The sequence below is a fragment of the Astatotilapia calliptera genome, chromosome 9 (genome assembly GCF_964374335.1).
Source record: "Astatotilapia calliptera chromosome 9, fAstCal68.1, whole genome shotgun sequence".
In the NCBI taxonomy this organism is placed as follows: domain Eukaryota; kingdom Metazoa; phylum Chordata; class Actinopteri; order Cichliformes; family Cichlidae; genus Astatotilapia; species Astatotilapia calliptera.
Window position 1 is genome coordinate 21,108,993 of NC_137430.1, and position 144,179 is coordinate 21,253,171.

General features: G+C 39.9%; 4 protein-coding genes and 1 long non-coding RNA gene across 10 annotated transcripts in view; 3 read left to right on the forward strand and 2 right to left on the reverse strand.

Annotated features, from left to right (window-relative positions):
• Window positions 1-10,824: 10,824 nt before the first annotated feature.
• en2a (engrailed homeobox 2a) lies at window positions 10,825-16,031 on the forward strand. The gene is made up of 2 exons (XM_026179780.2): window positions 10,825-11,836; window positions 13,658-16,031. Exons 1-2 carry the CDS (start codon window positions 11,350-11,352, stop codon window positions 13,975-13,977), a joined length of 807 nt encoding a protein of 268 aa, XP_026035565.1. The 5' UTR covers window positions 10,825-11,349; the 3' UTR covers window positions 13,978-16,031.
• A 2,559-nt stretch (window positions 16,032-18,590) lies between these two features.
• Window positions 18,591-36,317, reverse strand: LOC113029124 (uncharacterized). Of its 3 annotated transcripts, XR_013911304.1 has the most exons (7): window positions 35,784-36,317; window positions 35,066-35,137; window positions 33,204-33,262; window positions 32,461-32,529; window positions 32,269-32,378; window positions 20,266-20,338; window positions 18,591-20,166 (listed from the first exon to the last, which is right to left on the reverse strand). It is a non-coding gene; the product is annotated as an uncharacterized LOC113029124 (long non-coding RNA). The 3 variants fall into 3 exon arrangements; XR_003273349.2 differs by lacking the exon at window positions 32,269-32,378; XR_003273350.2 differs by having other exon boundaries at window positions 18,591-20,338.
• Window positions 36,318-42,158: 5,841 nt separating this feature from the next.
• Window positions 42,159-68,299, forward strand: rbm33a (RNA binding motif protein 33a). 4 transcript variants are annotated; one of them, XM_026179782.2, is made up of 19 exons: window positions 42,159-42,440; window positions 49,830-49,908; window positions 50,282-50,330; window positions 50,759-50,832; window positions 50,931-51,246; window positions 52,959-53,111; window positions 53,465-53,639; window positions 53,819-54,033; window positions 55,727-56,045; window positions 57,640-57,701; window positions 60,289-60,418; window positions 60,788-61,152; window positions 61,566-61,829; window positions 62,000-62,305; window positions 63,246-64,055; window positions 65,785-65,961; window positions 66,745-66,930; window positions 67,809-67,897; window positions 68,049-68,299. In XM_026179782.2, exons 1-19 carry the CDS (start codon window positions 42,422-42,424, stop codon window positions 68,095-68,097), a joined length of 3,837 nt encoding a protein of 1,278 aa, XP_026035567.2. In that variant the 5' UTR covers window positions 42,159-42,421; the 3' UTR covers window positions 68,098-68,299. The 4 variants fall into 4 exon arrangements, with proteins under 4 accessions (XP_026035567.2, XP_026035568.2, XP_080162175.1 ...); XM_026179783.2 differs by having other exon boundaries at window positions 60,788-61,140; XM_080306049.1 differs by lacking the exon at window positions 67,809-67,897.
• Window positions 68,300-78,371: 10,072 nt separating this feature from the next.
• Window positions 78,372-86,771, reverse strand: shha (sonic hedgehog signaling molecule a). Its single transcript, XM_026180880.2, has 3 exons — window positions 86,212-86,771; window positions 81,158-81,419; window positions 78,372-79,417 (listed from the first exon to the last, which is right to left on the reverse strand). Exons 1-3 carry the CDS (start codon window positions 86,509-86,511, stop codon window positions 78,732-78,734), a joined length of 1,248 nt encoding a protein of 415 aa, XP_026036665.1. The 5' UTR covers window positions 86,512-86,771; the 3' UTR covers window positions 78,372-78,731.
• Window positions 86,772-143,666: 56,895 nt separating this feature from the next.
• Window positions 143,667-144,179, forward strand: part of rnf32 (ring finger protein 32) — a 7,056-nt gene continuing 6,543 nt past the window's right edge. The window contains exon 1 of the mRNA XM_026179786.2: window positions 143,667-143,740. Coding sequence (XP_026035571.2) covers window positions 143,726-143,740 — 15 coding nt within the window. The 5' untranslated portion in view covers window positions 143,667-143,725. The remainder of the gene's footprint in view (window positions 143,741-144,179) is intronic.

The window sequence follows — 144,179 nt, forward strand, 5'->3', positions numbered from 1 at the left end:
TGCAGCTTTCCAGAATAAGTTGGCACGATGGAAGAAGTATGAGTACGAGTTTTGCTCATGAAACACACCGGTGGTATTGCTATTAAAATATAACAGTATGATACAGCAGAGTTTAAGGCCAATATGTATGTAATGTAATAATAATAATAGTTCTTTGCTGCACTGTGTGGTTCTGTAATTTTATAGTATTTCTTAGTTTCTCACTTTTATGAGTTCTTAGGAGATAAAAATAAAAACATTTTTTTAAAAAGCAGCTCGAACTCGAAGAAAAAGGCTTCAGCAATTCAGAGCAACTCTAGTGGTGTTGGCACTTTTGAATATATTTCCCTTTGAGAGTTTTTTTGTGATGAGGCAATATTTCAAAAACTAAATTTTTCAAGGAAAAAAAAGGTGGTGTTCAGAGGTGTACTGAGAAAGAAGATGCAATCCTATACTAAACTGCTTCTTTAGATTTGCTCTTGCGTTTACCGTCCCTCAACAGTGTAGAAGGCAGCGAGTATTACTATTTTGTGCTACTTTACACTTCATCTGGATTATATTTCAGATTTGGTTTTGTTCCTGTCACTGTATTGCATTTCAGGAATACACCATTGAACAGTTTGCAAACAGGATTGCATTTACAATGTCACTAGAAGATGTTTACAATTTTTACAGCTCTTCTTTCTATTTGTATCTGAATAGACTAAATTTGGCCAAATTATTATTTTAAATATGTGTATTAGTGAATTGCTGGAACTTCTAAATGTATGCAACAGCTGAAGACTTTACATATCACAATGGTGCACGTAAGGCATAATTATAAAATACATTAAAAACCATTAAACCAACAGGTACTAATCTTATGGGGTTGTGACCATTTTCAGCAGATCCGCCCATCAAAATAAACATTTCCTTTAGAAATCTTTTCACTTAAACAGCTGTTCAAACTTAACAAGAAACAAAATGTTCATAACTCGGTGCATAATTTGTAGTAAAACTTTATTTTCATCACTTTCTTACCCCAGTCTTGCAAGCATTCAGATTTGTCTTAGTAGAAAAACTAGTCTCACACTAATGCATCTGCATCTACAATCTGAAAAAATGTATTGAAACCATCAGCTACTTTCACGTTTATTCTTTCTTTTCCTATCGAAACATTTGAATGCTGAACTTCTCCTCTCCTCTATAACTTCTGACTTTGTCTTCACTGAACGCTGGTGGCCTGCCTCGCTTTGAACACGCGTCTCTGTGGTAAACCCATCTGGGGGAGCGCCTGTCATCTCACCTGGCTGTCACACACATTTAAAATCTGTGAGCTGCTGTTACACAGGCACTGTTTGCTTTATTTCATGCTCCACCTGTGGCACTAAACTTCTGTTTGTTTCATCCAGGACAAAGAAAAATGAAATTTTGACTACTTTATTCGTTTTGTTGTTTAAAAAAACTAAATGTATTGTAAAGTACCGCGTTGTGGTGTGGTAGTGGATAAAGATATTAAGATGCATATATTCTGGGGAAAGAAAACATGCAGTATAGTACCAGATTACCCAGTAGTGATGGCTTTTGTTACCACCAGATGACAGTATTTATCCTCCCAGCTTGTCTGGACAGGACATCTATAGACCCCTAGTGGAAGGACAAGGAAAAGGAAGGTCTGGAAGGGCCTCATCTATGTAGAGGTTTTCACCTAACTACTTGTATGGAAATGTAGAAAAAACAAGTCTTTAGAGGCGTCGAACAAAGAACAACCGGAGTGTTGGAATCTGAGAAAGCAAGAAAACACAGCACATGAAGAAAAATGAAGGCAATTAAAAGTAAAAGTAATTACAAATACGCTCATATTCTCCTTAAAGCCTCTTAAAACTTTGGATTCAGAAAGATAATTTATTAAAACAGCAGAGGAATATTATCCTTGGAATATTTATCTCACAGTGCAGTGAGCGGGCAGAGTCACATGCATGATAGAAAAGGTCAATGAAATGGATTGAGTGTGGAGAAAATCATTGCACTTTTTTTCTCTGCCAAAAGGTCTTCAGTGGCATTAATGTCCTGCTCTCTCTGAAATATAATGAAAGATTTTGTGTGTGCAAGTGCGTGTGCGAGTGTGTGCGAGACTGGTTTAGGTCTACTGAGTCTTCATTACACCAGAGCTGGGTCCACTCCTGTCCTCTGCCCTCGCTCATTGCCTCTCCCAGTGCCGGCCAGGAATAATGAATTACAGTGGATGCCATGGGGGGGCTGAGTGAGTGGCTCAGAAGTGGACTCCATTTTAGCTCAAATTACCTCTCAGATCCATTCAAATGGCAGTCTCGGGCTGCTCTCTGCCTTCTCTGCGTATTCCTGTCTGAGGGTGAAATGATCCATTCACACCTTTTCTCCCTTTAAGAGGCTGTGATTCTCTTTTTGGTCGCAGTTCCTCCAGTGGGTGAAATCACGGGGGGAAAAAACCCAAACAAATAAAAGTATGAACGCTTAAAAACATTAAACAGACTGATACAGAATCATCATTAGAAGTGTTTGTGTCGTGTGAGATTTATCAGTTCAGTCAACATGCTCAGCCTTGTGTGCCATTCCAGTTGATTCCTTTTCTTCCACCGCAGGACAATAATAAAATGACAGCATAAACCTCAGGTGATGGCACATTATGCATGCCATCCAAACAAATCCTTCCCAGTGTAAATTAAACACACCCAGTGCATCCTAGTGCCCAGATCAGACTCTGTAAATCGACCAGGGTAATAATAATAATAATAATAATAATAACAGCTGAATAAAAGGTGATGGAATAAATCAAGGTGAGCATTTCCATTGCGAGATCTATCCTGGGAGGCAGACAACAACATCTCACAAACAGAGAGAAGGCTAAAATTTACACCACAGGTCAATATCCGTGTGTATTCTTTAGTTTTCTGAAAGAAAAAGAAAGAAAAAAGAATTAAATAGTAGGAGATTCATTTAAAAATGAAATGTGGATTTGAGATTCAAGAAGATTAGCTGGTTGTGGCCATTAGCTGTATCAATGAAGCACGTTTAAAATATTACAATATTAAAACATATATACATATATATAAGCCCTTACGTTTGCGTGATTTTACAACTAATGTGGACAGTCTGCTTATGTCTTACTGTATGTCGCCCGTATGTATATTGTCAAATAGGCTAACAGACTTCATTTCCATATACCAGTAATCTAAGACATGCTTGCAGCCCTACTTAGAATGCACTAAAGGTCGATGTTTGTCATGTTTTAATTAGTCTTCATTAGTACACGTAAGCATAATTCAAGCAACAGGATTGCAGTTCCGGAGAAATGCACAAAGTTGGCAGGCTAAACCCATCTGGGAAAGTTCTTGCGTCTAAAATGTCCTTTGACGAGCCCCTCTCCTGGTAGGTGACAAATTCACAACATATAAGTTACTGGGGGGTAAAAACAACTCAGGTGCACTGGGTGGGACTGGGTGCACATGGTAAATCCAGCGGAGTCCAGAACTATTTTGGCGACTTTAACGGTAAAGGGCGCGATGCCACACAAGGAGCCGGGTCAAATATCCGCTTATGACTGACCTCCTTCCACTATAATTAAAGTTGCTGGACGCGGGGACATAACTTAAATTGTATCTCGCAATTAGAAAGAGCCTCGGTATGAACAAATGAAGAAGCACTGATGCCGATGCTTGATTTAATCCCTTAGCATTTACTACTCGCACTAAATGTGTAACTTTAAAATCTCTGTGATGCGATATGATTACATCTAACTTGTGGGTTTGGCGTTTGTAACTGCCCGGACGCAAAATCCGAACTGGCTGGGGTAAATCTACTTTCAGCTTAACATAAACGCGAATAAGATTTGTACTATTATTATTTTTTAAATATATATGTATAGATTTTGCCATAATTTAAGAGGAATTTCTCCTCTTCGTCGTTTTAAAGGAAACAAAACTAACAGATTTGGTTATGCAGTTAAACGATCACACGTTTAACTGCACTTCCTGCGGACGTGAGGTTCTTCTAATAAAATCTAATTAGCTCATACAACGACAAAGAACAAATATGAGTTTCAGCAAGGGATTTCCACCTGTCTTTGTCCCACTTGTTCCTTGCTTCCCCGCGACAGACAGGTGCACGAGGCATGCGGACAATCCAAAAACCGCAAAGCTTCCCGGATGACCCACACAGGGGAATCAAGGACCCCAAAAAACTTTAGGGGCCAGCGAGCTGAGCTGATTGAACATAAGGTACACACTACTTCCTTCTTCTTCTTCTTTTTTTACATTACACTGGCTTTGCTTTGAGGTCTGTTTGGCGGCACATTTTCATCCCCCCCCCCCCCCCCCCCCCCCCCGGTCCCTCTCAAACTGAACCTGTCCACCCCCACCCACACCATAGCCTATTTGTTCTGTATGACTGAGAATGTAAACCCATTAACCTTACAGAAATAGCCAGCAGTTCATTCTTTGCTGTCCGAAGTAAGACGTCCCGACACGTGAAAAGTCCCGCAGACCAGCCACAAAACTACAGTAGGAGAAGAGCTCTGTGGGCCTGACACCAGTTGAGCGTCACGCAGATAACTGTGCGCTTTATGTACCTACAGGATTACAGAGCGGACCCTTAGAGGCTTTTACACTCTGTGAAAAATAGCCAGTTATTATTAAAGATATGAGGATCTTTACAGTGTTATTTTCTGATGTGTATATAAGTACAAAAGCACACTAGAAAAAGGAAATTCTGATCTTTAACGGGATACAAAGCGAGAGTTGCGTGCATAGTGAAGTTTTTTTTCCACTTTAAAACCTTTTTTAAAAAAACTTTTATGGCTGTTAATGAGGCACTATGGGTCATTAAGAGTGTCTCTGAGTTATTTCAAAATATAAGAAAGAAGGTGGACAATGCTTTTTTTTAATGCATGAGATTTTTTTTTTCTTGCAGCCGCTGTAAGGAAAGGTTTTTCTGTTCAAACTTTTATTGCTGTTGGTGCACTTTATATATCTGTTGCATTATTTTTTAGAGTTTCATTCTTAGAGATGGTTGTTCTGTTCGCTATAGATTTTGGTTGTCCTTAAATTTATATTTTAAAATCAAATTTTCTCCTTTAAACCTTAATCTCCGGATCAGAATTATGTTATTTTTCTCTCTTGTAAAGAAGAAAGAAAAAAAAACAACTTTGGATCACAGTAAGCATATGCAGTTTTCTTTTCCCCCTCCGCTCAGAAAACAGTTAAATAGTTGCAAAACAATCCAGGGTGGCACTGATTGGCAAGAACAGAAATTTGATTTGTCAAAGATATAAGCTTTCTATGTCTGCAACCCACACGGTATGCACCACAGCGAGGTTCTCCAAATCTGTGTCTCTTATGCGCAAAGAGAAAACTTGAAAAGAAGAAAAGTTTTGCCTATTTTTCCTCTCTAAAATGATGCGAATAAAGATTGGAGTGTTGCTGCTTCGTGTCTAAAAGAAAATGCACTTTTTGACTTTTTACCCTAAAAATACAGATAAAATAATAATAATAATAATAATCAGTGACCATCAACTGGTATTATTCATTGTATTAATTCAAGAGTTTGCTGATGGGAAGTCAGCTGCATTCAATTACCCTTCATCTAATTTAGCTGAAGCCTTAATTGCGCTCAGGGTGGTGCGGTTGTTTGTGCTAAGCTCTGTAGACTTCTGTGGAGAAATACGACCCGCCTCTTAAGAACAATCCAAATTCAAATGAGACTTATCTACGCCAGACTGATCAGACGGATTAAGAGTTATTAAAACCTATAAAGGGCTGAAAGCAGAAGATTCAGCAGCCCCAAAGTCCGCTACGTGGCGACTCTAGAGGATTTCTCTGTAAACACAATCAAACCACGGGGAAAAAAATTATATAGACATCATCTACATAGAGCCTGTGATGAATAAGCAGCTGTGGAAATTATATACTGCGCTTTTTCCACTGGAAAAGGGGAGCATAAAATTAATCAAACGGATTTAGAGAAACACCACCTGAGCATGATTTTGCTTTAAAAATCTAACAATGTAAACTTGGATGAACACCTACAGTATTTCAGCCCAAGAAGGCAGTTTTGTAAAGACTGTTACTACAATTGTATCCATGTATCGATGTCAGATACCAAAAAAACTGCTTTTGTTTCTTATCCATGTGTTTCTTTTCTTTGGGATTTATCCTGTTATGGTTATATATGAAACACTGCGAAGACCGATTCTGGAAAATCCCGGGGAAACAATGAAAAAATAGATACTGGTGTCAAGTCCCTCCATTTAACCTATTTTATATTCCGATGAACCACACTTCTAAAACTGATTGACTTTTTGTATTGCCCACTAAATGCAGCTCGGCCAGCTTTCTAATCTAGTCTAATTCGGCTGCCATGCTCTTGGCCCATAATAAAAGAGTGGGCAGCGAGCTTCTAGGCCCACAAAACCACGACAATAAAAAAGAAAAGAGAAAAAAGAAAGAAAAAAATCATACAGGATCATCAAATAGAAGAGAGGTGCTTTTAGGTTTTGAAAGGCACAGGAAGCTGGAGGATTTGGTTAGACCCCTGCAATGGTGACAGGGCTGATATTAGAGACCCCCATTCATCTGGAGGGAGGGGTGGTGTGATGGAGGGGGTGCATCTGCAGAGGGCCCACCGCCCTCTGATCTGTGAGCTGGCACACATCACGGCGTCCATTCACAAATCCTCCTTCTGCGCGTCACCTTTTGTAGTACTCCATAGTACTGAGCGCTGGTGACGTATAAGACAATCCTACCCAGAAAAATACAGAGGAAAAAAAATAGGTTATAGGAACTCAAGGACAGGGCACATGCGCACAATGCATGCGATACATTATAATAGTAGGAGGAGTATATGTCTGTATATATGCGTGTGTGTATGTGCGCGTGTGAGGTAGAGGGGAGGGGTATAGAGCTATAAGTGATTATGAAACACACCTGGTTAGTGTGTATATACGCTGCACGCAAAATATGCATTCAAAGACAGGGAATATTAACCCTTTCAGGGCAAAAGAAGAGATGCCCCAAAGCTTTTTTTTTTATTTTTTTGCAGACAAACAAAAAGACAGAAAAAAACGGAAGCATTCACTTATTTAGTAGAACCTGACAGATATGACAAGTACAATAATCAATGTTTCCTGCTTCCGTGAACAAGAACAGAATATAATCATAAGAAATGCCCATTTTATAGGCTATGTTTTAACCATAAGGCGGCACCCGGGATGCAGAACTCAAGAAAAGCTAACCAGCTAAATGAATAATGTTGAGCCTATATGTGAGAGGAAAAAATCCTTATAGCGGGATCAAGAATTTTTAAATCTTTATATCTTTGATTAGAGCTTTGACGGACCTGCTGGAGGCTATTTTGGAGGTTACCTGGCAGCGTGTTAAAGAGCAAATGATGGCAAACAGGGTCCAGGAAATGAAAATATTTCACATGTTGTGTTCAAAATGTTAAATGGTTGCAGGGGATGTTTCTGACTCGCCAGAAAATTATTATCCCCCCCAAAAAAACAGCTGTCTCTGGCTCTATGGCTGCTACTCTTTGACCAGTGGACTTTTGTTGTTGTTGTTGTTGTTGTTGTTCTTGTCAAAATATAAAAAGTCATCTTGAACAAAAACTACAGCTAGGGTTAAGGTATAACCCCTGCACTACAATGGTTAGGTTATAACAGTAACTATAAGATTATAAGTTGATTGACTGGGAAAATAGCACAAGCAAAAATAAAGTAATTGTAATTGTTCAGTAATTTGATCATTTTCTTGCGTGTGGAAAGTCTGGGCCCAGGCTTGGTGAGGCAAGGGGGACTGATAAGTTACCGTCGTTAAGGCTTGTGATTTAAAAATCACGTTTTACAAATCAGTAAATAAGGGAAACAAAGCGCATTCTGAAGAAAATGCAGTGGCGCCACCAAATCACCACAAGAGCCGAAACAGAGAAAGTAATATAGCAGCTCTCGTTGGCTGTTCTGGCATATAAGCGTGCCAAAACAGGCAAACATGAATAAAAGACCATGCCAATAAAACACAGCTTTATAGATGTCAGTTAACGCCTGCCTATATTTAAAGTAATAATGAGAATATGTCGATAACTGAATCGTATGGTACTATTTTAACCCTTAATAAACCAGATCAGACCGTCCTGGAAAATATAATTTGACAAAAACCCGAAAAAGGTCGACCAGAAAGTCTCGTTAGCATCCAGCACCACAGAAATGTTCAGCAGGCAAAGCAATAACTGATTATTAGGAGCTAAAAACAGAGCACGATCCTTTTGTCTTTTCATCAGTCATACTCAAAACAAGCCAGTCCAAAGTGGGCAGACAATAGTGAATCGGAACCCCCACAATGACCGGGATTATGGATTTGTACAGCATAAAGAAATAAGCATGTGTGTTCCAGATTTGAGTCAAAACCTTGTTTTCGTCTAAAAACTGCACCAGGCTGAGATGACTTCCTTGCACCGCACAGAAGCAGCACTGAGAAATAGCTCAAAGAGTCATTATTTCCAAATCCGACTTTCAAACAAATCTCGTCCTTTATTTAAAAACGCTTTAACAATATGAGCCAATGGAGTGATATTAGTGGACGCTCTTTCACTCTAAAGACAAATAATATTTCAGGCTTAGATTGGTTTAGATGTGCATATTTTTTTAGTGCACAAAGGCCCCTATTATAATTCAGAGTCTGAAATGGTGTCATTTCCTCCAGACATCCCTGTTTTGCTATGAGGTTAGAGGCCAAGCCCAGGCGGTAGCGGCCTGTCTGTGAATCCATTGTGTGCTGCTTATTTAGCGCTCAACATTAATCTGCGCTTCCCCTCACAAGTGAGAAACAATCGCAGCGTGAGAGTGGCCTGTCTAATTACATCTTTCACTCCCAACTTTCACTGTTTGGATTGGGCCCTTTTGTGACTGGGGAGATGTTAGACGGGAGCAGAAGGTGCTGCTCAGGTATGGTGTAAAAATACTAAACAGAAGCAGCATTATCACAAAGCAAGAATTTTATTTTAAATCAAATCAGCTAGAAGCATGTGATGGTGCACTTTGCAAATCTCTGCAACTAGGAGCTGGACATAGCCGTGGAAACGCGCACTGTGTGAATTCCAAGAAAATATTTTGCTGTGCTGCTTCACCGCTATTGCTTTGCAAAAAATAAATTCATAAAGCCTGTATTTAACAAGTGAGAAAAAAATAATCAAGAAAATTATGTCTCCCACGGGGGAAAAAACGGGCATAGACTAAACCAGCTTAAATTACAGATTTTTTGTGTTGCACAAATAGAAATGAAAACAGCTTTGGACTCCACTTCTCAGCCAACCTTCACAGTTTTCCCAAACCCAAAGCATGTGCACAAATCAAATCAAACAAATACATCACATCAGAGCAAACTGCCGGCTTGTGGTGCCCAAATAATTAGCTAACACGAGGAAACAGGTTATGTGTCCTGAATTAATTTGAAGAATCTAAGAGGCGCCAGCCAGAAAACCTAGTGACTAAGACAAAGCGTTTTTCTAATAATAAAAATAAGCCAGCCGAAAAACTCCTCACTCAGTCTCAGTCTTGCTGCTCCTCGGGTCATCCCCGATCCACTCTGGCTCTCTTTCTTTTTTTTAAATGCACTTCTCCGGTTCAAACGCCAGAGAAGAGCCGTCCTCGCGAGCCGGTGGCGTCCTGGGAAGTGAAGCGCAAACTTGGTGCTGGTCAGCAAAGTTACTCAAAGTTTTGTCTTTGGCGCGACTCTGTATCCCGAGCACCGCGCACAAAACAGTTTGTTTGCATCACTGATTTCTTTTAAAGGGATATGGACCCAGTTCTTGGTCGACCGCAGCGTCACGACAGGCGAACATGAGAACATCAAAAATACTCAGCGCACTTCCCCGTGCGTTTGAAAGCAGACAGGGAAGACTCTTTTGGCTGTCACGTTTTAGTTTTGATGCAATTTGTTGCCAGTTATGAGGCGACTGAAAGCAACATGACACATCCGACCACCCTGCACATCAGTGACGAGTAAACAGAAAATCTGCTGTTTATTTGGGGGATAAAGGGCATAAATGCTCGGAGATTAAGTTTCATTTTTAAAGTAAACACACATACATTACTTTTAGGTGAAAATATGAGCACGTAGACACCCAGAAAAAAGGCTATCCGCATTTAACCTTGGCCAGGACGGAGTGTTCTCAAGCCTTAGTTGACCTTACCAGTGCTCTAACTACATTCAATAAAGCTAAATTGTAATGTATAAACTCAACAAGTAGTTATTTTATTGTTGTAGTGTTTTCAGATGGCATTTTAAAACTCGCCTCAAAGATCTTCATATCACGCATCCCCACGCATGTCTGCATTGGACCAGTTAGCCATTTTGTTAAAATTCCGTCTCATTTGCCTTCATATGAGTAAATCATCACTTCTTATTATGTTAGAATGAAACTGTATTTAATTGCGGACGTGCGTAAAAGTGTCGAAAATTAAACTTTATAGTTATAAAAATGCTATTGAATAAAAAAATATATATATATACACGTGTATAAATGGCCTATATAGTAAAAATTTGCTACTTGTGTTATTGGGAATCCCTGCTTGCCCTGCAAGCAAGGAACCCCGGGGGTCCCCGCAGCTCAATTTGACAACCGATGCTCCAGTGTCCTATTGTTTTAATATACACGACAAAAACCGACATGCATGGCGTTTTTAAATTGAAAACCCCAAAGCGCCCCAAAATAGAATAAAATAAGTCACAGGTTCATAAACACTGATGAAATATTGTGAGTATGTGGGTGCATGCCTTGGATTTAAATTAGGTCTCTTCTCTTTTAGTCCAGCACTCTTTCTCTTTTACTAAGGAGAGGATGGGCGTTTGTAGACTGCTCTGGAGCCTGCGTCACGTGGCCTGGTTTCTGCCGTCCCATTGGTCCAAGGCACGTGTCTGGGAGGACGGTGGGAAAACGTCACTCGGGGGGCTCGTATTGAAAATAAGAACAAAACTCCAGAGTGAGAGTATTAGAGCATCAGTTTAGGAGCCTCTTTATTTACCCTTAGTTTAGTTTAGGTGTAGGCATTACCGAGCACGCTGATATTGGATGACACTAAATTGGATGGTGCGCAAATGGCAAATGTTTTAGCTGTGCGAGATCAGTTGTAACCCGAGATTGGGGGGATATATGTCAAAAAGTATGCTTTTCTCAGAGGACACAGTCGCAAGGCTTTGCATGGTGTCCGAGGCACTCACTAGTATTTGAGTTTTCTTTTTTATTTATTTTACTCGTGCAGTTTTTGCAGTCTAATTCCCCTAAAGTTGTTCGCGAATTTTATTGCAACGGGGAGAGCGATAAAGGGGTTAAAGAGAGTAAAGCGGGGGAAAGTGAATCAGTATGGAAGAAAATGATCACGGCAACAGAGATGTGGTGGAGCGGCAGGAGTCGGCGGACGAATCAAACAGAGCCATCCTTCCCCTCTTACAGGCGCCGGAGAACCTGCAGATCCCTCACCGGGTCACCAATTTTTTCATCGACAACATCCTGCGGCCGGATTTCGGACGGAAAAAGGACGGTGGCGCAAACCGCGAAGAGAGTAGCCTTGCGTCGCGGGAGAGCCACAACAGCCCAACCGCCCCTCAGACCGAACCGGTGGGGAGCACTGTGCCAGCAGAAGGGACCTCCACTCCACACACGGTTACCGGGACCAAGAAGCCTGCTATAGCCGCCGAGGAGCCCCTGAAACCCCGCGGGGAGAATGGAGACCAGTGCCTAAGCTCAGACTCAGACAGTTCCCAAGCCAGCTCAAACCCATCCATGTCTCAGCCCATGCTGTGGCCAGCCTGGGTCTACTGCACCAGATACTCGGATAGGCCTTCTTCAGGTTGGTGTGCGTTTTTTTAAATTTTCTATACCGCCTTCTCGGTAACCTGAAATACCCCGTAACACTGACCCCGAATGTCTTGACCGACTTCTCGAGAGTAGAGAAGCGAACCGTGCTGTGCAGAGCAGGCTGAGAATTTGCACACACACAAAAGAAAACCATCAAAAATTATTTAACGCAGGAATAATATCCACAGGAAGACAATAACAAGGTGTGAATTTACAGAGCGGAAAAACACAACATGAAAAGCTTTTGGCGAGGGGCAATTTTAATGCAAATGACAGAGCGGAGATCATGTCTTTTTTTTTCCTTAAAAAAAGATATAAATATTTTAAATACTAAAAATACAGAAATTGAATGTATATATTCAATTTCTGTATTGCACAGAAATTTAAATTTTTGTCTGAAAATCTCACATTCAAGCAGTCATCAGTTTCACGTTGTTATGAATATGATAATATCGGAGTCCTACTTCCATTAAAAATAAACAGCTGCGTGTCTTCCAAAGAATTTGCTCCAAATGAATATTTAGTGCACTTTGCGTGGACGTGTTGCTCTTTAAACGCGTTGCAGAAGTTGTTTGAGGTGAATTAAATATGCATATGCTTTCAAATGATGGCTGCAGTAGGACTTGTAGGCTACACGCTGGCCAGTAGAGAGCTTGGTGGTATTTTTTCTCTAATCTTCAGTTACAAGAACGCGTGGAAAGTCGCTTCTCATCTAGCAAGCAAGGTTAACAGCTCGTGTATTTTTCTAAGTGTCTGTCAAAAAAAGTGGAGTACAACTTGTTCTCATGCATTATGTAACGCCATATAGAGTGGCGTAGGCGACTACTACCGAGTTGTAGAGCTGCAGGTTTTTATTGGGGGGGGGGGGGGGGGGGGTTATGGGCACACACATCATGCACGTTGATTCATGGAGGTTCGACTCGTATTAAGTAGTTTCATTAATGTTTTCCGCGCTGTTTGGAGGAGGCGACCGAACACAGACAGCCAGCGGCTCCACAAAACAGGCCTCCATCCAGACGGAAAATTAATGTGTATCTAATGTGTGCTGCTCACATTCTGTTCACGTTTGTCCACTGAGGAGCTTTTCAAGTGGCCCACAAAAACTAAAATGCAAAGTAGCTTCACTGAAATTGATCCTGTTTTTTTTTTTTTTCAGCCAACCTGCTAAACAGTGGCTGAGTTGTGTCAGAGATGCTTTATGCTAATAATTTCACATTGCTCCAGAGTTTGTGTGTGTTCGTGTGTGTGTGTGTGTGTGTGTGTGTATCCATACGTAGTATGTGTAAGCCGGGAAGAGGGATAAAAACAGAGGGGGGAAGGGAAGGTTTTGTTTCTGCTTTGTCAACATTTAACAAGCATCCCTGTTCAGATTTTACAAGTTTCTAAAAATGTTTTGTCAGTTAATTCACACTTATTTTGCGATTTTTTTAAAAGGCACGGTGACCAGAGCAGTAAGACACAGAGCCATTTGTTTTCATACTTATTGCATGGGGGGGGGGGGGGGGGGGGGGGGGTAAATAAGCTTTATAAAATCTAGATTATTATAAAATACGCTTTACGCACGGGTTTGTAGGCACTGCTGTGAATACAAATTAGCACAACAGTGTAGAGATCATATGTTGATTGAGGATTTGAATACATTAATAAGAAAAAATGAATCAAAATAGTTTCTGAACTTTATAAAACAGCTCTGATAATGGGCAGTGTATCTTTTATTATGATTTTATTCTCTTTTATTCTTCTCGTGTTCGGATGCTGACAAACCCATACATGTGTATCTGTGAACCCCACCTCCCACCTCCCCACACTACAGGGCCAAGATCTCGGAAACCAAAGAAGAAAACGACCAGCAAAGAGGACAAGCGACCACGGACGGCCTTCACAGCAGAACAGCTGCAAAGACTCAAATCGGAGTTTCAGACAAATCGGTATCTGACGGAGCAGAGGCGACAGAACCTGGCGCAGGAACTGGGCCTGAACGAATCCCAGATCAAGATCTGGTTTCAGAACAAGAGGGCCAAAATCAAGAAGGCTAGCGGCGCTAAAAACTCTCTGGCCTTGCACCTGATGGCACAGGGACTGTACAATCACTCCACCGTCACGTCGAAAGACGAAAAATCAGACAGCGATTGATTTCCAGAGAAGTAAAAGCAGCCTCCTGACGAAAAAGAACCTATAGTAATCCTATTATAGATTTTTATAGAGATATCACAGAGAAAAAAAACTCTACTTACAGGAATATTTAATGATGCCACAGCAGATAAAAATACTACAAAGTACTATTACTATTACTCAACGCTAACTCAGTAGCCTACAGATGTACATCGCGTCCAGGGCACCGTTAAAAATACAATACTACAAAAAAAAAAGTAAGAATAAGATCGCTACTACTTCGAGTCCCTACAGGAATTCTAATGCTACCATAGGTCTCTGTATGTTCCTATGGGAATATTATAGTGCTTTTTCGTTATATGGGAGGTTTAGACAAGCCTACAATGCAATAATTTCACCGAATAAAGGGCCAGTGTATAGAGTATACCAGCATAAATTGTTTGAAAAAAAGAGAGATATTTCTGCAATATCACGTCTATAAAAGATGTTGTATAAAGGTATGTTTTCATTGTTTGTTGTCCCCCAACCCAGCCCAGCCCAAGCTCAACCCCAACAACCCCCCCTGAGGTACAAACGCTTACTCCCTTCATTTTTATATACCGTATAGGATTACTGCTACCCATGATTGTCATCGTTTCACATTTTACTAACTGGCACCTGACGTTTGGATTTGTCAGTGAAGTAAGCAAACTTTAAGTCCAAAGAATATTTTTCTGCTGCATCCAGGCTACTGTGAATTTAAATAAATGCTAACGCGGTTTTTATCTTCCATGCTTGTTGGGTTTTTTGGGGGAGGGAGGGTTGATTGTGTTTGATGTAAAATAGGCAGAAGAAGGTGTTGCGTGTCAGCTGCAAAACTAATCGGGCAGACTCTGAATTTTGATACTTTTTTTTTAAATTCACAGTTTCTTACAAGTGACCGGGAGAGGTAGGGATTTTTCTCTCTCTAACACACCACTTAACTAAAATGCTAATTTAGGCCTTGCTTATGCTTGTGGTCATCTCATAGCCTTTAAACAAATATTATGTGCGTATTCCATTCGTTATACCAATGCATCAGTGCAGCTATTATAGTTTTAAATAGCAATACGAATCATTTTTTGTAGCTAAGCGAAGGCTATAATGCTGCCTATTACGTCACAGAAACAACTCCGTAGCATAAAGACAATGATGACGCCGATTTTTGCGCACTCTCACGAGTATCTTCTAGAAATGCAGGTTATTGGATGTTCTTGTTAAATCTTTCTCTATATACATTTTTATTGCATATCCATATATCATAAAAAGAAGGCAAATCCGTCAGTGACTGTATTACAAATGTTGGAAATCTCTTATCGTTGTTGAAAGGACTTCATATGTGTATTTATATAGATTATATTGACAAAAAAAATCTATCCAATGACCAGTGTTGCTTTAGAGTAGATATCTGAGGTGTTTACACTGCTTGTTTATCTTGCAATAACTTCTTTTTGTTTTCTTTTGTTTTCTTTTGGGTTCTTTTTTTTGTGAATGAAAAATTGTTTATGGGGCCTTTTGCATGAAAGCTGCAATTTGTTGTACTTGGGCAAATAACTGTGTTTATAAAACTTTGGTCTTTATCAACGAAAGTATGATCGAGCTAAGTTTCAGACTGTATCCATACCAAATTGTGGATTATTTGCCTTTCAAAGTCTTTTTGTTGTGTATCTGCAAAAAGTGTGTGTGAATTAAAATCCACCAAACAGAAAACACACTTTGCCTTAAAGTTCAAGTGTGAACTTTTTATGAAACAGAACTGTGCCGAATCAGAGAAGCAGTATTACTTCAAATGCAGACTACTCAAGTTTAATGCCTTTATGAAAAACTGCTGGTACGACATTATGAATTTACTCATCAGCGTATATCTATCTATATATGAACATGTTTAAATAAAATTACAACACAGAGTTGTAGAATACAATGCTATTTTTTATTTTATGTTGGAAGTATTCTTTGGTATAAATGTACATAATTTGTATCATGTATTAATTGTGTAATTAACTGCCACCTGAAAACTGCAGAAGAAGAGTAAATAAACCTTGAAGATTATACACAAACATGTTTCTGAACTCTGTATGGTGCTCTAAAACCCATAAGCATTAGCCGAGGCCTGGATAGAACAGCAAACGGGACCTTCGGTCTCTCCTGATAGTGTGCACACATCATAACTTGAAGAAAAAACAAATACATTACAAGCTAAAACATGGCATTTGCTCTTTTTAAAGAAAATTACAGACATTATTCATTTGCACAGCACAGCAGTCCTTTCCTTGCAAACACACACTTGTTTATGTTCAGAATCGTCGCTGAAAATCAGAATCATGGGTTTTGAGATTAAAACATTTGCAAAAGCTTCAAATATTATGCAAGGGAAAGCCTTGAACAATTCCCAGGCATGTTTCCTCAACAATGCCTTATCTGCATTTCCATACTTGCACCACTAGTCTTTGAACGCCATGTCTAACGGCCAGTGACTAGCATTAGAGCAAATAGGGCTGCACCCAGCACTGTCTTTGAGACGGTCAGTGTTCCTCGTTGCTTCTGAAAAGAGCCTGTGCTTCTATCACAAGGAAGAAATTGGAGTCGAAGGGAGAGAGCGAGAGAGGGTAGGGGAGGGAGGGGTGAGTGCAAGAGGGGGAGAGAGAGAGTGAGAGAGAGCAATGAAGGTCAAAGCCCGTCATGGCTGCAGGTGGCTGGTTTCCCCCTCCCGCCCCTCAGTAACCCATTCTCCACACACAGCTTTTTCACTCGCCAACTCATACTCTGTCTCACACACACACACACACACACACACACACACACACACACACACACACACACACACACACACACACACACACACACACACACACACACCTCAGTATCACTTGGTTTATTTTATTCTTGCATGGCACACACACACACACACACACACACACACACACACATCCAAATACTCCATTCAATTGTGTTCCTCCTCACATGCGCACGCAGCCCTGTTGTTTTGATCCTTCATTCAGCGCATCAATAGGAAGCTTCATCAAAATATTCACAGGCAGAGAAGCTCCCCTGAAGTTCAGATAGGGACACCAGCGCATGAACAAAAGCTAAAGCTGTTAGGCTGCATGGGCACTTCTTTCCTGGAACAAAAGGTTTTATCTGAGAATAATTTGTCTCGTATTGGGAAGTAGAGATTCAGGTGGTCAAATGACCACCAGCGGTCCTTTTTTGAGGCTCCTCATGGTTCAGAAAAGTCTTGCATTGCTGCCAAAATACCATATATGACCGTGTAAAGCTGGGGAGGTAACACAGAGATAAAAATCTCTGCAGAAACTCTTAAAAATGCCTGGGATAAAAGCAATTTTATTCAGTACTGCAGACAATTTTAGAGAGTTCTCATGTTGTAAAAAATGGAAGTGGGTGCAGGATACATCAGGAAAGTATCAATGTCTACCTCTACACACAAAAGGGCCCCATCCTGCTATGACCTCTCCCACCATCCTCCCCCTCCCCTACTGTGTCATTTACCCACAGTTTCTAAATGCTTCCTACGGCCAGAGTGGAATCTGCTCAGAGCTGCCTGGGCTTTGTGGCGGAAACATAATTAAAGTGGTGAAAGATGTAAAAGGTGAAGAATGGGGATGACATCAGGCCAATTTCACACTTGGCACTCGAATGGCTAGGTCCAAGCCAGGACTCTTGCCTCGCAACACAGATCAAAGCCCACTGTCACCGCACCAGTGCAGGAAAAAAAAGAGGCAAAAGGACACCTAACTATGCTAATCCCCAGGACGAATATATTTTAATCTTGTTAGAATACAAGTTAATGCTGTGGCTCAGTGGCTGAACTTTTTTGGCAAGAATGAGAGGTGGACAGAACTACTTTTACCTTTTCTACATGAGGTGCCTCTGTCTGGCACCGGATAAACAGTCAGAGTCTGAACAAACTTTCTTTTGGACAAACTCACCGTATTATCGAGCCACATACTGTACAGGGCAGCAGATAGCAGTGAAAAGGCAGTGAAAAGGCAAGCAACAGTTTTCATTAAGAACAACGATGGAAAAAAGAAAAACTGTGTCAGTGACCCCGGCTGAATCCCCACTAGGGCACCTAACATGCAAAGGAAATGAGTATTTTGTGGACTGGTTTGTCCCCTCTCACACTGAGCCCTTCTTTCTCAAAAGCACCTTGGTAACCCTTGATCTCTCATGTATGGAAGTCAGGGTGCTGGGGCCTGCAGAAGTTGACTAGGCAGACAATAGCAAGCGGATGCTTTCTGGAGAAGTCACACCCAGGCAACTCTCATTTCACACACCGTGTTTGAGTGACCCTTGAAAAAAAAGAAAGAAGATGCAAGACTTTTAAGCAAAGATTCTTTTTGTTCACTTGAAGAAATTCAGGAAAAAGAAAAAACATCAATGCACCTTTTCCCATGTAGCTACCATATTTGTTTCCTAAAGTAATGTTTTCTGCTCAGCGAGACCAAATTTTATGCTGCGTTCAAATTTCACAAAGTTGTTTTTAACACAGCATGAGTTGCACAGCTTGTTCTCTATACTGGTGGATTTATGGATGTGTCATATATTTTTAACAAAAAGATGGTAAAAGAAATATAGGAACAAAATAAGAGAAGCAATTACAGAATAGGAAATGTTTATTAATAAAAAGTTATTTAATATTACGGTCATAGTTATCTTACATTTAATTTAACATAAATACATCATTTCTTGCAGTTGCACCTTAAGTTGAATCATGTCTTTTGCAGAATGCGTCTGGTGTAACACTGACTACGGCTTTGGATGAACTCTTGTCTTTGATTGCTGCTACAAAATATTACAATAAGCACTTTAGAACTAAAAAAAAACACCAACTTTTAAAATAATTTCCTAATATGTCTTATGGGTCATCTTTTTTGGCAAGTGGAAGCAAATATCTTGCATGGCACAAAACACAATGTTTTCTTTTGGAACATCTGCAGATATCAATTTCTGAATGTACATTTACACCTAAAAGCAGCAACTACAAAAATTATTTTCACTAATCATCATTATATTCTTTAAATTTTGCATTGATCATTTATTGTTCAGACATTAGATACACAAAATCCCCAAACACAAAATGCTTAAACATTATCATCAGATTAACAGTTTTATCTGATTAAAAGTCTAAAATCTATATATTTTTAAATTTGTCAGTACATGAATATAACAAAAAAAGGCCAGAAATAAAACAGATATTTTATCGCAATTCAATAAATTCAAAAATTTCTTCTCAATTGGACACCTTCTCAAACTGATCAGGTATTTGCTCTAATAAGAAATCCTGAGATGTGGATAACATTTTCCAGGCCCCTCATTTTGAGTCCATCGTGTACAAACGTTACACCATCTTTAAGTATTGCAACACCTAGTGCTGCAGCTGATTAACAGTGGAACATTTTTCTACCATTTGACCACATATCCTGTACAACAGCTATATTAATAAAGATTTTCTCAATCATCAGCTTCAGTTATTTTAAGTGAAAAAAATCAAAATGCTAATTTGAGTGAATATGCCACTTTGCAACTTCAAACCTGAGTAAAATTTACCCTCAGTAATGAACAGATTTATGTTTCCTTGCATGAATGTGTTATTTAAGCCATATGTAATGCACTGGAGTAAACAGTGTATACAAAATTTGTGCTGAGTTTGTCTAAAACAGGTCTGTAACAACATCACAAAGCCAAGATTAAAACATCAGCACTCTGGTGGAAGAGAAATGCACACAAAGGTATCAAAGGTATCAATTTGTAATGTGCGCTTCATTATAATTTCAAAATGAGTCTAGCAACAACAAAAAAACGGATCCACTTAACAGAAAAACTCAGGTTGGTTCTGTTTCTCCTACATTCTTCTTCTACATACTAAATAAAGATGTACAATGTACAGTCATGCCAGTTTTGGCCTTTTTTTTTTTCTTTTTCTTTTTTTTTTATACAGAGTTTGTGTTGCTCGCTGACACACAGCCAGACAGGGTCAAGGATACATCTGACTCACCTCAGGCCCCCTTGCTTTCCCCAGGGACTGGCCTGTCACTCACTTTGTGGTTACGGATCATAGCTGACAGAGGCACAAAGTGAGAGCTCGATGCTGCATCAACAGTAGCAACATCATCACCAAAACCCATCCTTAGCATGACATCTTCCTCCTAGTACACCAGCTAGCTCCCTGCACTGTGGAAAGGAAATAAACACATTCACACCAAGAGGATCATAATAAACTGTCATTCAGCGAAAGTAGGAAGAGCTAAAAATAAAAATTTGGACATTTACCTTTAAATTTTCCACACTGCAGTTTGGATGTAGAGTGCCTTGCAATAGAGCTGTTAAGAAGAAGCTGCCAGTCCTGCAAAGGTTTAAAATGATTGGGTATAATGCTTAATTTCAGCCAGTTTACTGAGATTGGTTATATCCATCTATGCTCTGTGAGCCATTTTAAAAGGGTCTCAAGCTCATTGAAACAGCACTGGGTTGGTGTAGCGTACAGCCTTTAATTGGTATTAGTTAGATGACATAATAAGCACATTCACAGAGCTGTTTAAGAGCAAAGGGTTTCAAAAATCACTGATCGCACTACTTTGTTCTGTCAACATTAAAAATGAATATGCTCGCTGAAATACTGTACTGTATCACTTCAGAATACAAATGATGCAGTGGCCAATGCGTGCAGTACAAACAAATACATATTATGAGTAAAATATGAATATTTTAGGGTTTTTTGTTTTGTTTTTTTAACATCTTTAGATAGTACACAGCAGAAAATCCTGTGTTAATCACACAGAGCCCATAAGCAGTTGTATAAACCTGTAGCCAAAAACATGAAGAATGGCAGCACGCCAAAGAGCATGTTCATGTTCAATTACAGTGTAGTAAGTGTAACGCCTAATAAAATACTGCATACGAAGGGTTCGCTAATCATATTAGCCCTATTACAAGTTTTGAAATCAGCTCATAAAGAAGAATATATGATTGTTTTGAGTAAAATTTCTCACAAACTGTTGCTCAAAACAGAGCGTTACAGTAAAATACAGATGGCGGATGAATCTGTGACAAAATTTGCTAACTATTCAGTGATTTCAGCAGCGTGTTCCAGTCTAGACATTTTCGGATTCACATTGTACTCAGACGACTGAAAACACCAAAAAATAATGATCTCGCTTTGAGCTGGCATACGAGGCGAGCTACAGCTCAGTCGACTGTGCCTTAGCTCACAGTAGTGGGCGTTTCCCTCTTTCTCCCTCTCACTCATTTTGCTGCGTGCTGCCATTTTAACTGTTCCTGAGTGGCAGGCGAGAGGGCGGGGTTGGAAGTGGCGGCCATGATGGTGGAATCGCTACACCCACTCCTGAGAAACGGCCTCAACATCAAAGCCAGTTCACACATTAGGCTATGTTCTGGTTCAGGCCAAAATCAGCGACTGTAGGCATAGGATAAAGAGCGACATGTGGTAAATAATAAAAGAAACATTTCACTGTGTCTGTGGCGAAACATTCCCATTAAGGAATAATGGTGCTAATTATTTTCTTCTAAGCCTATTAAAATAGTTTGTTTTGGGGTTTGTTTGTTTTTAAAAAGGAACAAAGAAAAAAAAATCTAGACATTTGTGCATATTGGCATAAAAATTCTAGACAAGATCTGATTTGCGTTTTTAAAATTCAAACTCTTCATTACTACTTTTCAGTGTTTGTCTTCTTTGGTTTCCAGATTACGTTTAAATCTTTTCCAAGGAATTATCTATGTATAAGCTCTGAGTAAGCAGAGATAAAGAGAAACACTGTGCCGGATATTAATTTGAGCAACTGAAATATAAAATTAAAAATGTGAAAAAGGTCGAGCAACATACGAGCATAACAATGTGTAACCACACAGAAAATCTGTCTCTCGCTCAACAAGAAGGCATTAAAGCCGCTCGGACAGACAAGTGCTACTCAGCATTTGTTAAAACTAAGCAAGTAACTAAATTGAATTTATATAACACATTTAAAACCAAAGTGCTTTCCAATAAATTAAAATAAATAAAGGGCCTAAAGACTGATGCTTCACACAAAAACAGCTTATGTTAGTAGTCAGTTTTTGTAAGTAAGAGTTTAATTAATATTTCTATTGGTTTTACCTCCAATTTATTGACTGAATATCACATTTGTAAATGAAATTTTAAGATTACTTACTGTGTATGATGAAGAAAACATCCAAAAGTGCATCCAGTAAACAGCAAAATCACAATACAAGTCTTCCATTTTGTGACCCAACTGAAATTATCATATAATATAACTAGCAAATAATTAAATGAATAAAAAAATAAAACCAGTTTTGCCAACAAATTCATGCCTGTGGTTTCTGAAAGCAGATTGCGCATTATGTAGGTCACATCCATACCCCGCCTCATTTCCCCACCTCCAACCCTGAAATTAAAAAGAAAAAAAAATGTCTTCCTTGGATGACCAAAGTAGCTCCTAACCAACTACAGTTGAGGTCAAAGTTCACCGTGTCCCCCTTGGCAACACCAGGGCAACAAACAACAACTGTGTCTAGACAGGTCATGGTACACCCCCGCACCATGCCCAACCCAACCCACTACCCCCTGGCTTCTTCCGGAAGGAGGTGTCAGCAGTAGCCAAGTACAGGGTAAACAGGGCAACGGGGTGGAGGGGGGTGCCCTTTGGCCCTCATGAGGTCGGATCAGCACCTCCACCCTCCACTGATCAAAGATCAGCATCCTTCATGCCAGGGCCTTGGTCAAAGGGGGCAGGGTCGAGAGATGAACTCTACATTTCTGTAAGCTAGAGGTGTCCAGACCCAATTGTCTTCTTTCACGGCCCAAAATGGACCCTTCCGGTGCTGCTGATTACATTAGGGAACGACAACCTCTTTTCAAAAGAAGCACCCAGACAAAAGAGGCGCTTCCGTGCCCCTCGCCATCTGGTCCCAAAATAACAGAAAAAGTCCTAGGGATAAAAAGCCCAGCCAGCACACAGCTTTAAATAAAAGGAAAGCTGTTTGAATAGATGGGATGGCTGGACAGATAAGCAAACATACAGTAAAGCCTCACATTTACGCAGAGATTGGAACCCAATCTACATCAGCAAATAAAGCAGTGTACATGGGCTCTGAGTAGAGGCCTGGAAATGGTATTCTGCCTGTGCACCAGCTAGAGAAAAGTGCCACACATATATCATCATCACTATTATTGGAAGATATACAACGCCAAAGGCCCTTGATCAGGTTAAACTCATTCGTAATGGAAATTAGATTAAAAACATTAAAATATATGACAGTTCTGAACTGGTAATACAATCTAGTCAATAGAAATTAAGATAAATAATCCAGGGCAGAGTACGTCAGGCACCACTGCACGAAAAAAGCCAATGTATTGGGAATTCAAAAGGATTTTCAACACATTAGGTTGATTGCTAATTGATTTGCAACCACAGACACTGTGTACTCTGTCTGTCGTATCCCTAGTAGTTCGTTTTTAGTACTTAGTCGTCTTCATCAGATGAGTTTCTATTTTGCATGTCGTGACTTTTGAATGCCCACGATTCAAACAAAGCAAAAAAACATTGATGCAGCTGATGTCAAAGATGATTTGGCCTATTTGCAGCTCAAGTTGCCTTGAAAGAGAAGAAAAAATGCTACTGACTAGCAGTTAGCACATTGTTATAGTGTCATTTATTACAGAGTCCAAGTAAAGAGCACAGTAATATCTTATATGGATAGTCACCATTGAAAAAATATTGTTTATTACTGAGAAATCTTTGTAAATTTGGGAAAATCTGAAATTAATTTCTCTAATTAAAGTCCTAAAAATGTTGACTCTAAAATAAAGCAACGGGAAGTTCTGAAACTATTTTTTTTTTCAAAGATTATGACCTATTACAATTAAATACACTTTTGTCCAAAGTGTAAACATACAGGCAATTTAGGTAAGAAACATGGGATCCTGCTGTCACCTATTCTATAAAATGGGACTTTTGGAGCTCTGTTTTGCTAATGCTAATTATGTGCTCTGCTATGCATGGCCCGTTTTTCCTCTCAGTTTAAGTCCACAAGGAAATTTGGGGGAATAAACAACCTCATTAGTGGCAAAGGTGATGGTGCCCTTGATCTTGAATGCTTCTGTCAGGAGAAAGGACAATGTGCAGCATTGAGAAGTAAAGTTAGATTGAGCAGTCTCCCCACTTGGGACTAACAGCTATGTTAAGAAAACTGATTTATTTTTTAAAATAAAAATGCAACTGCAATGTGGAAAAAGCACAGCATGAAACCCAACTTCAAACATTAGTCATTACATTAGATAACTTGTTTAGGCCCAAAGCTGCTAAAAGGCTCTCCAATCAAATACTGTCCATCAATCCGCACTTTGATTATTTAGCATTGCTGCCTCTTTAAACTCCATCTTCACAGATCAAGAGCTTAGCATTGTGTTTTAATTTAATGCTTTTATTTAAGGTTTAATCACCAAAAGTTTAAATATGAATAAAAGGGATGTAGGAAATATGAAATAATGCTAGTGCCGGGAGAAAATGATGATTTAATATCCAATGAACCTGAAGAAAAGTTTTAAATAAAGTTTCTTTTTCAGTTTTCTTTTAATTTTAGAGCCATTCTGCAAATATATGGCTGGTCTTACATAGTGCAAGTTTTATACAAAGATTGTTTTCCAACCTTTTCCATCTTTTCTTCATATGCTTCACTCTTCTTGTTTTCTTTTAGGAACTCAACCTAAATCCCACTCTAGTTTTATGTTTTAAACATCATACAAATAAGTAAAATGTGCGTGAACACAACCAAATAATTAAAAAATATGGCTGCACACTAAGTGATCCACATCTAAGCTGTCGAAAATGGTCAGAGGCTATAAATACACCAGCTAATTCATAAAAATGAACTGAATGCAAATGGAAGTCTGCTGGTAGGAATTCTGACAGCTAAATCCAGAGAGGAGTGGAAATTACCGTCGACTTCAATGTCTTAAAAGACCAACTCCACACATGACAACAAGCTCCTCTTATCCCTGCTGTGATGCAGCAACATCCTGCAAGATGATATTTTCATCTGTGTCATTTCTAGAAAAAGCTGTTCATATCGAAACAATATGAAGAGAATAAACGAAGGTGGTGAGGCACTGTGATGTGTAAAGCTCCAGAGTAAAATAAGATATCAAAATAAGAGTTTGTTTTATTTTTAATAAACACTCCAAAGTTTTAAACTTCAGACATGTCACTCTGATACATACAGGTATAACTGCTCTAAAATGCTAAAGACAGACTGCATTGATGTGCATTTAGACCAGAATTTGACATGTATAAATATGGCTCAGTCACTCAATTGCCAATGCTGTAAAAGTGTAATGATGTCGCTTTCTTCAAGCTGAAAGTCAAACCTCTATAACACAGGCAAACACAAATGCACATGCACAAATTCGTGGTTGATTTTCTTTGCTTTTTGTTTTCTCAAGAAGTACTTTTTGGCTTTGCAATTATTAATAAAGGCAGTTATAGACAAGAATATCAAATTACAGGACAGCTACAGTCAAAATGTGGAATCTGTCAGGTTTTTTTAAGGTTTGCATGCTCCAGGATGGCAATTACTGCTATACCGTAAATACCTCTCAATCAAGGAAACGTTAAAATTTGCATTAAATGTGCACCAATCGCATGCACGATATAGCTGTTAGCCAATTACCATCCACACAGCATGACAATTACAGATAATTATTATTTGCATGTCCTGAGCCAGTGCAACACTGTCATAAATGTTAGAGCTGGTTACTGCACTGTTCATTTTACTGTACATGAACTACCTCCCCATTATTTTTCCAACTAGGAGAAAAAAATAAGTAGAAAGAAAACAGCTACAACCAGAACTAAGCAAACTCTTCATACTGCACAGCAAATAGTCACACACTTGCTGAAAATTGCTACCATCTCAGAAAAAAACGTGTCAGACAAAATGCAAGAAAACAAAGCTTCTTTAGACAACAAACATGAGAAAAACTCTCTACAGTGCACTGACTCTCTAATCTTTCTATCTCACTAAGGAGAGTACACTTCCTGTTGCTGTCGTTGACTGACCTTTCAATCCACCAAATCATCTACAAACTTGTTTACCTGTGGCTAAAGCAAATCTAAATAACAGCAACACAGTAAAGCCCAACCCACCACTGAGTCACTGCATGGGTGTCTGCTGGGGGTTGCACATAACTGGCAGACACTAGCTCAGTGGGATAAGAGAAGCGAGTGTAACATATAGAGGGCAGGTGGTGCCAGTCATGTGGAGTACATGTGCGCCGTCCCAGTCTGTACCGTCTTAGCTCCATAATGAGTTTTTTCCTTTAGCAATCCCTAAAATTATGTCATCAGGCCTTACAGAGTACTCATTATTGACTGCAACAAACAAGCTGAAATAGCACTCAATCCTATGGAGACATGAGAAATGCATTCCAGGGAGGGACTTGAGTCGCTGTGTGAAACCAACAAGAACCAACATGACACCTGGCATTTTACAGCTAAAGTGGGTTGATGCACACTGCTGAGCACAGTAGCGAAATGGCGAGACATGCTTCTTAATTGTGCAGATTTGAGTGTAGTGTTCAAAATAAATAAATATTTAACATATGGTTGTCCAAAAAACCTGAAGCCTTCTTTTGGTTTTGCAGACAGATGAGGTTTACTAAGCTTAAAGAAGGAACTAAATCTTAATATTAGGAAAGAAATAGAACATTTAAAAACAGATTTTTGTTTTCTGGTGGGGTTTTTTTGTTTTTAAAGGATGAAATGTCTCTACAATTTTTTTTTAAGTGCATTTAAGTAAAGTTCATGCAATGCACAATGGGAGAAAAAGGTTCCTACAATAAGTTTTTCACATTAGAGACCATAGATTAAAAGCATAATGCAGTTTTTAGGGGAACAATTGTGACGTTGGAGCTGTGGGAAAATGTTCACCAATACATTAAATGTAAAACATCTACGTGTAAATCTAATATAAAGGTGACTAATTCAAAGCGCACAGCAGTCAGAACCTAACTTTTTAAATCAGTGTTTTTATGACAGCACAAGGTTTCAATGCATTTGGAAGAAAATTCTCATACACATTAAACATTAACATAAGCAAAACTTTTGCAGAAAACTCGAATACTGCTGAGCCCAAAGAAAACTTTGCTATTTGCTTTACTCGGTAGTTTTACAAACAAATACAAATAAAATACCCCTTTAATGTCGCTTGTAAAACATCGTGTAACACAACAGATTTATGTGCCGCTAGTTTGTAGATGCAAGGAAATTAAAAGGACACACCTTTGGAAAATATGTAATGTAATGAGCAATTACTCAAATGTACATCAAGTGTTTAGTAAAGGCGTTTTTCTAATTTACAAATGTGTGCGATGACTTCTGATTGCTATTGTGAATAAAGTCAAACTACAATAAGTAATGTAAATGATTAGTGTGTAGCGAGAGTTCTAATATTTAAAGTTAAGTATTTTTAGAGTTGGAAATTGACAGCTGGAATTTAAAAAAACGAATCTTATATAATACTAGACTAATAAAATCAAAGTCAAAAGAAACCCTGAAGAACTGATGCCGCCTGCATTTCTGAAGTCTTGCAGCATCTGTGCTTTCATAAAAGTGACATGTACCCTGACTTAAAGACTGTGCAAACATTTTAAAGAGGGTAATTAGTAAATAGTTAAAGGAAGCAATCACCTAGCAATGAAGATAAAAGGACTCAAAGGAAAACAAACTGGAAATGGGCTGGTACCATTCACATCACAGTCGGATTCCAGAGGTTATATGCTAAGTCCTGTTAAGAGTCTCAAAGGGCAAAACATTGAACACTGAGGACTTCTGCGTGAGTGTTCATAAAACCCAGCCTGAGTTTAAGCACACAAACATGAAAAATATCAATTTCACATTTGGTTTAACGCTTTCACACTTTGTGTCACTGACACCCAGAGAGAAGGGCTGTGGAAGACAAAACACAGCTCCTGGATAAGGATCATGTTAATGCCTATCAATTAGGATCAAAAAGGGATTAACCGGCATGGTTGCAGCAGTGGGATGGGAGCCCATGCAAAGTCACTGAATACTAGGGGTCAAACCCCCGACTTCATTAGGCCTGACCTTTCCACGCCATTGTGTGACAGAGAGATCCTGCAGTCTGTGGGTGCAGTCTTACCCATCTTTTAAGGTTTGGGAGTCAGATATGAGACATGCAGAAAAGCTGTTGGAGATAAGTGAAATATGAAATATTCACTTTCAAAGTCCAGGGAGACTTATTAGGTTACTGCAACTTAGTGCAGGTGGGTATTTACTCATCAACCCCCACACTCTGCAAAGGAAATCAGTTTTTCACCTTAGAGAGAAGTGAGATTTACTAATTAGTCATGGTGCAGCCTTCCCTCAGTATGATGTACCGCAGGGTTGATGAGCTCTAACTCTGTCTTGCCGTCTTAATTCACAAAAGGTCAAATGGCAGAATGAAAGCAGGTATTCCAGGTGTGTTCAAATAAGACCCAATTAGGGAAAAATGCAAGTGCACCCTCAAGTCTCAGAAATCCAGCTTTGAGGGAAACTTTTACCAAAGCCACCGCAGTGGTGAAATTTTAATGCTTTTGTATGTTAACGAAGCAGTTTTTGTAAGATATGAAACAAATGACAAAAATATAAAGCAGTAACATACACACCGATCTGCTCTACATACTATTTGCACCAAACTACTGGCTACTCCACAAATGACGTTTCTGACTTTTCCCTATAAAAGTATTTTGCAGATTTATTCTTACATCTTCATTTTTGTGAATATAAAGTTAATGCAACAAGTTACACTTTACCCCAAGTATGTCTTTTGTTAAAATAACCAAAATTTGTAGACGATGGCGATGTGTACTATATTACACGGAGGCAAGGAGGACTCTCGAACTGCCATATTATCATCTTACCAGATGTTTATACTCACTCATGGTGATAGTAGCTGATCAACCAAGCAGCTATCAATTTTAGAAGATGTCTTGATTAAAATATGCACAAAACAATATCTAATAACTCGTCACAATAAGAATGTGTTTTGTCTTCCTAATTACAAAATTCTGTCCTTTAATAATGATACGAGTCAAGCTTTATATAGTGACTATTGCACTGGTATACTATTTACTGCACGTTCAAACCTTCATTAGAAAGCCGAATACTGTTACGAACAATAAAATCTCCAAAAAGCATTGTGCAACATGTTAAACACTACTGTAAAAGCATACATGTCTTTTGACACAAACAAACTGTATAACTAAGGTCATTTTCAAAGCCGTAGTCCACTGTAAAATCTTATGTGTTGACATCTCAGAGAAAGAGTTACACAAGCAGAAGTTCACCTCAACCCAAAAGTTTCCTCCCAGAAGGTAAGTACTTATTGAGGCTGTTGCTCACTATAAGCAAGCACACAGCCTTGCAGTGCAGTCAAACAGTGATCACCCTATGACCTTGTTTGTATCGTTTATGAGGGTGTTGTAAATGAGCACACTCCATTTAAAAGTCAGAGGTGGTTTTGCAATCAAATGAAACCAGGAAGTACTGCTGAAGCTGTCAATGCAACGCAGCTGAGTGGGAACAGACATGCTGCGTGTGCACATCTTAAGACTGGCTGGATCACAGCTAGTTGTAAAAAATGCAAGCAAACACACTCCAGTCAACGAAAAGAGGTTATTTACTTACCTTCACAACTCTCAGAAATAACCGTGACATTTACATTGAAGTCAATGTGGAATTTCAGGCAGGCAGCCTTCTGCTAATGAAGAACTAATATTCATGTGATATGATGTTGTGGCTGCAGATTACATTCCCAACCTCAGTGAGTGTGTGCCGACTGTGATTCTTTAGTGATTTAGAATAAAAGAAAACTTAAAAAAAAAAAAAAAAGGTCTGTTATCTCCAAGCCAAGATCCTACTGTTGACCTAAGATCAATTCAATACTTCAAAAATGTTATTTTGGCTCAAAGCGACAGAAAAATTCACCAGATAAACAGCTTTTTATTATTCTGTTATTAAGGTTTAATGGAACCACTTAAAGAAACATTTTGAAAAGTAACATTGGATCAAAACGGTGAAAACAATTTAGGCTTATTAACAAAAGCATCTGCAGTCAAATGAACTAATAATAAATATTAATAAGTGTTCGACACAATCAGGATTTCAGCTGAAATAATTTCGTTTTAGTAATCATAATTTCAAGTGGAAACTATCTAAACCACCTGCATGCATAAGCTGAACTTAAGATGGTTTAGCATGGCTCATTTTTAAAATTCATTTAATTAATTTTTTAACAAAATCTAACAGGTCTGACATTAATCTATAGGTTTGGTAATTCTGACCTGCCTCCTGGCCTCATAACACCTAAACAAATGCATAAATCCAAAGTCCCTTTTCCTCTCTCTATTTTAATGGCAACAAAGCACAGACCCAGCTTAATGTTACTGACAGCCACTGCTGTGTTACATGGCATCAGAATACAGTGTGGCTTTACATAAGTGGAGGAAAACAAGTATTTAGTGGGTGGGTAAAGGTTAACTAAATAGTTTCGTAAGACAAACTAGCAGTTCTACATCGTTTTATACAGTACATTTAAAATAAACGTTGCAATGGGTGGACTTTACTTTCCAGTGCAGTCATTAGCTAATACAACTTCATTAAAAAGATGCATCACTTATAAGAGCCTGACTGAAATCTAACACACACAAAAATACAACACTATATCGCTCTAATATAATTTAGCGTCAATAAGCATAACTTTTCTATACTATTCTATAATATACAAACAATATTTTATTACACTCATTACATTTTAGAGATTTATACACTCTGCTCAATAAAATAAAAACGAACTGTGTTTAAATAAACGATTAAAAATAACTTCAATAAATACGAACAATGCGTAATAATCGTACAAATCAGAAATAAATTTGCTATCAAACCGTTAATGCCGCTAAAATTTTACTACAAAAAATATAAAAGGTTTAAGATGCACAACACGCTGGAAAAAAAACATTTTATTAATCGTGTAAATGTATTATGTTAATGCGCGTTTTTATTATCGCCGAATGCCTATAACTTTTCGACAATTTACAGAGCAAATAAAATTTAAAATCAAAAATCAAACAAACATTTATTGCTTCAGAATCTTCTCTCGAATGATCATTTACATGGCGTGACTTAGTGATCGTCATTTAAGTCTGATAGACTTCAATAAATAACAAATAACAAAATATGTGTATTGCACGTTTTAAAGCATGTATTCCATGTTAAACTTTTAATAGTACGTTATTAGAATATATTACGCTGGCGCTTAATTAATACTTTTGATTTAAATCTGAGGTGATGAGCATTTTCAGTAAATCATCTTAAACGTGGCATCAAAAACATTTGAAAGTCAATTTAAACATTTGAAAATGAAAAAAGAAAGCATTACGGCAATAAGAAAAAACACACTGCACTGAACAAAAATTAAAACTTTAAAAGACAAACTAAAATACTACTACCACTACGCTAAAAGTACGTTTCACATATACCCATAAATCTCTTTGACTGGAAAGTTTTAGTTCATACAAGTTGTGCCGTTTTCTGTTAGGATTTATGCTGAGAGCTCAGATTTCCTTTTCTACGTGCTACATTACAGTTCTTCTCTTTTGCCAGTGCCTAAACCTAAGATGGACGTTGATGGCTTTGCGATATCGATGGCTAAGACCGGCTGAGGGTCACAGCTGTGCAGCTGTTAGAGCAGAAAAGGGAAATGGATCCATGTTTTGGCAGACTGCCAGGAGACATCTTAAATACAGAGAAAACCTTGATTTGAAAAGAAAAAAAAATGACACACCATTGTCAAAGGAAACTGCGTCATTACGTAGCAAAAGCCTGGTGAGCTAAACATCCCACCATTTACAGGAGACAATGGCAGGTGCTGCTGCTGTACAGAGCAATGCTTTGAAACAGGCTCAGATTTTAGTTTGTATGTGCACAGAAATAACCCACGAAAAGCCTGTTTTTCCCAGACATCATCATGATGCTAGACCTCGTGACTGCACTTGTGGGTGGAGACAATCATCCAATAGAAAAACAGTATGAAGATTCAGAGCGCCTCTTGCATCAGCATTTTCCAGTCAACGCCTCAAGTATAACTTATAAGATCCATATCTATGATTATATTATGAAGAGATCAAAAATGTGTGTTGGTAAAAAAATAAAAAAAAAAAATAGTGAATGACAGCAGTGGATTTGATTAGCCAAGTCTCACCATCATATCATGCAGAACTGGCATTGCAGGCAGGAGCTCAAGCTCTGGAAATGCTGGTGTGCAGCGGACTGATATTTCCCTCAGGCAATCGCATTCACTCACTGCAGCACCTTAAAGCATTCCTTGAATTGCTTTTCTCAACTTTAAACGTGCCCAAATGTGCTCTAATGAACAGGTCAACACAGATCTTACCATTTGGGCGGGTATACTTCAGGGTCAAACATATGAAGGCATGACAGACTTCAAGAAACCAGGGCTCTCCTGTGAAAATGAAAGGAAAAAAAAGCATTACAGGACAACTGTGTGTCTTAGTCAACGCTCACATTCTTTTGCACCACACAGAACATAGCAGAAAACTGAAATGCCAAGGATTAAATTAAACACTTTGTTTTTTTCTTGTTTATCACAGCTTTCTTCAAACTATTCCAACTAAGTCTGCGGCTAAAAAGTCCCCACACATAAATGCCATATTGGCTAGACGGTAAGTGTGGCTGAAACAGTTTAAAAACAAATCGTAATTGTGCGGAAACACTTAAGCTGCAATCGTTATTCACTTTATGGTAGCTGACACAATTACAGATACATAATTTAGGAATGATTTTATTTGAAGTTAGCTTTAAGCGATGCATCGCTTTAATTTACAGTTTGATTGGAGGTAGTAGTGATTAAATAAATACTCATTTAATTAATATTGTGGTCACAGTTACAAATAATAAGTAAGACATTTCACTAAAACTGCATTACAAAAAAAAAAGAACAAAAAAAATCTGAAAATGAATCAGTAACGTATTATTCTGTGTGGCATACACCCCCAAAATGGCTCGCTATTCTGTGCTATTGTGCTACTGTAGGTAAATCACATATTTATTTATTTATTTATTTATTTTAAAAGGTATCAAAAAGAAATATAAGACTGCTTTGCGCGCATTTCTTACCTTTCTAATTGCATTTCCAATCATTTTTTGTCAGACACTGGTTCAGGTTAGGGACAGGCCTGCAAAAATACTGCATGTTTTATATGTGGCTACATGATCAACAAGCTCACAAAAACACCTGAAAAGGATGAGACTAAAGAAGCCGTCAGACATCAGAAGAGTATGCACTAAGTAGGTGTTAATGAAGAGATCTGTCCAGGCTGGTCACTGATATGGCAAACAGATAAACATCACAGACTTAAGCAGTGGAAATAACTCGTAATGTCAGAGGAAAGCTTGAAGCACTTTTACAAGTCAAAGTTAATACTGCCTGCCTCCCTCTCTTTAAAGAGGATTCTGTAAAGCATTACTACCGCAGCTATAATTTTTCAATAGCGTAATACCACTGTTATAAATCAATATCCACTTCAGGTGAAGCAATGCATCTCCCAAAGACATTGTACACTTTTTTTTTCTTCTGTTATCGTGCATCCCACTTTACAGCACTACCTGTGGTATGAACACACTGGCTGTTAATACAAGACTCATTCAAGTCTAAAGCGACAAAAGCTTTAAAATAAAAAATTACAAATCATAAAAACTAAAGTATAATCTTACAGACTACATCGTTATTCCAAGTAATGCTTTCTCCTATGTTAGGTTACTTTTTAGTAAACTATTTGTCTAAGACTCGCTGGATTTTTTATGAACACAAAAATATAAACATTCACACTCTCAAATTTCATTTTCAACAACACTGGAACACGACTGCATTTTGTACTGCGTATTCCTGTTGAGACCACAGCCTTCTGAAGGTGCTGGGCCAAATGCTCAGAAATGCTGAGTAGTTGCACGACAAATTTTGGAATACCCTGCAAGCCTTATGCAGTGATGAATCAGACAAAATGGCTACCAAGCGCCCCTATAAAAGACCGGCATGCAGCAGAAGAGAAAGAAGTGGGGAGGAAAGCTCTCAGATAGTCAAGAACTGCACAAAAACATTGCAACTTTCCATTTACTGGGTTGCACTGATCCAAGGATGCTAACTAGTAACAATCAATAATCGACCGAAGAAATAACTGAGCTGACGATTACAATAAATGTAGGTTTGAAAAAAAATCTGTGAAAAGAGCTGATATTCACTACCCCTTCTACCTTGTTGTCATTTATAACAAGACGTGTGACCATTTTTGCCACCGTTTTCCTCCTTTACGTTGATTCATATATACGTCATGGGTTGCAACAATACTTTAGCAGCCATCTTGCCCTAAAAGAGCAGACACTGAAAGGAGGGAGGAATTCTCCCCAAGTCATATGACCGCACTGTCTGCAGACAACTGCAGTGAAGGAGGAAAAGTGTCTAGACTAGTCTGTGGCAGCAGCACATCAGGCACACAGCCACAGTGGCACACAGATTACTTTGATCGTGTTGTTAAAGCCTTACCAATATTTCTGTTTTCTGTAAAGTCTTGTGTTTTAGGATAAGAAACTGTTTGACAAAGACATCTTTCGGTGGTCAAACCAAATTCATCCAGGCTGGGCTACAAAAGATGTTTAAAAGCACACGTAGGGATTTCAGTTTGGTGCAATACTGTAGCCATATTTATTACATTTATTAAAATATGTGTGCATTTTGAATATAGTATAGATTTCTAGATGTATTTTTTTTTATCCACAGTAAGTGTTTTATTATACTTTGAAGCTACAAAAGGGAGAAGTTCAGGTCAAATTCTGAAAACTTTTAGAATTCAAATATTAAATATCATGTTTTGAGGAAAATTTTCAGTTAATTTACACAGCTAACAACATCCTGCATAACATCAACCCATACTATAAGTCAGTTCAAAAATCTCTATCTTAGCCTAATGCGCACAGCAACCAACCTTTCTGTGCTCTTGTAGGCTGCCTTCTGGATGGTGCACTCCTCTTGAACTCCAGGGCTGAAGGGTGATTCCCTGCAGAGCACAAGCAAAGATAGGAAAAGAAGAAAAAGAATTCATACAGTGTTCATTTTCCACTACCCTGTAGTCACATATACGAATTTAGATTCCGTAAATGTGCGTCTACTTGCAAAAGAAATGCATTGTAACCAAAAATGTGGTCTTTTTTTTGTCAGTGTAGCTGAAAGGGTTAAACTGAGAATAGAAGAGTCCACCGAAGGCAGCATTTGCCTTCAGGTGTCTGCTGACTAACAGGTAGCTAAAGCGCGCATGGGGTTAATCAACAACCTCACGTCAGCAAAGGTGCATCACCTGCGTGTCTTCCTGAAGTAGTGAATGAGGTGAAGCCTCCATAACAAAAGAAGCTACTGCTAGTCGAATTTATACAAGTAAATAAAAATATCACAATATGCGTTATTTTATTATTTTTTACAGTCTGCTACGTAAAACAAGCTGCCTTAGATTTTAAGGTCTGCAATTTAACTGTTTTCTGTTTTTTTTATTTTTTTATTTTTTAGTCAAAAACACATAGCTAACATTCACAAATAAACAGGTTAAAAATGAATTTAAAAAATAAATAAAAAATAAAATAAAATAAAAACCAGCTGTGTAATGCTGCAGTACACTGGGCAACTCTCACTCTGACGCTTGCCGTACCTACCTGTGCATAAAGAGCTGTCTCCTGATAGACTGCAGAAGAAAAAACTTTCACAACGTTTATCTAGAAAAAAAATCTACATTTTTGCCAGAGCGTGGCGACTGGTGGGCGAAGGCGCTCGAGGAGGAGAGCAAAGATCCCATTTTCCAACAGGCGGCTTCCTTGTAAATGAACACAGATATCTAAAAGTCCATTTTCAATTTTATCTATTTCAGACAGACTCCAGACAGTCTCCAAACGGTTACGTGCCTGGTCCTGCATGCGCGTGCACGCCGAATGGCGCGGGAAGCGGCGATAACAGATCGAGAGCGACAGCGCGAGCGGCCAATGGGCAAGACGAGTCGAATCTAGTGTCCAATAATAATGGGCCATAAGCGTAAGCCCCGCCCCTCCTCCTCCTCAGCCGTCTGTTGACAGTGCACTGAATAAAACAACAGTCTGAGTTAAGCAGTTCATTGCGCTGAGATGTGGGTCACTGACTGCAGCCTATCCACGCTGGGAAAAAGGCACAGATGCATGGTGTTGTGTATTCAAGAAAAAGCATATAGTCTAAAACAGTTAACATTTTAGGGTTAAGACAGTTATATTCATTCATACCCTTTTTTAAAAATGTAGCATGTTCCTCAAGATGGATAGATAGATGTTTAAATACATATAAAGGCCAGACAGCTTTGATAGATAAGGTCTGCATAATGCTAGAGTTATTGATTTTATGCACAATGATGAAAAAGAAAGTTGTTGAATACATTAACCCTAATAGTTTCCATGTTGCCAAGGACTTTCCCCTTATTGAGAAAACTGAACCAATTTGAATCTCCAAATCAGCATCAGAAGGTCTCGGCTGATTTTTTTTTTCTTTCTTTCAAAGTTTCATTCATTCACAAAAATATTCCTACAGACCATTACAGCCCACCCCACCCCATCCCACAGCCTTAGCATCACTTTCTCCAGACAGCTGCTGATCCTTATGAACTGACATCTAAAACTCATTGTCTGGCACAAAACAACTTCCAAGTTGGCATTTATATTCTGTCAAAGTCTACACAAGGCATACAGGCGAGTTTGTTGTAAAGAACCTCTGTCCTTTGGGTGGAGAATAACAAGTCTTGTCTCCTTCGGCTTTGCACCCTGTAATTTGCATTGTTATGGAAAACCGCTGGATTTGGACAGAGCACAGAATCATTGAGGTCAGCATAATAGAGTGTGACAGGTCCCCTTTTCAAATCTATTTGGAAGTAAAATCAAAATTCCTGGGAAAGTAGATCCATGGAGCATAGAAATATCTTATACAGCTTTGAAAACAGATGTTGTGAGTGAACATGTAATGAGGTGTGGAATATATGTATTGATATGGACTGCACCTGCAGAGGTTGGGAGGCTGAAACACCAGACCTTTATAATGTCAGAAAGCATGTTATGGGCTATAAAAGCACCTGCAATGGGTCTTGCCAGATACAATTTTGGTTCCAACTTGGAAACTATTATAAATATGGGCTTGTTAAATTTCAGCACAGTATTGGGTGTGTCTGCAAATTCGCAATGCTTTGGATAAACAGCTTTTCATATTAGTTTAAAAGAAAAAATAAAGGCAAAGTCCGCATTTTGTCTATCAGTAGCTGCAGTCTATTAGAATTCACCGACTATATTTCACTAACAAAGTCCCGTTACACTTTCTCAAATTAAAAATCTCACAGCATATCCCCTCCATCACCCTGGCTTTCAGATATTGACCTTGTGGTGCTACAAAATAGCTTCTTCCTCACTGCGGGACCCCATAATGAGCCAATACAATGAGGCTTCAGTTCACTGCTCACCTCTCTTTGGTGTCTCTCGGGGTCTTTGTTGACGTTTGTCAGCCCAAGAGGAATTTGGGGGTTAGAATTCTGCTGTAGTCTAACGGCCAGACTCAGACGAAACTTTGACTCCCAGACTTAAGCACAAAAGAGGGGGAAAAAATAGCGTTGAGATAAGCAGGCTGTGACCTTACAGGGAAGAAAAATCAAAGGAGTGAAATGAATAAAGATAAGGCCAGATTTTGAATTTCAGCCAAAGTGACCATTTGAAAAGGACAAGAATTTACATGACAGCTGTACTCTGTTACATTAAAACTGAAAACCAAGCACTTGTTTTTTTGTTTTTTAACTTTGACAGCTTTGCAGCAAATAACAGATCTGATGAGTCATGATACCTGCCTGCAGGGGAAAGTAAAGCTACAACTCATGTGAGTGATTCAGATGGCACATTCAGATGCCACCTCCAGATATCAAAACATAAAATTTGACTGCAAAGCAGATCAGAGACCCCCACTGAAGAAATTCCAGAAACAATGACCATCTATGGACCCTGACTGATTTTTGTACAGTCGAATTTACGGTTGTTATTAAAAAGTGGTAGACGGTGGGGTATACGTACAAAGAGGAAATGCAGAATTGGACCCCTCTACTACTTACAGTCTATAAACAAATGTAATACTTAACAACCAGGGAGACACTGCATGCACTAGGACCATGTGGAAGAAGAGCATTCAAACTACCCCTCCCCATCCTTTCTCATTCATATCAACAGCCAAACAACTGAAATGTCCAAACCCCAACACTAAATGTTAAAAAAGGGGGGGATATAAGCGATGCCTTCAATATATTGACTTAGCTAATGTTAAAAATATTCACAGTCAGGACATGCTGGAAGATGAATATCAATATGTGGCCATTTTATTAATTTAGCTAATTGTTAGCTAAATAGAAATTGTTAAGTTGCTGTTATTACATATTATGCCAAATATATATATATATATATATATATATATATATATATATATAATTGCCAATATGGATGTGAAGAATGCGCAAAGAATTTAGGCCATGTCATTGCTTTAATAGTACTTTTTTAAATAATATTTTTATCCATATGAACTACCTTCTCAATTATAGTCTCTTAATATTGTAAGAAGGTACTTCTATTTCTAAATTTAGTCAATTTTAAACACATTTTTAGAAATTATGATATCTATAACAATTTTAACACTAAATACTGTTTGGGGCAGGTGGTCCGTTGGTTGTGGAGGAACATTCAGCCCTACTTCAGGTCCTTGCATAGCTTTTAGGTGTATTTAGGGTGTGAATCCTGCTTCTCCATAAACATGCAAACTAGAGGCTGTCGCATGTTTGAAGAATGAGCCACTTCTCTTCGGTGAAAGTCAGTACAACTTAGTGCAACTCCAGAGAAAAGATACACTCAGATTTAATTATTCCTACCATGTCTTACACACTTATGATACTGATACGCTAATCTCTAACTTAAGTGATCAGTAAATAGATCACTTAAGTGTCATCTAAATGCTTCAATAGAAGGGAAACAGTTCGAGGAACTCTGAGCTTTTGTTCTCATTCTTTGTTTGATCATTGTGATAGATACTGTGCAGAATCTTAAATATCCGTTGCCATAAGTTGTTGAGTTTTTTATGTTTTTCAAATAGAATATGACAAATATGAATTCTATTGGCTGAACCATGAAACAATGTAAAGCTGCTTGCCTTTAAGTTTTCCTACATATAGACAGTTAATTTGATGAAGGTACTTTTGCTACCGACTGTAAAAGGATTTGTTTTAACTCATAAGTAAGTAAAAGTAAGTAAAATGTATATAAATAGCACTTTTCACAGATAGAAATCACAAAGTGTTTTACAATAAAACCAGAAATAAATATAAGACAATAAAATGAAAAAATAAAACAACAAATGAATTAAAAGCTTGTCTGTATAGAAATGTCTTCAGCTGCTTTTTAAAAGAATCACTGGAGCCTGTACAGCGTGAAGACCGTGGAAGAGAACCCCACAAACTTCCACAGCTCATATCATGATCTTTTGCTTTGTTCTATTATAAATGTTTCACCGTATGTTTAAGCCATGGTTCTAGCTAACTTGATTTATGTAATATACATTTTCCTTATGAATTGAATTTCTGAAAAGTCTTGGTGACAAATATGCTGGGAAATACTTTACTTGTCTTCTTGACCTTGGTGCCCATGGATGATGTGCACGAACTTGTTGACATCAAGTTTTCTGTAGGCTGTACTATAGAGGACTTTGTCAGCATAGCAGCATTATAAATTATATTTAGCAAGCCAAAGTAAAAATGTGGTGCTCAGAAGAGGAAGGAGAGAAGAGAGCAGGATGATAGACTTTGTATTTGAGCAGTGTTATCAATGTGTTGCTAAGATAAAGTTCTTTTTCTAAATGACTGAAACATTATTACCACCTACATGTGAAAATACATCTAGAAGCTGGTCGACTGGAAATGATTGTTGAATGTGGTCAATGGGCTTCTCTCCTTTGTTCCATGTTTATAGTAATACAGTTGTCTTCATGTCACTTTAACTAGTCGAGTTTATAGCACTAAATGAGCACTAAATGTGTCCATTCTCCGACTTCTGAGTGCAGCTTCTGTCCACAGTGCTGTTCAAAAGCTAGAATGATGTTGTTGATAGTATTGATTATTGAGAAATATAGAGAGAATGTGAGATGGTGTTTTTGCTCTGGTGGCAGTAAGGGCCCAAAAAATATCTGCCCCAGGCCCGTTACAGAGTTGTTACGCCTGTGTTTAAACTAAAATACAACTGAAAACAAAGCCTAACAAAGGCCAAAGTTGACTCTTGGTTTCACATGGGACACAAACTCCAGGTGTCTCCCAGGAGAAAGTCTTGTGCTCTGCCCATTCATCCACCCTTACCTCCTCCCTATTCCAACACGTTTCACTTTTTATACTAGCTTACCATAGACTTCATAAAGTCTTCTGCCTTGAGGCTTTCTAGCAGACACCCTAAGGGCAAACTTCACCCACTAGCATAAAGCTGACCAATGGAAAGAAGTTTCTCTTTGTTCTCTGTTCTAGTGTTAATGTATTTATGTGGCACTGAAACATATGGAATCCAATTAACAACCAGAATATTTTGTATTATTCATGAGTTTCAAGTGTTCTAAGCCAGTTTGTGATCTCTTCTCTGTATTGAAAAAAAATCTCATGCCAAGACAATAAATGCAACCTTTTGAATGCCTGAGGTTGTTTCCTTTCTAAAGATAACACGTATTTCTTCTGTTCTTCATGATTTCATGTGTGCAAAATAGCATATTCAGCTGAGCAGGGGACTGAATTAGTTTCCTTTTCCAAGTTTCGGATTCAATCAGAAAAAAGACTCCTGATTTTTGTTGTTAGTCATTGTTTTTTCTTAGTGCAGAAGCTGTCTACTCTTCCTTTAGGGAGCAAAGTTATCAGAGAGTTGATTGAGACTTGGCAAAAGGATAAGGAAGTACCTAGCACCACTGTCCCTTTTAGGGAACAGTCTCCACTAAAGCCTTGATATTGTGCAAGAGTACAGGTGTGTTTTTTATAGCAAAAAGGAAGATAAAAGTTTTGGTTTTAAAATGTATTTTTTGGAATTAGAAAAATAAAACTGCAAAACTAGAATTTAAAAAAGGCTTTATTTATAACAGGATTACCACTGGTGTAAGTGTTATAAAAACCTCATCAGCCTTGCCGAAATAATGCATGACAAAAACCATTATGTTTCTATAACATTATCCTTCCATTAGTGCAAGTAGTTCCCCAACACAGGTGGAAATCCTAATTTTTCATACCTTGGAAAAACATTACAAGGAGAGGTTTGAGGGCAGGATTAATCCAGCTAAAGCATGTTCATTCTTAAATGATTATTAAAAATTGAATGAGTACCATGAATGTTTAAAGCTGTGGGGGAAAGAAGCAGAAAACATTTAAAGAACAGAGAGCGCATAGGAACTTAAAATGTGCATCTCTTTTTCCTCTGTGGATGATGCTTAACTACAAAAAGGAGAATAGATTAAAGGTATTGCAGTGCAATGTACCCTTCATTTTATACTTTTCAATAAAGTTTTGTATAGTACTGAATTTTGTAAATGAGCTGGTACTTATGTAGTGCAGAACTCTATTTGAGCATTTAAAGTGCTTTCTTACTGCAGTTCCTTATTCATCCAATCAAACACATACACAATTTTTTTTCTATGCCTACTGACTTTTAAGAATTCACACGCTCACGCTCGGGGGAAACTGCGGGTTCAGTATCCCCAGTAAATCATGCATACTAAAAGTGCTGGGAATCAAACCACCAGCCTGATGGTAGACCCGCTCTACCTCCAGAGCCACAGCTGCCCTAACCTGAAAAAAGGCTGAAAAGGTCACTTTGAATTTATAGGTAATACACTTACTTACCAATATGCCACATAATATTCAGATTTATTATTGTGTTAATGATGTATGCTTTTTGTAGAACTAATACGAAGTCAACTTCATACCTTATCCAGATGTAAAGTAAATATCCCTCCCTCATCTTGCATGTAGCCTAGTAGTAGAGGGCGAACATATGCCTACGGAGAGAGCTCGATTTCCTGCAGCAAACCGATCCAGGGAGCTGGACTTTCCCCACCCACAATGCATCATCGCTGCAAACCCATCTCTAGCATGCTTGTATCCTGGTCGTGATCTGAAGTCATTGCCGCATAGAAGCTCTTGCCAGTCTCATATTTTAAACCATGAAAATGGTGAAGTACTGAAGATTAAATGCACTCTGCAGTACAGTAATCACACTTTAAGCGGGACGGGCCTTGCATCATGTCATCCAACGACCAGGGTGAGTAATATCAGTTGATTTTGTCGATAGTGTTAAGTTAGCCTCAGAGCTAAGTCAAGCTAACTTAGCTCGTTCGTACTGTCAACAGACGGCTTCAATGAGAGAAGGCCGCACGCTAGCCATTAGCTAAACCAGCTTTGTAAAACGAAAACGAATATAAGCAGACGAAAATACCGGACACAACGTTAACTCAACAAGTTTAAATTTGTAATACGCTCCAGCTGTGCATAATTCCCAAAGCTATTGTTAATACATTGAGGACAAAGTCAAGCGCTGATTAGCGTTGAATTTCCTTTTTGGCCTGTTTGCTAACATTATTAGCAAATACGCTCGCTGCTAGTCTGGTATCTGGTGGGATTGAAAAAAACCACTTGATTCCTGAATAGCTAAGCATAATATAAAATAAGCCATGGGTCCTATTTGCTTTCTCTTGAATTTTAAAGTAGATATAATGGTTCTCTAATCAGGTATTTTCCCCTTTTTGATCGCAGTAGCGCTTTTATCGATAGCTAATTTTGATAGCTCAAGGTAGTCGCCACCCCCCACAACATACTCTTTTATGGATGATTAACACTGATTATGCACCTAACTACCTGCAGTGCAGGCTGTTATTCTATGGCTTTTTCGCCAGTATCGTAGCTATACTCACAACTGCACATTTCTATAAGGGCACTATGACGCAGTTAACGCGGTCCGTATGTCCCCATAGTGATTCCTACATTGTGTTTAGATAGCATTGCTTTGTAGAGGCCATCTTACGATCACAATTACAGTAAGAGTTAATACATTTGATTACAAGCGGTAAAATACAGGCACCAGACTCTAAACACTTGAACAAAATTGGGATCATTTGGATTTTGGAATTGGTTGGGACCCCAAGGCCGGACTGACCAATGGCTTTTACCTCAAATAAAACCCATACAGAGATTGGATCTCTAAGAGATTGCTGGAGGGGGCAGTTAAAAATGTCACTTTATTCAGTATAAATAAGAGGATGATAATGCATCAAACAGCTGCAATCCTATTTTCTACACATCAGTTCTGCTACTACATTGGCAGACTACATTTAGGAGGCCATACTGACTTGGATGAAGGACCTCACACTGGATGACTGAATTGCGACTTGGCGGCAACCTAAAATAAAAATATTGCAACCATTCGCAATAGATGGCTTCCCCTTCCTGAGCCTACTCCTGCAGAGGTTTCTTCCTGCTTTCTTTTTCCCCACTGTTGCCAAGTGCTTGCTTAAAGGGTGGTTGTTTGTTTGTTGGGGTTTCTCTCTGTTATTGTAGGGCCTTTACCATACAATATAACTTGCTTTGATTCGACTGTTGTTGTCACTTGGCCCTGTATAAATACAATTTAAATGAAATATTATAGCGTTTAAATAAGACCACATCTTGCTAGCTGTCTGATATGCACCACTGAACAAGTCATGATGAAACACACTGCATTGGGACTTTGTTAAATAGCAGTAAAGAGCCACTACAGGCATTAGACATGAGATTTCTTACCAAAAACAGATTTTATGTTTTGTTTTTTACTTGTTTGTTTGGTTTTTTCCATCTACTTCTTCTTATGGGTTATTTTATTTGTCTTTATGGGCCAGCTCTGGCTGTATTTTTGCCTGTATGTAATTTAGCAAGCAATCACACTTAGATATTTTATTTTGATTACCGTTTCTGACAGCATGAGCATACTGGAATGCTATGGCCTTTCTTTTTGTCAAGTTCATATGTTAAATTAACCAGTTATTCTCCTGCACTGCATGAATGCAGAAACTTTTTTAGCCTAACTTCAATGCCAAATGTAAGTTTGTGATTCGTGCCTTTAGCAGTCCATTAAACAACTGACTCATACATAATTATTGTTGACACTGATGGCGGTCAACTGTACAACAGTTTTTCTGTTGAAATCCCATGCTCAGTGCATGGCTGCTTTTCTAGGATGTTATTTAAAAATGGCAGCTTTATCAGGCTCTACTGTCAGAGTAGATTTTCGAGCTGAAAGCACAGATACAGAATAATTAGATGAGCAGAGACTGAATTATTAGGCAACCCAGATTCAAGAGCCCATTTTAAAGCTGCTAATTTGCCCTTTGAGTAGAATAACTTTTGCCAGAACAGAAAATGTGCAAATGTAAAAATTAAAATTGATAATAGGTTAATTAAATTTTGCTACATTATTTTCAGGGTCTTGAATATAGTTCTTGTTGCATCACTGACACACAGTTATTAACCTCTGAGCACACTGCCGGTGGAAACCTGCATGTCATGCCTTGTGTGTGTTTATGTGTGACACATGCTTCCTGCAACAGTTGTTTGGTACTTAATAGCACAAGTGGCTCTCTCGTTGACGTTGCCATAGACTGTAGACAAGGTAGTAGGCTCTGTGAATGATGAAAATGTCTACCAGTGGGAGTTCATTGTTAAACTTGTTTTTAATGGTTGGCTGTGCTGCTGTTGGCCGACATGCTTCCATTCGCTTTATCTTTATTAATTATTGGAATTATTTTTGGAGGGAAAGACGTGATGTGTTGCTTCATTCTGTTTGAATACTCTGAAGGTGCAAAGCGTTCTCACTACAGATACACCCGACTTCCCACCGTCAGCAGTGACTCCCGCCATGCTGTGTAGCTTTTAACACTTTACTGATAAAACAGAAAATTATTCTGAATTACATCGTGTAATTTACCAGATAAAAGTTTCATGCTCGACTGTCTGTCAGGGAGCACCAGCCTTAGTTTTGGGGAGGGTCATGAAGGATGGTCTGCTCGAGATGGGTAGAGGCGAGAAAGGTTCATGGATGTAGAAGGACGCCCATGAGCTAAGCTTGATATTTAAATCACAATTAAATTACCTGAGCCTCTTCCAGCTTTGTCGAAGTCAGCAGAGCAGAGCACATTGTTATATCCACCCGTCTTAGAATCAAAGTAGAGATCGCAATTTTCTTGGTTGAGTCTGATTTTTATTTATTTATTTTGTGTGACCTTTCATTATCAGCTTTTGCCAATCCTGATTTTCTTTCTAAGGGGTATAATTGATAGCGTGCACAAAGAAAAATCAACTTTTGCTAACAGGATGCTGACATTTTTCTCTCATACCAAGGCTTCTGCTTTGTGACTGGCTCTGATGTCTTTAGATTGATGGATAGCTGGATGGTTTTGGATAGCTTTAGCTTTAGTTGCGTTTGGTAGCTTCTTTAAAATGTTTATGTGAGGGTGTTTTAAGTGTCTTAAGTTTGTTGTTACAAATGTTTTCGTGCTAGTTTCATGCCTTACTTTGATTAACTTTTTGTTTTCACTCACACTGAAGCGCTTGCATGTTAATAGGAATTTTAGTATGTGGCCTGTATGAAACACACTGGCTGGTAATTGGATATAGAGGGCTTACAATGCTGAAAATGCACTGATTCCAATCCCTGGCTGATCAGTCAGTGCGTCCCTAATTTAAACAATTTCAATTTGTCAGTATTTTGAGCATCCGTCCCTTTTTTTGCTCATATGATGTCTGGCTTTCAGAGAATCAGAGGTTGCATTTTGCGCATTTGCTGTGTTCTAAGTGTAGGGATGCTATCTTGAATAGAATGAGCCTGACAGATTCTATTCAAGGCTGTTTGGAAAACCTGCTAAAATTGAGTTCTTCAGATTTAGGTGAGCCCACATAATTTGATCTGTGTTCTTTTATCTCTCTGATTTAATTCTGAAAGTTCTGATCAGAGTGGTTAATATCTCAGCTGCTTTGACATTCATTGATCATGTTGCTGCAGTGAGTTTTACCCCAGTTGCATCAAGGTCTATAACATTTGAACGGAACATTTATTGATTTAATGGAGGCCAAATCTGCGTCAGTGCTAGCCATTTTCAAACAAAACCTAAAATCGGGTTATTGATCACTGCCTTTAAACTTATCAGATGTGCCTTTTTATTGACACGAGGCCCATCGCTTATTGAGTACACATCATTGTACACTGCACTCCTTTGTATTATGTGTATTTTTTAACCTATTCCTATATAAATAAAGTTGGTTTGCCTGAATTGGCTACTGTGACAAATTAAGATCGTCCATGATAGACGATCTGTGTTCTTTCTCTGAAAGGTTTCAAAGAGTTTGATCAGTTTGCGTAATAGGCTCTTGATACACATGTCATTGCAACAATAACGGCAGTTTGTTGGGGTAAGGAGCATGTGCAGCAGGGTGTTTGCAGTTTAGGGGCATTTCAGATTGTGAAAAGCACATGGTCTGTTGCAGGGCTGCAAAATTATGGCCAAAATAATAAAAAAATAATAATAAAAAGATGGACAATCATTTGATTATTGATTGCTTTTATTGAGGAAAAATACACTGTGCTACATTTCAGGTAACTAAAGAAGCTTTTCAGTAGGGCTGGGCCATATTATACCGTTCACGGTAATACCGGTATAATGTTAGGCAACGATAGGAAAATGAAATATCGCGATAGAATGGGAGTAAAACGCGCATGCGCAGTGCCTTTGTTTTCATACGCACATGGCCGATTGTTGAGTGAAACAGATGAACCAGAATTGGTTTGTAAAAATGGTGCAACTTCCGTGATGTGGAACTGGTTTGGTGTTTGTCCGTCAGATACACAACAAAGCACATTTTTTTGCAGAACATGCAAGCGGCCGTTGTTATTGTCATATTTGTCGGACTAAGATGCTCTTAAATCTGGGAGTAATCTGGGTCCTAAACTCCGTATGCTTCAGGTCAAACAACACTGCAGCATCACTTAGAGTTAAAAACTGTCTAAATTCTTTCATCTTTAATAAAACGATCAGCATTGCTGCTTTACCAGGTGTAACTATAAAGTTCAACTTCCAGGCATCCATGAAAACAAAAGTTATTACATTTAACGGAGTTAGAAGTTAGCAGGAAGCTAGCGGAAGTTAGCTCGCTAGTTTCGCTAGTTACCTAAGCATGATATTGCATGTTCTGACTGAGAGATTTCTGAAAAAATTCAAACGTACAGCTCTGCTATCACTTCCAACATAAATGAAGACAGGAAACTAAACAGCAGTGACGTTTGTAGGGTTACTGAAGTTTGGCTAGCTGGTATATAATGATGTGCTACGTGATCGCTAGCGACACAGCTATGTTAGCATAACATAAACAGTGAAGCTGGAGGACCAACACTAACACTTTTCCACTTATAAAAGTTAACGTGAAGGTTCTTCATGGTTAGAGACAAATGCAATCGCATGGCAGGATGCTGTAAACGGACCAAACTTCAGTCAGGAGAACAACTGAGATAATCCATCCACAATACGAGGTTAGTCATTAATATACTGCAACAACATGGGAATAGAGCAGCTACCAGAGAATTCAACATTAATGAATCAATGGTACAGAAGTGGAGGAAGCAAGAAGAATGAGTTTAATAAAGTTTGATTTATCTGACTGCTTTGTTTCGCTTAATGTGCCTTATAATCCTGTGCACCTTATGGTCCGAAAAATGCGTACTGCACACTGCAGTTTAATGTTGCAAAGCACCTCTTTTTAACTTCAGTGGATATTATACATGGTTATGCTCAGGATATGTCAGCCCATTTCTACTGGAAATGCCTTTTGGTTAAACTTTCAGCAAGGAATTTGCATTTGCACTGTTACATTTTTATAAAGCTTTAATGTACATAAAAACCAGCTTCTTGTTTAAGTGAAAATAAATGGAAGGTTGTCTTTTTGCGCTAGTAATGTTGTGGAGTTGTATTTTGTCTCGCATCAATTATATCGTCGGTTATATCGTTATCGCAAATTTTCAAATATATATCGTGATAAATATTTTTGGCCATATCGCCCTGCTCTACTTTTCAGACAAGGTGTTTATTCACTTGACTCAAGTGCATCTCCTAGAAGGAAAATATAAAGTATTTCATTCCATTAATCAAACCTGGGCGATGGATATGACTAAAACTTGTAGCAAAGTACTTGAAAAGAGATTCCTCTTTATTTACCCTTTGATTGTTTGCATATAGTGCAGGTTTTGCTACTTTGGAAAAATGATTGCGCTGAGAGGTAGCCCATCTTTAGTCCAGTAAATGTATCATTTTTCTGAAGCTTTCATTATGCAAAGTGTTTATTGGGTGCTTATTTTGGCTAAATGTGATTGCATTGGTTTTTCAGTGTATTTTTGTGAGCTGGATGGAAACTGATGCACTGCACAGGCTCACTTTCATGGATGTCTGAGCACCCATTGCTTTTTCCCTCAGCCTTTATTGCAGAGCAGTTTGTGGTGTGTTTTCAGGGAGTTGAATAAGTTCATTGTGTTGCTGGTTGGTTGACAAAATTTGCCTTAAATACAAAGTATTTCCAAAGAACAAATGATGTTCTCTTCACCACCTGCTGTATTAGACATTTGAAGTTTGTTGTATTTCTGTCTTTTAACATTATGTTACTTGTCCAGAGTAGTCCAGGAAAATTGAAGCTTTGTTGCACAGGGAACAGCTGTGATTGGCACATGCAGGCACGTGGTCAGGTGCTGATTTAGGAAGCGCTTGATTTGCCTCTGCTTTGTGTTCCATTGGGGAAGCACGCGTTTTCAGTGTCGCTTGATCAATTTCAATTAATTGTGGGAAGCCAAAATGGTGATCGAGATTAAAATTCAATTAATTGTGCAGCCCGATTCCATAATGTTAGTCTAATGCTTTACATATTAAAGGAATTTCTTAGCTTTAAGATACATAAAATATATATTTGTAAAAGCGCTAGTTTCCAACCCAAAATTTAAATATTTTAATATATTTTGATTTACTACAACTCAGCTTTAACATGATGGTGGAGAAACATGCCCATCTGCGTTAGTCCTGCCAAGACATAAATTCATGTGTGGCTTGACGTTCAGCTCAAGTGTTGCATCATGGCCGGTAGAAAAGAGACACTAGTCTTCAGTGTTTTTGACCAACATTTGCAAAGTAAATGTAAAAGTTTAATTGTACAGGCAAGGAGCCTCCTCCATTTTTAATGGATACACGGTCCCACTAAAACAAGCATCATAGTGAGAATAATAGGCCTATGGCATATGAAGAAAATGTGGGCTATGTCTCACCTTAAAACTAATTTTTATATATTTTGTAGTTATTTTAAGCCGTTGCCAGATTTCCCAAATCATGTTGAAAATGCAGACATATTTATTTTCATGGAGTGATTTTTATCCTGCTTTATGTGTAACGAAGTGATTGTTCATTGTTAAATCTTACTAACGCCGCATGTGATTTGGTCTTAACAGATCTGCATAAATGATAAAAAAGTGGCTCGAGCCACTATCCTGCTTGCCGCCTACCACCCACCTCTAAATCCATGTGGGAGCCTTCTGTTAGTATTTTACGTTGCTCTTGTTAGAGCTAATGTTGAAGCACAACTGTCCTTTTTGCAGATTTTGACTTTGATGAATATGACAAACCCGGTGCTGAGCGATCACGCAGAAGGAGAGGTGAAGATCATGATCTTGAGAGGTAAACTATTGCATCCATCTCTTTATTATATTAAATGGCACAACCTGCTGTTATCATTGAAATGTGTGTAATGGATTTTGGCCTGTGTTTTAGAACTTTTACATCCCTCGTATTGGTCAAGATGCTGCTGAAATTACTTATCTTTTATTGCAATAATATTATTATTGTTAAAAGTTGAGAATTATATATATATATATATATATATATATATACATATATTTTTTTTTTTTTTTTTTTTTAAGAAGAGTTTACCTAAACAGGTTTAACTTGCTAGTTGAATAGAGAGTTGACAGTATTATGTAAGGCAGTATTAAGTAACATGCTGATGTCTAACTCTACTCACCTGTCATTGTTTGTCTTTTTGCTACAAAAGTGATTTGGAAGAGGATTTGTTGGAAGAGGACTGGCTGTCAGGTAAAAAGGTAAGAATAAGCTAAAAGCTTTTAAAAGTCACATTTTTTTGCTGTGTGTGCGCTTTGTGCCAAGCTGTTGGTATGGTTTCTCTGCTTAAAAACCGGAAAACAACATCCTAAACATTAGTTGATGGTGTTTGTGGAACATTTAGAAAGTGATGCGATCAGTGGATTTGTAGCAGGTGGCTCCTCCACAGGGGGAATTGTTGATGTGAACCAGGAGGAAGTACAGTGGACAAAAAAGCACTCTGTTGACCTGTCCAGATTGCCTTCACCACATGGGAATAGAGCATCCTTTGGGGTTGGAGGTGGTCCCCTGCCCCCACACCTTAAACAGACACACCAACACACGCACACATCTAAAGAACAGTATGTTTAACACCATAATGGCCCTGTTTGTTTGTTTGTTTGTTTGTTTGTTTGTTTGTATGTTTCAGAATCCATCAGAAATGTCAGATGAAGAGCTGAATGATGATCTTCTCAGAAGTGATGATGAAGACGTAGATCAAAGGTAATCCACTTATATCTGTGTCCTCATCTTTGCTTAGACTTCCATCATCCCTCATTTCTGTTTTATGGGATGTTAAAAATGTTTTCACTTCCTCTCAGTGGTCAGGATATCAGCCTCAATACCACATATACCCTGGGCACATCCTATGACCAGCAGGACAACTCACAGGAAGCAGACTATACCGATGACGTTGTGAACCTCGGTGCAGAGGGCTGCGAAGAAGGGGATGTGGAGGAGGCGGAAGAGTACCAGCAAGAGGATGAGGCATATACAGAGGAATATGGCCAAGAAGATGGCGCAGAGATTTCCGAAGACCAAATGGGCTACGCTGGAGAGCCAGCAGAGGCTGACGACGACTATCAGGATGGTGTGCTAAACATCCAAATCAATGAGCCTATTGATGGTGAATTTCAAGTGAGTTCTCACATTTCCTCAGTTGTTCAAATCTATGCCTAAACACACACACATTTCTCTCCCCCTTTTCTGCCCAGCTCTATTGTGTCCAAGAGATAATGTCAATTTTCTTGTCTCAGTACAGGGTCAGTCAGGATTGAAAATCTATTCAGGAGAAGGAGATGTTGGTCGGTGTTTTTTGGCAGGGGAGGATTAGATTCATTATCACTTCCTGCCAGTTAATTTCTCCATCTTGCTGACAAAGTTTTGTTGACAGCTTGTTTGGCGTGAGGTAATGCTCTGCTGTCGCCTCCAAATCCCTGTGCCATTGTGACCTTGGGCCTTGTATCTTTGGGGGAGTAAGAAGCTGCTTTGTGTCAGGGAGATGTGCTGCCAATCGGCAGAGGTTAATGTGGGGGGCTTTTATCTCTGCCTTTAGACTGGATCTGATAAAGTCTCATGCAGGTGAAAAGATTATTGACCTTCCCGAGGACACTCCATACAGTTTTCTAATGATTGATGTGAGTTTCCCTTTTATTCGTTTTCCTTTCCTCTTAGCCTGGGCTAAGAGGATCAAAGATAAGACCAGATCCATGTGCAAATGTCTGTTATGCTCCATTTACCATGGTGTGATTGTGTGTGTCACCTGACAGAGATATATTAGCCTACCGTCTTTCTCCAAACAACGATAAGATGTTGACCTTCTTAGCACAAGTGGCTGCCTATTTTGGATTGGATATTTTGGAGATGTCTGCAGGTGTGGAGGTGTATTTCAGCTATCTGCAATGCCTGTTTACAAGGTCACTAGACTGCATGGCCTTGACATTTTGCTCACTGTGGTATTCATTGAGCATTTTGTGGAACAGTTTAAAGGATTAAGCTGTTCTTGTGCCTCCCTTGGGGCTTACTGTCCATCCGCCTGGTTTGGTTGGAATATCCCCCCCCAATTTCTGCCTTTTTACGTGGAGCTGCTGCTGGCAGGTTAATGGAGCACAACACCTAACATCACCTAACATCACTGCAAGACATACAATCTGACCTTATTCAGCCATTGGTATTTGTTAGAGGGTATTGTGCAGTTCGGATGCTGGAATCGCTGGCAGCTCATATTCCAGCTATGTTGCACCTTTTGTGTGTTGATTTTTTTTTTTTTTTTTGACTGAGTTGTGTATTTGGATCACAGCTCAGTGTTTGCATCATGGGTTGAAGTGAAATCAGCGTGGACAGTAACGGAGTGATTTGTGAGGAGTCAGTCAATGATATTTTCACCATCATTGAAGCGGGGAGGAGTGTTTTTATCTGCGCCTCCATTTCTGTATATCATGTCAAACATTTACATCTCATTGAATTTCAAATGCTGTCAGGAATAGTAATGAAGCCTTGCTCCTACTGTTATGATAATTTGGGTTTGGAAGGGGTGGGGTTGTCTGGTGCCTCCCCAAAAACCTCACCATAGCATTTTTATTTTATTTATTTTTTTGTCCTTTTTTAATGAGAAAAGTTGAAATTTTATCAATCTGCACTGCAAAGTATGTCATCATGTCACCTCTTGCGTTCATTTCAGCTCTTAGTGATGGGAAAAAAGATAATCTATAACAGCATTTTTATTAAACAGAATGTTTTTTTATTTTCAACAGAAACAGGAAAAATAAAAAATTATTTGCTCATTGCCGGTCCTAATCAGAAATCTGTTGTCAATTTATTGATGCATATTAACCGTTTCATCTTTAAAGGATGAAGAATACGAAACCCCCTATGGTGATGAGCCTCTTGATGAAGATGGAGCCCAGCAGGAGGAGGGCGCAGGGGAGGACACAGAGGAGGTGGAGGGAAATCAGCAGAATGAAGACACTGCTGAAGGGAATAGAGTCTATGACATGGAGGAGGTATTCTGAAGCCAGCTTCTTTAGATTCATTGTTTTTATTTCAGTGTTGAAATGGGATGAACAAGTGGTGCTACAACTTCACATGGTACAATCAAGCTTGAGGGCTGGCTTTGTTAGCTAGGAATGCATAGAGCTTGATTGGTAGCAATGGGAGTATATGCTTTAACCTTCTGGCTACTGGCCCCCAACTGTTGGTGTATATTCAATAAACACCAGCATGAATTTTAGGATGTCCTTTCATGCAATAAAGCCAATGATGAAATTAAACACAGCAAGCCACAGAGTAAAAATGGTGAAGCAAATGTTAGGATAGGAGACGTCTTCTGTTTCTAACATCGGAGCATGTCCTTCAGGGTGAAAATGAGGCTGTGCGAGAAGAAGAAGAAGAAACAAAGGAGGAATCGGATGAAGAAGACGAGGAAGATGAAGAGTCTGGCCGCATAAGGTTCAAATCTGAAAGAAAGGAGGGCGTTGTTGTGCGCCTGGCAGATGCAGGCTCCAAAAGGCGGAACATCCCTGAAACACTAGGTACAAATTATTCCTGCTGGGAATAATTTATTCTGTATCCACTGACAGCCTGAATGCTTAAAGATGCTGAAATATTGAATCTCTCTAAACTCTTATAGGCTTCATTTACATTACTTAAACTTCCGTTGATTTAAGTTTAATGTATGAGTGCCTCCTTTTCCTGTTCCACGTATAAACAGAACTGTCAGAGAAGGCCAAGCGAGATTTGATGGAATTCGAGGAGCAAGAACGGCAGAAGAAACAAAATCGTCACGGAGGCAGAGGCCGAGGTGGGGGACGAGGAGGCAGAGGAAGAGGAGGCTTCCCAGGGTTTGAAATGGGAGATTATAGAGGAGGAAACCGAGGAAGAATGAACGACCAGAGATTCCCCCCGATGGGAAACATGGGCATGCAGGTAAAGCACTGTCAAGTCATCCACCTGAATGTTTTTAAAGCGTTCTCCTATTTGGCTGCACAGAGCATTGCATCACTCAGTACTGTGTCACTTCACTGTAAGGGAGCATGAGGGCTTCACTGAATAAGATGATTTGAAATGGCTCAACTTTTTACCTCCTTGTATTCGTCACAGTTACAAGGCAGCGTGTCTAAGTACTTGACATGTATTTATTTTGCTGCTGCTCTCCTTCCTATCTAAAAGCACCACAGCAATGGTTGATTACACATGGAAAGAAAGTCAAAGCACTCTCTGCTCTCCTGTAGTCAGTGATATATGGATTATAGAAAATGATTTAGCAGTTGTTCATTTAGACAGCATTATAAAAAATTGTTTGCTCTTTACACAGGACTGAGCTCCAACCATTTAATCTTTTGATATACATTTATTATTGGTGAAAAAGTCACATTGAGCATGTACCATAATGTGCATGTGTATGTGCAAGTAACTAATACTTTTTCAGCACATCCTGGGCCTTTTTATACACTGGTATATGATATAAATAGTTACAATGTAAATTAATTTTATCAAATAAAAATGTTATTCTTTTTTTTTTTTAAATAAAACAAACTGTGTAGGTGTGTTGGGTTTCTTTACGTTTTTAGATCAAGGCTTCAGGTAACAAATAAAAGTATGAGTTGGGTGTTTCCCCCGTTGTTCACAGCTTGAGACTGATTAAAGTGATTCTTTTTCAAGGCTAGATGAAATCCAACTCCAGCACTGCATTATTTTAGGTTGTATTAATTAGTGTTAATAGGCTTTAAAATTCAAAACCAAACGTAAACACTGGAAATGAAAATTTAATGGCACAGGGATGACATGCCAACACCACAAACATCCTGCTGGCTGCCGTTAATGAGTGTGTGCTTTTTACAAGGCACTCTAGTTGTCAGGCTTAACTATTTGACTAATTTGGTCACTGGCATGTTTGTTTGTTTGCTCGGTAAACATATTGACCAATTATCAAGGACCCATTTGAAACATCACCTAACTATATAATTATTTTTTTGATGCATCGATGGCAGGGATATTCCAGTGGTAGCAGGTGGCATGACTTTTAAATGTTGGCTTTGTTTGTTTTTCTTAATTTTTGTAGCATATTTCAAAGATTTTATATTTTTATTGAATGAAGGTTGATGAAATCTAACGCTGGGTTCACGGTGCAAAAATTGTCTACCTCTAATGATGGTCACTGTGGCAGAGTTAGCGATCATAGTCATTAAAAACCTGCCTTTTTGTAACTGAGAGACATGACGGAGTACTTGCTGTTTCTCCTTTATTAATCATGATTGCACATGATATCTATTGAGCTACACTGGCAGCATCATTCCTGTTTTACTTTGCTCATAATGGTCAACCTCACAAAATATTCTGACATAGCACATTGTCAGGACAGTTGCTCCAGTTTCGATTAACAGTGAAGCCTACATCATCTGTATGAGGCCACAATCAGGCTGTTATCACAGAGTCTGAACCCAGCATAAAGAAAACAGACGTACATCCTATTTCTACCATACTGTCTTTGCTCTTGCTGTTGAATTGACTTGTTGGTGTGTCCTCGCATCATAGCAGAATCCAAAAGATCGGAAGGTGTTTTGACGGGTTGTTTTGGTTTTCCCTCCTCTCTGCTTTCCTTTCTCTTTCCAATTAACAGCAGTCCTCGCGAATGCTTCCTCCTCATCAGTCTCATCAGCAGCAGCTGCATTCCCCGCAGCACCACCCCTCACGTCCAAGCGGACCGCCTCACTTCCAAGATCACGGGCGTCCGCTTCCTCAGCAGCCCCTTCAGCCCCTCATCCCTCCGCACATGTCTCATCGCTCCCCGCCGCTGCGACCTCAGATGGAGCCGCCACCACGACTGATGAATTCCCCGCCACCCAACTTCCCTCCACATCACCAGCAACAGGCTCCACAACCTAAGAACATCCACATTAACCCCCACTTCAGAGGGCCTGCAACGTCACCCGTTCAAGGTACCTTTCTCCAGCGTCAACCCAGTGCTTTCTGGGTGACTTTTGTTATTTAACCTAATATATCCCTCTTATTCAGTTTTTCTTTGGATTAGTGTTAAAACTAAAATTGCTGGAGAACTTATATATTCAACAGTTCTGTCCATTAACAAGGGGATCAAGCCAATCTCTCATAATTATATACACATTTACAGGTTTTAATGCATAAGAAACCACATTGCTTTAGAGAGTCGTATTTGTTGTGTGCAACTTTTTGGAGTCAAAGATATAACACACAAAAAATCGAGAAATTGACAGGAAACTGAGAATCCCACCTGCGCACAAAGTCAGTCAAACGGTGACTTCATTAGTATTTCCAGTGTTTGTTATTGTAGCTTCAGTGTCTGCAAATAATCTGTAAGTGGAAAAAATTAGTTTATTGAACAGTTTTCGATGCATAAACTTCAAGTAAGCAACACAGCGTTTTGCCCCGGGTCCTTGTCCGGCAAACCTCTCGGCTGTGAGGTGGGGAGGGAACCCCCACTCAGTGTAGCCACACACGCCTGAGGCTGCGACCGAGCCAGTCTGCCATCCCATTAGTGATGATGGTCAGTTCTTCATCTTTGGGCCGTGGTAGTAATTGTAACTGATGGTTTCTTATAAACTCAGTGAAGTTACAAGAGGCTGTTTATCTATTTGCCTGTTTATTAAACCACAGTAACTGGCAATGGAGACATCTTTAATTTAAAAACAAAACAAAAAACAGGAAATGAACACAGATTAAGGACAAAGATAAAAGTTAATCTAGAAGTTGAAAATCTGGGCTTTGGCCTGGCTTTCATATGCTGCGAAAACCAAGCTAAAACCCAAATTAAGCCATGTTTCTTTATGGTGGCTGGAAATGTATTTAAACACTTTTTAGAGTAGATTCACAAAATTATGCCATATATGACCCGATGAGATGTCTTAAATTTGTTAGTATGGGCAGTGAAGATGAACAGTGTTACAATAACTCAAGTATGCATTCATTCACTGAGATGGGTTATCCGGCCTGTCTGTCCAGGCCGAGATTGAAATTGTGTTAGGAAAGCGTGTGCAGTGTGGGCTGTGCTCCCAAGAGAAAGGCATTTGCTGGAAGATCTGGGGGTGCCTGAGGTTAGGATTGTGTGCGCATATGTGTGCAAGTGCATTTTATTTATTTACTTTTGTACATCTGTGTTGTGTAGTTTATATGTTCCACTTTAATTTTCTTTACCAGTGCTGGATGTTGGCATATGGTTTCACCAATGCTTATTAAGAAAATGCCATTAAAAAAAAATAACATTTCAAACAATAAGAAATTTCTTCTTTTATATTTGTTTATTCAAGCAAGTATTTACTATTTCCTTGAGCTCCCTGGTCTGTACCTAACTGGGGAGGGGGCAGATTTGTGCAGCAACACTGAGCTAAAATTTAACATGTACCCCTGACTAAGAGCCTTTAGCATGGATATGTCTAATGGTCTCCTTCCTTTCTACAATCACCACCCTCTCTCTCTCTGCCTACTGCCTCTCATTTTCATTTTCTCCCCCTCCCCCTCCTCCTCCTCCTCTTGCTCTCTTTCTACCTCTCATTGCAGTGCCCTTGATGCCTCCTGCTCAGAGCCAGCCCAGACCTGCTGTGGGTCCTCAGAGGTTCCCTGTGAGTAGCAGCTGCTCCTCTACCTCTCTTTCGCCTCACTTTCTCTCCTCCTTCACACGGTTAGCGTCCCTTTTAGTGAGGGCAATATCATTACTTCAATTAGCCTGTCTGCCCAGGCCAAATACTGTTAAAGAAAATCTGTAAACACTGATAGGAGCCTGGCTGCACAACTGGAAATGCGTGATAGGGGCTTTAGGCGGTCGACTTTTAGAGGTTGGGGCTGCAGTGGCGGGACTTACTTAGTAGCTCTTTATGGATGGGCTGGGGCTCAGACTAGTCAGCTTGGCATATAATGGAATTGTGAAACCAGGATATACTGCCAGTTAAAATTCACTTTCCACAAGTTTGTATCCCAAAGGCACAGAGACCTTTTTCGAACAGTATCTAAATTAGTGAAACGGGGTGGTGGTTTGATGGGGCTCGGGTGTACCACATATTGCAAAGGCAGAATTTCACGTCAGACGGGCTGATCTTAAGTCGGTGATTTCCTGAAAGAAAAGGTCCTTTATTTCACTCACAAAGAGCCCATCCAAGACATGACAGAAATGCCTTTAAAGTAATTACTGTATTGAAGGAAATCACTCGCTAGAAAGTCACCCAGGGTGCCTTAAGTTACTCCATCCTTCTACTTAATGATGCTCAGGCATCAGGTGGTGCTGGTACTGACTGACATCTTTCTGGAGAGCGCCTTTTATATGGATTTATGCAAATGAGCCATTGGAAATGGCTGCATCCAATTGCGCTCATGTGAATTTACAACCCTGCTGCCAGATGCCAGACCTCTGCACAGTAGTCGGTCTTTGTCAAAAATGTATTTTTATTTACACAAATTTCTGGCCTTTAGTGTCAGTATCACAGCATTCCGGTTTCTTGAGGTCTGTGATTGTGCTGGTTATTGATGGCACCGTAGCAAAGAGCTATTTTGGCAGTACAAGGGTGGGTTGGAAAGGTATCCAGACAACTGGACTGATGAACAGCATAGTGTTGGATTCCCCAGCTGTCAATTGCATTTAGGCTGGTGTTGCCAAGGACACAATTTGAAATGCAGGTGACATACCAGCCGGCAACATCCCATTTATCGGCGGGCACCTGATTACTCATGATTATCATACATTATCATCCCATCAAATTTAATTGTTAATAGGCCAGGCGAATTGGGGGTCATAGCCTCTAGTATTACTGCATTAAATTTTTGCTGGTGGAGACAGGTTTTGAAATATTAATCTCAACACCAATTAAAGTCATTATTACGAATATTTTTACTCTTCACACATTTAGTTTCACCACAAAAGAGCTGCAACTAAGGATTATTTTGACAATTATTTTGATTTGGTGCCCGTTCTCAGTTAAATATTGATTAATGTTAATGGAAAAACCAGGAAATAGCCAAGCATGCGCTTTCTATCTGCTCAAAGCTAACTGTTAAAGTCAGAAAGCTTGTGTTGTTTTAAACCTAAACAACAAATGCGTTTTAAAAAATTATCCGATGATGAGTCGTGTCTGAGAAAGAGACGCCTGCTCTGCAGACACTTTGTAGGAATCTTTTCTCCTTAGCTATTATTAATTTACAGCAGTGTTCACTACTTTGAAAATAGCACAAGTAGTAAATGATATCAGTCTTATGTTAAACCCAGAAACAAAAACTCAAGTTTCCATTCTTTGTTATATAGTTTGACATTTGGCCCATCTCTGTTATATTTGTCACGGTTATCCCATCACAACTAAGCACTGTCCTTGCATCAGTTACATACCGAGTCGACTGTTTATCAAGGATTAGACGTGAGAGGATGAGCCGTGTTATTCGAGAGGTATTATATGGACACTGGAGTCCTCATTGTGCAAACCTGCCTGCCTGACCTTTCAGAATGGCATGATTGTGCCCCCATTGTGATCCTCAGTCTTTGTAAGCCTCTTTGATTAACTTTATGTTAAGCAAGTTTTTGGGACTCTGGCCTTCTAGCTTTCTAACACCTCTTCTCTCTAAATACCTCCACACAGCAGTGGAATAAAGATGGATTAAGCCTTGATAGCATCTTAAGTAATTTACAATAGGCTTGGAGGAGGCAAGCAGCCCATTTGTGGAAGTGGCACGTGTTGAATAGCAGGTTAATTTTTCAACAGAGATGGATGTTTAAAAGAATAAAGGAGACAGTTATGAGGGGGATTCGAATTCCAAGGAGGGATTAAATGGTTATCTAGTTTTCCTTGGAAGATAGATTGGGAGTGGTGTGCATGCGATGAGTGGAAAGCTGTCTAACATACAAAGTGGTTGAAACAAAGATGAGGGCACTTATCCCCTCGTGAAATACCCTTTCCTTGTTAGAAAAAAAGCCTTTTAGAAGCCCCGAGTAGCATTAATGCAGGTTTGCTCACCAATTCATGCTGAAGGGTTTCTTTAATATTGGCATGCATATTGATGTTTACAACTCAAGATTCTGCATCTTTTTAATGACCCTAGCACCTCAATTACAAGCGCTTTCTGCCCAATGCAATACCTCACAAATTCCCATTTTTCATTAGTTTAATTTGTTTGTGATTATTGAGTTCCCAGAATGGCCTATAATTCATGAGTTTTGTGTTTTCCCAGGGACCGGGAGACTTTCAGCAGCACATGCCTGGTAATTTCGGTCAGCCCCAGCGGCCCCCTCATCACATGGAGCCTTTTAGGAACCAGCCACCTCAAGGCCCCCAGGACAGAGAACCCCTCTTTATGGGAGGTGAGTCTCACATCCAGCCTTGATGAGGATAACAAAGCTCTCTTAGCATATTTAACCCTGTTCATCATCACCTCTGGCGCTATACCTACAGGGTATGCTGCTAGCTTTCTGGTTAGCAGAACTCATGTAGAATTCATGTGTGTATATATTTATATACGTCAGAATGAAACCTGGAAATGGCATTATACATATTTCATTTGCAGAGTTAATAACCAACATGTTTGTTTTTCCGTTCACCTTGAGAGAGCTGGCTGTATCCGTTTTTCATGCTATAACAGTATACATCCAGAGTCTTAGTTACCGGTGTAGTCTCAAGGAAAGAAAGCTGACATCTCCCTTATGTTGTTGTTATTCCTCATGTGGAAACAGAGCGCACAGATTCAACACGGTTTCCAGGGCAGCACATGTTTGATCACCAGGGCCCCGGCCCTCTGATGAACAGCAGCAACAACCTCCACCAGCAGCAGCTGCCCAGCCAGGGCCACATGGGCTTCGGCCCACCAGGACCAGCCTTCAACCACCCGGGCCAGGGCCCGCTTGGACTGTTTGGGAGAGAACCCCCAAGACACAACATCCCTCCCCACCAAAATCACCCGGGAATGGTGAACTTAAATCAACAAGGTGGACCCCCCAACCAGCCCAGGCCTTTCATGGGCCCTCGTCAAGCTTTTGGCCAACAGGGGAACCTTTTCCCTCCTACACAAGTTCCGTTTGGGATGCAGGTACGACTAAGAGTAAGTGATTTCTATAACCACTAGATGTCTGTGTGTATTTGTGTCTGTTTGTTTAGTGAATGTTTGTTTATTTAACCCTTTTTCTCCTCTTCTACCACAGTTAGACGTGCTTTCTAAATTCAATAATTTGGTCTGACTAGTAATCATATTCATTGCTGCTAAAGTGTTGAGGCTCTTGTGTTTGGCACTGCTGCATTTTGACTGGAGACATAGACAAGAGCGCCCTCTAGTGATTAAAGCATTATTTTAGTACTATTTAGTTGGATGCATGAGGACACAAGTTAGAGCTCAATTATGTAGAGATTTCTCGTTCCAATGTTGGGAACAACTTTCAGAAAAACTAGTCCTGTTCCTGTTGTTTCAGAAAAAGATGTGTTCATTAAGCTTTTCTTCCTTTCCTCCTGATTTTTCAGGGCTTAATGCACGGCCCTCCTGTTTCCCAGCTTCCACATCATGATCCGCTGTCACCCCATCAGCCCATGCACCAGCAGCAGCAACACCATAGGCAGGACTTACCCCACCATCAGCAGCCGCAGCTAAATCTCGGTGAGCCTCGCCCCATGATGCACCATGGCCAGAATCCTTTCCATCAACAGCAGGGGCATGGCAGCCCAAGACAGATGAATCCCCGCCCTCTGAACCCCCAACAGCGCCACATGTCTAACAGGCAGAGAATGGTGAGTGATTAACATATTATCTCATTAATTTTATTCTTAAACTGGTCGCAGTTTAAGAATGAAAGAATAAAATGTTGCCATCGTTGTTATATGTATCGCGTCTATTTTTAATCAGTAAATAAAAACTGAGCTAAATGGTTTGAAAACACAAAATTTGGCCTTTTCTTCAGAACACACCTGTCTCCAAGCAAATGCAGCAGCGCAACAGCAACCTACGTGAGCTCCCTGTAGCACCTGGCAACACAAACACGAACAGCGCCCGCCCTGCCACCACCCCCACCTCCCCCGCTGCCAACATCAAGCCTGTTGCCAGGACAACACAGGGGATGCGTCCTGGGCAGAACACTCAGCCGATGCCTGACGGTGGCAAAGGAAGAGGCCAAGCTGTTGCGAAGACTGAATCACAGCCTGAGGGAGCAGGCAGGACAGTTGTTCGCAAGGAAATTCCACGCACGCCGTCCGGCGTGACACAACAGGTCAGGACTCGAAGATCAAATTTTTGTTGGTTTTTTTTTGTCAGAGACAAGGACAAAAGAAGTAAATTTTAAAAAATGAGCATGTTTGGATAATACATAATGTGTTTATAGTAATGTGCTGATTTTTTTTTCCAAATACACTTTTTTATAAATCCTCTGGTATACAACACAGTGTCAAAAATGTTATTTGCAGCATTGTTTTTCCTGCATCATGAAATTCAAACCATCGTAAGCTCGTGTCCCAAAAGTAAAAGAAGGAAATCGGTGTTAGAGATGAACATTTCAAGCTAAAATACTCTAAAGTAGTCATAGGAAGCTATTTGACTATTCAAAGATTACCCCTCGGCACCCACTCTCATATGACTGTGGATATATATGCTCTATATACCTGGAAAACTATGGAGTGGTTGTTGTCATTCATTCTTTAGAACTTTTTAATGGCCATAGATGTTTTGTTTTTTTTCTTTTTTTTGTTTGTATCAGAGCATCTAATGTGTGTCTAGTAATTGTTAGTGAAGGCGGTATTCTTCTGTTTTAGTTAGAATTTATAATAGGCTTGGAGGAGACTGGCAGACAACTTATAATTTCATTGCTGCCACCTTCTGGTAGTACTGTTGCATTACATGCTACTAGATGCCAGTAAAAACAGGGGAATATTAATATATAATAATAATACTATACATTATTCTTTAAAGTAATGTAATCTAAAAACATTGATGTGTGTAATAAGTACAAAAAATTACTTGCTGTATACTAAAGTCTTTGGATTTTTACTTGCTAAAAATTCACCAAAAACCAAATCATATATTTGCTGATGACATTTTCACATGCTTTAGACTTAATGCCCAACCCAAGCACTAATGATTAAAATAAGACACAGTGCTACATCCAGGAAGTGAAGTGTGGCAGGCATATTTCCAGCTTGTGTTTTGTGCTACAGGATCCTGATGAGGATGAGGAGACACGGCAGTATCGTCTGAAGATTGAGGAGCAGAAGCGTCTGAGAGAGGAGATTCTAAAGAGGAAGGAGATGCGACGGCAGATGCAGGCTGGTGTCAGGAAGAAGGAGCTGCTTGAAAGACTTAATGCCCAGGCACCAAGCCAAGGCACCACTACTACACAAGCTCAGCCCGAGCAACCAAATAAGCAAATACCACACCCTGTACCTCCAGCACAACAACAGCAGCAGCAGCGGCAGCAGCAACCACCACCAGAACACAAACCACAACAGCAACTGCAACCACAACAGCAACTGCAACCACAACAGCAACTGCAACCACAACAGCAACTGCAACCACAACAGCAAAGACAGTTTCCTCAGAGAACACAACAATCAGTAAATCCCACATTAAAGACTGGCAATATAGGTAACACCATCCCTCCCAGCAGTGCTGCTCAGACCCCCGCGCCCCGTCCCAATGTCAGGACACGGCTGCAGATGGTAAAAGGCAGCATTCAGCAGCAACAGCCTGCCCGGCCTGTTAAGCAACCCCAACAAAATCAGCTGCAGCCAGTGCAGCAGCGAAGAAGCAGCGCTTTGCAGAACGTAAACCGACCTGGTGCTCCGATCCAAACCATTCAAGTTCCTCAAAGGAACGTACCTGATACTCCTTCAGCGAGTCCAGCCATGGCTCAGGCTCAAGGACCTAAACTTGGCGCTAAAAGAACTGTGATGCAGCGGGCAAGGAGTACTAGCTTCGAGCGCCAGCAGGTGCCGCAAAAAGTCAGAGTCGTCAAACTTTCAGGAGCGGTGAGCATATGATTTCATTTTTATCCTACACCTCTTTGCCTGTTTTGGTTTGACATTTATTTGATCCTCTTCAGCAGATTTTACCCACATGGGAAACTACACAGTTTTGAAAGGAAATGCCACTGATTGCCCTCACTGTCTGTGTTGCAGTCCAGATGATATCTAACCTATGGGAATGACATAGTGATGTCTGTGTCATTTTGGAAAAATTGATCTGTTAAGAGTTTCCTCTCTTAAGCTTTGGGATCTGGTATTTAAGCCACAGTGTCTTTACATACATTTTACCTAGAGAACACAGAAAGCCTGGAGGCATTAAAAGAGAGCAATATGACATTTATCTGTGGAGTTGGGGACACCTCATCACTGCTCCTAAAGGTTGATATCCTCTTTTCAGGACAGAAGAGTATTCTTTTAATGATAAAGGCCTCGGAGGGGGTAAAATAAGAATGACGGTAACGGCGGTAAAGTCCAGAATTACCACTGCTGTCTGTTTTTGTACTTGCTTGATAAGTTACTGCTGTGGCCTTAATTGCACATTAATCTTTATTGAAAAACCACAAAAGCGTGCATGTTAAACATTCATACTTGTCACTGATGAGATGTGTTGGTGGGATATGATAGTATTTGAAATAAGCTGCTTTTCGACTTCATCCCAGAGGATCAAGCCGCCGAGCCAAAATCACAGGCTGGCTGCAGATGAAGATAACTGGGTGTCAGCGCGTTAATGGAAACCTGCGCAGAGCTATCTGATGTAGCGCATCTTGGAGAAAAAAAGAGGAGTGGGATGTGAAGTGGGGAGAGAGAGATGGAAAGGGAAAGAAATGGCTAGGGCCCTATAGCAGCAGTGAAAAGAACATTCTCCAGGTGCTCTCTCTTCCACATTGTTCTGCTGTCATCAACGGGAGCTTGACAATGTTATCTCCTTTCCTTATTTTTCCTCACACTCTCTCTCTCCCTTTCTTGTCATCCCTCAGTTGCTTTTTTCCCTCAGCCCATCTCTCAGGTGCGAAGCAACAAAAGATGCCAATCCAAGACTCTTGTAATTAATCTTTTTTGGTTGAAGGTGGTGGCGGTGGGGGGAGAAACATAATACCTGTGTAAGAAAGTTGCCACTTTTGAGGATTTGGATTTGTATGGCTTAGGCACACAGATAAGAGGCAAATTATATTTTCATCAGGGATAATACAAAGCAGTGCAAAACACAAAAGCTGGGGAGGAGGGGAGCGCGCAAGGGAGATGGGGTACACATCGAGCTGCTGTCGTTTCAGTGTAATGCAGCTTAGCATTTGATGGGCGCAATCAGGAGCTGTGATTTCTATAGGAGGGATTAATCCATTTATTCTCAGCTGGGGACAGGTCAGAGATATCGCCTCTTTTCTTCCCTCGTATTGATCTGTCACATCTTTCTGCAGACTCGGGGAGGAGACGACCTTCAATTCCTCCCTGCATGTCAACACAGTTGAGCTGTGACTTTATTTGATAATGAGACCATCACCTTGTTGAGCTGATCTTTATTCTCCACAGCCTGGCGGATACGAATCCAGCGTCCAGTCCTGACGGATTTTAACGTTGTAGATATGTCCTTGCATTTCTCCCAGTTGCCCATAAACCACTTTCCCCTAAATGCTTAATGTGCATAAGGTGATTTTAAAAAGTGGGAAGTTTATAATTAATTGTTCTTGTTTTTTGAGATGCTAAATTAGTTTTGCCCTCCATCATTCCCATCCAGAGTGGAAAGGGGCCTGAGGCCACAAGCAGCCCAGTACAGGAACAAGGCGCCTGGCCAGCAGCTACGCTCAACCAGGGCATCCAAAGGAAAGTTACCATGACAGGACAACAGCAACAGGGACCAGGTGGACCGTCACAGGCTAGCCGCGGGGGCATGGGCAACCCACAACAAAACAGGGTATGCTCAAAATGAGCTCTGTTTCTTTTGTGGTGTAGACACTAGAGAGAATTTCGCCTGAAATGTGATTATTAATGGAGGTCAGTGCACATGCGATGGCAGTTCTGCTATAAAAGAAGCTGAAATGACTCCTGTAAAGTTGTCCTGTGCCAGTGGCACTCCTGTGGCATTCAGTAGACGTACCAATCGAGGAGTTGTAATAAGACAGGACAGTATGCCAGGTGCGGGAGTATTGACAGGCTGAAAATGGTGTAACACAGGGGGACTACACAAGGTCCCCTGGCCTCTCTGCACGCCTGTCACCGCCAGGCTCCTGTCACTGTTACCGTACTCACTGGCGCTGACAGGGTAAGGCAGCCACCATAACGCTTGCATGGCTCCTCTCCCTTTATGCTCCCCCGCCCCCCAACACATACAGACATATTCCCACTAGCTCCTCTCCTCTCTTCCTCCTCCCCTCCTCCTCTTCTTCCTCCCCCTCTGCTGCTGAAGCAACATATCTCTCACTCACAAGCTCATATGAAGATATGCCACGCCGCTTGCATCGTGTTCTGATGTTGATGTTCAATGCAGAAATATGACGAGTCAATCATGTGAAAGCGTGACAAGGCTGAGAGGTGTGAGAGGGAAACGTGTAGAATTTTAAAAATTTGCCTTTGTGCTCAGAAAACTCTCCACACGGCTGAATGCACCTGCGTGCCCGTTTTTAGGAGGAGAAGGTTCACTCTGTACATCTGTGGTCTCTCTCTCTGTTTTTAAAATGACTCCTTCCATCGATTTTAGGTTGTTGTGTCAGGCCGGGGCCGAGGTAGAGGGGGTAGCCAGATGGGTCGAGGTCGTCCGATGCCCACCAGACAGAGCCAAAAGACTGCTGAGAGTGAGCGCTGCACTGTGTCCATTGAAGGCCTCTCCTCATCTACAACCGATTTGCAGCTTAAGAACCTTCTGAGGTCCATCGGCCCAATAGAGGTGGGTACCAAATACATCACCCTGGAGAATATGGTGTATTTATATTGTGTTTCCATACCTCGTTGACATGGCTTGGCTAAAGCTGAATTTATGCATTGTTTTTACATTAAAGCCTCATACATCACACTATTAGGTGATCTGCTTTAATGGTCAGATTGTCCTGTTGTAACCCTTTAGGGATTGCCAGTCATTGATAGCATTGCTACTAAGGTAGGTTGGCAGAGAAGGTTAAAGTGGACCCTTTTAGAGTATACATGTGTATAGATACACTAAGTTATGAATCTTGGGGGTCTTCCCCCCCCCCCCAAAGATTAATAAAAGAAATGAGCTCAATGAGTATCTCTGCACGTTTAGTCAGATTATTCTCCAAATTGAAAAATCCCCCCTCGTATGACGATGCTGCATACACACATTAATTTTAAAGTGTGCAGAAGTCTGAGCGTGTGTTTGCGTGCACATCTCCGTGCACACCCAGACACATCTGCGTTTGCAAGTGTTGCTTATATGTGATGTGACATGAAACTGTAGCGAGGTAGATTCCGTTTTGAATAATCTGTTATGTTATTTATTTAAAAGATTAAATTATCAAATTAGGTAAGAATTGGCGAGATATTGCCGATCACTTTGGTCATCTTGACGCCCTACTTCACACTGAAAACTTAGAAACCACATATTTAGTGGCACCCACCAGTGACAGCAATGGCGTTTCTTATCTGCAACCCCACAGCGCCCTCTGTTGTAGCGATTCAGTAGGTTAGCTTTGAAGATCCAATTGATTATTCCCTTTCTTGTTACCACCCCCGCTCCCCCTTGCGGAGGAAAGGAGTATGCACTTCTATTTAGTTGGGCCTTTCCCCCCCATTTTTATCCACTTGCAGACTTTCAAAATGGTGCCCCAGCAGAGGAAAGCATTTGCTACATTTTCCAGTCCCCAACATGCAGCAAGTTTCCAAATGAGCTTCCACAGGTACTGAACACAGCTCCTTCCTTTTATCTTTGTAAACATGTCAGACATACTCCAGTAGACCTTTTTATATTTTCCAGTTTAGCTGCTGTACAGTGTCATAGGTATCTCCATCCACAGTGGCTCAAACATTGTTATCACAATTATCACACAGGCACATGATTGATTTGTCCCACATTGATGTGTCGCTGATTGACGGATGAGGAGCGTTATAAAGCCAGCGGGTCCTTTTGCAAGAAGTCGCTCTCTCCCAACGCCGGAGGGTCTCCTGCACAGCTCCAACCTGGTCTACAGATACTTCTCCATTTCTTTTGGGGGTCACTAACATTCAACGCCTCTGCACATCATTCATCAAGTCGTCTCCCATCGAGCTGGGACAGTGAACACAAAGACATTTAGCTGAGAGCATGCCTGTGTTTGACTTTTTCTACCAAGTGTCTGCAGTTGTGAAAATGGCACTGGAGAGATACTGGAAACCTTCTGCTATTTCAATGTAGTTTGTGATTAATGTTTATTTTGCATCTGACATGGACACTATAAGTAGAGCTCATCATGGGATAATGGTTGCTCCCCTCTTTAGTGAAATCCTTCGTGACAAATGACACTTGAACGCTGTGATTCTAACGTGACCACTTAATAGAATTTTTTATGTTATTAGTGGTGTGGTGCTCATATAGGGGGACTTGTTGTGGTGGGATGCGGTCAGCCTGTTCATGTAGTGGGTCTCCCCTGTCTGTAGATGGCAGTATTTTATCACTATTGGTGTTTCAGTCTTTCTCTCGTAGCCCTGCATTCGGGTAGCTGTGAAGTCTGTTTTTTGGTCTATGGCACTACCTAGTGGGGTTCCTGCATATAGGCGGAGAGGTGTCCTGGTTGTGATGATTCAAGATGTCATAGCAGTGACCAAAACCCAGCTGGGATAGGCTGTGATTATTTTTTTGCTAAATTCCCTGTGGTTTAAAGAATTGTAAATGTGGGCACTGATGAGTTGATTTCTCCTGTTTTTCAGTTTTATTGTTGCTTACTAAGTCCTTTCTATCTCTCTCTCTCGTTTAAGTTAGTTGGTTATTACTCAGCTTTTAACTGTTAACTAGAAAACATTGTGGATGAACCTTTCATGCCTTGTTTGACCTGCATTTTAGTTGGATGTCTGATTATGTAGTAGTTAGATTTAGGTTGTGCCGAGTGTGCTTTGGGGCTGTGAGTATGTAGACATGTTTTTTGAGTTTTCTTTCTTTCTTTTTAATGAGCTTGGCAGGGTATTTGACATTGTTGGTAGATGGAAAAGAACTGTTTCCAGTTCTCTGCAGGATAAACAGACATTTCTGTGAAGTTCCTCGAGGATACATTCCTTACTCTCCTCTGGAATTGGAATAAGTTTGGAAATATTTACCCAAATTTGAGTGACTATCAGCTTATTGATCAGTAAGCTGCACAGCAGACTGTTTTTCCTTCACGCAGAGCGGTCAGATTGGATAAAAGAGGAGGAAATATAAACAAAATTCACCTTAATAATTTGCCCTGGAGACTGTAGAGAGATACATTTTCTAAATACACTAATTTCTCTTTTGTCAGTTTTACACATTTTTTTCCAAGGCATCACTTACTAGCTCGTCACATTTTAAATTTTTTTTGTTATTCAGATTTTTTTCTCCTCATCACAAAACTGTTTGTGTATTGTAGTTGTAAAAATGTGTTAAAAGTTTAAATGCAGACGTTTTTTCACATCGAAGACTGAAATTGTTTTATATACATTATTCAAAGGGACGAGACAGAACAACGAGAGGGGGCAACCATTACCCGCGTAGTGATCATGTGCATAAGTCAGGCTTTCACTCGATATTTAACTCGTTAAATTTTTTTGAGTTCACTCACGTTGTATCAGGAAAAACAACTTTTATATGTAAAGGATATGCTGACGTGTCCAGATATGTCATTTTTACAAGTATTTTGTTTGTATTTTCAAACGAGGAATGACTGGACCACATTTGTGTTAAACAATACATTTGACAAAAAGTTTAAGGTGAAAAGAAAAAAACGAACAAATAACCAAAAACAAAAGTGTAAATAAAAATATGGCCAATATACCGTGAGCATGCAGGTATGTGAAGCCACTTGAACTTTAGCCCAAAGACGTGTGGTTGTGTGTGATGTCCATGTGTTATGTGCCTTTATGATAACGTAGTTTTCATCTTCTGTGCCACACTTTCTACTCGTTTGTACTTTTTAACGTATTCTGTAAGTTTGGGGGTTTTAACTATGCAACATATGACGTAAATGCGTTTGGAAACTTGCGTATTTTCTTGGGATGAACCACTTTTTTAAGTAATTTTTGATTTTGTAGGTTTATAGACGCAAAAAAAACAAAACAAAAAATGAGCAATATTATGGCAAGAGATACTACCTCAAAGTTGAAGGGGAATATCACTGAATTTATTTCCTTAAATGAGAAATTTTGGCCTGAAAATTTAGCATTGAGGTCATCTGAATGTGCAGCTCCATAAAATGAGAAGCATTGCTACTCGGCTGGTAGGGAAAAGGTACGAGTTTTATGCCAAAAAAAAAAGGTCACCACTTTTATTTTATTCTTTTAATCTGTCTGAAAGTCTGTTCCCAGCTGTGCCTCTAGGTGGCGCTACAGATTAACCTCCCTGATTTTGTGGTTTGAGAAATGTGTACTAATTGGCTTCTCTGTCCTGTCTGCATGTGTTGAATCACATCACAAATTTAGTGGTATTTCCCTTATGTTACTTGAAGTTACTAATAATCCATAAAGGTTTAAAATAAGCCACCAGTACATTCTCAGCAAGTACCCAAAGTATTCGATCCCACAAATTTCCTCTTCTTCATATAAACAGTGAAGTTGTGGCGTTTTTTTAAAAATTATTTATTGTTTTATTTATTTTTTTGTATGTTGCAGAAATCTGGTTTATTTATGTTTTATTCTTTTTTTGTTTGACATTTTTTAGCTTTTTCTGTGTATTGACAGTTATGTATTTATTGTCTTTCATGTTGTGGGTTACTCGCTCGAGTTTTAGTGCGACGCTAAATCCTGTGGATTTGAAAGAGTAACGGCAATGCCAGGTCGTAGTGATATTGTTATAAGACGTCAGGTCTTTTAATACCAGAACAGATTCATATTGAATCTTATCTGTACCTTAATGTGAAGAATTTCATACAGACGTGTACTGTGAATTTTTAAAAGTGATTAATTTTAATTGGGGGGAAAAAAAGGCTTATTTAAGTTACAGCATGTTTTTCCAAACATGCCACCTCATATGGTTGTAGTAGGTATTTAACATAGAAGGGCTTTCCTGTCAGTTGTGAATGCAGCTTTCTTATGCTTGCATAAGAAACCTCCATAAAGGCTGCTGATGATTATAGTGAGAATATTTCGCATATTTGGGTTAAAGGTTGAGTTTTGCACAGCACTAACTTGTAACTTTTTTTTAACAGGTACATTTAAGGTGCAGAGTCGCTGAATTACTCACTGAATTCTGTCTTTTTCTTCAGATCAAATCCTCTACCATGGAGCAGAGTGACAAATCCATTTTTTAAAAGCACATTTAAGAGGCCATACCAAAGGTTTAACATGTTTTAGTCAATCAACAAAGTGCATTTGCGAGTGACCTGAAATTAAGCAGGCTGTTTATATTAATCTGCTAAAAGTATCCCCTGTTTATATTGCTAATGTAATCATCTGAGGCCTTTTCCCAGAAACCTATCAGGTCATTTAACATCATATAACCTCACCCAGTTTCTCAAAGCCTTTGTTGTTCTGCTAGAAAAATAATCAACCTGTTTTCTGAGCAGGGAATTCTTCAAGGATCTTTTTTATTTTTTACAGTTAATTTCAGTTCAGTTTTATTTGTAGACTTCCAATTCACTACAACAGTTTGCTTAAGGCGCTTTATATTCTAAGGTAAAGACCCTACAGCGATGCAGAGAAAAGCCCAACAATCAGACGACCCCCTATGAGCGAGCACTTGGTGACAGTGGAGGGCAAAAACTGCCTTTTAACAGGAAAACTAAAAAAGTGTTAAATGACCTGTGACTGATTCAGTCGTTAACTAAGAGGTTGAGTAAAAGCATGAAACACCTCTGGTGTGGTCCCACACTTGCTCTTGTGGTGCTCTTTGTTTGATCACACCTGGTGGCACGATGGTGCAGTTGAGATTTGATTCACCTGACGTGACCGCTAGCCATCTCAGGTGCGAGTACAACAGAGAGACATCTGTAACTAACGCATACTTTTACTTTATTTTAACAGCGTGCCAGTAAGAGGAGCCATTGACCAGCTTAAACCATGATACTGCCTTAACTCATTCGCTTAACACTTCACGTTCTTTCACAGCCTCGCCATCTCCGGCCCCGAGATGAAGATTTCATTTCCCTCACTCGACAGTTGTTGGTGCGTTCAGGTTATCGGGCCTGTCGCCTTTTTCCTAACCGCTTTTCCTGCTGTCACTGTTCTTTCAACTTGACCATATCTTGTCTTTTCCTTCCCGCTGCTGTTCTTCAATGAACTTAAAACTTCTGTATCAAGCAGGGTGGCCTGCCCGGATTACCATTGTTTGTTAGCCCAGTGGATGGAGGTTTCCATCTGTGTGACGACAGCCGGGTTCACTGAGCAGACACATAAACCTCTAAAGCAAGCTGCTTCATGGCTTTCACTGCACCAAAGGTCATTCCAGCTTCTTGACACTCACTGTTTGGTTGGAGTTTTAACACAAAGACACTGCACTGGTTTCGTCATCTCGAACTGTATGGTGCACCAAATGACTGTAAACCCAGCCCGTTGGGTTCTGACCAAAACAAAAAGCAAACTTTGAAGACATCTCTGTGTTTTTCACACTTGTGTCATAAGAAGGAATCATGTTGTGTTTGAATTATTCTGAAATGATTGTGCAATTTGTTCTGATGCTGTAAAAACTGGATTTTTCTACTATGACATGAAGACTTTTAAAGATACTTCATTTTTTAAGTACATTTAAGTTTCTATTCTTTATACCTCAAACTCATGAAAAATAAAAGTTTTTGATGCACTTTAATATTTCTGTGTTTTTATTGTTTTGGCTTTTTTTTTGCTCAAAACTTCAATCAAAATGAATAAAGGTTTCTGTAGCTAGAAGTGAATCGAAGCTAATCAAGACAAAATAAATTTTAATGTTTTCAATATTATATATCTTTTCTTTATTCTTCTGAACTTTGAAGATTGGAGAGTCATTCAACTTCATAATAAATGTTATTTATAGGCACCATTGTTTTTTTTTGTTTTTTTTTTAATTATTACATTATTTTTATTAATTTGACTCATTGTTCGTCATATGTCAAACAAATGCAAGTTGGGAAGTTTATGTACTAAAAGTAGCTGATGTAATCATCTGAAGCTTTCCTCAACCTTACCTGGTGACGTAAAACATTGAAATGTTTGCTGCAAAAAGTTTCTATATAAGCAATTACATGTTTTATTTCCAGTTCAGCTTCTTTTTTTTTTGTAATTTTTACTTTAACAGAACAAATTTTCTTAATTAGAGCTAAAATACAAAGATACTTAAAAAGCTATTTTCCTTAGTTCATTCATGTTTCACAGCATAGAATTCCATCTTTGACCTTTCTGGACATCTTTTTTCTTGTCCAGTGCCTAACATTTCATCATTCCTAACCTCCACCCAGTTCAGTTCTGAGCTTTTTGCCACTGCAGGACTTCCCCTGGCCTAAAGGTTGAAGTCCTGTATCTCAAATTTGGTAACCAGTGTCACGAGCTAGTGTAATCCTTGTCCTAGATAAATGAGACCGTTGAGTTAGGACCGGCATATTTTGGCCTTCAGGGAGAAAAAAATAAAGCAACCAAAATCACTGTAGTTATTTCTACAGACTTTTTCTCTCATGGGTTTATACTTTAATTGGGAATTCTAAACTGGACGAGAGTGTGTTCGGCTCACTGTGTGTGTTAGCTCTGTGATAGTGGCGACCTGTCCAGTGTGTACGCTGCCTTTTGCCTTACAACAGCTGACCGACCCCGAAGTGGAAAAGTGGACGAAGATGAATTTAACAAATTTGGAACAAATTGGAAATTTGTTGGCCTCAGATTTTTGCCTGGTTAAAAACAGGGCAACACTCATGAAATATGGAAGGCTCTCATTTTAAAAAGCATTTAGAAACAATTTATTTCATTTGATAATTTAAATATCAAAGATGTTTTAATGCAGATCAACAGGAAAACCATCTGGTCCCGCCCTTTGACTCTAGATTCCCTCTTCCCTCGTCGGACATACAGTTAACCTATCTAACAGTCCGTGCAGCATTTGTGAGTCTGCTTTGACCTCTGATTGTTCCGGTTTGTTTCAAAGATTTCTAACCTCTCTTGTCTGACAACTTGACTGATTTTCTTTTCAGTTATAGTCTAAGACAGTTCCAGTCACTCTGAGAGCCACTAACTTGTCATACTTTGACTTTACAACCACAAGTTTAAACACGTAGAAATCAGGGGTGTCAAACATAAGGCCCAGTGTCCAAAATCAGCCAGGACGACCAATCCGGCCGACCGGATGGTTTTTAGAAAAGATGAAGTAGGGAGTAGAGTTTGGACTTTTAACTTTATTTTAACTGAATTTTTTGATCATGTAGAAAAACTGGGACATACTACACTAATTTTTAAAAAAAATTAAGCTATCTCTGCATTTTGAGATGTGTAGGAAAACTTTACACTGACAAAAAGGGGGTTTCACCTGTCCGGCCCACTTAAGATCAAAGTGGGTTGCATGTGGCCCACAACGTAAAATGAGGTTGATAATCTTGGTTTAAAGGCTTCTCACGTAATGCATGTAATATCTGTGTTTTATTACATTTGAAGAAGTCACAGAGCTATTTATGCTTTAAGAGCCATCTAGGGGACAGAGTGCAGACTGGAGTAGCAGAAGAATCTATTAGCCGACCTTTTGATTGGTGGACGACCCGCTCTACCTCCTGAGCCACAGCCTTCTCTTCCAGAGAATATTCTGCTTTTCCAGTCATTGCTGTTGTTCCAACTTGCTGTACGTGCATTCGAACATATCTCATCTGTTCTCTGAACTTAAGACTTCTGTACCAAGCAGGAGCAGGGGGGCCTGCCTGGATTACCACTGTTTGCTAGTCCAGTGGATGGAGGTTTCCATCTGACGACAGCCGGGTTCACTGAGGAGACACATAACTCTAAAGCAAGTTGCTTCACGGCTTTCACTTCACCAGAAGCTCCTTCCAGCTTCATCGCTGTTATATATTTTATTTATTTATTTTTTAACCTGGTGCCATCATCTCGGATGGTTTGACGCTACAAATAATGACGCTACAAATAATGATTGATTGGTGTGTTTTCATCCCGATCACACGAGTCAGAAGAAGGGATCGTGTTGTCTGCTGGATTATTAAAAAAACCACAACAACAACTGCATTTGGTCTGTTCTTTATGTCTTATATTTTGAAAATGATTCAAGATATTCAGTATTTTATGTAAATTGAAAATGTCACATTTGATACCAGAAACAGGTGTGAAATAAACTTCTTGGTGACCTTTCTGTCATTTAGCCTTGTGTAACTTTGAGTAGAAATAGATGAAGCAGAATGAGTCCCAGCTAAAGAACTATTTTGTACTCTTACTTGTCTTAAAGTTAAGTAGTGCTCATTTGTAAACCCTTGTTACTGGTAGGGTATGCTTTCTATAAGTATGAGGGACGAATGCTTAGCACTGTTACCTTGCAGCAAAGTTCAGGGTTTTAATACAGGCAGCATCACTCTGGGTGGATTTTGTGTTCCTCGAACAATCAGAAACTTGATGCTGCTCAGCTCGGCCAAATATCAGAGTACAGAGTGTAGAAAAAGGGGCCAAAAGGTGTAACTATGTAGCTGTGATTCTGAAGTGGAAAACTTGTTGTGGTGTGTTCACCTTAAACCATAAACCAGTATCAGTTTATTCAAATTAAATAGTTTAGTTGGAAAACCACAATTGCCATTTTTAACCAAAGTAATGGGTGCATACTCTCCCATCTCTGCAGGCCTGTATCCATCCATCTATCCATGCTGGCCTGTCACAAAAAGTTCTGCTTTCTTCTTTGCTCTATTAATACTACGTTAGTAGGAATAAAGGGACATCTCTCAATTAAGGCCTTGTGGATTTCTGCTTCCCTCTAACTTGCCACTTCCACATTGAGCACTCTGCAGGCTGCTGCCGCGAAGCAAAAGCTGCCTGCAGAGAGGACGAGCTCTGTCGTTTGCAGAACTCTCTTAGAAACGGGGGAGTTTTGTTTTTGCAGAATGCCAGACTGTTCATGTTTGCAAATGTCAACATTTGTAAAAGCCGTCGTTGAGCTCCAGCAGACTGAGGGCCCCCAGAGGGATTAGAGGAGGCTCTGTTTACCTGCTCTGAGGAATGCTGCCCTGCACCGACGCTTTTGTATCTGACAGGGACCCAAGGTCACAGTGCCGGGAGAGATGGGCCGCTTTGTCCCTCCCTGAAGTTTCCACCTCACAATATCAACAGCACAACACAATGCGGGAGACGAAAATGGAATTCCTGCTCATGTTGCAACAGTGTTCAGAAACCCAGGTTCAGAGGCCCCTTTTACCTTTGATGGGTCTGAGTGATTCACCAACATTTATCTTTTTTTGTGTGCATGGGCTTTTCTTCTTTTTTTTAAATTTGAATTTATAGTCTCACATTTTCAGAACTGCTTTTGTTCTTCTGCTTGACTGTATGATTTTGCTTCCAGCTTTACAAACACTTTGACTAGAGTTGGTTATATAAAAATCCCTTTTCCAGAACTTCATTCAGGTTTTACGTTAAGTATTTACACCCAGCTGCAGAATATTACGTCCAATTGTCTAATTTAACCACAAGGTGTCGCCCTATCACTGAAGATGATATCTCCAAAAAAGCTAATGCTGTAATCGATTTGAGAAGATGTGCCGCCCGATGCCAAAGCGCTCCACTAGAGGACAAAAACGCATCTCTGAGAGCTCACTATTAAGTGCTGCATGCGCACTATAAGTCTATGAAAATACTGCAGGATTATAGTGATTTGTTAAGACTAACAAAGCTGTAATGTGGACTAGTGGGACTGCAGCGTTTCTTTATAATGAGCCCCGACTGTCAGTTACTGTCGGATGGAGCGATCTGACCTGAACCAGCAGACGCCGAGAGGCAGACCTGTGGCCAACAAAGACGCTTCTGTTTAATTTGTCTGCGCGTTGGAAGTTATTTGCGGAGGGCAGACCTCGTTAAATTTGACATAGGCTTTCAACATTTCGCAAGCATGCAAAAGGTAGATCAAAGCGCAATATTCTCCCCGGTTTTTTGTGCGTAAGACATCCAATAGGCTGTGGGGATTCTTTTGGCGAGGGGCGGGCGTGAACCAAGCCAATTGATATATCTCTTGACTGAGTCCAGATTATAATTTGGTTGTAAATGTCCAAATAATATGGCCAAAAAGCCCCCGTCCTTCCCACTACTGTGTGGTTCCTCTGGCACTGTTTTTTGAAAAAGACATATAACAACTCCAAGTTTGAAAATGTTCTTTATCTCATTTTATAATAAACATATAAATAATAAATTCTAGACATTTTTTGACACATCGCCCTGTTATGAAAGTTAACTGGTAGGTCTGCCTATATATAGTCTATTCAAACTGTGCATCAGCCTGCAGTTCATTTCTATAAAACTATTTCCCTATTACAAAATATGAAAAGAAAAATAAGATTTTAGTACATTTACAGGAGTTACTTATTAATTTATTTAACGAAACGGTTTCAGTACTACTTTAACTGTTACTGAATTGTCAGAATCTGCATTTGATATTATTTTTTCTCAAAAGAAAACAGAAAAGAAACACATACACATAAAAAAGCAGAGAATGCAGACATGGGGCAGAATATCTGTCCCTCTCCAACAACTGAAACGAACAGTTTACAAAATAATAAAATTCTTAATAAACCAAGCAGTACAAGATTTTCCAACACTTTCCCAGCTACTGTATTTAAATTAAAATATATTTTCATATCTTACACTATTTCAAATAACGAAATGTGATTCGGTAGCGATCTGTCAAAATCTAATTTACAATTCTGTGTATAAAAATATAATTTATGGAACCCCGCGAGGGTTTTTTTTTCCTCTCTCCCCAAAATATAACAGTCAGCTGATTGTTATACAGCTGATTATTATACTTTGACAGGCTGTAAGTTTCATATATATGTATATATGTATGTATGTATATATACACACACACACATATATATATATATATATATATATATATATATATATATATATATACATATATATATATATATATATATATATATATATATACATACATACATACATACATATATACATATACATATATATGAAACTTACAGCCTGTCAAAGTCAGCTCCGTTTTACATGATCTTCTTTCTGTTTCCGATTTTTTTTTTCCCATTTTTCAATTTTTTTCTTCATTTTTCTTTTTTTTTTTGCATTTGATATTTACAAAAATAGATTATGCACAATTTGCTGCTCACACAGTTTCAGAATCCATTTATGTGACAGCAGCAGAGTTCACATGAGAATAAATTATTCAAAGAGAAACTTTTTAAGGCTCCATTCATTCTTTGAAAGGGGGACACATCATGGAAAAGTCACTGAAATAAATATCCCAACTCCGCTGGGGCCCTTGTCATGTCACGTCTGTCTGTCAGTTCGCTTTTTTTCTTTCTCTCTTTCTCTTTTTTAATTATTATTATTATTATTATTTTTAATCTACTGTATAGTTCGTGTGTCCTACATTTAAAGTCTCGTTCTGCTCCTGTCGCAGCTGTTTCAACTTGGGTATACCGACATTCCAAGTGGATGGATCGAGTGGCTGTCCAAGAGCCATGTCCCTAATTGATAAAGGATTTTGGAGTACCAGTGCACTCCTTCGTTTTGTACACTGCTTGGAGGCTGGGAGCTAAATAGGAACGAGGACACCCAGTGGGCGAGCCTGACGGGTGCCAGGGCCCAGTGTGCCAAGTCGTGGTCTTCGATCACTGCGTAACAGGACGCAAGGACCTGGTCCACCACGATGGTCCCCTGTGAGGTCACGGGCGCAAAGGAACCCTCGTGACTTTGCGTGTAAATCCGTTTGACGGTCACAGACTCGAGTCGACTTCGCTCTGCGTCAAAGACGAACACTTTCTGTCCAGGCTGGACTTGACTGGCGAAAATCGCAGACATCCGCTTCTCCGCCTCGCTGGAGCTGTTGCGGCTGACGAAGACGAGATGCGCGGCGGTGAGGGTTATTTTCTGGCCTGAGTCGGTTTCGATCACATAGAAGATCCTCCTCAGCATCGAATCTCGGTCTATAAACATGACGAAGTCGGTGTAAATTACATTTCCGTCGTCATCTGCTGTCATGACCCTGTCGCCGCTTTTGAGATCTTTGACTGCTTTCTTGGTGCCATCCTGAAGAGTGACCGTGGAGGATCCGGGGAAGCAGCCGCCTGACTTTGCTGCCACTGAATTTTCTGTTAGAAGAAACAAGAAAAACATTAAGTCGTTTTTCTCACTGCGAGACTTTTATTAATAATTTTTAACGCGTGCAAACAAACATCACATGCGCTTTGAACATTTCCAGCCCAGAACTCATTCAAAGGCCCATTCATAATAATTCAAATTGACTGAAAAATCCACCTTTATCTGTATTTTTTCTGCCTCTACACAACACGGTGGGCCATATGCATTTTGCATAATGATGTCGGCTCCTTGATGCCAGATGCGTATTAGCTTAGCCCACGTTGTCTGAGACGGGAAAACTGAAAGCCCTGGCTCATCTATTCTTAATTAAAAACCCCAATGAAGAGCAGGCATTGTTATTCTAAATCAACTTGTGGATCGAGCTACTCTCCGTAAAGAACACTTACGCCTTTCCCAGCTACTCTTCCCATATTTACTCAGGTGCAGAAACCTCTATGTGACAATTCACACAAATAGGCGACTCACAACTACTATTTACCCAGTGGAGCCACTTTTCCAAGCCTCTCGAGTTGTAGATTTGAATTTAAATGAGGGCCCGGACTCTTAAATGCTTTCTGTTGTGCAACATCAATGTCCCCCCTCTCCCTGTCTACCACCTCTCCCTGCTTTGTTGTCAGTCTTGATGACAATAATTTTGGCCTTGGTGGAACTCTTCACATACCAGTCTCTAGGATCACACTGTCCTGCACAGAGGGAGAAAAAAGGGTTTCCTACTCAGAATTTGGGGCTTTTAATCTTCTTTTAAGATTCCCGAGCATGAAATAAGGTGACAACTGAAAACCAGATTTACCCCAAACCAATTCAACATTGTTCAGCCAAATCCTTTTGGTAAAGTCGCATGACCTCCAATGACACGTCGGCCTAGCTCATACTGTGATCTCAAAACGTGTGTGCTGAATGATAAGTAAGGGATTTATCAATTTAAAAAAAAAAAGAAGGAAAAAGCACCATGGTTCATCAGTCAAAGTGAGGAAATATTTTCTGGGCGTCATAGGTGTCCAGTAGTGACGACCTAGGTCGATTATGAGCCTCGATAAACCCCAAAAAACCAAACAAACAAACGGAAATGAAAATTTTTATGATTTTCTCACATATAATTAAAAACGATTACCAAATTCACCTTGCAGCACTTATTTTTATCAGAGAGCGAGAAAAATGTGCTATTTCTAGGTCACGCCGAGCACCCTCGTTAGACTATGGTAGCGGTTCCCACCAGGAGACAGTGTGGGGCGGTGTAAGATCAAGAAATAAGCTGCAACGAGAAACGCTTATAACGCCTTTAACCGGGAAATGCCTATACATCACTCAGAGAAATGACTATTTACAGTTTCATAAAAACTATCCAGTTAAAACAAATGAAAAGATCTGAAACATCTGACCTCTGCACTTAAATGACCCCTCAAACACTAGGATTCTGTGATTAATCACTGAAATCATTGAATTGATCAGTGGTCACACTTGTCTACAATAACCATCAGATCAGTAAGCCCATGATAAGTGTTATTGTGACTCTATTTTACTTTCCCATCACAATCAGCTGATACAATCTAGTCTTGGGTGAAACTTTTCCAGAAGATAAAACAGGACTGCTGCTTCCCTGAGCTGCACCTGTTGTTACAAACGATTGCAATCACGCCTGATGGGAAATGCGCGCCGTTGTCCTACAGCCAGTGGTGCGCATGGCAGATTATCAGCGCAGTTCTGTTTTTCTTTTTACTTTGGAGCCATACCTGCTTTCACGGAGCAGTGGATGTGGGCCTTAGATTCATAGTAGACCCAGTCAAATCCAGCTTCCACCGCCAGCCTGGACAGAGTGCCGTATTTGCTCTTGTCTCTGTCTGAAGTGGTGATGTCCACGGCTCTGCCCTCGTAGTGAAGAGAGTCTTCTAAATGGTGTCCGTCCTCGTCCCAGCCCTCGGTGACCCGCAGCTTCACTCCGGGCCACTGGTTCATCACGGAGATGGCTAGCGAGTTCAGTTTGTCTTTACATCTCTGTGGGAACAAGAAATGAATCCATGCATCACCGGAACTGCCCGAAACACCACCACAGTGCGCAAATATCAGCTTTTATGAAGTGAAAATCACTCAAATCACGCGTTGCACTGACACAGCTTAGCTGACGAGAGAAATAAGGGCTGATAAGCGGTCAGAGAAATAAAATATTAGATCACCTAATCAGCCTTCCGACAGATTTATTACATTTCAGCAATTACCCTTTGTGCCAGAAGAACTGTGTGCTTTATCATCATTTCCACCTCAGATTCCGGTTCATTTTCTGCGAAGAACATATAAAGCATCACACTGTAGCCCCCACACTCATGTGGTCATAGAAGTGGGGTCGTGCTGGTGTCACTTCACTCTCTCCTCCTCGTCCTGCATGACCTGCTGTTGCTGTGCGCGCTTGTTTTTTCTTTCTTTCTTTCTGTCTGCTCTTGCTATTTCCGCACAAAGTTCCAACTTTGTTAAACCTGCACCTGTCTGCTCCCTCATCCCCGCACATTATACCCTTTGTCCCAACTACAAATCGCAGAGGAGCACAACTAATAAGCAGCTTTGCTAGGGAGGCTCCTTATCGATCTATATCTATGATTTTAGTCGAGAAAGAGAGGATTTGGAACACGATGAGATTTTAGTACATGAGGACTTTTGCCTTTATTGGGAGGACAGTGCAGACAGGAGGGTGAAGAGAAGCTCATCAGCAGACAGCAAGGTGGAGAAAAAGTGAAACTAAATGGCCTTCTAGTCCAAGGAATGAAGCATCCCACGTGGCAATGTGGCAACGTGGTCCAGCCAGGACCAACACACTGGCTGGACTTTTCATTACCGATCAGGAGACATTCCCCGATCTATTCTAGATCCAGTAGCAACAAAAAGAAGAGGTGAAATGTTTGTGGGCAAGAAACACATGTGCACACACAGCAAAAGTGCCCCCCATGTGTTGTGTAGAAGCTGATGCAAACAGGCTGTTTGTTTAACGAGGTTGAGTTACATAGGCTCATATGATTAACAACTTTTTTATATTTAGATATTTATTATATTTTCTCACAAAAACGAGCAGCGCTTTAGTTCATAAACACGCTCTGACGGAGGCAAATTCCACATATTGACCATATGTGTGGATTTTATTGCTTAGAACAGAGAAAAGTAAACATCTGTTAAACCAGATCCGCCAATGTTGCCCGAGTAACAAAAGCATGAACACCACACAAGGGTTAATATCAATTAAAGATTAAAACTGGACCAACTGAGGCCTCTCGCACAACTCCATCCCCCCACCCACCTGACTCCCCTGTTTCCTCCCAGCTGAGGTGAAACACTGGAGCTGAACTGCGTCTCTGATCCTGAGCTTGCATTTCTCAGTGTTAGCAGCAGCGTCAGAGGGCACATCTCGGGTAAGAAAGCTGCTGATGAAATATTGATAAGGCACTGCATTCGCTTCACTGGCCTATAACATATGGGTCTTTGGTCTTGGAGAGGTGCGAGCAGTGACCCTTTTCTATCCAGAAGTGTTGCATTAAAGACAACATTAATACAGTATGAATTCACGAGTCTGCATTAGGCGATGAATGAGGGAGTCGTTTGTCAGTTGCTTGTTTTCTTTAAATTAATAATTGATGTCGAGATGATATGAAGATGATCTTCAAGAGCAGCTGCCTCCTTAAAATATCTGGAGTTGGTTGAACCCTAAGCTCTCCGCGCTCTAAATGAAGATGCCTGGCCTTCTCCAAGACAACTATTCTGGACGCCGAACCAATATGTCAAATAAAACATCACAAAGAGTCTTTTCAGTCCAGGGAAACTTTCATTACTCTTCTCCTGCAAAGTCTTGGAAACGTGACATGCCTTCTTAAGTCGAGGTGTTTTGGCTGCTGACTAACAGACTTGTGAAATATCCCAGGATTGCACTGGGGGCAAAGAAGAGCCCACTGCCCTCCCACCCCCACGCCACGGTTGGGACAGTCTGAGGTCTTCAATCGGGGATTGTTCACACAAATCTACCCGCTCGCATAACAGAAAACAAAGTCATATATATCAGTCGCTGTTTTATGAGCATATCACACTTGTAGAATGTGTTGAATTAAAAAAAAAAACCCTCCTTAAAAAACCCTTCTGCATACTGAGAGAGACTGTCGGAGTCAAGAGCCGTAAAGCTTAACCTATTTATTAATTCATTAGGTCGTGTGCCGCAAATCAAGCCAAATTCTGCTCAACCACCATGAAGCCCAGCAGGGCGCCTTGGACCGGCGCTTTGTGCTCGGGGTAAAGTTGTTCAACAGCCTGCCTCTTAATCTTTTCACAAATGATTTGGTTAGAGGAAACACTTATCAGCTACCTGTCAGTGCAAACAAGCCGCCAGCTCATCTCGTTTCCAACTCGTTTGCACTGCAGGCTCTTAACACTGTTACGCTTGGAGGGGGAGAAGAATAGATGAAAAGTCTGGCACTGGGTCTAATGTAAAAAAAAGTAACCCCTGACATGTGGCTTACAGTTTTACTTGTTTAAAGAGGGCAAATCAAAGTTGTTGTTGTTTAATTTTAAGTCATTTTATTGCCTTAAAAATCCCTTTGGAGTCTTATTTTGTCCCACTTTTCTGCGTAGAATGTCACTTAACACAAGTTGAATTCACGAGGGTCAGCGACAGGTGAGCATAAGTCTAAAAGCCGTGGAATAACGGGTGATGGTCCTAATCAAGTCAGGACCCGTCACTTCGTGTATCTATTCGTAAATGTCTCTAAAGCGTATTTGTTGGCAGCTCTCTGGGAGTGCGCTGTGTCAAACTAGTTAGGAGTGCTTGTTCAAGCGCTTCTTCGAGTGTATAATCTTGGCAAGACCTCACTAAACTGATTGACTGATTAATTCATTTATTGCACATATCTAACGGGGCTACTCTAGACACGTGCCTTGTTTCATTTATGAATACAACACCTATTTTCTAAACCGCGAGATAACGAAAGAAGTTCAAGGCATTCATGCGTAAAACTCCGTGCGTAAAAACCCTCTGGATTCATGCATAAAGCCTTGGCACGGCGTAAATCCTCATGTGATAATGCTTATGTTGCTTGCAGCTACACTTACTCTCCTTTGGGTGCACATGCTTCAATCTGGTGGCTTTACAGTGTCATATATAAAAAGGATAATCACACCTGTTTTAACTTACTGTGGCCTCCCGCTGACCAAAGGTTCTAAGTTCAAACTGTGTTTCAAGCCCCGGCGAGGGGCGCCTAAAAGTTCTTTCGTGTACATTTTCACACTTAGAGTCGGTCGCCGTGTTTTCTGTAAACAGTCAAGTGGGAAATGGATCACGAACAAACCCAAATAAATCCAACAAACAAAAAGAAACCCCCAACAGGCCACGCTGCACAAGCGTATGGTGCCACATGTAATCACAATTTATCAGCTCTTCCACCTCCCACCGTTGTTCGTTTTGATGCTGACCTGCAAAAGCAAATCCTTATAGGCATGCGGGTCTTTTTACTCAGAGTAAAAGCTTGGATTAAGACAGGTGCTTCTTTAGTTCAAAGATTCTCGAAATAATGGTTAAATTAAACTATGTTCCTGCTAGAGACCTGGAAACCCCCACGGAGAATCCGTTTAGGTCTCTAACCCCTCGCCTTGGTAATCACATCCTCACACTACTGTAATTTCACGATCCCTGCGTATGAGAACCTATAGGTGTATAGCAGAGGAGATGTGGGGAGGGCTGAGCGACGCACGCACTGTGAATATTTTATTGGAGCTCGCCCTCATGCGTGGTGCTAGGCACGGGTTCAGGGACACCGGCGCGCGCCTTGCTTCATCACCACCAGCAGCACCACCATCACCACCTTCATTTTATTATTACTGAGCCAATATCACCCAAGAGCTTTTTAATAATTCACCAGCATCTAAGTGCTAAAAGTCATGCCGAAGAGACGCGACATCCTGCAGCCTGGAGAGAAATCAAGGCATGTCTCCGATGTATGTGAGCCTCTTCTTAGCTGCACTGAACCGGGTATAAGGTTTTAAATTGACTGGCTGCAAGAGGATGAGATATTTAAAACAGACGCCATCCTTCGTGCAGGTGTATTGTAAAACACACCAGCACTCCTGTGCGCCTTGCTCGTGTAATTGGCCGAGTCCCACCCATTTACCAAGGCCTGGACACTCTCAAAGAAATGTCAGTTTTCATGCACAGATGCACGCCACGCGAAAGGCTAAATTACAGAAGGCTGTGCAAGGAAACGTCTGAATGAGCTACGCCATGCCTCAGTAAGCCCGACTGTTAAAGCGATGCGCATCCCCAGGGCTGGGGTAAAGAAAAGGCGCTTAAACAAGCTGCAACGTAAAGCCGAAATAGGCAGCAAACACAGAAAGTCTGCATGAAATCTAACATGGACGTGCCCCTGTAAGGCAACAAAACGAGCCTCCCATAGATACAAATATAGATATGAGGAGAGGGGCACATTAATATTTTAAATACACTGTCACAATCATGAAAGCCGAGTGTCCTGACTGTCCGCCTGCACATCACTTATCCAGCTGGATTTCTATATTCGCTTCAAGCCTGCAGCCTTTGGAAACTCCCATGCTGGTGTATAAAGCGCATCTGCCTTTGCAGTGAAGTTAAAAGGCTCAGTGTGAAGAGTTCAGCAGCGGGTAAAACAGACTTCACTTAAGGTGCGCAATCAGTCTGACAAGGGAGTTGTTGCAGTACGCAGTGATGGTGCGTTAGGAAATGGACAGTGGGGGCAAAAAAATAAAAATCACAATAAAATTAAAATAAAAGGTTATTCCGTCTCCTTACCTGAGTCATTAGCCTGTCAGCACCGGTGTTCTCCTCATCCTTGAATATGATGTCTGTGTTATAATTGGGAGTCAGTTCTTTAAATCGCTCGGAGTTTCTTGTGATCTTGCCTTCGTATTTACCGCTTGCCCCGAGGGTCTTCTCCGCGACGTTGGGGATGAACTGCTTGTACGCAAGAGGTGTCAGCTTCTTCGGATGTCTTCTCCTGCCGTAGCCCCTGCCCGGTCCGCATCCCATCCCAGAGGATACCAAGGACAAGCAGATGAGACCGACCAACGCGATTTTGGTCCAGAGCAGCATTTTTTTTTTTTTTTTTTTTTTTTTTGTCCTTTAAGATCTCAAACGGGTCACCGCTGCTATCTCTACAGTCTGCCTCTCCCGGCTCTCGCAGTGTCCTTGTCTCCTCTTCTACTTCGCCTTAGCTTGGTCTCTGTGTGGCAGGTGCGGAAATGAACGCCTCGGATAAATGGTAATAACGGGGCAAATCGAAGGAGGGTTTAAAAAAAAGTAGTGAGGGAATTAAAAGCCACGGGATCTCTAGTCGAGCTGCTGCCGCTTGTGTGTGTGCCTACCGCTTTTACTGCTTTGTATTATAGCACCGATCTATAGGGGAGGGACTTCATTGGCGTCGACTACCCCTCCTGATGTTATCCCACAAAAATCTTAAAAGATTTCTTCCACCTGAGGGTTAGCCTCTGTTTCGAGGAGGAGGGGCTGCTCCATGGGAAAACATCAATTATAAACTGTCTTTTTTTTCCACCCTCCCGTTTTCCAGTGTTTCACAGTAAGTGAAGCACAGACAGGGGAACTTGAACAGTGGTTCTCAAATCTGAAGCAGTGTAGTTTGGTGAATTGATTTGTGTGGGACAACTTTGAGCGCAGAATGCGTTTCCCAGGAGAATAAAACTGCTCATGGACGTGCAGTGCGCAAAGGCTGCATGAGTTGGCTGTGACACCCCATATCCACCAGAATAAACGCACGAATAGTATGGAATAGTTTGCTTACAGTGCAGTGAGATAAGAGATTTCATTAGATTAGATTAGATTGAAATTTGCCTCTAACTTCGCGTCCCTTTCAACAACAACAGCGTGCCAACGCGAATGTACGCACGAAATTTGCTCTAAGGTCACTTCTTAACTTATTGATGGTTCAAAGGCACAATAAATCTGACAAAACATGGTGCTGTAATGTACTTTTTGGACTAATATTATGGAGATTTCATCAGATCTAAAAAGCAAAAGTTGGAGAAACATCAGTGCCCTCTGCGCGCTCTTGTTTCCTACTTTAGTTTATGCGTAAAAATGCATTTTATTCTCCAAAATATCATTCCATGTGACTATTTTTCAACACATTCATCTTATTTTCACGCAGGTTTCTGGAACTCAGATTCAGAAAATGAAGCAGAGTCCTTAAAAATGAGGATGGGAGCGGGACAGACTTACAGCACAATAGTAGACGAGGCTTTAGAAAGCGTTAAAAAAGTTTTAAAAAGCCACTTTTTATGGGGAAGAACCTATTTAGTGCGTAAAATATACTGATAGTGGGTAGCAACAATATTCTCTCCTACACAGTCAAAACCTACTTTACTCACAGATTCATAGTTTTGAAAAACTAACTTTCCGAAAGGAAAGAAATTATGACTTTTCTCGAGTATTAAAATAGATTTTATTTCAATCACCAACTCAACATTCTCATAGTCTCATTCCTATAATTAAAGGCCAATGAAGAAATATTTTACTGTTGTTGATTAAGGCTGTATTGTACCATGAGACACCACTGTATTCAAATTCAAGGTCCAGACAAAACAGACATCTAAAATAATTCAGGAAGGACAATTATTTGTGTGATAACAACGAGTAATTAGAGGAAGACGGGCTGTTCTGAGGCAACTTTGGCTCTCATCACACAGACACTGTGGCACAGGTGCTCTGAAGTGAGGACAGATATGCCAGTCTTTGGTGTGGCTTCTCTCTCATTAGACCTCGCTCTGGCTGACCTCCAGTCTGGTGTTGTTTAGTCAGTGCCAGGCTTGTGGCAAAGCAGCTTGGGCAGGTGAGACCAACTGCTGGTCACTGAGACCACGATCATCAGCTCTTAGCCAAAAGATGGTTGACACACTGCTGTATAACCCAGAGTAAGATACTCCACTACCAGCTTTCAGTCTGCAAATCACTACCACCACTCAGTTTTTGCTGCATAGATTGAGATTCTTAAGATGTCTTCCTTAGTCACATTTCAGCACCGACGTCTGCAGATGTATTCAAACACAAAGCTGACAGCACTTGTGGTGCCCTGAGGGACACCAGAGGCACTGTTTAGCCCCAGGTCAGGTGTCACAGCTCTGGGATAAAACCTGGCATGCCACACAAACGCCTCAAACCCACAGGGAGGTGAAGCAGAGGTAGAAAGAGTCCTCAGAGGTCTCAGTCCTCCTGAAAAAGAGTAATAATACTTATATTAATGCTCACACTAACACAATTATTAAAGCAACAACCTATAAACTAACAAAAGAAAAAAAAGATGTTGAATGAAAATGAATTGTGCTTTCTAAAAACCAAGGTTTGCTGTTGGGATTGAACTTGAGTTTCTACCGCAGAGGAAACCAAGCATCTCTCAGTCAGACCTGGGGCAAATAGTATTTGCAAACATTACACTTCATTGTTTGGTTTTGGCCTAATTCGGTGCCAGATGGGTGGAGTTTGCAACTAAAGGCAAAGTAAATCACTGCACACAGTTTAGACAATTAAAGTATCTGCATCTATTTGGCGTGTGAACTTTTATTTGAGCATTTGCCTTGATCAGACGTCTTAAAACAAACACCTTCTAAGATCCCAGATTTGTGCCATTATGTCACATTATGTTACTCTTTTATTTACAGTGGATTTGCATATGAGGGTGGTGCAGAAAAGCAAAGGCCAGCTCTCTGAAATAATTCTGGAGGGATTGAGGGCATTACACAATTATTAAGAAGCCTGTTGCATGTGATGGCTAATCCAGTATGAGGCGTGAAAAACGGCCGATGAGTCATCAGTTTCTGGTTCGTTGTGTGTCCCATCTAACACTTTACCGTCCAAAATGTGCAAACGCACTTATGGAACCCTCTACCTGGTCCATCGCATCGTCCTCATCTGCTGCGTTGCGCTGCCTTTCTTTAGAAGGCTCCCTCTTGTGTCTGACATTCAAAGGAATCAAAAAGATGTGCTTAGAATCAGACTAAATCCACACCCACATTTGATTTCATCTGCCACCGTCTCGATCAAGCACAAGCGAGATGCAACTAGAAGTGGTTGAGTGGAGTTTAACCAGTGTAAGTCCCCCCAATTACTGCTTTAAAGCCTCCTCCTGTCTGAATGTTTTGTAACATTGTTAGACGGATTAGGACTAGAGAATAATCACGCACAAACATATAAGCAGTGTCAGGCTTTCTGTCTTGTTTTCCGTTGCTGCAAATAGGGTTTCCTTTCTCCCAGGCCAACAGAAAGACAGCCCCACCGCAACTCTTTGTGGTTTCTCCTCGCAGGTGGAGTCCGCATTCAACCCTTTATCCTGTTTTGAACTTTTGGCAAACAGTTTATAGCACGGACACGTTGCCATCTATCCTATGAGCATGTGTACTCTTTTGTTAGAGCCACAAAGTTTGAATAATCTTCCTCTAAATGGTTTATCTAAGCCGCACGCATCAAGCATTAAGCAGAGGTAAAGAGTCAGAATTCGGCTGAACAGAATCAGGTGACTTGGAGCTAATCTGTCAAGTACAATGGAAATTTCACAATACAGTATCTAGAATCACAACCCTCAGCGTGCCCCGGAGTCTGTAAAGGCATTTTATTTGCACTCTCCTGCCGCTCCCAATACTTAAACATTAAACGCCAAGGCTAGACAGGCAGAACCTCTTTGAACTGCAGGGCAGGGTGAACTCAGTGGGAGGGGAAGGAGTTGAGTGAGTGGAGAACGGGGGGCTGGTGTTTGTGTGTTATTCCACCAGGTGAGTCAGCGCTGGCCACCGTGCGCTGCAACACCATCTCGGTCTTAAGCAACGGTGATAACAGAGGGAACGGCTCAGAGGGACTGACATGTGTCTGTTTACTTTAATGCATAACCGTACTGAGAGTTTCTGATGAGGCGTTGTGAAGAATTTACATCGAAACAAGCTGCTGTTTTTGTGGAATCTTAGCCGTGTCTTTAACGTCCTAAAGAAAAGTGATACACGGCCGATATTACTTCACTTCTTCTCCAAACCGGTTTCAATGTCATGACGGCACAGGCGGCCGATTTCTTCCATTCTACAGAAAATATCTGAGTTTACACTTTAAGGGGTACAAATGTTGTAAAAAGAATAAAAGAGGGCAAACCAAGCAGACTCATGGAAAGCTAGTTTCAGCTGCAGCAACCTCCGAAGGAGATTTGTGTCTCTGATTGGAATCGAACCGGCTAATGCAAATGTGCTAACCACTGCAGTTTATTTTCTTCACCTCTGAATATATTTACTAAAATATAATGACGACATTCATCTCTAGACTAATGTAAATGTTTTTTGTGTGATAAAACATCTAAACAGCTAATACATGAACAAAAGCCTCACAATGTTTACGATCTGAACATCTCTATTTTCCTGAAATCAGTTCTTCCTCACTTAAATGAGTTCATATACAAACATTCAAGTGGCTCAGTGTGTTTCCAGAAACTGACCTGCGTTCACTTCACCAGTGAGTCCAATGAACCTGTGTCCTACATTAATATTGTAAGGTCGCTACCTCTTATATAAAGTGCCTCGAGACAAATGTTATTGACCAATAACTGGGGCTATATAAATAAAATTCAATAGATCTAAAGATAAATACTTGCTTTCAAAGAGTACTTATGTGTCTGTGTTACATCTGTATTATGTCCAGTTTCACTCAGGCTGTATGCCAAGGTACTGACACCAAAGGACACCTTGTGCACAACTGAGACACCAGCAGCATTTAATGGGATGTGGCAAACGCATAGATGAAAGAGCATCTACTTGCTTTTCAAAAGACGATGAGGAGCAAACAATGTGCAAAACTCCAGTTTTGTTCTGAAAAAGACTTTTAAAATTTCAAACATTATCTAAGTGAATAAGAGCCTGTGGGGTTTTTGTATCTATGTTTTATAAAAAACCTCAGCGAAGCTCAGGGATGACAGCGTTTCTCCTCAGGGGAGAAAGGTTTGGGCTATTTTGTGACAAATAGATGTGAGGCTGGTCACTTCCTGTGCAAAAACCTCTGCCTGCGGACACAGACCCTAAATCACAGCAAATTAGACAATAAAAAGACGAGAATACTGCATGATACAAGAAGTTGGATGAAGTGAGAGGCTGTATGCGCGGGTGTGTTCTTGATACCTCTCTCTATGTACCAGTGTGAGAAAATCCTGACTGCAGCCTCCAGTCTGCATGTTCAGTCAGATTATATTTGGGCTTTTGTGAAAATAAGCCAAACCTTTTTCCCTGGAATTTCAGAGTTGATCACCTCATACAGGAACTTCAGCAGTCTGGATGAATGTGTCACTGCTTTGTTCCTCCATCTCAGCCTCTGAGTCTGCTTAGTATTGATTCAGAGGAAAACTCTCAGCTGCAGAAGAAATGACATGAATAAAACTGCAAAGTTAAATATATTTTATTTATTTGTCATAGACAAAGCGGTTCCAGTTAGGCTAAGCTAAGCTAACCACCTCTGGGTTCATATTCTGAGACACAAATTCCCCTTTGGTACTGCATCATTAAGGACATCCGCTGTAAAGCTTTACCAAATTAATCATGTGGTGATTCCTTGTGACATGGGAGCAGCCAAACCTTTGTGTACCACCTACAGATTGAGAGATGCAGAATTTCTGAGAATGCTGGATTTGTTGTTATTATAGAGAAATTTAGATATAGAAAATACACAATAAAGATTTATCTTCTTCAGAGTGAATAGTTGATTTAACTTCTTTGTAATAAATGTTTCAATAAAAATGAGCAGAAATAAAAGGTACACATCAACAAGCTGAGGCTGAAAACACTGGTATCTGCACATTAAGTTGGAACCGGCAACCTTTTTTCTGCAGAAGTTGAAATATTGTGATCTTTCTTAGCATGAGTCACACTCCAAAAACACACTGCATACAGACCTTCCCATACTGCAACTCTGTAGCATCTTGTGTTCTCACCGCTTGCCTGTCTGCCTGCTTTTTAGTCAGTGTTTAGGTTCAAAGTTTAAAAAACAAACAAACCCTAAACCAAGTGATAACGCCGATGGCCTTTCTTCTTTTACTGTAGAAAGTCAAAAACGTTACTGTCGTCATAGATTAGGTAGCAGTTTGATGACAAGTGAACTGAAATTTATAGGTGCCTTTTTAAAAGAAGCTGGAAAAAATGATGCCAGTAGGGTCATTTTTTTAAAATCTTTTTCAGTTTTAAGATGTTAAAAAAAACAAAAACATTAATTACATTCTGCAAAACCTGTGAAAGCAACTAAATTATAACGCAAATCTGGAAGAATCAGCGGCAACATGTGAGTTCATACACGGCGTTAATATTTTACATCAGTCACAATATGTTCATCCACAAGACTGCAGGAAACGAGTTCAATCGAAACAAACTCAATGACTCAGGGGACATAAAGTTGTGAAACTGCGTGTAACCATCTGAAACACCAGAGTTAATCACACTGATGTGAGAGTATCAGCGGTACAGATATACTTCTTAGAGATGAGCAATCTGCTTCAACACGAACGCTTCAGGATTTGCTTTCATTAAAGAGAGGACACTGATTTTATCTCTCTAATGAGTCCTAAACGCTTCAAGTGTGTGCCATCACACCTCGGGCTAATAAACCCCCCCAGAAAGAAGTGTTAATAACTCTCCACTGCCTAAAATAAAGAATAAGAGCACAACAAACAGCAGCAAAGCTTCGGTCACGCCCAGTTAGCAGGCTACTACACTACCCATGCCAACCACATTAACCACCTGCGTCTGATAGTTGCTTATGCAAATATGCTGCTCCTCAATCAGCTCTTTCTCATTTGCCTTGATGATATCTGCAAAACAATGTGTCATCGCGCTCATGCCCCGATGTTTATTTGTTCTGTTGCCTGGTTAAATATGAAATCCGTATTTATTTTTTTCAATTCTAAACATCACTTTCTGCATTCTTGCAATTTTAGTTTTACCTTTAAATCATTTTAAAGTTCATTTGCTGCAAATATATGTAGCTTTGTTAAAATAGAAATGGTGCTGGCCCGCACACAGTTTGCGTTCCAGTTTGATTTCTCAAAATCCGTCCTAAAGTAGCCCATATCCTTCCCGCTTTGTGTGTTCGTTCAGACTTTACTAATCCAGGAAATTGCTGCCACTCATCAAAGTTATTGCCTGGAAGGAACAAGGAAGCTGAACTTAAGTGACATTGCCTCATAGCTTATTATGGATTGTGTCTTTGGATGGATGCAGATCTCTGTCAGGTGGATATCTGATGGGAATTCAAAGTGAAAAGGGCAATAAATTCTGAGTCAGTTACAGCAGTTCCTGTAATGATCAATGCTTTTTTGTGGGTGGCAGAAGTGATGCAATGAAAACCCTCTTTTTTTCTGTGGCATACATATTGTGTCTATTGATTTACCGCTCAAATATGGTTGATTTGGCTAATTAATATCAAATACAAAAGCAATTTATACTTAAGAAGTGTTCTGCCACTTAAGTGCTTTGCTCCTAGAAACCTGACGGACTCTGAAAGTCGATGCAGGCGACTACTTTTACAAAGGCCTGATCACTTTCCATTTTAAAACAACTGTTTACTGTGGACAGTGCTTGTCCACGGTTCGTTCTCATTTTGCTTTTGCTTTTGTACTTTCCCCCATTTTTTCTTGTTGTCTTCTTGTCTGTGCCAGTTTGGGTGTCTGAAATTCTTATTTTGTATTTGTAAGCTAACTTAACAATCTCAGTCTGTGAATGGACCCTGCTAATTTAGCACTCCTCTCATCTCAATATGGTCACTTCTGGGTCCACAAAACCAAGAAGGCAATGGCCTAAATTCTACAATCCCACGGCCGATGTCACCGTGGGTATTTTCGATTTGCCGTATACAATTTATGCTAACAATTTTGGTTAAGCTAGTATTAGCTAAACTAATCTCAAGGGTTGGTAGGCGTAGCTGTAGCTAAGTGGCATGGTACTCACTGTTAAGATTGTGATCAATATTTAAATATTATTTTTTATCAAACCAAAATATTTCAGTACCTCAAGTCATGTGAAGGACTAAGTATTTATAAGACTCTGTGCAGCACTGTGGAAAAACCTAGTATACTATTACTGCTTTCATGGGAATTAAGAGGATTAGTAGCAGCCAGATAATCAAACGTAAGTGCTTAACTGATCATCAGCAACTGTGAACAGCTCTATAAAAGCAGAAGTTTGGGGCATTTTGTTGGTCTGGCGCATTCAGGTGTGTGTTAACATTGTGTGCAACAGTCTTCCCTGGAGTGGAGGTCCCAGGAAATTCACCCCAAGGTTCAACCCCCTGTGCAACCCTCAAAGAAAGTGCAAAAGAGCCTACATGTCAGACTCTATAGGCCCCAGTTAGCATGTTAAAGCTCATGAACGTATGATTAGAAAAAAAGAAATGAACAAGTATGGCTTGTTTGGAAGGGTTGCCGGGACAAACAGCACGAACACCTCATAACAGATATTAAGCACAGTGGCGTAGAGGTTATGATTGGGCTTGTTTTGCAGCCACAGGACCTCATGTGCATACCAAAGTAATCTAGAGTCAAATCTGAGGCCATGTGGCCAACAGCTAATGCTTGGCCAATACTGTGTCATTCACGTGGACAGTCATCTCAAGCACAACAGCTAATCTACACCAGAATGGCTGAAAATAAGTAAATGAATAAATACAGGTGTTGCAATGGTCCAGCCAAAGACCAGACCTTAAACTGACTGAAATGCTGTGTCAAGTCCTTAGTCCTGAGTGACTAATGAAGTCATAGCAAAAACAGGTATTTGGTGGTTCTATAAGCTATTGAGTCATGGAGTGGATTGATTCACACGACTGCACAGAATACTGCTTTTGTTTTTGTTTTTTTTAAATAATCTGATGTTTCTATCAAGCTCTAATACAAACAGTCAATGATGAATGTACGCACCTATCCTGTCACCACACTCCAGAATCAATAGATCTGATCAGAGGGTAACGGTAACTCCTGCAGCTGTTGTAATTTAGACAAGCAGCAAAATACCAAAACATGTCAAAATGTGCACACCGGCAAACAGTCGACTGCCTCCAAATGGGATAGTTTGCCTCAGTGAATGCATATGGGCACATGCATGCACGGCTGTAGCAGCGGGAATAACATCCCTGCAGGAGTTAATGAGGCGAGTGAGTGACGGAGCAGCCCGCCTGTGTCAACGCAGTATGGAAGAGAGGCAGGTTGGGAGTTTAAGGTCTAAGGGAACTCAGGTGAGTAGAGAGAGCAAGCAGGGCATCAGCGTTGATGGGAAAATGACTGCGGAGTCTGATTAGCATACGGACTGCGCTGCGCTGCTTGCTTACACCTTGGCGATGACCGCTGCCACTCACGTTTTCACCCCTTGAATAACAAATTCCACCTTCAGACATATTCACTGTTTTTTTTTACAAGCAGAAAATCTACAAGAAACGTACAATAAATGAAGGAAAGACCAAATCCCTTTATGGCTCGTTTATAAAATGCTGCCAAACAACCAGTCACTGAGCTCTCATACCTATGTTTATGATTTGTTTAGCCGGTGTGTTTGTCGGAGCTCTGGGTTAATTGTCTTTGAAGGCAGAAGCTTCTGTTTGTGTCCTCCGAGGGAAAATGTGGGGCATGCCCTGCATTAAATCTCCTTTGATGTCTGATCAGTAACAGACAGATTTAACTGACTGACAATAAAATAAAACACATAAATCACAGATGAATAGGCTCTAAAGTGATATTCCCCTTTTTAGTAAGAGGCGACCTCTGGGGCTGTAAAATCAGGCCAAAAAATGAAGTGCAGTTCATAGAATGGCCACTTGGGGCAAGGTCCAAAAGTGTGTAAACTTGTACACGCTAATTAGAAATCAAAGCATATAGTTAGGGGTGAATCAGGTGACCCTGAACCCTTAGTAATGTTGAGATAGGTCTAGGCTGCTGCCAGCGTCCCATGATGCATTGCTTCTTCTTCAGTCACCTTTTTCGCTCACTATGTGTTTATAAACAACGTTTCTAGTGTGTCTTTGTCCTGTCTTCTTCCCCTCACCGGTTGTGGCAGATGCCCCCACATTTCTTAACCTCTTTCTGCCAGAGGTTTTTTCCTGTCAAAAGGGATTTTTTCCTTCCCACTGTCGCCAAAGTGCTTGTTCATAGGGGGTGATATGATTCTTGGGGGTGTCTTTGTTTTCTCTGTATTATTGTAGGTTCTTTACCCTTCAGTACAATTCCTTACTTTTTGCGCTAAGCTTAGTATAAAGGCTTGGCCTAATAATGTCCTCCCAAAACAAATAAAACTCTAAGGACTAAACATATTTCAAAAGTACAAATGACAAACGACATTACTTCAGGTGGCTTATATGCAGAAGAAGGGGCTGCATGGGCATGTCTGAACAAGACTCAAACACCATATTTCTTTGTGCTATCACATGGGGTCAGATCATGTTTGTAGGCCAGGAGTTGCCCTGGATGTTGGTTTATACTCCAAACTGGGAGAAACAAGGTGCGAGAAATATTTATATTTGGCAGTTAGCGAAGCTATCCCCACTTCCTATCTGCAGGTGGGAAACTCCTCATCCTTTATCTTTATTGCCTCAGAGAATGGCTGCCCCGTCAGGAGCAGAGGGAGGAGTTTACTGGTTGATGGTTCTTTCAGCTTCTGCAGGGTGGAGAGGTTTATAAAAGGCTTAGATCACAGGTGAGAGGATCACAGAGCAGACAGCGCAGGTGTTTGAGGGGTGTACTGAAGGCTGCTGTAGTGCCGTGTACATATGAACATAATATCATATCGTACGCCGTCTTTCAGCTTTGTGAAGACGTGTTCTCCCTGCAGATCAAAAGAACAGGAAACGGACTTGCTCGCACTGGAGGTGACGGCTGCACTATGCAGTACAGCCAATCTCACAGAGATTATCTTGCTCAAGGCTCTTATTAGTTAATAGTAGCACAAATTGATTATTGTTTAGCGCTGCTCAAATGAATGTTTATGCTTTGTTCTTGCAGGAAAGGTGTTTTCCCACCTTTTGTTACTCAAATAACCCCAGCTCACACCATTTCTTATAAGGAAATTCCACATTACTACAATATTACAGGATTTTTGTGTGTCTCAGTAGCTACATGGATTCATTGCTGTTATGACACTTTCCAAATGTTTCTGTTAAGGCTAGACCCTCTTCTGTTCCACTATAATCTCACCAAACTATCAGAGGCCGGATTCCACCGCTGGAGTTTTCGGGAAGGTCGGGGACAGTGTGAGACTTCACCACTTCCCCTGCTTGCGTAGTTCCCTGAAAACTGACAGGACACTGTGCAAAAACTCACCCACTTGCTACATTGTCAAGTAAGTTGCCAACCAGACTGGGCTCAGCACTCAAAAATGTGTTGAATTCACAGCCTAAATGCTTTTTCTTTAAATACAGAAAGACGGAGAGGAACGCTTTAGTCCAAACGGGCCGGCAGTAGGCGCTCAGAGCGACGTTAAAGCAATTTTTTAGGTCACAATCTATATTTGATTCTGCAGAGGGTCGAGAATATCCAGAAACCTCAAGAAAAGCAGATCTGTGTCCACGGATCCCTGTCAGTCTGTTTGTCTGGCTCTGTCTGGGTCAGGCTTGAAACAATGTTTAGTGTGACGCACGGCAGCCAGGCTGCAGATAGGTAGAGCAGAGGTGTCTTGAAGTTATTCGGCCCCACAACACTGACAGCAACCTCGAGTATATGTCAGCTCACGTGAAACAAGACGCACCAGATCGTCCTCCACCTTAAGCTTTGGCTGTAAAAACCATAAATCAAAAAATAGCATCTTATTGCATCAATGTATATAATCACAGTCACGTGGAGTCCAAGAATTTAGTGTTAATGACTGGATGATTGGGAGCGATTTTATTTTTTCAAAAGTTTAAAATTCATTTGACTTGAGTAACGAAAGTCAAAAAATGACTAAATTAAACCACAAATGGACAAAAAAGTGTAGTCCAAAGACTTTCGCTGCTGTGAATAATAATAATGTCAAGATCAGCTCTGTTCTGATCCCTGAGCTGTGTTAAGAGCCTTATTTTGCATTGAAAAGACACTTAAGGTGCTAATATAACAGTAGCAAGTGAATAAAAGTGGAGGTAATGGAGGTGGATCGATCTCTGGAGAAGTTTGCATAAAATCATCTTCTGATAGTCCTGCCATTATTGAAAAGGTGGTAGTTAACAGACTTTTACTGAGGCGACAGCCGCAGCGTTCAAAGCACTTAAAGAGCAGTGAGTGCATCAAAGAAAAAATAAAAGAGTGAAAAAGGAGAAAGTGAACAACTTTAATGAGGGTATGATCAGTGTGCAGCCGCTGCTCTTGTATTGAGAGCAAGGAAGGTAGCTGGCAGGGCTAGAATATAGACTTCTCCCCTGCTGCTCGCCATAATTTCCTCCCATCAGAGCACCTTACTTCACTTCTGTTCCTATAAATCACCACGTCAGAAAAAAAGGACAAAGAAGAGGAAGCAAGCAAAAGAGACACTAAAGGAGGGAAAGAAACTAAGAATACACTTAGATTGTTTCATTTTGCCATACATCTATCTCTACACATATCTATATAGATAGAGTGATACATATATGTGTAAGTATGTGTGTATTTTAGGGTTTTTTTGCATTTAATTCAGATTTTTTCAAAATAAAGTCTTTTGGAGGATCAGTGCGGGAGAGGATCAACAGATGATTTGGGGGCCAATAGGGGGCACTGGGGGCCTAATCCACAACTTTGGGAGTGAGGATATGCCTTTCATTTTGCTCTCCCCACTGTCACGCTGCAGTGACTTTAAACTGGTAAAGCAAGAAAAGAATCAAACTTAATGTGCGTTATCTCATTTGCAGACATTAATGTGGGTTAAGGCGGCCTCGTGCAATCAATCTTTCGTGCTCGGTGAGACCACGGACACGGCTGCAGCCGTCTGAACTGTCATCAACGAGTCACTGGTGTCTAATCAGGGCTTGATTGGCACCCTGGGTAGAGACGGCCTGTAAATCAATCAGCTGTGAAGTGCTGCTTCAAGGGCTCAGTCAGCTCTCTGCAAGTATACAAGCTTCTGTTGTGCTCCTATCAGTAATCGCATGCGTTTAATGCTGCTCATCCCCCCACCCAATATGCAGTTGTAGCATTTTTTTTTCTTAAAGAAGATGATCAGGCTGTATTCAGAATCTTTGAAAAGCACCTTCGCTAATTACAACTCTTTCCAACTCTTTCCACCTCAGTGATTTATTTGCTGTAGCGAATTATGATAAAGCACATTGTTTTCGGCAATTACCTTGGATAGAGAGACTGACCTGCTCTCCCTTTCTACCGCCTGAGCCGTGGTTACCAATGGAAACAGTACAAGGCTAACATTTACCCTCACTCTTTTGTGTGATGTATTGCAGTAAAAAAAAAAGAGAGAGAGAGAGAGAGAAAAGGTGCAGGAGAATACTGCGTGCAAGAGAGAGAGGGAGACGAGGCTCTGCAGAGACTGAACTTCCCCAACTAATGTACCTTGCTAGTCTGGTGGTGACAAAGATAAATTAGCTAAAGAAAGAGCAGGGGACGCTTCAACAGCAACCGACCCTCCGACACCAATTAGCAGATTGATTATGCGCCTGAGAGAAGCGGACGCTTGTCAATCAGCGCCACACAAGGGGAGTGACAGGAAGGAGCTGGTGTGGATGTACCTGGAATGTTAAAGGAACAAGAGGCTGCTCCAGGGGATCCATACAGAGGCACTGATCCATACGACTGTGTAACGCTCAACACTAACACACTGAAACAGCAGAGGTGCAAATACCACTATGCCACACGGAATACCTTCACAGGGTGCAAACTCAAATACCTGTATGACTGGAGGCACAGAGGCCCGTTGTGATGGCTGATCATGCGCCCAGCTTCCTGTACCCTGAGATCTGAGTGGATTACAGTCTGTAGGTTTTTGTTTTTGGTCCGCGTGCAAGCGTGTCTGCATGCATACACGTGTATTCTTGTTTGTATTCACGCACACCGTGTTATCCATCAACTCCCAAGGGGCTGGGCATTGGTGTCCTCTGCACGGTGACAGTCCTGTTCGCCTTCATTTAGCAAGGACACACCAGCAAGGACATAAGGTAAATAAATGCCAGCCACTAAATTTAGTGCCACCTGATAGATGCACAGGCCCAAAACAAGAAGAGAGTTCATCTCTTTTTACTCAGATACAAGAAAACCCCAACTGTTCTTTTTTTTTGGTGTGATGAGGTTAAAACCAGGTTACCGGCACGCCGTCAGCGTAAGAAACGGCAAGATTTGCTGCAGCTCAGTTTGAAATATCACCTCACATATGCAAAAACACACACGGGCAAGTCAACAGTTAAAAGTCCACACAGCTCAATGGGGCAGTTAAACATGGAGAAGATAAGGGCACAATTAGATTTGGCTGGAGGAGGAGAGACCATTAGGTCCTGATTCTCTGTCTCCCCCACAGAATATATGGTCCACAGTCACTCTTAAGAGGATGAGACGATGACATCACCCTCATATTCAGAATACCTACTGCATGAAAGAATGAAAAAAAAGAGAGAGGAAACAGAAACCAATTTGTTAGATTAAATATTTCCCATGCAGCCAAATGATTTAGAAGGTCTGCTGACCGCAGTCACTCAAGGTTTTACCTCCCCTAAGACACAGCATTCTGTCAATCCGGCCCAGCCAGAATTTCTAATTATAGGCTGCAGACGCAAGAAGGTCAAAAGCTTATTAAAAGTCAAGATTAAAATTCCCAATGCATATTATAAGCCACCTCCTCCCCTGACTAGCAATTATTTGCTAACTCATGCCAGTACAGTGAGCAATATTCCTCAGGAGGAGCATGTTACGTGTGAGGTGAATATGTGTTTCTGTGGAGGGTGTAGGGGGGGATAATAGCGTTATAAATGATGTGCAGTTAGTTATTTGACTCTGCTGACATCTGCTTGCTGCTGTCTACTTCCTGGTCATAAATAATAATTGAGATTACTTTAAAACCTCAAATTACAGTATTGGAAAAAATCCATCTTTGCTGTCTTGTTTTTTCAGTATGTTTTGGTAGTTTGTCTCCATTTGGCTGTAAATTGTAAATCAATCGCTCAGATCTTTACGTGACTTTTTTATGCGTTCGCGCTGGACAGCTGTGTACAGATGTGCGCCCGTGTAAATGTGCAGGTCATGAGTTTAAGAAGAATGGAAAGTAAATGTTTAACCATGAAGCCGTGGTTATTAGAGTAATCATTTTAAAGCACGTTTGTAGGCCATTTATACTCTTATTTTTAGTAATGCCATGTTCAACTCATTTAAAAGTGCCTTTGGATGTTTATCACACTAATTAGTGTGAATACTATAGAACTTATGAAAACTGTGATGTAACCCACTGGTTTATAACCTCTAGTTTTTACTGACTGTTATGATATCTGGACATTTTCTACTTAAAGGGGAAAGGGGAGAAAATATAGAGCCAATACTCAATAAGACTAAACAGTACCCATCTTAATTATATTAAATATATATTTCGTTTTCGAGCCTTTATTCACTAGGACAGTGTACAGAAGACAGTAAAGCTTGGAGGAAGACCAGGGTAAATGGCCTGTGGACTGATTTGTACCCAGACCTCTGTATTAGCCTTATGGCTAATGAGCAGAAATTCTCATCATGTGTAATTTTTAAGTGCTAATACAATTTAAACAAAAGAATTATATAAAATTATGCCGTTTTCATAAAACTCTGCTAGGTGGTTGAAACATTTGCAATAAAACCTTTCTTTAAAGTCAGTGTAAAGCAGAAACCCTGCTGAGCAACATATTATTAACACTCTACCAAATAGGGTGAATTATTTTTTTTTTCTTTTAAACCAACTTGAGATGAACATAATTAGATATTACAAGAGAAACTAAAAAAATTTTAAGACTTTGCATGTAATTCTTTAAAAGATTTTTTAAAAAACTACCCAACATAGTGGCTGTAAGGTTTGCTAATTATAATGTTACACACCAAAACACACACAAAAAGGTGGGTGCTAATTTTAACTTAAAATCACAGTTTACATATAATAATCGCTTGCCAAAGCTAAACTGATGCACACAACAAAGAGCTGCTGTAGACTTAGCTACCAATGATACATGCTATTAGCAGACAACAGTGGGTTGTCCTAGCTTACTCCAAGTCCTTATGAGACTTCCTGGTGCTGCACAGATGGTCAGTATGGCTCTTCTTGTATATTCAGCTCATCATTCAAAGAAGACAAGATGTATTTGCATGATGAAGACAGAGCTAGCTAGCAAACTTGTGACTGTAACATCAGTAAGTGTACCGAGAGGAAAACCACTGATGCTAACCTGTTCTGGTGTTTAGGCAACTGAGTACTCACTCTAACTTTATTTTTCAAACATGCATATGTTAAAAAATGATCTGATCTCTAAAACAAAATCTAATGTTTTAAATCTTACATTTATGTTGCATGTTTGTTTGCTGAAACTAGCATGTTTCTTTTATATAACCACAACTGCGCTTTTAGCTATGAAATCTATAAATGTCGTCTCTGTCCATTTGCATTATAAAAACAAGATTTAAAAAAAAAAAAACTGTTAAAGACATACCAACATACTGTAGTTTATTTTGATGAGTCAAACTCATCATTCAAATACAAACAAAAAGGTTAGCTGAGACCTTAAAAAGCACCTTATTGATTTTGATTAATTTGTAATTGAATCAGAATCATATGAGAAGGCGTTTTAAAATTCTTTCTTTGAGTGGAAATGGAAGGAAGAATCTGCCTGGAAAACCTAAAGTGAACCCTTTTTTCTGTTTGAGTCGGCTCCGTGCTTTAAAGATCTTTGCTTGCAGACTGCCTGAAAGCCTAGCCCTGGAGTAGCATGTTTTTTGTGCTATGGAAGCAGCCTCGCAGTGTCAAGGTGGGTCATCACAATAAACATCTTTTCTCCTTTTTTCTCAGAGAGACTTCTTTACTCACCCTCTTTAAAGAACCTTCCAAAAGATGTGCAGACAGACACTTCAGTGGACCAGCTAAGCTGTTGCTAGCAGACACGGTCTGTTATGAACCAAGACCATTTCAGTCAACAGGATCGATCTAACTCAGGAAAAAAAAAAATGGGAAAAAAACCCATCGCCCTGTTTTTTTCTCTTTTTTCTCTCTTCTTCGTCTTCTCTGGATTGCTTCCAGCAGAGTCTAATCACCTTGCTGCTCTGGTATAGATCCGAGTTCACCTTCCATTACAGCGTTATAGGGCCTGAATCGTAATTGAAAAATTGATTACAGAATAATCACATGACACTTGTTTAATCAGCTCACTCTGAGCCAAGCAAATAAACTTGAACGCACATGCACACACTTTCTGGTGTGTGGGTAATGAAAGCTGCAAGGTGAAAAAGCACTTTATCAAATGAATGGCTGAAACAGTGCCGACCATAGTTATTATCAGTCCAGGCTGGAGGCTGAGACTCCTGTGAAGACAGGGATGCAGCAGAGCGTAATCTCTAACTGGATTTAATTGCTAGGTACAGAATGGCTATAGGGAGGGTGGGGGGATTGGGGGGGGGAGGGGGGGGGTTGCCATATTTATGAAAGTAAACACGATACCTGGCTTCCATGCTGCCTCCTCACATGTGGTTTCCCAATCTCAGGTCATCTTCCCTGCATCTGCGCCTCATGAAGGCAACTGCTGGGGAATAAAGTATTAATTATGACTGTGTGGTTGAGTGGTGTCTGGGGGTACCACATTTTAAGTTTTGCCCTTCATAGTTCGTCTGTGTTTGAGCTCAGATGCGGGACTGGGCATGCTTACGGTCTGCACTGATGTATTCAGGGTCTAAAGTGAATCCTGAAGAAAGCCATACATTTGCATTCATGTATTCAAAATAAAACAATGACCCTCTGTGGCTCCAAAAAGGGGATAACACAAGCTATTTGACATCCACACTGTGATCAATTTACTCCACCACACAAACATGTTTATTGCTGACCGCCCCGCCTCTTTCTCTCTGATCTTTTTTGGTTTGGGTGACTTGCACTGCACTGCAGACACACGCCATCGCTGAATCCTATATTAGCGGTGTTATCTACATTGTGATAATACGGTCACTCGATATTTTGTGGTTGTCCACATTGCATCAGTCATGGCAGCTGCAGAACTCTGGGAAAAACCATTATGCAGTATGGTTTCATACATTTCCATTACAGTAATTTTCAGGTCTCACTTTTGTTTCAAATTTCCGGATAGAGCTTTATCATCTGGAGAGGTAACTGTGCATTGGATCACCTTGATTTTAGTTTAAATTCTCATTTGCTTTTGATGTTTTCTTCCATGAAGGTGAGGCAGGTTAATGCACAGGTATCAGTAAGAATTACAGACAGGTACCTACAAACTCTCAGCCACACTTTCTTGTGGCCTACTAAGTAGAGCTGGCTGTTGTCGAAGATGAAGGGCTACTGTGAAGTTTTACATAAATAATTATGTATGATTTCTTTTCTTTTTTAAAATGTTCTCTGCTTCTACCTTTGAACACAGGATGTGTTTCCAATGCAAGTAATTAAATCAGGGCACAGCCATTTTCATCCGCAGTCTGTCAAATGACTCAATAGAAACCTACCGACCCGCAAAAATGAAAAATCAATACAATTATTATACTCCTGGCTGCACTATTGTAAATTACTTAAATTGTGTAATGAGGTAATCAAAGCAAACTTAATCCGAGCCAACTTCTAAAACAGTTTCTGCTCATCTGGTAATTTAGAAGTGCCTTGGTTGAACCCATTGCTCTGCATTTCCAAAGTGGATAGCATACAGAAGATTATAAACTGCAGAAGGAAGAAATGACAAAGCAGTTTTTGCAGGATACTGAGCCTCTCAGTGAGACTGGGCATTTGTTCTTTTTTTAAAAAAATACAGTTTTCGTCTGACGTATAGACATATTTCTTGCCCGCTGCTTTTTTCATTTCATGCAAGATGACTAACAGAAGAGTGGAGTTATGTTATTGTCCATAGGACGTTTCTGTCTGGTTGCATTCGATGTCTTTCACGGCAAACACTAGAAGCACTTTATGAATACAGTCCACATGCATCTCTTCCTACAAACCCCTAAAGGGCAAGTTGTTTGATAGTTTCAATTCAGAGTTAAATGAGAAAACTAAACTGTGGCATCCAAACTGTTTTTTTCTTCTTTTACGAGTTATACGGTGTGGTGGTTTGCATCACCGCCTCTCAGCAGGCAGGTTCCTGGGTTTGAATCCACTGTGTGGAGTTTGCAAGTTCTGCCAGTGTCTGTGTGGATTCTCTCTGAGTACTCAAACTTCCTCTCACAGTCCAAGTATATTCGATTACGTGGTGATTCTAGACTTGGTGTGGATGTGAGTGCAAATGGTTGTCTGTCTCTGTGAGTTAGCCCTGCGATAGACTGGTTTACTTTCCAGCGTGTACCCTGCCTCTAACCGCTGGGATAGTCTTCAGCCCAACTGTGAGCCTGAACTGGGTAAGCATGGATGAATACTGTTATAGTCACATTGTATATAAGTAAGTTAAATCCTAGCATTTACTAATATAGTTGGACAAGATCACAACAATCAAAATCAATTATTCAGTTAAAGCAACCACCATGTATACACCAAAAAATTACAACAGTCATAAAAAGCATTAGAAAAATAGCGAGCAGAGTTCTAAGCTCTGTCAGTGGAATAAATAATATTTCCCACAAGCTCCGTGCCTCCACAGAAGACAGAAAACATATAAAAGCAATATACAAAGCAAACATCGCAGGTAAAAAAAGAACACTTTTACATGTTAGAGGTGATGAATATTATCAAGATCAAAATCAAGTTAAACTTACATAAATATGAGCACCACACTCTGCTACACAAGAAGTTGACTATTTACATTTAAGTGACATAAGACATTAAGCAAATGATTTTTGGCCCTCTAAAACCATCTGTGTAGGGCCACCGAAGGATCCTGAACCTCATGTTGGCATCCGCTGCTCTCTGTGCAAGCAGCAGACTGGCTGACTCAGTGGCTGCCCTCACTGTTTCATCTACAGTGATGCCTCCAGAGCCAGTGCAGCCTGAGCACCTCTCTATTTCTGCCAGCCAGCAGCATCAGTGATGTAATGCTCATCCAGAGACACAGATATGTGATATTACATCATCGGTACTAAACCTGGGTAGAGAGTACACACACACACACACACACACACACACACACACACACACACACACACACACACACACACACACACACACACGTGTATGCTGTATGCAACTGCACACCCACACACACATTTAGGATAATTAAGCTTTTGCTGCTCAGCCTCCATTGTTGACATTCAGCAGCCTTTCAGAAGTTTTGAATGTGGTGCTAATTTGGCAATGACGGTGCCTTTTATCATTTAGCAGATGCTTTTCAATCATGTGTAATGCTGTGAGGGAAAATGAGTGTCTCAGGATAGTCTAGAGGAGTTCGGTAAGTTGGTGGATTTTGGGGGGAAATGAGGAAGCTTTCAATGTGTCTACACTCAGGGCGGGAATGACAAGACCAGGGTGCAGGAAGAAGCAATTACATCCCCTGAAGAGTTGTTTGACAGTTTTATAGTGCAACATCTATTTTCTCTATCCTCCATATCGACATCTGTCTGAGAAATAGAGTGCTATTAGTTTCTCGAAAACACATCTCAATAATTAATGTTATGCTTCAGAAAATCACTGAATAAGCTGGATGGAGATGTTGGGCCATTGTTTTCACACTGGTCTAAAGAACGTATCAACCTCAAGGATCATTAAAGGCCAAAACATATTAAATGTTCTTAACGTGAGCTCGGAGAATTACTTATGGGATTGTTGCAAAGCAAAAGCACCACTGTATAGCGAACATGCAAACTCCACGCAGATGGTGGAGTCGAACTCAGGACCTCTTTGCTGTGAGGCAACAGTGCTAACCGCCAAAGCTGACAGACTTGCACTTATTGATCTGTGGGCATCTGAGTGCCATTTAACAGCCTCACAGGCATCAGCTGCACTTTGATCAAGGATTTTTGGAGAAACACAAAATCTACCTCTCTCCTCCTCCTTTAATCACATTTTTAAAAGTAGAAACAAACACAAATAACGACCGCAGCTCTGGAGAGCGCCCTGTTAGGGCACTCAAGGTTTTTAAACCAGGTGGATATGAGTTATGGTTTGGATTTTATAAACCAATGTCTACGAGTCATTTTGCTAGTTGGTAACTTGCTGCCACATCACAGGTGAAAGCAACTGACAATCTGATTGGCTGATTTGAGTGGTTCGCTCTCTGTCAGGAGATATTTGATGCTATAGCTGCTTGTTTTTTTACCCTAAACTTTTTAGCAGCAGGCTGCAGACCAAGAAATAACAACAATCCCACCACAATTGCCCCAGAAACTGCATAGTTTAGTTTTAAATTATTTTACAATTATTTTAGTTGTCAGTTGTCATTTTAATAATTTAATAATAAGAATTTTTTCCGTTACTTACAGATAAGGCATTATATCTTGCATGGTACTAACTTTAGTGAGAGTCATGAAGTTTCTCCTGTTGAACAATTATTATTTCTAACAGATAAAGAGGTACCTGTGAAGATATTTTATAAGGCTTTATATTCTGTACCTTCAGTGATGTCACAGAGGCTTAAAGGCACATGGGAAAAGGAGTTAGGTATAGCAATTGATGATGAAGAGTGGAAAGATCTCTGGAGTTATGCCAAATCAATCTCAGTTTGTAATCTTACCAAAGCAATGCAGTTAAAAATCATACACAGAATGCATATATCTATATTTCGCAGACATCAGTATAATCCTACCCTTTCACCCATGTGCCTCAAATGTAAGATAGAAATTGGTACCCTAACTCACAGCTTCATGTTTGAAATTGCAAGAATATTGGTCCAATGTGTTATCTGAAATGGAGAAGATTTTCGGTTGTGAATTGGAGATGGACCCTCTGTCTCTCATACTGGGCCTCCCCAGCCGAAAAAGCACCAACTATTAAAGGTTGGCACAGAGTAGCGTTGGATCTAGTGCCATTGGAATATCTTACATGTGTACTGCACTCAAAAACAGACCAATTCTTTAAGGTGTGGGAACCATACTTGAATTATGTGGAACCTGACGTCTCTAATATTATGTTACAAGGATTCTCTTGAGTGTTCAAACTGCAACGTAGTACTGGGACCACAGGTATTGTACTGTATTGTATTCTCTCTTTATTTATTTATTTTTTTAGATGGACCTGAGCTGGTGTTTTGTGCTTAGTTATCAGTCTGTTTGTTTGTTTGTTTTTTGTTTGTTTTTGTTTTTTATTTATTTATTTTTGTTTCTGAATTGTACACTTTATTATGTTATGTAATTATGTACTATTTGTGAAAACAGAAAAACTAATAAAAAAACATTTAAAAAAATCTTGATATCAAAGGAAAACAAAGGAAAACGATGAAGTTGGTGGTATTTGTGAGAGTGCTGCAAAAAAAGAACCAACAGCCTTGTTTCTTATTTTTATTTCACATTTTATCTTCATCTTGTTTCAAATATGACAAATAAAGTTGAGCATGTTTTCTCCTTACACGCAGCTCTAAGTTACCTTTGTGCTTATCTTTACTTTTCCAGGGCTGAAGAAGGAAATGAGGCACCTCAGCCTGGCCATATGTAGTTTAGTTACACAGGTGATAAGGATGAATTTCCAGATATTGCAGTCTAGGACAGCAAATATTTACTTCTCCCTGCTAACCTGCTTTACTTCTCCCTGCTAACCTGCTTGCCAAAGTGCAATTACTCCCCATAACATGCTCCTAACACCATCTAATGACGCTCCCAAGAAGATGAGATTGAAATCAAAACCAAATTCCTCAATTCATATGCAAACAAACCATAACATTTTCTTTTGCTTAGAGTTATTAATAGGTTAATATTTTCTTATCAGGCCGTTATATATTTATTTAGAACTGCTAATATTTTTGCATTTAAAAGGAAAATTGAAAAAACTCCAACATGACATCACAGGTTAAATTGTCCTCATAGAAATAGGGGCTGAAATCTTTTTCAGCTGAACAATAAAGTCATTTTAACTGTGCACAGTAAGGTGTAGTATCATCCGTCCCTTTAGTGAGTGAGCAGACTTAGAAATGCCTCAGGTCGCACTCTCTGGGCCAAGTTGTTTCCCCTCCACTTAACTGTTAAAACAGAGTAGGCCTACATAAATACACAACATATTACATAAAGTGTCTTCATTGTAGGCTGAGATGTTTTTAATTAGCACATCAGGATTCACGATCAGTGAAGCATTCCTGTCAGATTTGTTGGGGCCTGCAACATTTAGAGTTTTTATCCCAGCTCATTGAACCTGTAAGACAGAATATGCCCATCAGGGCCTCCAAACACACCACTGACTGTGTATGTTTTTATAAAGAGACGGTATGAAAAACCTGCTACTATTCAATGTAAAAAATTAGGATACTTGTCTTGAATTTTTATTATAAAGTAAATAAATAATCAGACATCACAAATTTGTCATAACTGCTTTCATAGCACCTGTATTATCTCCAAAAGGGAGATACTTTTGGTTAATACAAACAAAGAAAAACATGCATTTTTTTCCCTTTAGGCCTCGGAAAGTAAAGAAAAGTGTGTAATTTATTTGCTGCAAATTCAAAATATCCTTTTGGATTAATTGTGGGGCCTGGTAGTGTTATGATCAGCCCTCAGCTATTTGCTTCTCTGATAAAAAAGACAGTACTGCTCATATCAGTTTGTGAATGTTACTTTAGACCAGTCAGTGCAGGTGAGGTTATTCTTTAGTTGACACCTGTCCACTTGTTTTCACAGAAGTGGAAAGTGACTTAATTGGAAAAATAAAAGCTCCCTATTTAGCATGTGACTACAACAAAATCTAACCCTAACCATGCAGATGTTAAGAGGTCAAAGTTTCTGGATAACATCATTTTTAATACACCGTATCAACTTTAGCCATTTCATCATGGCTCTTAGAAGGTGCTTCTATTGCCTGTGCTTAACCAGCTCCTCAGCATCTTATTCCACATAATCTTTTGAGGTGTGGGTACAGCGAAGGGCTGCAGAATAAAAGCAAAGTTGCTCGAGAAAGGCTTCATTGTGTTGAAGTATGAGAACAGTGTAACCTGTGCGGCACGTCTGCAACTCCTAAGTGTGTCCAGACATAGCCTTCTGCACATCACCGTTCCCCTAAGCTGCTATTGTCTTCAGACTCATCATCAGTGAGTGTAATCCAGGGATGTGCCACTAACTGGATGTTTATTGAGCCAAAATTGGCCAAGTGGAATCTCTGTACTTAAAAATCTTACGGCTGCTGAAGCTGACGCATCTCATATCAGCAATCATATCATGTTCAAAGTTGCCTAAATCACATGTTTTGCCCATTCTAACATTTAGTAGAAAAGAAACTAAATGCTGACTCACTGTCTGCAGGATCAAGCTGTGTGTGCAAACAGGAAGATGTCCCCAATGAAGTGTCCACAATGTATATAGACAGGGAGTATCTTTCATCCACCCAGTATTTTCCCATGGAGCAAATTTCATAACTGTATTGCTGTGACGCATATACTTCCTTATATAACATAGGCGTAAATGTATTACAGCTTTTGTAAGCAGTGAGAGTCCTTGTTGTCTCTCACAATTACGTGTGAGTGTCATCACTACTTAGCTGAATACCCTGTAATACTATTTCTTCTCACTGTGAATTAGGGACTACGAAAATTACAGGCTGGAGGGCTGCCTCACAGTTTTATGAACTTTAAGTGCTGATATTGATGGAAGGGTAATGGTAGTCCTCGGCCCTGAGTGTAAATAGTATCTAAGGTGATTACTCTTTTATCACGTGTGGAAAAAAAAAAGGTGGAGGGGGAAAGATGTGAGACATGGCACATAACAGAGAGAGCCACAGTCTGAGAAACTGAGCACTGGTGTAGTTACATTGTAATGTTTACATGTTTTAGTTGACGGAGATGGTCTACAATTGAAAATCACTGCTTTAATACTGACAATAGTTAATATTGCTCATTTCTTTAGAAAAATTAGGTAAAATAAAAATCATTATTATTGTAAGGATGCTTACTATACCTACCATTAAGCATAAATACACCTAATCAAGGTAGACTAGAGCCTAAGTTGGGAAAATGTATTCCTGTGTAAGTACGCCTAAATATAAATTTAGTTGTAAAAGTTGGGATGCTGTCTAAAATGTAAGTAATGCATCCATTTGTGCATCATTGAACATATTTATTTAAAATAGCACAAAGACAAAAAAAGAAAACAGGAAAAGTTCTGTGATGTTTCAATAAAAACTAGTCACATGTTAATTAGTAACACGACTAGTTTAAAAAAAGGCACCTGTGAAAAACCTCGTGAGCAAACAGCTCAACAATGTCGATTAACCAAATAACTAAGAATTTAAGGATTTCTTCATGTATGGTGCGTGATGTCATTAAAAGAGTAACAGACTCTGGATAAATCACAGTACACAAGGGAGACACTAAGCTTTTGTTTAAATTAAAATATTGTCTGTGATCTTCGGGCCATCAGCACGGCATCAAAGTTCAAACTGACTGGGGTTAGGAACATGTCTTCAAAGCCCTGTCTATGAAAACAACTGTAAACTATTATGCAAAAAAGAAAATGTACACTGTGGATAAAATTACTAGGCCACATTAGTTGTTTGGCCATGGAGAGCCATGCAGCGAAGCTCCCGGTGCACAGTTTTTGTGCCGATGTTAATGCCAGAGGAGATGTATACCTCCATAGTTACTCAGTCAGCAGACTGTGGGCGAATTTTGTACTATGTGCAGCGTTCTACAACCCTGCAATGCTAGCAGTACAATCATGGAATATAAAGGAGAGACAAAATTATGGAGACTTGATGCATTATATTCACTGAGCTCCTTAGATCAACCCATTCTTTCACAATACATACACCTGATGACCCTGAAAACGCAGAGATTCAGATGTGTGGCCCAATAGTTTTGTTAATATACTGTATACAAACAACATCCAGAGACGCAGTTACCTTCTCTTGATCTTTGCTCATTTAACATGGACAGAAGCAAACTGCAAATCCGGGAAGGTTAGGAAGCTACCCTTAATGCTGGACGATGTACTGTAAATGCAGGTTTTGGAGCAACATATGCTGCCACGCAGATGTCAAAGCACATTCTCAGTGCATTACAACGAAGTGGGCTGCCTGCAATCCAGACCTTACACATATTAATAAATGATGTTAAAAGAAGAGCTAATGCAACACAGTGGGAAACATGACCTGGTGACCAGATTTTATGATACTTGCAAATTCCCCCGTGTGTTTGCTTTGTTGTTAGGTAAGTAAACAATTACTGTTGGGAAAATCATAATCTACATAGCAATATAGCAATATATATATAGCAAATTTAATACTCAATGGATTGCTTCACAATGCAATATCATGATGATGCGCACCAAAACTTCATCATTTATCACCATTTTGCTCTGTTGCTCTGTTTTCTAAAATTTAAGCATTTTTATGGAGATTTATGTCGATAACTTGATCAGTAATCTTCACACCTGCACCGGAAAGATTAAAAAATTTGTGCTAACCGTTAAAATACGTGTTGTGACAAACGTAAAAAAACCAAACACTAAATGTCAACAACTGTGCGTACGTAAATGCTGTCGCAGTTTGGTGCTCAACTGAACTATGAAATTTAAAATATTACTGATTATTAAATTCATATTCCACCAACTGATATAGCACCAAATCACAACAGCAGTTGCCTCAAATTATTTTGTACTGTGAGGTAATGATCTTACAATAATAGAGAGAAAGCCCCAACAACCAAACAACACCCTGTGGAAGCACCTAGTGACAGTGGGAAGGAAAAACTCCATTTTAACAGGAAGAAACCTGAGGCTCAGGAAAGGGCAGCCGTTTGGGGGTATATTGTGGGATTTATATAAATATTTCTATAAACCATGTAGATGCTGACACTCACAGTATGTAAAGGTCAAGATTGGTTGACTTGTGTGTGAATAAAGAACATATAAGTACCATAACAACAGCAATGGCTGCAGTGACTCACAGATGCTCCCCAAAGTATGGGAAATGTGACTATGGTATGACTGTAAGCTTCCAGAGAACATTGTAAGTTTTATATGTAAAACTTTGTATTTAGCGATGTATTTTAAAACTTATATGGCAATTACTTAAAAAAAATAGCCATGTCAAATCGGCAGATTTTTAAAAATAATTCTTGTAGTATGATGAGTTTACGTTTAATCCGAAATAAGCTTAGATTATTTTTAGGTGCTTCACTTGTATTGTGTATTGTATTTACACCACATGTCTCCACTGTCTATGTGTCAGGCCATGTAAAGTAACTGAATTTTTGTCAGTATTTGTGTTGTTGAAATTGACATATTAGTTGTGTGTCTTATATATGATGTTTTTGTTAAATATTTTATGATTGTTTCCATTATTATTATACATGCAGTTTAAGGATAATACCTTGGAAAACACTATAAATGTAGACCAAAGTGCTTTACGTGCACAAAAGACACATATTACGTTGATTCATATGAATTCCACAGATACACCTAGTACTGAGAGAGCCAAGTCCAGGTCTGAAGAAGTCTGTGACAACTAAAAACATTCAAATATATAACATTTATAAAGAATAATATAAACACAAAATACAACAAGTAGTTTCTAAGACTCCAGGGAAACTAAATCATTACAAATTAAGTGTGCAGCATTTCTGCTGAATACGCTTCAGCTGATCTAAAGATCTGGCAGTGGTCCACAATCTGTTCAGCATCGCTCCACAGCTGAGGACTTACCGTTACAGAAAAGCAAAAGGCATTCTGAAAGATGCTCTCCTTTGCTACATTTCCAATCAATCTGCCTGGCAGCTCCTCTGTTCACAGTTAAGCAGCTGTTAAATTGTTTTGGTTAATTTATATCTGAAGGCTCTCGTTACGCAGCTCTCCCTAAAAAGCTCTCTTGACACCCATGTCGAAGGGTTACGATTTTTGATTTTCATCAGCCAGTCGCGTTCCCTCCGTCCTGCCCCTCCACCCAGCTATTGCATTTGGCCCCCTTCTCTCTGCTGAACCTATAGCTGATATCTTTCAATCAAGCGCTCTCCTGTCTTTGCAATCACAGTGTCATTGTTCATGTCATGTTGTGGAAAGCTCTTTTGACAGAGCGCTGTGATGAATCACCTGGCTAAGGCTTTTGGAAAAGAGGCCTTCAGATCCCATCGCCCTCCTTTTTCATAGGTAAAAAAACATTCAATTCATTTCTCCTGCTCTTTCATGTCTCCTGCTGCTTTTTTCATTTCGTACACAGTGTTTTAAAAGTTATTCACTGCAAACCCACCTCTTTTCTTCTCACCGGGCTTCGCAAAGCAAATATCTGGCAGGTTTAGTTCATAAAAGAAGCGCTTTTACTTGCTTAAGGTGCTGACGGCAAGGCACACTCTGTTATGTTGAAGGCTTAAAAAAACAAAACTTTGCAGGGTAAGTCTCAGCCGCCAAATTAAGTGGCAGAGGCTTCTAATTCTTCTCTGCTCACCCCGCGGAAAAATGAATCCCCTTGCTCTTTTGTCCAGTAAGCCGTAGCAATGTAGAGGAACTCGTGCTCTTTTTTTTTAAAAGTTTGTCATGAAATTCTTGCTGGGTTTTTTTCCTCTTATATCAACTGCTAAAAGTGAAAAGAGGGACAAATATAAACTTGCAGGAGGAGCGTGTGAGCACACGATCACGTCCAGGGTGAGTGTTTTCAAAAGGTTGAACACATCACACAAGAAACCTGACTGCAGGAAAAGTGCAAATGACACTCCCTCCAAACGGGCAAGAAAAGTGAGCACGCTGTGCTTCGAAAGCCTGTAACAGGTTGAAAATGAAAACAGCTACACATGTGCAACATATATCAGTATTTTAATGGTGTCAAGCAGCGGATTAGCAAAAGGCATTTTCCTGTGATTACAAAATATGTATTTAGGATTGTTACCTGTTGAAGATCTAACAGGATGGGGTTGGGTAAAGGTGAGGGATGTCATGCATGGCTGCCAAGGAAAATTTATAGATCCAGACACTGTACCTCCCAGCTGTGCAGTGCTTACTCCGCCCAGCCCACTAAATCCAGACATCTCTGAATGACAGGAGGCAAAGTTTGAACTGGCATCCAAAACTTTACCCTTAACCAAACACTTCAAACTCCATTGACACAGAGATCAAATCTTATTAATACTTGCCCATATTTTTATATACACACATATATATATATGTGTGTATGTATTTATACATCAAGCAATTCGTGCATTTGGTGATCTGCCAAATGCTTCCGGGCATGACTATTTATACACAGCTGAGCAATTAAAACATATTATTGCAGTATTATACAATGCACAGTAATTATAATACAGTCTTGATTAATGTTGTTTGGAAAGAGTGTAAGTACAGTTCTTAAAAGAACTGCATACACAACACAAAGCTGGATATTAAACAAATGTTAGTTTGTGAGACTTTAAAGGTTGGAAGTTTTTGTGTAAACACTTTTTAAAACACTACTTTGAAAAGTGTTTTGAAAAAGTCTTTTCCTGTTTTTTCGCAGCCTGAAACGTCTTGAATGCAGGGCATGTTTCAACCTTTCAACGAGTCACACTGGTATTTTGTCACAATTATTTTAGGAGTTTCTTTCATGACTATGCTGAATGAGGCGATTTGTACAATTAAGGCACAGAAGCTTCAGCAATGCAAAGTTCGGAGACCTGGACAAACCCTCTGCTGTCTGCAGCGGGAGGCCTGACACCTGGGCAAACACTGCAGCCCAGTGATCTGTCATCAGCTATGGAAACCAGCACCAACTTGGTCGCTTTTGTCAGTGCACAAAAGAAAATGCCTCAAATTAATTTAGCACTCTGCATTCATCTTCTGTTGAGGCTTAAGACCTCATCTAAGCTTGTGAAACAGCGAGGAGCTCATGGGGCTTCATGTAAGAATTTTGGCTCATAGGTGAAGCCAAACGCTGTTAAGACGTGACATGTTGACTGTCTAGTGAAGTATGTGTATCCTGTTAATTCAGACAGTTGGTAATACCTGGGATCTACAAAGCCCTCAGATGTACTTCTGTGTGTACTTCTCTGATCTCTTTTACTCAGCCTTTCTCTACAATACCAGACCTCTTGAGGACATACAAGATAATTGTCCTTCTCCCACAGACAACCTCAAATAAACCGCTGCCAATTCCAGCCTGTCTTGAGCACAGCAGTGATGACTTCTCAGAAGATTGGCGAGGCTTTGCTGAGTCCTGATGATGCACTGAAATAAATATTCACATGGTCTGGAATGCAAATATTCAATGATGCCGTAACCTTAACTCGTCATTTGACAGATTGAAGTCAATAAGTTATTAAAGTTGGTTCCCTCTGGATAAAAAGTCAAGCAAATGATTATACTCATGCCTTAAATGTGCCGTAACAAGGTGAGTATGCGTGCACAGTGTTTTTCTTTGAGCTGGGACACCAAAGCAAATACATAAAGAATTATACATACTCCAATATGTCAGTGGCTTACTAGGGAATTGTGTTTTAGGCCGTCCAAACAATAAGATTAAATGGGATGTAGAACAAGATTTTTGAACATGTATAAAATGAACCAGGCTCTCATCAGGTAACACCTATTTTAATAACATCATAAGGTAATATTTTAAAAGCACATCTGCTAAATATGATAAATTAATCCAGAATGTGTCTGCAGAGCATTCGTCTTTAAAGTGCATCTCATTTGTATTCCACGCAATATCTGCACATAGCATATCATAGCATCATAGTGTAGTATATCAGAGGGACAGCGCAGGTTCAGCAGTTTGAAGTTAGAGAGGCTTGCTGAGAGGTTGAGGTGATTTGCAATGTGCAGAGGATGTGTTGGACAAAGGATGTTGAAGAAGAGAGCTGCCAGAGGACACTTGCAGAGGGTTGGTGTGACAGAGGAGGATGCAAGGGATAGGGTGAGATGGAGGAAGAAGATCTGCTGTGGCGACCCCTAAAGGGAAAATCTGCACAGTTACACTTATTTTAGTTCATTGGCCTCATACAGCGCAGTATGATTGCAACTGATTCACACCAACAAAATGCTGCATATGAGCCTACTGAAAAACACCTTCTTTTTTTTCCTACCTGGCTTTTATTGCAAAGAAGTACAATCTGTAGAGGTTCCTGTCCTTTTAGAAAACAGACGACGAATAGCCTGAGATGTCCTCTTGGATCTGCATGATGTCACTGAGTATGGAGATTGATAGGTCATGTTAGGCATACAGCCCACAGTAACAACTGTAGCAGTAGTTTGTTACAGATAGTGGATGAACCAAGGGACTACACCAGGCCCACTTTAGGATAAATAAAGACCATTTTGGAACTGAATCAGCTGGATATTGGAAAGTAAAGGAAAAGGTCTCCTTAAAAACATGTATTGGAGTTTTTTCAGCCCAGTGACAGACTGGTGAGACCTGTCAGCAGGTATACTCTGGGCTCCAACCTCACCGCATCCCTGAACTGGATAAACAAAAGAAAATGGATGAATAGATGGATGTTTTTAAACTGTGAAAAATAACTAGTTGCCCCATGAAGAAGGTGTATTTTGTGGTTTAACCCAGACAACATGGCTACAAGGTAGAAAAAAAATGTTAATTTGAACACTTTAACTGTAATAATCACAGTATCACCACTGCTTTTCTCAAATCCTGAATAAATTAAGCCCAAACCGTCCACATCATTAGAACTAGCTAAGAGTAAGTAAAAAAAATGTGCATTTTTGTAATCTGAGTGCACTGACCTTTTCCTTTGAATAGCATGGCCATTTTCTATTAAACCTGCAGCTATGAATGCATGCATTTATTGCAGGTATAAGTGTAGCACAAATGGTGTAACCTGATTGCCATTTCCATGGTAACATCATGTGACTTGGCTGCAATCAGCGCTGCGTAGCTGTCACACAAAGCCATTTAGACAGCCAATTGAGGAGAGGCCTTAAGAGTAAGACGGCCAGAGAGCCAGTGCAACAGGACCTTTTTTTTGTCTCGGTGGAGCATTATAGGGCACACTGCTCAGACGTGATCACACACCAGAGGAACTCATCTTAAGCTCTTTAAACTAGCCAGTAATCCGCCAATATGTGCAATGTGACATGAATCTTTTGGCTGGAAAGGAGGGCATGCTACTGCATCACATTCAGGTCACCTAATTCCTTGTCAGTGTTATCCATCCCACATCCATGTTATTATTCTTAACAATACTTGCCTTCAGATCAAGCACTTAAAAGGGCATTAGTGTATCATCTGGATTTACTTGAATGGCAGGAGAATTTGGCAAACGCGCCAGATACAACTGAAGAAATCATTTTATCTTAAAGTCTTTCTCTTAATTTTGGCGTCCGTTACATCATATATGCTCCGATAAAAAGCAAGTTGATCCATAATCACTTCGGCTCTGTGTGACTCACTTATACCTAAATGCACTTATGCAGGGAACAGACTTTATCCACAGCTAAGCATGGCATCTTAGAGGATTGTGAACAGGAAATATGCGGATACTATATAACCAAGTCCTTGGTGACAAAAAGACTTATGCAAGAACAGCACCTCTTTATGACTGTTTATTCTTTCAAGGTATAGTCCACCTTAGGATGAACTTTATAGTGGCGTTGAAGGGTCAAATGGACTGAAACTTAAAAAGAAAAACATGAACAAACAGAAAAATGCCACAAAATCAGACAAAACACATCAGAAATAGAAAAAAAAAATGCCACAAAAAGTTAAAGAAACAAATCAAAGAAAATGAAAGTGTTTTTTGGTTGTTTGTCTTTTTTAGCTTTTGCAGCATTTTTCTATTTGTTGATGTCCTCTTAAGTTGCAGACCATTTCACCTTTCAGGGCCACCATAGACTTTCACCCAAGAGACTGGAGTTTAAATCCCACATAGGACCATAGTTTAGATCCCCCCCCCCTGTAAAGCAAAAAAGAAAAGAAAATTTGGGGCTTAAAAATTAAATCAGTGCAGGATTGAAAATATCTGCAGTTTCTTGTGAGGTCACTTGAGGTGAGGCCCAAACACGAGCCAATCCCCACAGACTCACGTGGACATGGGATGATATTTTTTTTAACACACCCTTTTAGGGCTTAAAGTGAAGGGTGTGTACACTTTGACCAACAGCCACATGCCAACACGAGCAGCTTCGAGTCATCAAACTGGATTTCTTGACCTTGGAGGGTTTTCTTTTGTTTTCTTTTGTTGAAAGAAGTCATTTGACAAGAATTTTGTCTCACCGTGCAGTTACCTGTAAGAACAGACCAAGAAGAATGGGCTTTGTTTGCAGTTTTTTGTTGTTGTTGTTGTTGTTTTGGGAGGTTTTTTGCACAAAAACTGCTAATGTTGAAGCACCATACAAACCAGTGAATGCCATCACAATGGCCGTGTCCATCTTTTATATAGTTTGTGATCCATGTAAATGAACAACCAGAAGAATGTAGACAAAGCCTTGAAAGAAAAGTGGGTTGTTGGTGATTCAACACCCAACTTTTAACAAAAAGTAATTTGAATAATGCAATCAACGTTAACTTCAGCCCCCATGTTTATCATTTATAACTAATATATGAATATTTAATGATGACTATTTACTGTAATCTAATTTTACGTTTTCTTAAATAGTGACATTTTCAAAAGTTGTCTTTGGACAACAAGGTCCTATCTGGAATGATCCAACAGTATGCAAGATTATGTATCTGTCAGGTATCCAAAATGTTTACGGAGAGAACACAGGAAGATCTGATCGGTCACCAATACTTATATGAATATTATCCAGATATCCATTCTCCTCCACTTATCCTTGTCAGGGATGCAGGGGGGCTGGAGGCTATCCCAGCTGTCTTAAGGCAAGAGGCACGGTACACCTTGGTCCCTGACAGGTTTCCAGGGCTAACACATAGAGACAGACAACCATTCACATTCACACCTATGGGCAATTTAGAGTTACAGTTAATCTATCCCCACTAACTGCATGTCTTCGGGAGGTGGGAGGAAGACATGCAAGATATGAATATGAATAAATTGTAGAATTCAAGAGCCGTGTATCACAAAGATTGAAGATGTGGCAAAATGTCATCAAAGACCTTTCGGGAAACTGAGTATATCGTTAAAGGTATTGTGATTACATTATTTTTACTTATATTCTTTCTTTGGTTGCAAACTACTGGTTGCTATCCTACTGCCACATAAGCATGAAATTGCTTTATTTGGAAAGTTAAGGAAAACTGTGTATTGTCACAGATGATTCGGCTAATTTTACATTAATATAATTATTACATTTTTCAATACTTCTTACATGCTAGAGAAGGTTAAAATAATGTATTATGTAATGCTAATAGCTTTAAGTAACATGTGAGAAAAGATCTGCTAAAGCATGCAGAGTTTGCCCAAGACAAATAAATACAGTCATACTGGCTGTGTCCTTTAGCATGTAAAATGAAAAGAATGCAAAGTATGTTAATTGTTTACTGGGATTTAAAGCTGGGAATCACCATGACTGCCTTCTTGCAGGTGCATCATTTTTTGTGAGAAGCTTAACATATGAATAAAAACATTTCAAAAGCAATTGGGGTGATTGATAAGATATCAACTTTAACATCTATCCTTCAGTCCCCGGCTTACAAATCCTTCCTAGATTTCCTTCAATTCAGCCAGAAGATGAACAATATTCTTTGTCTGCAAATCCAGTCTCATGGCTGCCTTCCCCGCAGGTTTCTTTTCAGCAACAGGTTAGCCACAAGGGCAGATTAAGCCTTTTCCCCTCCCCAACCATCCAGTAACGCCAGCAGGCTGTATAGAGCCCATGTTGGGTTTTGCCTGTTGAATAGTGGCTTATGGCAGCTAAAGACCTCTAGAGGGGGAATCCTGAGGGGATTACTCTCACGTCCTCCATGAAGTGGGAAATCAAAACACGTCTTGAGCGTCTGGGGGTGATCTAAAGCATTCAGCATTCCCCCGCATGCACGCACACACACACACAAACGCAAGCGAACACGTCTACGCTCATTTGTCAACATGCACAGTTGCACAGCCTCACAGACACATGCATACACAAGTAAACTTTGGGGATATTGGATGCTCCTGTCCCTTTTACCCATTGACACCCAGAGTTTTTTTGATACCCACGTATAGACATCTAACAAGGGACAACTCCACTCTGAGAGGATTAGTGTAAGTCGGACTGATAATGAAATCATGGACTGAGTAGCTCTTGGGAGGATTTTATACAAAAGAGACCTGAATTACTTTGTCTTTTCTTTTTTCACATCCTTTATTTTCTATGGTGAGAACATTAAGAACAGTATGAATTCTGCAGCACATGTCATCCTGTGACCCCTCCCCATCCCTCCAAGCAGGGAACCCCAACATTTCCACCATCCATACAGAAACTGCTTAGCCTTCTCTCATCAGCAGCGGAACACATCATCATGGCATTAAGCTGCTGTAAGGCCCGCATCTTCTTTCACCGCAAGAGTTCAGCTGGGATTACACAGACTATCAGCATTCTCCTGCATAAATAGATTAAAAACTAGGCTGTGCCATGGTGAATTGTCAAGCGTCATCATGAATTTCTAAATTATCGTAGAAATGCAGCGAGTTATGTCTTCATTTTCTCCTCCATTTGTCTAGTGGCTCTGAGAGCGGTGCAAGGTTATATGTAAATTTGCATACATAAACTGTACGTGGAGAAACTGCAAAATCATTTCTTAGACAAGAAGAAATATTATTACTATATAAACAATATAATTACCTTGTTGGAATATTCAAAATCTGAAAGGTAGATGTGATTTATGAGCGTTGTTTTAATAAATATTATGTAATTTAAATTGAATTAACTTGATATATTATTAGTTTTCCTGAATTCCTGCTCTATTTTAAAACGTTACTACAGTTTTCCTGATCTGGCGGCGGCTCCTACATCAAAGTTAATTATAATAATATCATTTGTTTGTTTAAATGAATGAAACCCATCAGTGAACTAAGTAGAACAACACATATTGTTAAAGCTGAGCCCCTGATGAGCTTTCAATACAGGCGAGTAAAAAAGGAGATACGCCCTTTTACACTTTTAAGGTTCACATATCAGGATATAATAAAAATCATATTATCCTTATCAGGACTTAATGTTAGGTAAATATAACCTCAGATAAACCTTAGCACATGATTTATTATATCATGCCCTCATTTATTTAACAGAAAATTACCCAAAATGCAGAAGAATTTTCCACTGGCATTAAAAGTAGCCAGGTGCTGCTAATCAAATGCACCTGATTAATTAATTGATCGTCACAAAGTGTGAGCACCTGTATGAAAGCAGATGGTTTGTCAGTTTGCTGTTCTGAGGTGTGTGTTAACACAATGCCAAGAAGGAAAGGCATAAGCAAAGATCTTAGAGAAGCAACTGTTGCTGCTCTGAGATCTGGAAAAATGTTACGACACCATTTTCGATTGCAAAATTACATGTGAAAAAAGTTGAGATGTTCGGCCATGAAACAGCAAGCACGGTGGTGGAGGGGTGAAGATTTATGCTTGTTTTGCAGCCACACGTGGACACCTTGCAGTCACTGATCAATCATAAACTTCTCTGTATACTAAAGTATTCTAGAGTTAAATATGAGGCCGTCTGTCTGACAGATAAAGCTTGGCCCAAACTGGGTCAACAACAAATCTACAACAGAGTTGCCTGAAAAGAGAAGAATCGAGGAGTTAGGGTTATGGCGCAGTCACGGTCCAGACCTCAACCTGATTGAAATGTTGTGCCTACAACCTCAATAAACTGAAGCAACGCCATAAAGAAGAGTGGGCCAGAATCTCTCCACAATGAAGTGAGAGACTGATAAAGCTACACAAAAAATGATCACTTCAAGTGATAAAAGTAATAAAAGTGGTTCGACAAGCTACTAAATGATTGGATGCGCTTAGTTTTTCTTTTAGTGCTTCTGCTTCTTCGACTCAATGTCACCACGATGTATTATGCCATGTGTTGTTCATTTAAGGTTGTATTCACCTAATTCTAAGACCTAATAATGATGAGATCATTTTTCATTGTAAAACCTTAGAACTGACAGAGGGTGTTCTTTCTTCTTCCATGGCTGCACATACTGTTTTGAGGCTCCAGTATTTATGTGATTTCTGTCATGTAATTACGCCATTAAATGTCATTTTACATTATGCCATGCCATGTCACGTTAGACGGTTTTATGTTACCGCTATGCCTTGTCTGTGTTCTGCACAGCATCAGAAGGAACATATTAATGCAGACACTTTATTAGAAACTACATACAGTAGAACGCCATTCAAGGACCTGTCCACCCACATCATCACATCATCAAAAGGAGGATTTTCAATCTTAGGAACTTATCTTTTAGCATTTACAATTGCAGTGAGTCATGCACAAACGCCCTTTTAACTTGCTGTGAGGGAACACGAGCATAAACAGCTGTTACTTGTGAAAAGAAGGCTACACTTCTGTTTGGCAAACATTTAGAAATAGCTTGCCCTCCATTCAAGTTGGTCAGACTCAAACGATTTGCTTGAAGTGTCGAGTCACAGCTCCAGTGAAACTGACCTGTAGCTTATGCACAAAGAGCTTGGGGAGAAATGTAGGTCAAAAGCTAATTATGTGGTCTGGCAAGTGGGGCTTATATCAAGAAATTTCTCAAGGGCTACAACAGATCTGCCTGCACATGCTTGCTCAAGACACGTACCATGTGATCCATTAGGCTATTATTTGTTTAGGTACAAGACACAGTCACACCTTCACCTCATGAACTTAATGGTCTTCGAGAGCCAAAGTCCAAATGTCAGTGGCGGCTGTCACCATGCATTGTTGACTTAAATTAAAGGTAGAATTCAGCGAGTGCAATCATATTTGTCAAAACCATCCCTCGTGGAGGGTCTCACGTTAGAGCAGTAATTTAGGGATCAGGAAGGGAGAGCCACCTGTTGAGAGACAGAGGGTAAAAAGAATCCGCAGGCCTTCCCAGAATACCTGCGCTCGCAGCCAGGAAGTACAGTTTCGGGGCTTAATGTTGCATTCCACACGTTGCCTCTCGCAAGAATGCTGCTTCCAAAGTGTGTGAGATTAATATTTAACACAACATTGGCTGGAAATGCTGCTGCTGCTCAGAGTCTGTGGTTTACCTGGCTGTGTTTTCCTAAAAGCTCTGCTGCCACCGTTATCAAGCTTTCTTCATAACAAAGTCTCAAGTGACTGATGCACTGGGAACTGTATAGTCTTGCTCTACAGGATTTTTATTAAGGGACAGACAATATTTTCCACTGGACATCATAAAGTATGATAAATATTATTTAAATTAGTAGATTACCAAATTAAAATGGATATATGCATTCACAAATAGCAATGCTGTTCATGTCTAAATATATAATTTTTTTCACATTTTGAGATACCTCACCAAAGAAAGAAATACACATTTCTGTATTAGTCAATGCCATGTAATTTGTCCCCCCTTGTCTTCCTATTATAACACATTGCTAAGACTGTTTAAAACATCTACTATAAGGTGCCATATACTTGAATTAGGAGCAACCTGGGCCCTTTGACAGATCCACATATTGCTATAGCAACAACAGCCTAGCCATTGAGATATGAACAATGTGGTGGGGCAAATAGAGCAGGCTGAGATTGGAAACACAGGAGAGATTGGAAACTTCAGCTATAATGATGATGTATTGGATGCCGCCTCGGTTTCAGCTGCAGATCATTCAAACTGGCATTCCTCTGGCCTTGTCAACGTGGTATGTTCCTCAAATTTAGAAGGAACTGAATAAATTTGTGATCATTATCAATAAAACGATAAATGATAATTGTCGTAGAGCTTTAGTTATAGCAATTTAGATGCAAATGATAAAAATGGAGCAACACAATAAGGCTTCTGATCCATTATTTTTATGTATCACAATGACGCTGTCACTATAAAATCAACCGCGTGCATAAAAAGGCTCTGGCAGACTCTTATTTTTATTTTCGTGCAATTCTGAATCTGTATTTTGATGCGTTCATTGTCGGCGTTACGTACTCTGCTTGATTGCTCCTCAATATTTATGAGTTACAAAGCACATCAAGCGGTGCAGGAGGCAGTTCTAGCTGCACAATGAAAAACATCCTCCTGTTATTAGTTTGATTCATTACTGTGCCATTTTAGTTCTACGTGCAAAGGGGACCGCTCACCTGCAAATCAAATATCCCCGTTTTTCATCAGGTCTGCTGTACTGTTTATCCAGCTAGATTGTTTTACTGTGAGCTGCCCGGTTTTGGAGATACTGGGATGTTCCCTTTGTGGATTTGATAGAGTAACCAGGGCCTGATTTCTCAAAGGATAACTCTTTGGGTTTTCCTTTTTAGCTATTATTTTGTTGCATTACATACAAGAGAGGGCAGACATCAACCAAAATGACCAACTCACACCGAATCAGTCTTTTAATCTGAACTGTTTCTGTAAGCGACATAAAACTATAATCAAAAAGAGCTCAAATATTACCTTTCAATGGGGAAATAGTTTGTAGGTAAAGAATGTGAAGAGTGTTAAGGGGGGAAAAAACGTGCTGGTCAAACATAACTCCCTTGGAGCGATCATTGCACTGATTGGGTGACAAAGATGAAAAAGGCCTTTCAATATCTCAGACTAATGTTGTGCCTTTGCTCAGACCGGCTGTTGCCCTGGGTGCGTGTGAAATGCTTGGCGTGGACAAAGTAAACCATGGCCGGTGCCCATGCTCCATTGTCCTCAAAGCCTCCTAAAGAGGTCTCTTCACAGGTCCAGCAAACACACTCTCCAGACTCTTGGCATATCTCTGAAGATCCTCCTTTTGTGTGAGGAAACACATTACTCTCTCAAGGAGAGTAACAGGGGAAACAAGGCAGCACTAGTGAAAAGGCTTAAGTATGTCACCCCCCACCCCTGTCAGACCGCCTCTCTTCCTTGCCAGATGATAATTGGGACTGAAACACTTTTTTGGTCGAAGCCTAATTCAGTGAGTAAATTGCAACATGGGAAAAACATGAATGGGGCCCAAGCTGTGTGGTGACTCAGCCACAGAGACGCTAGAGTCGCTCTTTGTGGCGGTCTACAAAAGGGAAATGTTCTGTTAATCAGCATTGTTATATAAGTAAGTGTGCTTTCCTTTAAAACTTCGAGTGAATGCTCATGCCAGACGAAAAATATCGATACCGAAGGACACTGAGTTTGAGCACCGCGCACAATCTGTGAACATCTTTGCAACGTGTTTCTACCTGCTTCATCTGTTTGCTTCTCAGCAGAAGCCTTTCTGGTTTTAGCCCTTTGTTTTCTGTTTTAACAAGTACAACTGGATCACTTCTCATTCATTTCTCACAGCGGTTTAAGTCCTGGAAGTGGGCATGGAAAACAAACCACAATGCTGACCTGACCAGCTTATACTGATTTGTTTCCCTGTGCTTGTATGAAAGAAGAAGAAAAAAACGCAAAGCAGATTAAAATTTAACAAGGAATGCCAAAAATTCCTCTCTGCACAGATCAGTAAAGGTTTAAACTATGCTACACAAAGACACTATGTTTCTCCATAACAGCAAAAATGAAGGTGTATTAACGAACTAATGCACCTTAGAATAAAGGACTGTTACTTTACAAAGCAGCTACATGCTGTAGTTAGGGTGGATGCCAAGCAGCAGTTTCAGCAGTAGAGATCGTTTTAGCAGCGCTTTGCAACTTTATATGTGTGTTTTCATATCAGGAAAAAGGTAACATGGGATTTCCAAAGAAGCCATGTTGCAGTTCTATAAGTCACAGAAAAAAAACACCAAAATTTGTCTCCATTACAGTACTGTTGTCATAGAGACAGCACACGCAGCAGAGTAGCATCACCGCTAAGTAGACGATAGTTTCATGGTAACTTGATAACTACTCTGTAAAAAAAAGGTCCTTCAAAGTTAAGAAAATGACTTAATCATTTTCTCCTTTCAATTTTATTAAAATATACATATTTCTATATTATATAAAAACAAAACATAAACTGTTTTCATCACCAACTCCCAAAACACGCGATGTGGCTTTGGATTGTATCTAAAGCCATAAAACAAAAGATCATATTTGTATATATCCACCGAGTATTTTCAGTTATTGTCCTAAAATGTTGTGAGGAAAAATTATCATCACTAATATAAGTGAAGATATGATTTTGTCATAAAATTATGAACATCAGCGAACCTTTAGGGAAGGTTTACTGTATCTACTCGTCCCCCTTCCATCAGATCAGGGAAAGAACTGAAGATTTTCCTCTTTGACAAATAAAATTCATCATTAACCTCAGCTCAAGGGGTAGAAAACATAAAAAGAAAAGAAATTTAAACTTTAGTTAAGATCAGAAAAATACTACTAAGCTAAAAGCAATATGTAGTATGGGCTATGCAGCCTACAGGACTGCATAGCAGATGCTGTGCACAACTACAAACAGCAGCTCTGCAAAAGTAGAATCATCTGCTAACACAAACACTAAGAAAGACAGTTACCTGTAAGTGAAAAATATAGTGTGCATGTGTGTGTGTGTGTTTGTGCACACAGGGTGCCACTTTAAAATAAAGCCCAAATAATACTATGCAGAGGAAATTATGAATGAAACTGCCTCTTTACATCCTGCAGCAGCTACTAACTCCTTAAACCCTGGGCAGGCTCTGCTTATACCAGGAAATAGGTTGAAAATAAGAACAAGAATATACAAAAGTATAGCTTCAGGCAATCTGAAGTGATAATTTTCCAAATTGCTAGTCTCTTCTTTCTTGTGTCTCACTGTGCAAGTTCAAATCCTTCACTCAGACAGACGACTCTCTCATTATCTCTCTCTATAGATATGATGCGAACAGGTAAACAGTAGCTGAACTTGCACCCAAAATACGTTTTACTATATAAGGAAAGCACGGTATTTGTTTAAACTACAAAGCCTCATTTTAAATTAGCAGCTCAGCAAACCCCCACTTGTCATGTCTCACCTTAGAGTCATACCTATAGCTCATAAAAACACATTAGATATTATACATTATTTCCTCTTTATGTTTGTTGCTTTCACGAGTTTTAGCAAGATGTAGCCTTATCGCTACTCCAGGATCCTGGGAATGTGCTTTCCTTGTGTATTCTGTATACGCACCACCCGCAATCGGCAGCAAACCCGAGGACATAAAGGATGATAATCTCCTTGGAATTCCTCTGCGTTTTCTTGTAGAGATGAGGGGAGTGCTGGACAGTGGGGTTAAAGGGTCAACGGGACCAGTTTGCTGAGGCCCATCTGTCGGCCCCTGCTCTGTTTACGCACCATCTCAGGAGTGAAAGGCAAGCGTCTTGAGAGCTATCCTGTTCTCATAACATCTCAGCAGTTCATATCTGTGGAGGAGACTCAGAGGGGAGCTCGTGGTGGTCCGCGCCCAGTGACCAATGTTCTCCCTCCTATTCATCATCTGCTCGTCCGATGAGACCTGCAGACAAAACTTAATAAGCAGCAGAAAAGGGTTTGACTCAAGAGGGCTTTCAGCTTTCAGCTTTAAAGCTTAAAATTTTAAGGCTTTTTTTTAAGCAGATGAAGGCTTGAAATACATGAAAGCATGAAAGCTTCTCTTTATAAAAGGTTATTTTGAGAAACTTCCTGTCAAAACATTCACATTTATAGACTTTAAGAAACACACCGGGCTAGAAACACAAGAGAGTTAAAACAAAAATGATGATGATAAAACAACTGACACCGACTGTATAGAACAAATTACAGGAAATTGTCCTCATCTGCATTAGTTTTAATTTAAATTTAATTTCTCCAGAAAAGGAGTTTTCATCATCTTCTTGTTTATCAGTGTGTTTCTGTTTTCTTATAAAACTACACTTGTGTTTGTGTTCAACCTTCCTTCTACAATGACACATTTCAATTTGGGGGCTTGCCAAGTATGAAATAAAATAAAAAAAACTCTAACAACTCTAAGTAAATGTTCCATACCTGCCATTTTGAGCCGTTTCATTCACAAAATCTATGATTATACATTTTAATAACACCAGAGATAAGAGAAAGCGTGGCTGACTGAATATCAAATGGTGATATATATACAAAATGAGATGGTTATCCCAACCATTTGAAACTATGATACTGTATTTAGAGTGCATTTTGCCTTAACTTGTAAAAATTACAGCCCTGGCTATATATTTAAGAAGAGCTGACTACAGTCGGAAGGCAAAATGTGAAGTCTATGACCACATTAAAAAGCACTTTAATATCTGACTTCAAAGTGGCAAAGTAAGAGCACCAGGAGAAAGCACTAAAAACAAAAACAATAATTTTACAGGTCATTATAAATATTAGTTAAAATTAAAATCTGCTTTTGGGTGGATTTTTTTTTCATGTTTACTTCACCTATATAAGATTGCTGGATGATGAATGAATCAGGTAAGGATGACATGATCAATTAAAATAGTAGAAAAAAAGGTTTCTTGTTGGCTTAAACACAGTAAAAAATAATTAAAAACATCCCCTTACCATTGTTACTAAAGACCACTGTCAGAGGTCTTTAGTTAAAATGTGTTTAAATATGTTAAATTTGTATTTTTTTAACATTTGTCATGTGGTCCTGTAGAAGCCTGCTGGCAATAAATGAATAAATGAATAAATAACCTTATTTTTGTTTCCACACTTTATGTTTTAAGAACAGGTTTAAAGAAACCACATACAGCATGTTAAGCCATCCATCCATCCATCCATTCGCTTCCGCTTATCGTTTTCAGGGTCGCGGGGGGCGCTGAAAACGCTGGAGCCTATCCCAGCTGTCATAGGGCGAGAGGCGGGGTACACCCTGGACAGGTCGCCAGTCTGTTGCAGGGCTAACACATGGGTCAGACAACCATTTGCACTCACATTCACTCCCACATTCACACCTATGGGCAACTTAGATTAATCAATTAACCCATACCCACTAACTGGAGAGAGAGAGAGAGCCCACGCAAACACTGGGAGAAGATGCAAACTCCACACAGAAAGATCCCGGCCTGATGATGGAATTGAACTCAGGACCTTCTTGCTGTGCGGCAACAGTGCACAAACATGTTAAGCGTTGATTATATTCTGCTTGTTGACACAGCTTGAAACACCATGGCTAAATAGCCATTGTAGTTATATTTCTTGTAAGTGTGCTTAGCCCACCACCGGAGGCACACTTCCACGCATGCATGCAATCACAAAAAAAAGTGGTCAGACATTACAATGGGTGGACATAGCTACACTGGCGTCATCCATTGGTTGGGTCCCGCATTGAAACCTCCAGATAAGTGTTTCCGATGCTTCCGTTGATTAAAAAAAACTGGAAAGGATGGTCTCATTGGCTAGGGACTTGTGATTGACTGGTCCTTAGCCAATGAGGAGACCCTAGATAACCCTCATTTTTGAAATGTATGACCAAGATTTGCTAAAAAGACTTAATTTATTATGTGACTGAGCTCCTACACTCAGTGTTAAAGTATTTACAGACAAAACGTCAGAAGTCTGTTATTTTATGCAGTTAGATTTGATTGGAAGTCTTTTTGCAACCACAGCTGTCGCCCTCTGGTGGCATTCAGATAGAATGCAGGTTTAAGGTATGTCTGCGTTAGCTTAGTTTTTCCAGCCCGTAAGCTAGGTCCATGTTTTTTTGTCTCTGTGATCCACATGTACTCTTAAGCTTACTGTCTGGTATTTTTTAATAATTTACATCTCTGTAACTCAAGCGGATAATCAAGGCTTTAGCAAGCACATTTGGTTGCATTTGGGCACATTTCCTGCCTTTATGCTAAGCTAACCTACTCTAAAGGTGCAACCTCTATTGTTTAATTGAATGCCATATTTCTCACAAAGAGTCACGAATTTGAAAATTTATGAACTTGTGTGTTTGTGAGGTAGAAAGCATGACTCTGGAGCTTGATGATCTTCTCTTGCAATATTATATAGATTTATTTTCAGTTTATCACTAAATTTTACTATTCTGCCTCTTGACTCTAACTCTGTGTGTGAGGCATGTTGAACAAATCAAAGTGCCTCGCTTTGTTTGCAAGAACTGCATTGAAAGAGGTGATTTTTTTTCCTAGGAAAACTGCAAGGTTCACAAACTCCAGCATTTTCAAAGGCTTATATCAGCCATACCACCAGTTTACAGTAATATATTTTAACGGGAAAAAGGGATGCAATTATAAAACAGCTCTGTGAGCAATGCTCCTTACAATAATTGCATTAAGATTAAGTCGGCTCAGTTAAAAGATGCTGAGGTAACAACCCTCAAAATCTTTACTGGCAGGAATCCTCAAAAAAGGAAACAATGAGGCTAAATCTTTACAGATAACTGATTTGGAGTTGTGTAAACTGGGGAAATCCCTATTGTTGGCAGATGTACCAACAGGTCTTGAAAGTCCTAAAGGCATCTACAGTGCAAGTCTTGGCTTTATGAGCAACAGCCTGAGGAGCTCAGACGAAATATTCAAACTCCAGGCAAAAGAAAAATCACACAGGTGAGTAAAGAAACAAATTATGTCATTATGTCCACATGTGGAAAATAAGCCTAATTATGTCACCTTAATTTTAAACCATTCAGTAAGTAGCTTGTATGAAATAATAATGGAGATCGTGACAAATAGGAACATCAAAGTACTTGTGAAACATTTAGACTTGCTTTGTGTAACCAGACTGTGAGCATGCCTGAACACGCCTGCATGAACTTTTAATAAATCTTACATTGCAGGAGGAAAACCCTTAACAGATTGATTAACTGCTGACAGCTTTATGACAAAATTACTATTGTTGCACTCGGAGCACTCATCATTAGTTAAATCAATGGTAAGACATCACCATTTATACTATACCACACTTTATAGCGTCTCTGTCAGCCCTCTCATTTGGTCCAAGTCTATCACCAGTCCACAGCAATACAACACACCAGCTCTCCTAATAGACAGTAGTTATGACAGTAGCTGTCATGTGACACCAAATAGCATTTGATATGCACATTATATCTCAGAACAATTTAAGCTACGCTTGTATAGAGCTTACACGTGTAATTTTTAAACAGGAATAGTTTACTTTAGACAGTTAAACTGGCATTAGCCAAACCGTAAAGGCAACCCTTGTAGAAACTGAGTCAATTTACCAAAGAGTACTTTTTGCAGAATCGTGTTCTGTCTCACTAGCAATATTAATGCAATTGGCAATTAATCTGCAACACAAAGTACAGTATTTTCCATAATTTGCACATGTAGATGTCATATTGGTACAGGAGCACAGGTATTTTGTTGTTTGGTGGTGGATGTGTAGTGTACACGGGTTTATCTGGTTTTTTGTATTTTTAAAATAAATAAAGCTGCCTACTGTGGCTAAACAATGGGTCATTGGGAGCTTTGATACTAATCCAAGACATAATTATGCCAACTATAAACTCAAAATAATGAGCTGAAAGATGATTAAATACTTTTCAGTCTTTTAGGGACCTGCGGAGTGTGGTAATACTTCATATTTCTCAAGCCTCGCTCTTCAAATCATTTCATCCATTGTTTATACAAAACAAAAAGGTTACTGTAGCTTTAAAATGTTGCTTTTAAGTGAAGTCAGGACATTGTAGGATTCTTCATGGGCGCAGTTTTTTTTTTTTTCTTTAAACCCGAAACTTAAAAACAAGTCGGCCTTAAGAAGGTGAATATCAACAGTCTTTGAGGCAGATAAAACAAAATGGTCAGTGGAAAAACCCGCCGAACAATCCCAACTTGTCTGAGTGAAATGATTAGGCTAAATCACATTTGTTTGGCTAAAGCAGCTTAAAAGACGCATGCATCGCCAAGAGTGTAATAACACAGTGACTGGAGGGGGGCTTTAGAAATACCAGAAGTCTGACAACATAACAAACAGTTGGGTCCAATGTCCTCATTCAGTCTGTGTTCATGGTTACTGTTCATTCATATCAATTTAAAGTTTACATTAAAAAGTTAAACCGAAACCATCGCGTTCCGTCGGTGTTGCCACTGTTATTGTAATCTGCACTTGTTGTTTCTAGATCACACCTGTACAGATGTGATCAGAGGAGATCTTAGAAATATCACAAACCGTGATTTATGTTGTTCTGTACTGAAAAGAAGCTGTGTGACTCAAGATAAATGAGCTTGATAAATATTTTTGCACACTTCTTATTGTCTCATTGGTGGTGTTTTCTGATTTTTGGCTGTGCACTCACTGCGCTCACAGCGACTTTGGATCCCAGTGGATGGGTATCCCTTTCCTTTCAAAACGGTGCAATCTAATATGCCCTCAGCCCCTTCCTTCAGCAGCAGCCGCAGAGTTCCAGCAGTTAGTAACTTCATCTCATTCACATCATCTTCCACAAAAGGTGTGTCTGTTTACAAAACCCCAGCAAATGTGACACTTACAATGTCGGCAGGTACAAAGCCTCCGGCCGAGTGATCTGGGACTAGCAATGAAAGATGAAAGCGTGGACTGACACCGCTGCTGTGGAGCGCGTGTCTGGATGATGCTCTCGTCAGCTGTCAGACAGACAGGTGAACTGGGAAAGATGACCAGGAGAGCAGAACAGGGAGTATAAGGGTTGATTCTTGGCCAAGGCTGGGCTAACCGTTTGATATACTTTGATATGTGCACTCCACCTGAGCCCAGACTGTGAGTGCGAGGGGTGATAAGCAGGGACTTGTCAGGCACTTTATGGGATGCGGCGTTTGTTTATTAATCACTAGGTTCTGTGATGTGTCTCTCATCACCCCAACAGGTATAATTAAGCTTTAAAGGGCATGGGAGGCTTGATGTGTCTGCAATTCATTTTGTTTTATCTCCACGTTCCTTTTGAAGTCTCTGCTGCACGAGTAAGATGTGAGTGTACAGTGGAGGGTGTGTGCACGGAGGTGAGTAAATCTCTGCATGGTCACACAGGTTCTTGATAAAGATGTAGTCTGTGGTTCCCATGTTGCATGACCTGAACTGTCTGCTTACACGCCAGCTTGTTTAGCCTGACACGTCTTGTTTAGCCTCAGCGGATTCAGTCATTTCAAGGCTGACAGTTCAAAGGTTGTCAGTCTGTGATGGCCAGGTATTGCGGCGCTTGTATGACATCTTGGGTTCCCAGCGGGGCAGCTGCGGCAGCCTGTTTTTCAGCACAAGTATGTGACAAATGTTGAGGGGAAAATAAACAAAAAGCCATCTAGCTGTGAGCGACGTAGCCCTATTGACCGTATCAAAAGGTTAAGCAAATTGCAATATACATCAGAGGAATGTTTGAATTTCACGGGCCCTTCTCCACTTCATCTCTCCTAAAATTGATTTGTGGTGTCAAATGAGATACTTGGAGTGGGACATCATACAGGAATGTAAACACGTTCGCACTACGCCTTTCTAGCCTTAATCTTCTGGCACTTCTAAAGCATTTTGAAATCTAGCCGTTCTTTTATTCCATACAAAAATGGCTTATTTTAAATAGCCAGCTTGAGTCAGGGGAGTCTATCAAAACACCTTTGCGACTTGTAAGTAGGCCAAAGCATCGTCCGTATTGTCTGGTGTGCTTCTTCTTGATTCTCTTCCATGTGATTCCCTGTCAGGAGCAGGCAGAGGTGCGAAAAGATGAGAAGCTCACCTGTTTACTTTGGCAGTGAAGACCGAGCAGGCAAACAGCCAGTAGCTTGTCACTCTTCCCACTGGATCCTCCCGTTCTGTCCCCACGCATGTGAGTGAATCGATGCAAGCCATGCAGAAACGTTACCCGGCGTCGCACTTAACATGACGAGCACGGGTCAGGGGAACATTTCAGTACGAGCCCCTCCTGCAGGAGCTTATGTAAATTAACAGCAGTATATAAATTACATTCCAGCGGAATAAATGTGGCACTGAGAGAATGCATATCTTGGTAGATAGAGTAGATGAATATCACTGCATTTTGTTTTCCTTTCTATATCACTCGGATCCTTAACTTTACTCAAGTTCTAACTTTCTGATCACGCAACAGTTTACAAGGTGTCTATCAAAGGCTCCTGTGCACACAGTGTGCAATGGGAAATGGATTTAAGTGGTGACAATCAAAGATTTACAAGTTACTAATTCATTGTGCGCTGCAGGCAAAAAACAAAAAGACACACTCATTGTAACTTCTCATTAGTGGAAGGAAATCATGATTATAAATGTGCAGACTATTTATTATTGTAGGAATCGGGTTTATGTTGTAACCAGCGGCTTACTTTCAAATAGTAACCATCAAGGCTGAGGCTCACTTCATGAGACAGTTAATGGAAAGGAAAAACACCTGTGGCTGCACCTACCTTTGCCACAGCAGATGCAAATAAGTTTTGCTACTTTACTTTCATCCCACATGAAAATTACAACAAGAAACCAAGAGATGATGCATGTTTGGCAGTCTTTCTACATGCTTTGAAGTACATGAGTTATGGTAAGTGAGTTGCTTTCAGGAGATGTTATTTTCAGTAACTGAAATCAAATTGTTTGGTGTTGTTTGACTGGAGCTAATCACTGAACATTGTTGTGGAAAGGCAGTGTGAGCTTTGTCACGTGTGACCTGTTTTGGGGTTGCTTTTTTTTATTTTTATATGAGTGTATGTGTGGAGAGTAGAGGGTTAACATTTAATGAAGGGACAGAAAGATGGGGAATTACGTTAGACAAAGGTACATAGGTATACATAGTTGATGTGATGTCATGTGAACAGCCTAATCCTCTAACCCAACAGGACACTTTTGTAACCATTAATTTTCTGTTAGTAACACAACGCTAAGGTAAACATGCTCTGTAATGTTTATATTTAGCAGTTTCTGTGATTTCCTGGCTTTGGTTTTGAACATTCATGCAGGTGAGGATTTTTTTTACTTTATTGCCAGACCAGTGCACGTCAGTATTGGTCCCATTACGCTACTTTAGAAGTAGGTGAAGTTGTACCTAACACATACAATCTGCTTTTTGGGGGTTTGATCAGCTCACATCTATAATCAGCATGCATCCGTATACCTGCTTTGCATTGCTGATCTCTGTATGACTGATATGTGTATAAGTGTATTTATTTGTATGGAAATGCAATAAAATAAATATATGTGGCTGTCATTACGATAGCATTACGTCTCATGCCAATTAATGCCTCTTTTGTTTGCTACTAGAGGTGTTTCCATACAATTTAAGTGTGCTAACTCATTATTTGCAAATCTATAAATCAATCAAAGCCACACTGCTTTGTGTGAAAATTTTTATATGGTTTGTGTCAATGTAATGTTGGATCCCAGGTACCTGGTCCCAAGTCCGAATTCCAGACAAGCCCCCAAATTGTTAGACTCATCAAAAGGTCCTAGGGGATGGGGAGTAACAATTTAAAAAGTGTTTACAAATAAAACTGTATTTTTTAAAGGTTTCAATTAAAGAGAAAAGTAGACTGATGTGTCCATCAAAAACCTAAAACAAAAAGTTTGCAACAAATCCTCAAAGCTGAAAAAAGTCAAATGGTTAAAAAAGAAAAGACTGTTAGTTATTAAGTAAGTAATAATTAAAATGTATTCATGTAGTGCTTTTTAAGATGAGAGCCAGTCACATAGTGCTTTACAGAGGTAATACCCTTTCTACTACAATTCTTGTTCACCCAGCGCTTTTATGTATCATTGTCACTGCACTGGGGCAATTCAGGGCACAGTTGCCCCAGTGCCCAAGGGGCAACTATTTCCTGCACAAGGATACTTTGACACATGGACTAGAGGAGCTATGATTATAGCAAATAACCCACTGTTTCTCCTGAGCTATAGCCGCCCTCAAATAAGGAAGCACTTATAACAGTGCCAGAGCTGGCTGGTGGGGCTGGCCAGCTAGTCTTCAAAGCTTTTATACTCCAATGTTGATTGCTGAGTGGAGCCTTCTGTGCACTGTCGCGTCAGGAAGTTGCATACACAGCACTACTGCATGTACCAGAGCCAGACATCTTCTTTCTCATAAAAATAAATAAATAAAAATTGCATTTGTGACTATAATACACATGGCTAGACCACGCAATCTATGATATAGCTTGTTTATTGACACAAGAGCTGTGCAGATATTTAAAAACAACCAAATCAACGTGTCTGCCACTTAAAAACTGTTGTCACTGTCCACAGACTATATTTCCCTATCTTATATCACATGTATGCTATATTCTTTTCGTGGTGTGGCTATATTCAATTGTCCTTTTATTATATCAATATAAATGCAATAAAGATAGTCCTCTCTTTGTAGCTTACAAGAAAAAATAAATACCATAAAAATTTGCAGGCCTATGTGACCTTATAAAGTTGGAAACATCACAAAAGACAACTTGTATAACCACAAACCTTAGCAATAAACTGCTCTAAATCCCTACTATATGCCTTCTGTAAAGTCGGGGAAATGAGAAGAATTAAAAAAGATGTGAAAAAGATTAATCCACTTTATAACTTGGCCCGCAGCTTGAAACGTTCAGCATACTTCTGTTGCAAGATGGGGGAAAATTAATTGTTTTTCAACAAAATTACGACGATAGTACAGACTACTTAAAATTATTGTACACTGTACTGAATTTGAATTTACTTATATTGCAATTTCATTAAATTTTTACAAAAAATGTACAAATCTGACGATGAGCAAGCACTTGGTGACAGCGGGAAGAAAGAACTCCCTTTTAACTCACAATGAGACGTCCAGCAGAACTAAGTCAGGGAAGCATAGAAAAACAAGGGCAAGGGCAAAATATAATGCACATTTAACATATATGGCCAATCTAGAATCACATGCAAGGACATGCATGTGATTCTAGATTGGATACCCAGAGAAACCCCACAAAGGCACAGGAGAAGGCCTCCAGCAAGAGCTCTACTTCACCACCACATTTTCTACTGCATACTGATGTCTTTCAACTTTCAATTGTGACTGCAGCGTCTAATTGTACTAGAATACAAACTCTAGTTTGGGATGCAAGAGGATTCCTGAAATATTACATTCATCATGCATCTTGATCAATAGTTTATTTTACTTGTTATTGTCAATATTTTAAAGGAGTTTTTAATGATATGCATTGGCAGGTTTTATATGTGGCTCATCCTCTTATATTTCTACACCTCATCACCTTAAAGATGGATTCATTTGTAGTGGTACATGCAAGGTGGGAGGAGGATACAACGAGATCTTGTGCAGACGGGGAAAGTCCCCAATTATGTGGTAAATTTAGAGAGTGGTTGCGATATTTATTCTTAGTGCCCAAAGAACTTGGCATTTATGAGACTTGCCGCAAATGCATTCCCCGCAGCACAGGCAAACTTCAGGCTCATTGCAGCAGCTCAATCAGATGAAATAGCTGCTGCTGATGATTTATGGTGGAGTTTGGAAGAAAGTCTCCAGTAGCTCGGCTTGTTTAATGCAGGTGCCCTTTCAAAAAATGAAACAAGTTAATTAGGTTTACAGTAGCTCCTCTTTTAGAAGGTCGATGAATATGTTTTAAAATTTCCAGAGCCATGAAAAAAATACTAGAAGTTCTAAGAGTCCAAGCAGTTTATAGTTTATGTAAAATTGATGTATCTTCTACAGATGGATAGGGATCAGGAACCATTGTATGTCATGCTTTCAATCAATAATGCTTTTCTTAGCAGAAATCCTGGATTACATTGTGCCACTAAAACTCTGCAAAGGTCATTTGAGTGTGCTCTGTGCTTAAAAGGTATGATTTGACGCCACTGGATGTTCATTGTACGTAATCAGCATGGAGTCAAAATGTAAGGACAAAAAGGGAATGTACAGAAGTTGCAATGCCTCTCTCACACAGCAGGGGTGATGGGATTTTTAAGTGCCTTTGCAGGGAACAATTTATGGCCATTACGGTGGACTATTTCTAGCCATAGAGATGGATTAGGGTCAATTATTGTCCATTATGGAGAAAGATGGCCGCGCAATTCTACGAGAAATTACTGGTTCTGGCTGCAGTACATTACAGAGAAATTATCTCTTGGGCCTAAACTAAAATCTGTTGTTTTGTGACTGATTCCTTTAGTTTTGCCTGATGTTTTTTCCTCATAATGTTCTCATACTTGTGGCCTATTAAATAATATTACATATTGTGGGGATGTGTGCACTTTAAATTAAACGTTGCCTTTTTTTTTTTCCTTTTCTCTTTATTTATTTATTTAATTTTTGCAGGTCAAAGGAGCCTACTCAGGTAGGCTATGATGATTATAAGATTATATGATATAAGATTATATGATGCTATGATGATATAAGATGCTCAGTTGGTACTAAGGGCCCCAAAGTGTGCCAAAAAATATCCCCCACTGTTACACCACCAGCAACAGCCTGAACTGTGGATACAAGGCAGGATGGATTGATGAATTTGGACCCTACCAAAGCTGAAATCAAATCAAACCAGGCACCATGTTTCCTATGTTCTGTTGTCCCTATTTTGGTGAGTGAATTGTTGTCTCAGTTTCCTGTTCTTAGTTGAACAGAGGGCCGTCAGATATGGTCTTCAGCTGCTTTAGCCCATCTGACCTGTCATTTAATCAGAGATGCTCGTCTGATCACCTGTAACTGAGTGTATGCAACACAAAAACACTTTCAATTTACCTTTTGTTGGATTAAATTGTAAAAAAAATCAGCTTTCAATTTACCTCTGAGTCCATAAAATCAGAGGTTGCTATCTAAATATAATGTTTTTATTGGTCTCTCACTGTCTGTTTGGTTGTTTTTTAAGAGGGTATTTTTAAATATAACGCTTCCAATATTATTATTACAGTTATTTAATGCTTTTCCTATACTCCGTGGTCCTGACCCATACAGTAAACTTTTTCCAATAAGCAAACCCTTTACAGCCACCCCCCTCCTGCTTTCAATATGTTTATGTCTAAATAATGGAGAAGAATCGGGAAATAGAGGGTGAGCTCCTATTATTCCTGGCATTAGAGCTCTGCAGTGGCTGTCATCTTGCCAGAGCTCAGGCTGGCAGTCAGCACAAACTGGAGGTTACTGAGAGAAGTCCCTGCCAGCTGCCAGGGTTGGGGGTGGGGGGGTTGAATGCCACCATACCCTCCAGCAAATATTAATCAAAATCCCCGATCAATAACTTCTCAAGTGCTAATAAGCACTGGCAAGTTTCATGATATGTGAGCCCCTTCATCATTTCAACTACCAGGAGATTTATTGGAAATCCATTGTTAGGTCCAAAGTATGAGGTAATGTAGCACTTAGTAAATGAAGTAAAACCCAAAGCCCGGGGTGATTTGTATTTCATTTACAAAGAACATGTCTAATCATTAGTAGCTCCATCTCTCTGAAAAGCAACCAAACTGCCGTAATGATGGCTGTGTTCTTTTATGGCTTACTTACTCAGCAATGTCACAGGAGATAACAGCAACCGGTAAAGCCTCGCTGTCCTCCACTCCAGGCTGGTTCACTCCAAAAGAGCCATGGGGGACTCCTACGCACCATGGAGTGATTAAAGTCATGTTAGGGAAGCATTATGGGTCAAGTCATAAAGTAATTTGATTTCTGTCCCCCTACACTGTCTCCTATCAAAGTGATTGGTCTCCTGGTCATCTCACTGGCTGACATAATTGTTAATTAACCATTATGGGCTGCCCTCTCTCATCTATATCTCACAGCAATTACTCATTTGACAACAATGCAGTATATCACAGTGCATGATGTTTGGACACAGACCAGTTTTATGAGTACGAATCAACCTGATATTTTGAAAATGCTGTGCATTTACTCACACGTATGGATTCTTATTTACCCAAATATTAACTAGCATCAAGCTCACGATTGTCTTGCTGCTTCACTTAACGCCAAGACATATGCACAAGCACTGCAGAGCTGACAGATTTAGTAGTGTTTTCAACCAGCTATTGGTGTAAATTTGCAAACTAGTCCTTGACACTGGTTTTCCCTTTTTTCAAACTAACCCCTGAAGTCATCAGCTCACTGCACGTCAAGGCGAGCTGTCTATTTAAAAATACCACAGATCAGGTAAAGAGGTCTAGGGGGAAGAAAGTTAAATAAAAAGCTCTTTAAAATGGTATTCATAGAGAAAAAGACAAACAATGCCGCGTTGAAAATAAAAGCATGCTCTAAAGTCCATTCTGATGACAGTTGGAAGAATGCGGGCTTTATGGGGGACTTGAGCCCCATCTATGCTGTATCTTTTAAGCGTGATTATTTACTTAAAACAACAAACCAAATCTCCAAGTCTGGCACTGTGGACGATGGCCCTTTGATTGAGCTCTGAGCTTGAATTCTTAACTAATAAATTGTTCCGTGCCTTTGTCTGGGGCATTAGCAGCAGTAGTCTACGTTTTTCTTGTCCTAATCTCAAGAATGTGGCAGCCTCTTGAGAAGCTCAGGGGTTTCCTCCTCTCCCAGAGCCAGTGTCTTCACTTTGTTTTCTTAGAGGACTCCCTGGATTGACAGGCCTCACCGTTAGCCCTCTCCTCGGCCATCTGTTTTCAACGATTCTGACTGAGCACATCAAAGTCAATCAGTGCTGCAAAGCATTTTAAAAGTCGTACCGCCCCCCCCCCCCCTCCCCTCCTCCTTGTATGTGAGAAATAAAGCAAACTTTTCATCAGTTTCACAAAAAGACAGACGGTTTGTACTGTGCGTGTTTGTGTGTATGGTTTCAGTGTAAGGGTGACCTGGGAGGGATCCGTGAGCTCACAGGACAGGTATGAGCAGCTTAGCTTTGTTCAGTGCCTACTCTGACGACAGCTCGGTGAGTCACCTAGACACACTCACCTAGGCTAACCTCCTTTGGTCAGGTTCCAACTAATGACAACTCTCTGACAATAAAATAATCATTAGTGAGACTGAGATGCACAGTCTTCAAAGAGAGAGACTTGTCTTTGTGTGGTGATGGAAGGACAATGACTTAGAAGACTTTGTGAGCAGTGGTGGAGGAAGTATCAAAAGCTTTTGTTTTGATTAAAAAAATATCCGGCATAAAATCTTGAAAAATTGTGTTCATCCTAAACATACAGACACCTTCACATGTACGCTAAGGCCACAATAATACAGGTTTTCCTCATTAAAACTAATTCTTACACGTTGTTTGCACATGCTAATGCAGTGTTGTTGAAATGTCACTATTGTATGTAATCTATCATAGTTTGTGTCTTGCCCTGTTTATGGTCTTTCTATGCTTTTTTTTTTTTTGCTAGACCCCCAAGCAGTCACAGCTGATGGCTACCCCTCCATAGAGGTCTCTTCCTTTTAAAAGGAAGTTTTTCCTCCCCACTCTCGCTAGGTGGTTCTTTTGCCTATTGCTGTGAATTGGTTGTATATAAATAAAAAAATATATAATAATACAAATAATAAATGATATAAATATATTTTTTAATCAATCTATATTTGTTTTCTGATAATGGCAATAAAAATGTTCAAAAGACACCAACATCACAATCACAGATGAGAAGTCAGTAATAACTGATATAGATATAGTACATGATATTCACTGCAATATAAAAAAATTACCCATTTACAGTTGTTGTTGCGCAGTTGTTGTACTTGGATGTAAATGTGTTCATTTCATAGGCGGTGGGGGATTATGAGGATTGGTTTTAGAGCCAGCTGTATTTGAATCTGCAGTTTCCAGCACTTCCACAGCCCCAGAGGGACTTGAGAAGATATCAACTAAAAACCAAAAGGGTAAAAATGATCACTTACTATAGCTGTCGTACTTTATTCTTTAAGGAAATAAGGTAGGAAGGTTAAAGCGAAGGTGGAGTGAATTGTTGGATTCGATTCTGGTTTCTGGTTGCTCAGTAGATTATATAACTTGCTCATTAGTTTTCTCAGTGGCTCAAGTGAGAACATGTAAATTCAATAAGCTTAGATTAAATCACCGGAGGAAAAAAAATCACAGAAGTCTGGACTGCAAATAATACAGTACTTACAGTAATACCGTAAATGTAAGCTGCTCAGATTCCACTGCTATTTATGTGATAAAATATTCATCACAAATCCTAAAACACGAATAGCGTTAGAGGTACTTGCGATATTGAACATATTCCTGTATTGTGCAGTTATTAATTAACCACACAAAGTTGAATCCGTGCCGTTTTAGTTTAGAAACTATCGACAGCCAATCAGAGGCACTGATGGGGCTGAGTCTTTGGTTGCTCTGGCGATGCGGAGGGCGGGGACTGGTAACCCGGTAACCACCGAAACACTGCTGATAGGATGGCATTGCGGAAGGTTTGGGTTTTAATTTCAGCTCCTTTTCACCCAGATTTGTGATATTATTTAAACAAAACATTGTAGTTTGCTAATCTGAAAATGTAGTTTTCTTCTACTTCTTTGGTCCTTAGACTTTGACAGACTTCATTAGCTGAAGACTTGAAACTGGGCACAGTGGTTGACAAAATTTCTCCTTTCTGTGGCTTTCTGTAGCTCCATACGGGATAAATAAATAAATAAATAAATAAATAAATAGATAAATATATATATATATATATATATATATATGATGTCTATGTAATTTCTGGATTACCTAATAATCATTTCCTCATGCATTTTGCTGTTATTGTAGACAGTATAGCTCACAGTGTATTCATTTTTGTTTATAGCTTTGTGCTCATCCTCACTGAGATAAATAATTCTGCATTCGCTGCTTTTGCCCAGCTATGCATTTACT

Excerpts from the sequence above, each read along its gene's own strand:
- shha (XM_026180880.2), bottom strand. The coding sequence starts at position 86,511 with ATGCTGCTCTGGACCAAAATCGCGTTGGTCGGTCTCATCTGCTTGTCC. Across the intron at positions 81,420-86,211 it reads CTGACAGGCTAATGACTCAG|AGATGTAAAGACAAACTGAA; the intron begins GTAAGGAGACGG and ends TTGTTCCCACAG. Across the intron at positions 79,418-81,157 it reads CCACTGCTCCGTGAAAGCAG|AAAATTCAGTGGCAGCAAAG; the intron begins GTATGGCTCCAA and ends TTCTTCTAACAG.
- rbm33a (XM_026179782.2), top strand. Across the intron at positions 57,702-60,288 it reads TGGGTCCTCAGAGGTTCCCT|GGACCGGGAGACTTTCAGCA; the intron begins GTGAGTAGCAGC and ends GTGTTTTCCCAG. Across the intron at positions 61,153-61,565 it reads GGATGCAGGTACGACTAAGA|GGCTTAATGCACGGCCCTCC; the intron begins GTAAGTGATTTC and ends CTGATTTTTCAG.
- en2a (XM_026179780.2), top strand. The coding sequence starts at position 11,350 with ATGGAAGAAAATGATCACGGCAACAGAGATGTGGTGGAGCGGCAGGAG. Across the intron at positions 11,837-13,657 it reads CTCGGATAGGCCTTCTTCAG|GGCCAAGATCTCGGAAACCA; the intron begins GTTGGTGTGCGT and ends CCCACACTACAG.